Source organism: Mustelus asterias, chromosome 21, assembly GCF_964213995.1.
Source record: "Mustelus asterias chromosome 21, sMusAst1.hap1.1, whole genome shotgun sequence".
Taxonomy (NCBI): domain Eukaryota; kingdom Metazoa; phylum Chordata; class Chondrichthyes; order Carcharhiniformes; family Triakidae; genus Mustelus; species Mustelus asterias.
In genome coordinates this window covers 77109123-77253301 of record NC_135821.1, presented here as the reverse complement: position 1 = coordinate 77253301, position 144179 = coordinate 77109123, and the positions used below count along the sequence as shown (strand labels likewise).

At 43.4% G+C, this 144179-nt stretch overlaps 2 protein-coding genes across 4 annotated transcripts; one reads left to right on the top strand and one right to left on the bottom strand.

Moving 5' to 3' along the window:
- Window positions 1-43477: 43477 nt before the first annotated feature.
- Window positions 43478-98246, top strand: wasf2 (WASP family member 2). Of its 3 annotated transcripts, none has more exons than XM_078238336.1 (9): window positions 43478-43534; window positions 70803-70970; window positions 74012-74146; window positions 75268-75421; window positions 76651-76768; window positions 82007-82137; window positions 83536-83691; window positions 87620-88122; window positions 96760-98246. In XM_078238336.1, the coding sequence occupies exons 2-9, from the start codon at window positions 70838-70840 to the stop codon at window positions 96912-96914; spliced, it is 1485 nt and encodes a 494-aa protein (XP_078094462.1). In that variant the 5' UTR covers window positions 43478-43534; window positions 70803-70837; the 3' UTR covers window positions 96915-98246. The 3 variants fall into 3 exon arrangements, with proteins under 3 accessions (XP_078094462.1, XP_078094461.1, XP_078094464.1); XM_078238335.1 differs by having other exon boundaries at window positions 43478-43659; XM_078238338.1 differs by having other exon boundaries at window positions 43513-43531.
- Window positions 98247-125344: 27098 nt separating this feature from the next.
- LOC144508990 (G-protein coupled receptor 12-like) lies at window positions 125345-126932 on the bottom strand. Its single transcript, XM_078237210.1, has 2 exons — window positions 126822-126932; window positions 125345-126343 (listed from the first exon to the last, which is right to left on the bottom strand). The coding sequence occupies exon 2, from the start codon at window positions 126326-126328 to the stop codon at window positions 125345-125347; it is 984 nt and encodes a 327-aa protein (XP_078093336.1). The 5' UTR covers window positions 126329-126343; window positions 126822-126932.
- Between the last annotated feature and the right edge of the window lie 17247 nt (window positions 126933-144179).

Here is a 144179-nt window from a genome sequence, read left to right as displayed (position 1 = left end):
ACTGTGTCTGATCTTAGCTGAACAGTCAGAGGAAGATGTTGATGGGGGGGGGGGGGACAGGTTTTTTCAGAATGTGGGGGCTTGGGACAGCAAAAGGTTAAATTAGCCCCATGTAACTTTAAAGTTAAAGTTTATTTATTTATAAGTCACAAGTAAGGCTTACATTAACACTGCAATGAAGTTACTGTGGAATTCCCCTAGTCGCCACACTCCGGTGCCTGTTCGGGTCAATGCACCCTAACCAGCACGTCTTTCAGACTGTGGGAGGAAACTGGAGCCCCCGGAGGAAACCCACGTGGATACGGGGAGAACGTGCAGACTCCGCACAGACAGTGACCCAGGCTGGGAATCAAACTTGGGCCCCCGGCGCTGTGAGGCAGCCATGCTAACCACTGTGCCACCCGTTCCATTTTTTATACATTCATTTTTTTTCGGATTAAGACTGCGTGGGAATTCATTCCCTTGGGGAATAATGCGTGGTCCACGAATGAAATTAAAAATGAGTTTCTTTGCGAGGACTAACAGAAAAAAAATAATAGAAGTGCTAAGTGCCAACAACGCTGTTCATGATGAGACTTAAACAAACCAGAAATAAATGTGAAATAATTGAACTGGAATAAAATGGCACCAACCTGGTTTACAAACACTGCTGGCTAATTATTGTTACGTCTCCGACAGAATGGAAAGGCAAGAGCTTCTTGGTTCTGGCTGATTGGGGGAATTCTGGCCCTGTGAACGCAGTCCAACTTGAATTCAAATGTTTGCCAAGAAAATATTTGTTCATCCGAATAACACTAGCTGATGGATCATTTTTCTTCTTTTCTAATTAAAACTGGAGGGAGCAGGTAAACAGATTTCCAAAGAGTCAGCTCCCATTTCACACAGTTATTTCGGCACAGGTGAGTCTGGTGGAGCCACACAGGAACACCGCCAGGCTTATGGTTCAGGTTAACCGAGAGCATAAACATCCATTTGGAAAGAAACTTTTAAGGATGCAAATTTACACAGAGATGTTGTCCTTTATTGGAAAGGGGGGTGGGGGGGGGGGGGGGGGGGGGGGGCGGCAGAGGGGGGTGGTGGGGGGGTGGAGTACAAAAGTAGGGAATTCCTGCTGCATCTATACAGACTGCACCTGGAGCCATGGATAAAAGCAAATTACTGCGGATGCTGGAATCTGAAACCAAAAGAGAAAATGTTGGAAAATCGCAGCAGGTCTGGCAGCATCTGTAAGGAGAGAAAAGAGCTGATGTTTCGAGTCCAGACGACCCTTTGTTAAAGCTTTGACAAAGAACCATCTGGACGCGAAACGTCAGCTCTTTTCTCTCCTTACAGATGCTGCCAGACCCGCTGAGATTTTCCAGCATTTTCTCTTTTGGTTTCAGATTCCAGCATCTCTTTTGGGACCTGGAGCAGTGTGTTCGGTTCTGATCTGCTTACTTGAGGAGGGATATACTGCATTGGATGCATTTCAGAGGATGTTCATAAGGCTGGTTCCTGGGATGAAGGGATTGCGCCCCTACCAGGGGTTACCCGGCGGCGAGGGGTGCGTTCAGTGGGGAGTACTGTTGACACCGGCATGGCCATAAAATCCTAGGTATGGAAAGGATGAGGAGTATTTGTTAACACTTGGGCCCCAATTTCTGCAGATTCAAAAACCTTCAAAAATGGCAGATGGACAGGACCTAGATCAGATGCACCCGCCCCCCCCCCCCCCCCCCCGCCCCCCAACCAGCCCCCACAACCATCCCACCACACACACACACACACACACTTTTTCGACAGATCCAATTTTTGTCAACAGAGGATGACGATAGGGTATGATTCACATGTGAGGGGAAACCCAAACTCAGCAGGACCGTTTGAACTCATGTGGAGCTCAAACAGACCCAAGTTTATCTTTCACATGGACCTTAACCCACATTGTGGGGGTCAAAATGTTATGGAGGAGATGTAAACACTTGTGAAGGGTGGATAAGGTGCGTTTAACTATCATAATCTGAAGTGATTTAAATCCTGAGCCTTTTATAAATGAAAATAAAAGGCTACAGTTGTCCGTAAGAGGTTTAAAATGGAAATATTGATTTGATTGATAGATCAGGTCGGTTGGCAACTGTTCTAGCAATTTCAATTGCTGTTTGTTGACATTTTTCTGAAGGCTCTTTATGGATGCTTGTCTTATTTCCAAAAGTTGTAATTATCTCAGTGGAATTCACAATTTTGTCACAAGTTAAAGAGCCTATTAAAGGATTAGCTGCCTTTGATGTGGGGTATTGAAATTTGTTTGCTTTTATAAGTGATTAAGTACTTGAGATAACAAAAACTTCCAATCAGCTTTCATGAATGGAAGTTTTATATTGCTATGAAGTCTGTACTATGAGAGCTGTATAAGATCATCATAGAATCGCTACAGTGCAGCAGCAGGCCATCCAGCCCACTGATCCTGTACCAACAACAATCCCACCCAGGTCCTATCCCCATAACCCCATGTATTTACCAAGATAATCCCCTGACAATAAGGGAGAATTTAGCATGCTCAATCAACCTAACCTGCATATCTTTGGAGTCTGGGACTAAACCAGAGCACCCGGAGGAAGCCCACACTGACACGGGGAGAATATGCAAACTCCACACAGACAGTGGCCCGAGGCTGGAATTGAACTCGGGTCCCTGGCGCTGTGAGGCAGCAGTGCTAACCACCGTGCCACCGTGTGAGAAAATGAATTGAGAGCCATAGATGCCATCAACAACTTAGTGTCGACACTGAATTTCCCTCATGTCAGTCATACCTTTTTTACACCATACATTGCTGTGCCAATGGGCAGCGCTCTCAACTCTGAGACAGAAGCAAGTCCCACTGGACTTCAACACAAATATCAAGGTTAACATTCCAGAGCAATACTGAGCAAATGCTGCACTGTTGGAGGTGTCATTTTCAGACAGAACATTGAGCTGAAGTCCCATCTGCCCTCCCAGGTGGATGGCACTATTGTGAAGAGGAACAAAAGAGGTATCCCCAGTGTCCTGGCCAATATTCATCCCTCAAACAAAATCTCATAAACAAATTACTCGATCAGTGTCAGAGCGCCGTTTATTGCTGAAAAAGGGCATTTTCTCAACGCTTTTTGTCTTGCACTCATCTGGAGAATCGCAAGTGTACCTGATGAGTGCAAGATGAAAAGCTTCAACAAAAATGTATCTTTCTCCGCAATATTCAAGTTCTGTTCTACCAAATGACATTGCTGTTGGAGGGAGCTTGCTGTTGGTAATCGGTGACACATTTCTGACATTGCACTTCAAAAATTGCTTCATTGGTTGTAAAGCACTGTGGGATGTCCTGTGGTCGCTGAAGGTACGATAGAAAGGCAAGTCTTTTATAACTGGAAAATGATGCAACTCACCAGCAGAGGGAGTTCACACATAGATTAAATAATTTTGGTGCAGGAATTGATTAAGTCTCTGACACCTCCAAACCCCGCCTATCCACACACCCAGCGACACCAAGGCAATGCCTGACACTGAGCGAAGTCCCAAAAAATGGTTTTCTGGCAACTTTGACCAAATCACTTGCCGCCATTTCTAAGACACAGCATTCGTTCAGGTAGACACCGTCAAAAATTGCAAGATGCAATGTGATGAAGCTTCACAAAGATAGCTTAGAACAGGACAGTGGGACTCACACCCTTCAGACCACATTCTGGACGGGGACTGTGATAATAACGGCACAAATAAAAGCAGATAGAGATAAGAAATAAGAGGAGGAGTTGGCCACTGAGCCACTCAAACCTGCTCCACCATTCTGGCCTGAACTTCAACGTCATTGTCCCACCCAACCCCTGTATCCCTCCATTCACCAAGGTGCCCAAACATCTACAGATCTCTCTCTCGAATATATTCAATTCTGAGCATTAAAGTCCCTCAGAAACAGGAGAATTCCAAATATTCCCATCCCTCTCAGTGAAGAAATCTCTCATCTCAACACTCGAACCTTAGAATCCCTACAGTGCAGAAGGAGGCCATTCGGCCCATCGAGTCTGCACCGACTCTCTGAAGAACATCCTACCCAGGCCTACCCCTGCCCTGTCCCTGTAACCCCACACGCCTACTGAGGCTAATCCACCTAACCTACATATCTTTGGATGCTAAGGGGCAATTTAGCATGGCCGGTCCACCTAAATAGCAGATCCCTTGTCCTGAGATTCTGCCACCTAATTCTGGACTGCATTACAGTCAGACCATTAATTTATTTGTCAAACTTGTTCTGGAGGAAACATGTTTCAAATGCTGATGGTGACATTACAGCTTCCGCTGGGTTCATTAGTCTTCCTACCTGAGGTTGTACTAACCATTTAGCAAAGAAACTGGCAGCTTGACTGATGAAATTTCCTGATTACATTTGGGGAACTGGAAGTGATTCATTCCATTATTTCTTGTCACCGTGTAACAGCAAGAGTTAAGCTCCGAGTTACTATTGAGTTTTTCCTTTCTCGCTGCAGAGAGGGGGAGATCAATGCCTGCAGAAAGCTGACCCCTCACTGCTGGGGTCAGGAGAACTGGAATAAAAAATCTCTAATGACAAAACCTCTAGCTCTGGAGCGAATAAGAGGTAGGACCTGGATTCTGTGAGCTGAATCATTATTTCATACTGTGTATTATGCCGGGGTGGATGGAGCTAAAACATCTGTTGCTGACTGTATGAACCGAAGAAAAGAACCTTTTAAAAAAATGTAATTTGTTGATTAAATTGTGTGTCTGGCCTGGCCTTGAATTCATGTAAGTCACTTGCTGTGTAAAATTTGATTATTTTCGTAAAAGCACGAAGCACTTTCCATCTTCCCCCCTGTTGGTGCCACGTAAGACCTGCTCTTTCAGTGGGTGGCAGTCATGTTTCTTGCAGTCTACTGTAGCACTCAAACAGAATTCTTGGTTGCAAAGTACAGAATGGAGGCTGGATTAGCCTTATTTAAACCGCACAGATCTCATGCTGCAGTCAAACTGAAAAGAGTGAGCCACAGGTGACCTCTACAGGCGATGTGCAGTATTACAGAGACCCTCTGCTGAGCATCTCGGAGGAACCATGTTTGCTAAAAGTATCCATTATTCACAACTCGATGCTCTTCTTGCCAGTTTTCTCTCCTGAAGGCTATTGATCCTGCTGGAGTAAACTCCATTGATGCCAGTCATTCCGCCACTTTCCCTCTACACTACCTCACTGGGGGATCAATCACCACACGTTAGCCTGAACAGTGATAGCTGGAAAGCCAGTTCATCCTGAGCAGACAAGAACCGTCTAATCCTAGTCTCTCCAAAGGTCACATGTTTGCAGTTCATAAGAGGATGAAAGAAGGTGCATTTATATAGCTGCTCTCAATTCTTCAGGAATTACTACAATTGTTTTTTTCTGACAGATGATCTTTTTAAAGTAAAGTTTATTTATTAGTCGCAAGTAGGCCTACATTAACACTGCAATGAAGTTACTGTGAAAGTCCCCTAGTCGCCACACTGTGGCGCCTGTTCGGATCAATGCACCAAACCAGCACGTCTTTCAGTCTGTGGGAGGAAACTGGAGCAACCGGAGGAAACCCACGCAGACATGGGGAGAACGTGCCGACTCCACACAGACAGTGACCCAAGCCAGGAATCGAACCCGGGTCCCTGGTGCTGTGAGGCAGCAGTGCTAACCACTGTGCCACTGACTGTTAGGTCTCCTTTTCTCTGCATTGCTTTTTCCCTATCAACCGCAAGTACAGTAACATTCATGGAACCTATTGGGGGTAAAGTCACTACTTTGAGCATAATTGGGAAACTTATTTGCATAATCACATGTAAAATTTTCCATGAACCTGTGCAATTGGGCAGTGTAATAGAATGTAATTATTTCTTGCTTTTTCTTTCCAGGGTTAGAAATGATAACTTAGTGCAGTTTTATTAATACAAATAGTTTTATCACCAATCCTAAGAATTAATGATTACAAAACTCATCTCCAAACTCCGTGGCCTGGGGCTCAGCTCCTCCCTCTGTGACTGGATCCTGAACTTCCTAACTCACAGACCACAGTCAGTAAGGATAGGCAACAACATCTCCTCCATGATCATCCTCAACACCGGTGCCCCACTCGGCTGTGTCCATATCTGTTTACTATACTCCTCATACACAAAGAACAAAGAAAATTAAAGCACAGGAACAGGCCCTTCAGCCTTTCAAACCTGCACTGACCATACTGCCCATCTGAACTAAAACCCCCTACCCTTCCGGGGACCATATCCCTCTATTCCCATCCTATTCATGTATTTGTCAAGACGTCCCTTAAAAGTCACTATCGTATCAGCTTCCACTACCTCCCCCGGCAACGAGTTCCAGGCACCCACCACCCTCTGTGTACAAAACTTGCCTCGTACATCTACTTTTAACCTTGCCCTTCGCACCTTAAACCTATGCCCCCTAGTAATTGACTCTTCCACCCTGGGAAAAGCTTCCCAATATCCACTCTGTCCATGCCCCTCATAATATTGCAGACCTCTGTCTGGTCACTCCTCAAACTCTATCATTCCAGTGAGAACAAACCAGGTTTTGCCAACCTCTCCTCATAGTTAATGCCCAACATCCTGGTAAATCTTTTCTGTACCCTCTCCAAAGCCTCCACATCCTTCTGGTAGTGTGGCGACCAGAATTGAACAAGTGTGACCTAACTAAGATTCTATAAAGCTGCAACATGACTTGCCAATTTTTAAACTCAATGCCTGGGCCAATGAAGGCAAACATGCCGTATGCCTTCTTGACTACCTTCTCTACCTGCGTTGCCACTTTCAGTGACCTGTGTACCTGTACACCCAGATCCCACTGCCTATCAATACTCTAAAGGGTTCTGCCATTTACTGTATATTTCACATCTGTATTAGACCTTCCAAAATGCATTACCTCACATTTGTCTGATTAAGCTCCATCTGCCATCTCTCCGCCCAAGCCTCCATCCGATCTATATCCTGTTGTATCCTCTGACAGTTCTCATCGCTATCTGCAATTCCATAGGTGTACACCCATGACTGTCTGCCCAAATTCCCCTCCAAATCGATTTTCAAGTTTGCTGATGACACCACCATAGTGGGTCGGATCTCAAACAATGACGAGACAGAGTACAGGAAAGAGATAGAGAATCTGGTGAACTGGTGCAGCAACAATAATCTCTGCCTCAATGTCAACAAAATGAAGGAGATAATCATTGACTTGAGGAAGCATAGTGGAGAACATGCCCATGTCTACATCAATGGGGATGAAGCAGAAATGGTCGAGAGCTTCAAGCTTTTAGGTGTCCAGATCACCAACAACTTGAGCTGGTCTCCCCATGCTTACACTATCGTTAAGAAAGCCCCACCAATACCTCTACTTTCTCAGAAGACTTAGCAAATTTGGTATATCCATTATGACTCTCACCAACTTTACAGGTGCACCATAGAAAGCATTCTTTCTGGTTGTATCACAGGTTGGTATGGCTCCTGCTCTGTCCAAGACCACCAGAAACTACAAAGTCAAGTCCATCACGCAAACCAGCTTCCCACCCATTGACACTGTCTACACTTCCTGCTGCCTCAGAAAAACATAATTAAGGAACCCACACACCCCGGACATTCTTTCTTCTACCTTCTTCTGTCGGGAAAAAGATAAAAAAGTCTGGGGACACGTACCAACTGACTCAAGAACAGTTTCTTCCCTGCTGCCATCAGACTTTTGAATGGACCTACCTTGCATTAGGTTGATCTTTCACTACACCCTAGCCATGACTGGAACACTACATTCTGCACTCTCTCCTTTCCTTCTCAATGAACAGTATGCTTTGTCTGTATAGCGCACAAGAAACAATACTTTTCACTGTATACTAATACATGTGACAATAATAAATCAAATCAAAATCAAAAGTGTGCCCAGTCCTCCATCTGTGAGTAACCTGACATAAAACAATACCAGATCATTTAGTATTTTCATTGATGTATATTAATAAGTTACATAGTAAATTTCTTGACATGAAACGCATGTTTAAACTGTGCGTACGAGTGCCTGGTTGCCCAAGGAAAAGCGTTCAAATTTTCACAAACTGCTGGAATTAGAAAGATGCAGCTTAATCCGGGATAGTCAACACGGATTCGTGAAGGGTAAGTCTTGCCTCACAAATTTGATTGAATTTTTTGAGGAGGTAACTAAGTGTGTCGATGAAGGTAGAGCAGTTGATGTCATATCCATGGATTTTAGTAAGGCGTTTGATGAGGTCCCCCATGGTTGGCTCATGAAGAAAGTAAGGAGGTGTGGAATAGAGGGAAATTTGGCCGATTGGATAAGTAACTGGCTATCTCATAGAAGACAGAGGGTGGTGGTGGATGGAAAATTTTCAGACTGGAGACCAGTTACCAGCGGTGTACCACAAGGATCAGCGCTGGGTCCTTTGCTATTTGTGATTTTTATAAATGACTTGGAGGAGGGGGCTGAAGGGTGGATCAGTATATTTGCAGACGACACCAAGATTGGTGGAGTAGTGGATGAGGTGAAGGGCTGTTGTAGGCTGCAAAGAGACATTGATAGGATGCAGAGCTGGGCCGAAAAATGGCAGATGGAGTTTAACCCTGATAGGTGCGAGGTGATTCATTTTGGTAGGACAAATTTGAATGCGGATTACAGGGTCAAAGGTAGGGTTCTGAGGAATGTGGAGGAACAGAGAGATCTTGGGGTTCATATCCACAGATCTCTAGAGGTTGCCACTCAAGTGGATAGAGCCGTGAAGAAGGCCTATAGTGTGTTAGCGTTTATTAACAGGGGGTTTGAGTTTAAGAGCCATGGGGTTATGCTGCAACTGTACAGGACCTTGGTGAGACCACATTTGGAATATTGTGTGCAGTTCTGGTCACCTGAATATAAGAAGGATGTGGAAGCACTGGAAAGAGTGCAAAGGAGATTTACCAGGATGCTGCTTGGTTTGGAGGGTAGGTCTTATGAGGAACGGTTGAAGGAGCTAGGGCTTTTCTCTTTAGAGCGGAGGAGGTTGAGAGGCGACTTAATAGAGGTTTATAAGATGATAAGGGGGATAGATAGAGTGAACGTTCAGAGACTATTTCCTCGGGTGGATGTAGCTGTTACTAGGGGGCATAACTATAAGGTTCGTGGTGGGAGATATAGGAGGGATGTATGAGGTAGGTTCTTTACTCAGAGAGTGGTTGGGGTGTGGAATGGACTGCCTGCTGTGATAGTGGAGTCGGACACTTTAGGAACTTTCAAGCGGTTATTGGATAGGCACATGGAGCACACTAGAATGATAGGGAGTGGGATAGCTTGATCTTGGTTTCGGAAAAGGTTCGGCACAACATCGTGGGCCGAAGGGCCTATATTGTGCTGTACTGTTCTATGTTCTATGTTCTATGTAATTGTCAGAAACTTACAATGTTGGTCCAGGAGTGTGGGCTGGGCCTGATTCAGTCTAATTGAATCTCCAACCACTTTAAAATATCATAGAAATCATGAATGTAAGCAGTTTTAGGCATACTTTATCATGGTCTTATAATGATATTAAGGCACCCATCCCTCATAAGGGACTTGATAAACAAGTTGTGGGTTCATTTATTGAGACTAGACACACAGGAACATTCTTACAAAGGTAGAAAGCTCGAAGATATCAGCAACAGAACTGTGTGTGCTGTGTTCTGCTCACAGGTCAAGGTGAAACCAAGACTGGATCACATGACATACTTCCCTTCTAGTGCTGGCATGCTGCTATCCCTTATAGTCATATTACAACATTCCCCTTTCTTTTTAAAGTTTCTAAAGCATAAAGGTAATCTGCCCAGATACACCCAGATTTTGTAATGGCAACCTTCTCTGGAGATTTCTTTATTTGCTCCCAGTGATCTGTGGGATTGTCATTCTGGAATGTTGTTCCTAGTTTTATTTGGGATAATATCCTCATTGCAAAACGTCTGTACAGGGGTTGAGGAGCTGGAATGGATTTGATTTGTCGTCAGTTGTGCCATTGTGTGAAATGACTTTGGTTCTGAGCAAATCCTTGTCAAATCGGCTGATTGTCACGTAGCCTCTATGGGATCCTGAATGCCAACTTCTTGTCCCAACTGTAAACTTGGCAATTCTGTACCTGCAATTTTATCATGCACATTGGTCATCCTCACAAGTTGCTCTCTAGTTTCTAAGAAAGTAACATAGGAGGGTGTAGACAGATTGGTGAACACTAGTCTGCCAAACATGAGCTCTGCCAACGATGGAACAGTTGCACTTAAAGGTGTGTCACTCACAGATGTAACATTGTACTGTATAGATCTTGCTTGGTCTGTCTACATTTGGGATTTCACTGTGTGAATCATTCATTCAGCTAGGCTGTTAGATCCAGGGTAAGGAGGAGAAGAAGTAGGTTGATAGATATCCTACTTCTCACACATATCCTGTTTTATCCAAAAATTGCGGACTATTATCTGTAATCTCTCTGGGCACTCCACATAAGCTGAAAATTGTGCTTAGGGTGTGTGTGACAGTTGTGCATGACTTAATGTGCAATTGTCGAGTAAGAGGATACTTGGAATAGTGTTTTTATACTTGGTATAATGTTTGACTTGAAAGAGGTACATTGGGGAAACTATGCAGACGCTGCGACAACGGATGAATGAACACCGCTCGACAATCACCAGGCAAGACTGTTCTCTTCCTGTTGGGGAACACTTCAGCGGTCACGGGCATTCGGCCTCTGATATTCGGGTAAGCGTTCTCCAAGGCGGCCTTCGCGACACACGACAGCGCAGAGTCGCTGAGCAGAAACTGATAGCCAAGTTCCGCACACACAAGGACGGCCTCAACCGGGATATTGGGTTCATGTCACACTATCTGTAACCCCCACAGTTGCGTGGACCTGCAGAGTTTCACTGGCTGTCTTGTCTGGAGACAATACACATCTTTTTAGCCTGTCTTGATGCTCTCTCCACTCCCATTGTTTTGTTTCTTAAAGACTGGATTAGTTGTAAGTATTCGCATTCCAACCATTATTCATGTAAATTGAGTCTGTGTCTTTATAAGTTCTGTTTGTGAACAGAATTCCCACTCACCTGAAGAAGGGGCTTAGAGCCTCGAAAGCTTGTGTGGCTTTTGCTACCAAATAAACCTGTTGGACTTTAACCTGGTGTTGTTAAACTTCTTACTGTGTTTACCCCAGTCCAACGCCGGCATCTCCACAACTTGAAAGAGGCCAGATGTGATTTTGGATCAAATTTGGACAGGAACTTCTTGTGGATTGAGTGGTTCTTTGTGCTGACTTGACATAAACTCTTGACATGCCTTACACACCTTGACAATGACTTCAATGTCATTGTACATACCTGGCCAATAGACTGTCTCTCTTGTGAGTTTTTTCATCCATTCTATGCCCATGTGTGAGTGACAAAGTGGTTGAAGAATATTAGGTTGCAAAAATTCCAATATGATGATTTACCTGCCTTCAAAACTGACTAAGCACTAAATGCCTAGCTCATCCTGATAAGGCCAAATTGTTTCACGTGTTTGTGGACATGCTGAACTGAATCACGCTATCCTTCAGTGATGGTCTCCCATAGTTTCTGTAGTGTGGAATCCTTGTTGTTTCTTGTTGCCGCTGCTGGTATTTGCACCATGCAAAATGTAACAGATCAATTGATGGACTTGCATTCTCCTGCACGTGTCATATTACAGCTCCCTTGAAATTGCCAATTTTGCTGAAACATTCTGGATATTTCAATATTAGATTGTGAACTGATGTGATAGGAATCATTTCTGAGGTTGATCTGCCTTGTGAGGTCCAACTAATTCCATGAAGTATCACTAGTGTGAGTTCACAGCGCGCCAGGAGACCTGCAATTGCTGGGCCTTTAGTCTACACAATGTAGAACATCTGTGACACCCAAAGGGATTGATTGTACTTACCAGCACTGGAGTACTGTGACATCAATGATGGAGCCACCCTGCAGCAGTGAGGCAGGACTCGGAGCAACCCTAATCCAGCAAGGATAACCAGTCGCATTTGCATCCAGGGAATTAACACAAACTGAATAACATTGCGTTCAGATCAAGAAATAGTGCCTGGCTATTGTTTATGCCACACACAAACTCCTCATCCAATAGCAGACAAGCAACTGAAACCAAAATTAGTAACAGGCATGAGTGAAAGAAATCAAGGTGAAATGACAAAACCAAATTTCAGTTTGACAAGATTGTGAAACCATGACCAGAATTGAGCATTGGAGAGCCAATCAGGGTACAAAGGTGAAGTGTTACGATCTCTGCTGATGTTGCATGTGAGGGCGTCCCAAAATCCAGAAGGGTACTTGGAACACCGGTTCTTAGTGGTGTGTGTTTTTTTGGTGTAACGTGAGGAAAGATGTGCAACCCAGTGAGATCATTGTGTGAACAATTAATGAAGAATATTTATTAGAATCCATAGAATCCTACAGTGCAGAAGGAGGCTATTCAACCCATCAGGTCTGCACCAACCACAATCCCACCCAGGCCCTAACTACGTAGCCCCTCATATTTACCCTACTAATCCCCCTGGCACCAAGGGTCAATTTAGCATGGCCAATCAACCTAACCAGCACATCTTTGGACTGTGGGAGGAAACCCACACAGACACGAGGTGAATGTGCAAACTCCACACAGACAGTCACCTGAGGCCGGAATTGAACCCAGAACCCTGGCACTTTGAGTCAGCAGTGCTAACCACTGTGCCACTAGATCAATTGATGGACTTGCATTCTCAGTGCATGCTAACCACTGTGCCACCATGCCACCCCTTATTAACTTAAAAGAAAAACAAAAACATACACAGCAAGAAGGACTATAATACAATATGACACTTACGTACACTGACAACTATATACACAGAATTTCACATGAAATTATCCCTTGGTCCCCAACTACCTATGTTACTTGACACTCTGAGACACCCCTTTTCCCAAACAACATCTGATATGAAGTAAATCTGTGAGCTAAGTCCAGCAAATAATTACCACATGCAAGCTAAAGTGGCCACGTCTGGGAACTAGTCTTCAGGTTCATCGAAAGTGGGAAATGGCTCCTTCTTTTGGGAGACTATGGCCAGAATTCTCCGACCTTGCCCGCGGCTGGGATTCTCCAGTCCTGCTGCAGTGAATGGAGATTTGGCTGAATGCCAAATTCTCCATCTTTGCTGGAAGCAGTGGTGAGATGTACGAGACCGGAGAATCCTGACCTCTATCTGCAATTGCTGCATTTCTAATGCTATCTCTCTCTTCTGTTACCTTAGTTGGTGTTCTACTCTGGCCAGAATCTCCAGCCTCACCCGCGATTGCGATTCCCCAGTCCCACTGTAGTGAATGGAGTTTTGGCTGATCGCCAAGTTCTCCACTCTCACTGGCAGTGCTGGCAGGGTGAACGAGACCAGAGAATTCCAGCCTATATCTTTCCCTTTGATGTAACCCATCCTGTAGAGTCGGCATTTGGCCGGTACATGTCAATTTCCTTCACTCTCCATTTTGAAGTTACCCCTTCTACAGCCCCATTGTTTTCTCTAGTCACACATATAAACACTTGTTTTTCCACCGATAGGCTAATTCACATCTCATCATTTCTCCATACACCTGCCTCCAATCATCTCCCTGTTTTTATGTTCTTTTATCCATTGTTTTCATTTTGTTTTGAATCTTAATTTTCCCCAATTCTGAACACTGAGTTAGACAGAATTTTGATCTACAAGGAAGTCAAGGATTATTGGGGGACAGTCAGGAGTTAAAGCCGCAATCAGATCAACTATGATCTTATTGAATAGCGAGCGGAACAGGCTTAAGGGGCCGAATGGCCTACTCCTGCTCTTATTTGTTATGTTCTTAATATCTTCTCACTTAGACTTGCCCAGGGCTTTTAATTCTGTGTTTATTTTTGCTTCCTGCACAGGGTTTTGTAGGCGGGAATGCTGGATGTCATGATGTGAGTAAGTTGCACAATGACAGCAGCATAAGACAGGCTTGTTGGACCAGCTGGTCATTTCAGAGTTGACATCACATGAATCCTGACACCCAGAGGCAGTCTAGGTTGCTGTGTATGCTTCAAATTTACAGCTGTAACTATGAACTAAATAATTTAATTGAACAACTTTTGCGATTTCAAAGTGCACCCAAAGGTCCTTAAAGGAGAGTAATAAACAAGAATAAATTGCCACTAGCAGGAAGATAAATTCAATAACACATAATTAGTTAATGCAGGGTGTGGAGGATGATACTTCCAGCCTTATGCAATCATCCAACAGATCGGATAATTGCATTTTTTTCCTCAACTGCTAATCATTTGAAAAGGGTTAATTTAATAACCTGCGATAACTTCTTTAATCGTGATGCTGGCACCTAAATGAGAAATGTAATATTGTAGCTAAGATATGAAGTGAATTCAAACCCATATTGTATTTGACAAGGATTATTTTCATTCACACTGAGAGCGTTCTGTCTGTTTGAGTGAAATTTTTTTTGTGCTCAGGTATGAAGAAGAACAATGAAAATGATTCGCTCTTTCTCCAAAAGATTAAATAATTACACAATTATCACCAACATACTGGCTGGCGTGAGCTATTCTTTCCAGCTTTGGACAAGTTTGATTTTCACAACAGTTTTATAATGTATTCCCACAAGCCTCCCCAAAATTCAGCTCCAGTAATTAGTGATTTGCTTTGGCAAACTGCATCAGGTCAGGTCATTGAGTGTCTTTAAGACAGAGATAGGTAGGTTCTTGATTAATAAGGGGGCCAGGGGTTATGGGGAAAAGTCAGGAGAATGGGGATGAGAAAAAAATCAGCCAAGATTGAATGGCGGAGCAGACTCGATGGGCCGAGTGGCCTAATTCTGCTCCTATGTCTTATGGTCTTCTGGTCTTATCATCAGCTGCTTTATTCTGGGGAATGGTGTTTTGTCCTTTCACTTGCCCATGAATGGGACTATGACCCTGCCTTCTGTCTGGATCCCTGATGGGTGAAGTGAAGTTGTTGAAATTCGACTCTGAGCCCTGAACTTTTCCAAAGCCAATAATCCCAACATAGCTCCATTAACACCTTAAACATTCACTCCTTCCCACCAACAATGCACAGTGGCAGCAGTGTGTACCATGTATGAGATGAACTGCAGCAATTTGCCAAAACTGCCTCTAACACCTAGAAGGGCAGTATATTCATGGGAACACTGCCATCAGTAAGTTCCCCTGCAAGCCACACACCATTGTGACAGGAAACTATGGCTGGAATTACATTGTGAAATGTAATCACTACCTGATTCTTGGTTAAAGGGAGTGGCATAGTGATTAGCACTGCTGCCTCACAGCGCCAGGGACCCAGGTTCAATTCCGTCCTTGGGTGACTGTCTGTGTGGAGTTTGCACATTCTCCCCTTGTCTGCATGGGTATCCTCCGGGTGCTCCAGTTTCCTCCCACAGTCCAAAGATGTGCAGGTTAGGTGGATTGGCCATGCTAAATTGCCTCTTAGTGGCCCAACACGTGTAGGTTAGGGGGATTAGCACGGTAAATGTGTGGGATGACAGGGAAAGGATGGGAGTGTGGACCTAGTTAAGATGCTCTGTCGGAGAGTTGGTGCAGATTCAATGATTCCTTCTGCACTGTAGGGCTTCTATGATTCTAAGAATTCTCTGGCCATTCAATCTGGCAGGATTGTATTGTCCCACCAGTTGTGCACCCCCTGCCACAGGCTTCCCGGCGGTGTGGGGTGGCTTCAATGGAAATCCCCATTGATGGCGGTGGGTCCAGGGGATCCCGGTCCCGTGAATGATGGCCACCTCTCGCTGCTGAGAAAACGCTGAGGGGAGGCCAGAGAATTTCACTCGATATCCCTGTTCCTTCACAGTCACTGGGCCAAAATCCTGGATTTCTCTCCCTAACAGCACTACTGGTGACACTTACACCCCAAAATCACGTTTTTAAAACCTACAGAATTCTAACCCCTCCCGCAGGACTCTGCTGCCAAATCAAATTCCTTCAATTATTTCTGTTTATCCTAATGAAGACTTTCTGTTTATCTGAATAATGTTCGAATTGCACAACTGACCAGTTTGAAACTGCCAACGTTAATTCCCAGGGCTGAGGTACAGATTTTAGCACCCATATTAAAAGCAGCTTTCAAGGTGTCAAAACTAGTGATCAATCAATAGAAATTGTAAGGTTGCTCGTATCAGACACATGTTTTTCGTGTGATTTTGAAATCTAAACATTTCCACCCAAAGTTAAAAGTTACGAGTATTCTTTAGGATTTGAAATATCTAGGATCTATCACATAAAGTGTCAAATCCCAAACTGGTTGGCTCTAAATATTTACACTTACTAATAAGTTATCCCTTAGGATTTTGATAATCAAATTATTAGAACTGCTTCTTGGAAAATTAATCATAATTGTCATGTATTGACAAAAACAGGAAGTTCTGCCGGAAGTTTTCTGCTTTCTTTGCCAAATTTAAATTTTTTACTATTTGACAACCTGGGGACTAATCTGTGTACAACGTCCTAAAGAAAGACAGTCTTGAGAATGTCACAAAGGAGATTATTACTACTGGCCTATTCTTTGAGATCAAGAGCAATAATTCGATCAACTATTAGCAAATGAACTTAAAACTAAGGTAGCAAACATTTATATTTGGCAAAAACAACTTCCAGCTGTCTTACAAGAACAGGGCCTAGAAACTAGTGAACATCCTCTTTTGGGCTCCAGTGGGTGGTGCACAGATCTTGTGGGTGGAGCAGCTGGTGGTTGAGGGACAGGAAGAAACTGAGGCAGTCTGGAGGTTGGAGATCTCATGGGAGAGGGGAGGAGGCAGGAAACTGGGTATCTTCTGAGAGCAGCCACAATCAAGAGGATGTTTCACAGTTAAGGTAGCTTACGATGTCTCTGCAGGTGGTCTGTAGGGCTGTTTCCCTAGGCACAGCTCGTGATGGTACTGCCTCCCTCAGGGCAAGCCAACGTTGCAGTGGAATCTGGCGCAGCTTTCTTATTTGTGTTTGCAAAGGGGTAAACAACTATTTCAGGAATGGGTAAAGGGTGCCTTTTGTTTGCCTTTACAGATAGAAGGGTGTGTACCACTTTGGGAACTTACAGAGACTTTAAAAACCAGCAGCATGTGATTCAATTCCAGGCTCACTTCTTCAATGATACTCGTGACTGTACACTACATTGGATTTACAAGAAGAACCCAACTTTTGTTATTATTGACTTACAGGAGGAAACGAATCATATTAAATTGCTCAGCTTGTTTCCACATTCTTCTCAGAGTCATTATCCAGTGATTGCAATCTCTAGACCACGTGATGTACAGAACGTTGTGAAAGCTCCACAGCCCCATGTCATAACAACAGGTTTTCAGTGGTAATGACTAAAAGACTTTTGAGGGCAATTTTCAACTTTGACCTTGTGGAAAACAGATGGTAGCAGTTCAGCCACTCACACTCTGTTCAATTTCTTTCCCATTGACCTCAGTGTCACCGTGTGCTCACTTATTTAAGTCTATTGGATTGTCTATTATGTTAAGAAATATGGATTTATGATGTAAGCAAAGACACTGGTTCTGAAGAAAAGTCCATCAATTTTCTCAACATTACAAAAATGTCAGGATAGATTTTACATAGGGACTGAGGAATCTATATTAATATACATCATGGTATGAGGAAATGCAATCGAGTGTGACAATACTGAATCAATAGGTGTAGTAAAGACATTTATTGGAATAAAACTTTGCATTTGAATGATATAATAGCCATTTGCCTTTGGTCCCTGCACAATCTTTGGTCCCCAACCACTGACTCCATCCATCTCTGGATCCAGTTTGAGGCTGAACCAGACTGTTCACATCGTATTTTTAAAAAATGTAATCTTTGACAGGATGTGGGCATTGCTGGCAAGGCCAGCATTTGTTACCCATTCTTAAATAGAACAAAGAACAAAGAACAAAGAACAGTACAGCACAGGAAACAGGCCCTTCGGCCCTCCAAGCCTGTGCCGCTCCTTGGCCCAACTAGACCAATCGTTTGTATCCCTCCATTCCCAGGCTGCTCATGTGACTATCCAGGTAAGTCTTAAACGATGTCAGCGTGCCTGCCTCCACCACCCTACTTGGCAGCGCATTCCAGGCCCCCACCACCCTCTGTGTAAAAAACGCCCCTCTGATATCTGAGTTATACTTCGCCCCTCTCCCCTTGAGCCCATGACCCCTCGTGATCGTCACCTCCGACCTGGGAAAAAGCTTCCCACTGTTCACCCTATCTATACCCTTCATAATCTTATACACCTCGATTAGATCTCCCCTCATTCTCCGTCTTTCCAAGGAGAACAACCCCAGTCTACCCAATCTCTCCTCATAGCTAAGACCCTCCATACCAGGCAACATCCTGGTAAACCTTCTCTGCACTCTCTCTAACGCCTCCACGCCCTTCTGGTAGTGCGGCGACCAGAACTGGACGCAGTACTCCAAATGTGGCCTAACCAGCGTTCTATACAGCTGCATCATCAGACTCCAGCTTTTATACTCTATACCCCGTCCTATAAAGGCAAGCATACCATATGCCTTCTTCACCACCTTCTCCACCTGTGTTGCCACCTTCAAGGATTTGTGGACTTGCACACCTAGGTCCCTCTGTGTTTCTATACTCCTGATGACTCTGCCATTTATTGTATAACTCCTCCCTACATTATTTCTTCCAAAATGCATCACTTTGCATTTATCCGGATTAAACTCCATCTGCCACCTCTCCGCCCAATTTTCCAGCCTATTTATATCCTGCTGTATTGCCCGACAATGCTCTTCGCTATCCGCAAGTCCAGCCATCTTCGTGTCATCCGCAAACTTGCTGATTACACCAGTTACACCTTCTTCCAAATCATTTATATATATCACAAATAGCAGAGGTCCCAGTACAGAGCCCTGCGGAACACCACTGGTCACAGACCTCCAGCCGGAAAAAGACCCTTCGACCACTACCCTCTGTCTCCTATGGCCAAGCCAGTTCTCCACCCATCGAGCCACTTCTCCTTGTATCCCATGAGCCTTAACCTTCTTAACCAACCTACCATGTGGGACTTTGTCAAATGCCTTACTGAAATCCATATAGACGACATCCACGGCCCTTCCTTCATCAACCGTTTTTGTCACTTCCTCAAAAAACTCCACCAAATTTGTAAGGCACGACCTCCCTCTTACAAAACCATGCTGTCTGTCACTAATGAGATTGTTCCGTTCTAAATGCACATACATCCTGTCTCTAAGAATCCTCTCCAACAACTTCCCTACCACGGACGTCAAGCTCACTGGCCTATAATTTCCTGGGTTATCCCTGCTACCCTTCTTAAACAACGGGACCACATTCGCTATCCTCCAATCCTCAGGGACCTCACCCGTGTCCAAAGAAGCGACAAAGATTTCCGTCAGAGGCCCAGCAATTTCATCTCTCGTCTCCCTGAGCAGTCGAGGATAGATGCCATCAGGCCCTGGGGCTTTGTCAGTTTTAATGTTCCCTAAAAAACCTAACACTTCCTCTCTTGTAATGGAGATTTTCTCTAACGGGTCAACAGCTCCCTCCGAGACACTCCCGGTTAACACGCCCCTCTCCTTCGTGAATACCGTTGCAAAGTATTCATTTAGGATCTCCCCTATTCCCTTGGGTTCTAAGCATAATTCCCCTCCTTTGTCCCTGAGAGGTCCGATTTTCTCCCTGACAACTCTTTTGTTCCTAACGTATGAATAGAATGCCTTAGGATTCTCCTTAATCCTGCCTGCCAAGAACATCTCGTGACCTCTTTTTGCCCTTCTAACTCCCCGTTTGAGTTCTTTCCTACTCTCTCTGTATTCCTCCAGAGCTCCATCTGTTTTCAGTTGCCTGGACTTAACGTACGCCTCCCTTTTCATTTTAATCAGATCCTCAATTTCCCTGGTTATCCACGGCTCTCGAATCCTACCTTTCCTATCTTTCCTTTTTACAGGCACATGCCTATCCTGCAGCCTTATCAATAGTTCCTTAAAAGACTCCCACATGCCAGACGCGGACTTACCCTCGAACATCCTCGCCCAATCAACATCCACCAATTCCTGCCTAATCCGGCTATAGTCAGCCTTCCCCCAATTTAGCACCCTGCCCGTAGGACAGCACTCATCCTTGTCCATTACTATCCTAAAGTTAACAGAGTTGTGGTCACTATTTGCCACATGTTCCCCTACCGAAACTTTGACGACCTGACCGGGCTCATTTCCCAGAACTAGGTCCAGTATAGCCCCCTCTCTAGTCGGGCTATCTACATACTGTTCCAAAGAACCTTCCAGTACGCATTTTACAAATTCCTCCCCGTCCGGACCCCCAGCTCTCAGCACTTTCCAGTCTGTGCCAGGGAAATTAAAGTCCCCCACTACAGCAACCCTATTTTTTCTGCACCTATCCAGAATCTCCTGACATATCCTTTCCTCCACTTCCCGTGGGCTGTTGGGTGGTCTGTAGTACACCCCCAGCATAGTGACTGCACCCTTCCTGTTTCTGAGTTCCACCCACAGCGACTCAGTACATGACCCCTCTAAGTTGTCTACCCTCTGCACCGCGGTAATATGCTCCTTAACGAATATCGCTACTCCCCCACCTTTTTTAGCCCCTCCTCTGTCTCGCCTAAAACACTTATACCCCGGAATATTCAGCTGCCAGTCCTGTCCTTTTAACCAAGTTTCCGTCACCGCAACCACATCCAAATTCCGCATAAGCGTTAAGGCCCTAAGTTCGTCTGTTTTACCCGTTATGCTCCTCGCATTGAAGCAGATGCACTCCAGACCTCCAGGCTCACTCAGGTCATCCTCCTCCAGAGTGCTCCTCTTCTTAGCTAGCCTTGCCCTGGCCCCCAGCTCAACCCCAGCCTCAGTATTTACTGACCTCCTGTTTTGTTCCCCACCCCCCTGCCACACTAGTTTAAATCCTGCCGAAACACTCGAGCAAAACTCCCAGCCAGGATATTTGCTCCCTTCCAGTTAAGGTGTGACCCATCCTTTCTGTACAGTTGCCATCCTGACTTGAAGATTTCCCAGTTATCTATGATTTTAAAACCCTCCCCCTTGCACCAGTCCTTTAGCCACGCGTTGAACTGTAGAATCTCCCTGTTCTGAGCCTCACTTGCACCAGACACCGGGAGCAGTCCAGAGATTGCTACCCTGGAGGCTTTACTTTTTAGCCTAGCACCCAACTCCCTGAATTTCTCTCGTATGACCCCCCTGCTCTTCCTACCTACATCATTTTCACCAATGTGTACAATCACATCCGTTTGACTACCTTCCTTTTTAAATATGCTTCCTACCCTCTCGGAGACATCCAGTACCCCGGCACCAGGGAGGCAGACTACCATCCTGGATTCTCGTTCACTCCCACAGAACCGTCTGTCCGTGCCTCTAACCATTGCGTCCCCCACAACTATCGCTCTCATAAACCCCTTCTTTCCCTTCCGGACCCCTGAGCCTGTCTCCGTGGAGGCGATCTGGTCCTCGTGGCTTACCCCTGGAGGGTCATCCCCCTCCACAGAATCCAAAACAATATACCTATTTTGGAGGGGGACAACCACAGGGGATCCCTCCACAGACTGCTCACTCCCTTCCCTTCTCCCATCTGTTGCCCATCCCTTTCTTTTATGGGAGACTGCCACTGGGGTACTTTCTGGCACATCACCCTTCTGACTATTACCCCTCCTAACTGTGACCCACGTGTCTTCCTTCCGAGACCCTAGTGTCACTACCTGACTATAACTTTTATCTATTAATCTCTCATTTTCCCTAACTAAACTGAGTTCATCGAGCCTCAGCTCCAGCTCCCTTACACGACCCTTCAGGAGTTGCAGTTCCACGCATCTGGCACAGATATGGACTTCCGGGAGGCAAGTTGTCTCCAGGAACTCCCACATCCCACACCGAATGCAGTATACTGGCCTCCCACTCATACCAGCCATGTCCTTTTTAGTTTTTGGGAGATAAAACAAAAAAGGGGGTGTAACAGAAGAAAAGCAAACAGCCTTCCTCGCCGAAGCCCTGTGAGCCAAAGCCCTTCAGCTCTCACTCTGTCCCCTGCTCACTCCGCTGCCCGCTAACGACGCTGCCCGCTCAAAGGTGCGGCCTACTTTTAAACCCTCCAAAACCTTCCCAGGCTGCTGCTGGGCCTATTTCCTGTTTTGAAAAAAAAAACCTCCGATTTTTTTCACAAATTTAACTGAAAAATAATTAAATAAATTAGTGCACAAACAAGCTCCCTTACCCTCAGCCTGCTCCTGTGGAACAATGAAATGCCCTGAAACTGAGTGGCTGGCTAGGTCCTCCCAGAGAGGAAGTTTTGAGTCAATTACATTGCTGCGGGTCTGGAGTCACATGTAGGCCAGACCGGGTAAGGATGGCAGATTTCCTTCCCTAAAGGATATTAGTGAACCAGATTTTTTTTTTACAACAATCGATGATAGTTTTACTGCAACTAGTTTTTCATTCCAAATTTTATTAATTGAATTCCATGAGCTGCTGTACTGAGATTAGATCCCATGTCCCCAGAGTATTAGCCTGGGCCTCTGGTTTACTAGTCCAGCCACATTACCACTATGCTGTCACCTCCACTCTATTTGACCCTTAAATGAGCTTCTAAATACATATCCGCTCCATCAGCAAAGCTGACCGCCTACTTCCACCTTCAGAACATTGCTTGTCTCTGCTCCTGCCTCAGCCCATCTGCTGTCGACATCCATTCCGCTGGTCTCCCAAAGTCCACCCTCCATAGACCTGAAACAATCTCTACTGCCCATGTCCTCAGTTAACCCATTACCCGCTCACTGACTTGCGTTGACATCCAAGTCTGGCAACATCTCGATTTTAAAATTCTCATCCTCGTTTTCAAGTCGCTCCATGCCCTCACTGTTTCCTCAACCTGTAACCACCGCCAGCCCCACAATGCTCCCAAGATCTCCCCCTTTTGGCTCTTGTCCATCCCTAATCTTAATGCTCTACCGTTGGTGGCCATTATTTCAGTGCCAAAGGCCCTACGTTCTGGAGTTTCCTGTCTAAACCTCTCTCTCTCTCTCTCTTCTCAAAACCTACCTCAAATGTTTGGTCAATCTACTCTGACCCAAGTTAGAGGAACAGAATGGAAAAACACAAGACTTGCTCCATAGTGCTAGGCAGGTAAAGTAAAGGGTCTAGCTTTAAAATTTATCATGAATAAATAAATGTAGAATACTCATGTGTTTTGATTTGATTTGTAAAACCTGTAGTTAGCACTGCTGCCTCACAGCGCCAGGGACCCGGGTTCAATTCCAGCCTTGGGTCACTGTCTGAGTGGAGGTTGCACATTCTCCCCGTGTCTGCATGGGTTTCCTCCGGTTGTTTCGGTTTCCTCCCACACTCCAAAGATGTGCAGGTTAGGTTGATTGGCCATGCTAAATTGTCCCTAATGTCAGGGGAATCTGCTGGGTTATGGGGATAGGTGGGATTGTTGTTGGTGTAGACTCGGTGGGCTGAATGGCCTCCTTCTACACTGTAGGGATTCTGTGTAATATCTGTGCGCATAATTAAATATAATAATATGGTATCGGGGAAAGAGTCCGAATATGTGAGGATACACGGAAGTACGGAATGGTGGTTAGCATTCATCTTTGGTGAAAGACAGGGAAAATTAAGGTCAGTTTATTCAGTAAATGGTAGAACCCTAAGGAGTATTGCTAGGCAGAGGGATCTGGGTGTACATGTCCACCGATCACTGAAAGCGCCAATGCAGGTGGATAAGGTAGTCAAGAAGGCATACGGCATGCTTACCTTCCTCGGTCGGGACATTGTGTATAAAAATTGGCAGGTCATGCTGCAGCGGTACAGAACCTTAGTCAGGCCTCATTTAGAATATTGTGCACAATTCTGGTTGCCACACTACCAGAAGGATGTGGATACTTTGGAGAGGGTACAGAAAAGGTTTACCAGGATGTTGCCTGGTCTGGAGGGTATTAGTTATGAGGAGAGGTTGGAGAAACTCGGTTTGTTCTCACTGCAACGACAGAGATTGAGGGGTGACCTGATAGAGGTTTACAGGATTATGAGAAGCATGGACAGAGTGGATAGTCAGATGCTCTTTCCTAGGGTAGAAAAGTCAAGTACTGGGGGACATAGGTTTAAGGTGAAAGTTTAGAGGAGATGTGCGAGGCAAGTTTTTTACACAGAGGGTGGTGAGTGTCTGGAACGCGCTGCCCGGGGAGGTGGTGGGAGCAGGTACGATAGCGGCATTTAAGGGGCAACTAGACTAATACTTAAAAAGGATGGGGATGGAAGGATACAGACTCCATAACTGCATACGGTTTTAGTTGAGGCAGGCATCATGATCGGCGCAGGCTTGGAGGGCCGAAGAGCCTGTTCCTGTGCTGTACTGTTTTTTGTTCTTTGTTGGAGTGGGGGTTGGGAGGCGGGGTAGCTGTGGGTGATGAGTGCAGCCAGTGAACCATCTATACATGTGAGGGAGGATTCTTTTATAAACCAGAACTGAAAAGCCACCGGTTTGTTACAAGGCTGTAAAAGCTGAGTAAAAGCTGCAAGGTAAAGAGCTGTTCACACCTTATGCACGAGTGCTGATAAGGTTGAACTGTGATCCATGTGCAAGAAAGATCTAAAAAAATGATTCTTTTCAAGTTGCCACCAACTATGCCTGTCTGCTGAGCCTCATGTGGGTGGATTCAATTTTCACTGCAATTCTGCATATTCATATCAACATATGAAATTAAGAACTTTTGGATTTCAAATAACAGTTAAAAAGAATCTATTGTCTTGAGAATTGATGCATTTTCATTAGAACAAAGAACAAAAAAAATTAAGCACAGGAACAGGCCCTTCGGCCCTCCAAGCCTGCACCAACCATGCTACCCGACTGAACTAAACCCTTCCGGGGACCGTTTCCCTCTATTCCCATCCTATTCATGTATTTGTCAAGATGCCCCTTAAAAGTCACTATCGTACCTGCTTCCACTACCTCCCCTGGCAGCGAGTTCCAGGCACTGTCTGTGTGGAGTTTGCCTCGTACATCTCCTTTAAACCTTGTCCCTCGCACCTTAAACCTATGCCCCCTAGTAATTGACTCTTCCACCTGGGAAAAAACCTCTGACTATCCACTCTGAATTAGTTGCTGAATATACTGGAACAATAAGTTTCATTTGCAAAGAGGATCTGAGGCAGTCAAAGGTTCCAGTGCTGGGAGAGCTGGAGTAGATTGCAGAGAGAAGGAGGGTCAGAATTTTAAAATTAAGTTGTTGTTTAACTGGGGACCAGTGTAGAATATAAGAACTAGGAGCAGGAGTAGGCCATCTGGCCCCTCGAGCCCGCTCTGCCATTCAATAAGATCATGGCTGATATTTTTGTGGACTCAGCTCCACTTACCCGCCCGCTCACCATAACCCTTAATTCCTTTACTGTTCAAAAATTTATCTATCCTTGCCTAAAAAACATTCAATGAGGTAGCCTCAACTGCTTCACTGGGCAGGGAATTCCACAGATTCACAACCCTTTGTGTGAACAAGTTCTTCCTCAACTCAGTCCTAAAATGTAGGTCAGCGAGTATGAGGGGTGATAGGTGAACGGGACTTCGGGAGGGATTCTACGGCCTCGCTCGTGTGAGACCGGAAGATCCCGCCCAAGGTCAGCGGACATTTCCGTTGTCCGCCCCTCGACAGCTCCGATTCTGTGGCTGGCCAGGTGATAAAATTCTGCCGTTGGTGTGAGTTAGGATATTGTCAGGACAATGTGTTGTGAGTAACACATGGAAAATTAATTGTAAGTTTCATTGGCTGGTGTATTGCCTTGGATTTCTTTTTAAAAAGGTAAAGAAACAGCTAGAAGCGCAAAGACATAGGGCAGGATCTTCAAGTCCCATTGAAGGTGACCCCACTCCCCTCTGTGGCAGGTTCCCTGGCGACGAGGACGGTGAACCATGCAAACACTGTTGGTTTTGGCAGGACCAGGAGATTTCACAGACGGCCAATGGCAAGCGATCTCCACCGCTGGAAGACACCCCACAGGGGGCTCGGAAATCTCGGCCACAGTGTTTAAAATGGCTGCAGAGGTCACCAGACCTACAGAGTGACCAAGTTTCTCGCTGCCTAAAGAGGTTAATGCCTGTGACTGTCTGAACTCTCTGTAAAACACAAGGAAAATAGGCTTCCAGACTTCCTGACTCCAGAAACTGCCAGGAACAAAGTACGACTCATAGAATCCCTGCAGTGCAGAAGGAGGCCATTTGGCCCATCGAGTCTACACCTATCACAATCCCACCCAGGCCCTATTCCCGTCACCCCACATATTCACCCTGCTAATCCCCCTGACACTAGGGTCAATTTAGCACGGCCATTAATCTAACTTGCACATCTTCGTTCTGTGGGAGCAAACCGGAGCACCCGGAGGAAGCCCACACAGACACGGGGAGAACGTGCAAACTCCACACAGACAGTGACCTGAGGCTGGAATTGAACCCGGGTCCCTGGCGCTGTGAGGCAGCAGTGCTAACCACTGTGCCACCCTAAGGACTAAAAGAAGTCAGTATGTAAGGCGGATGCTAAAGCCCCCTATCTGTTATGATGGCTTGACAATGGGAGATTAAAGCTCCTTCGTTAACCCGCTGAATGTCACTATATACTTTTACATCACATGAATGCTCATTAAAACAGCAGCTCACCAGAAGCTCTTTAATCTCGCCAGCAGGAAATCACTTCAGCCTCAAACCCAAAGCCAAGTTACAGCACAGGAACAGGCCCTTTGGCCCTTCAAGCCTGTGCTGATCATGATGTCCGAACTAAACTTTAAAAAAACCTTCTGTCTTTACTCGGTCCGTATCCCTCTATTCCCTCTCTATCCATGTCCCCATCCAGATGCCTCTTAAATGTTGCTAATGTGCCTGCTTCCACCACCTGCTTTGGCAGCGCGTTCCAGGCACCCACCACTCTGTGTGAAAAACTTCCCCCACACATCTCTTTCCCCCCCTCACCTTGAACCTGTACCCCCCTGTAATTGACACTTCCACCCTTGGAAAAATCCTCCTACTGTCCACCCTGTCTATGCCTCTCATAATTTTGTAGACCTCTATCAGGTCTCCCCTTAGCCTCCATCTTTCCAGTGAAAACAATCCTAGTTTATTCAACCCCTTCTCATAGCCAATACCTTTGAGACCAGGCATCATCCTTGTGAACCTTCTTTGCACTCTTTCCAAAGCTTCCACGCATTTCTGGTAGTGTAGTGACCAGAACTGCATGTAATACTCCAAATGCAGCCGAACCAATGTTTTATATAGCTGCAACATGATTTGCCAACTTTTGTACTCAGTGCCCCAGCTGATGAAGGTAAGCATGCTATATGCTTTCTTTATCATCTTAGCCACCTGTGTTGCCACTTTTAGGGAATTGTGGACCTGCATGCCAGATCCCTCTATGTTGATGTTTCAAGGGTTCTGCCATTTACAGTATAATTCTGATCCTCCAAAATACATCACCTCGCATTTGCCGGATTAAACTCCATCTGCCATTTCTGTGCTCAAGTCTCCAATCTATCTATATTTTGTTGTATTTTCTGACAATCCCCGCCACTATCAGCAACTCCACCAATCTTCAAGTCATCTGCAAACTTACTAATCAGACCACCCACATTTTCCTCCAGATCATTTATACAGACAATAGATTTCCCAGCACTGATCCCTGTAGAACACCACTAGCTATAGATCTCCATTTTGAAAAAAAACACCCTTCCACTGCTACCCTCTGTCTTCTATAACCAAGCCAGTTCTGTATCCATCTAGCCAACCTACCCGAATCCCATGTGATTTTAGTTTTTGTACCAGTCTGCCATGTGGGACCTTGTCAAACGCCTTACTAAAGTCCATGTAAACTACATCTGCAGCCCTTCCCTCATCAATTCTCTTCATCACCTCTTCAAAAAACTCGAACAAGTTGGTGAGACATGACCTTCCCCGTACAAAACCATGCTGCCTGTCACTAACTAGTCCATTTTCCTCCAAATGTGCATATATCCTGTCCCTCAGTATCTTCTCCAAAAACTTCCCCACCACTGATGTCAGGCTCACCACCCTATAATACCTGGATTATCCCTGCTTCCTTTCTTAAACAAGGGAACAACATTGGCTATTTTCTAATCCTCTGGAACCTCGCCTATGGTCAAAGAGGATGTGAAGATATCTGTTTACACCCCAGCTATTTCTTCCCTTGCTAGCCGCATGTAACCTGGGATAGATCCCACCCAGTCCAAGGGACTTGTCTACCTTAACGCAATTTAGGATACTCAAAGCTTCCTCCTTCGATATATTGACATTCTCAAGAGCGTTCATACACTGATCCCTGACCTCAACATCTGTCATATTCTTCTCCTCGGTGAATACTGATACAAAGAACAAAGAAAATTACAGCACAGGAACAGGCCCTTCGGCCCTCCAAGCCTGCACCAACCATGCTGCCCGACTGAACTAAAACCCCCCACCCTTCCGGGGACTATATCCCTCTATTCCCATCCTAATCATGTACTTGTCAAGATGCCCCTTAAAAGTCACTACCATATCCGCTTCCACTATTTCCCCCGGCAACGAGTTCCAGGCATCCACTACTCTCTGTGTGAAAAATCTGCCTCGTACATCTCCTTTGAACCTTGCCCCTCACACCTTAAACCTGCGCCCCCTAGTAATTGACTCTTCCACCATGGGAAAAAGCTTCTGACTATCCACTCTGTCCATGCTTCTCATAATCTAGTAGACTTCTATCAGGTTTCCCCTCAACCTCCGTCGCTGCAGTGAACAAACCAAGTTTCTCCAACCTCTCCTCATGGCTAATGCCCTCCATACCAGGCAACATCCTGGTAAATCTTTTCTGTACCCTCTCCAAAGCCTCCACATCCTTCTGGCAGTGTAGTGACCACAATTGAACACTATATTCCAAGTGCGGCCTAACTAAGGCTCTATAAAGCTGCCACATGACATGCCAATTTTTAAACTCAATACCCCGGCTGATGAAGGCAAGCATGCCGTATGCCTTCTTGACTACCTTCTCCACCTGCATTGCCAGTTTCAGTGACCTGTGTACCTGTACATCCAGATCCCTTTGCCTATCAATACTCTTAAGGGTCCTGCCAATTACTGTATATTTCCTATCAGCATTAAACCTTCCAAAATGCATTACCTCACATTTGTCCGGATTAAACTCCATCTGCCATCTCTCCACCTAATCTCCAACTGATCTATATCCTGCTGTATCCTCTGATGGTCCTCATCGCTATTCGCAAATCCACCAACCTTTGTGTCGTCCGCAAACTTACTAATCAATCCAGTTCCATTTTCCTCCAAATCATTTATATATATATTACAAACAGCAAAGGTCCCGGCACTGATCCCTGAGGAACGCCACTTGTCACAGCCCTCCATTCAGAAACGCACCCTTCCACTGCTACCCTCTGTCTTTTTTGACCGAGTAACAAGTCTCACAACACTAGGTTAAAGTCCAACAGGTTTATTTGGTAGCAAATACCATAAGCTTTCGGAGCGCTGCTCCTTCGTCAGATGGAGTGGAACTGTGCTCTCAAACAGTGCACAGAGACACAGAAATCAAGTTACAGAATACTAATTAGACCTTTTTTGACCGAGCCAGTTTTGTATCCACCTTGCCAGCTCACCTCTGATCCCATGCGACTTCACCTTCTGCACCAGTCTGCCATGAGGGACCTTGTCAAAGGCCTTACTGAAGTCCATGTAGACAACATCCACTGCCCTACCCTCATCAATCATCCTCGTCACTTCCTCGAAAAACTCGATCAAGTTCGTGAGACACAACTTCCCCTTCACAAAACTCTTCACAAATACTCATTAAGGATCTCACCCACTTCCTGTGGCTCCACACATAACTTCCCTCCATTGTCCTTGAGTGGGCCTACTCTTTCTCTTGCTACCCTCTTGCTCCTAATATATGCATAAAAAGCCTTGGGATTCTCCTTGATCCTGTTTGCTGAAGATATTTCATGGCCCCTTTTAGCCCTCCCAATTTCACGTTTAAGTTCCTTCCTTCCTTTCACTCTACTCCCCAAGGGCTTCATCAGTTTTTAGCTGCCTAGACCTATCATACGCTTCCTTTTTCCTTTTGACTAAGCTTACAATTTCCCTTGTCATCCATGGTTCCCGAATCCTGCCATTTCTATCCTTCATTTTTACGGGGACATGTCTGTCCTGCACTTCAATTGGCTGGCCTTTAAAAGCCTCCCACATGCCAGACATGGATTTGCCCTCAAATATCCGCTCCCAATCCACGTTCCCCAGTTCCTGTCTAATGTGGATGTAATTGGCCCTCATCCATTTAAGCACCTTCACCCGAGGGCCACTCTTGTCCTTATCCCGCTTGACAATGTGTGACGTGCACAAGTTGGACCTCAGTTCATTCGTGACTTCAAGGTGAGTGCTACATACAGAGCCTATCTGCCATAGCGCTGCACTTGTCCTGATAAACACCAAACAGCTGGAGCTGTAGGCTTGGTCACCTCCTGTCCTTTGCTGATATTGTCCATAAGGACACCATTGTATTGTAATGATCATGTGGCCTCTACTTCCCGACACTGACCAATACTGTGCCCGGGGTTTGGGTGTGCAGGGAGGTTCTGTCCCAATGGCTGACACCATTGTCCACAAGGGCACCACTGTGCTGCGGTGATCACGCAGCCTCTGCTTTCACAAGCAAACATGGTGACCGGGGAGGGAGGGAATGCGAGCGGAGGGTGGGGACAATGAATACCGGGGAGGGGTGGGGGGGGGGGGGGGGGGGTGGAATGGGGAGGGAAAGTTGTGTGAAGATTGTGAGGAGGGAAAGGGGAGCATAATGGAAAGCAGAGGGTAGATGGACCCCGACACAGGCATCTGAAACACTGACAAACAAGAGGGCCAAAGCGATGCCCTATGGCTGGAAGCGGATGCAGGCACAGATTCCAGAATAGGAGGGGGTAGTGTAGCACATGAGGGGTGGGTTGCATGGAGACTCGGAAGGTAGGTGCGGTTCAAGAGTGGACACTGTTGGCCTTGGTCTTTAGGCAATGGGGAACTCTGGGAAGGTGGGGGATTCAGTGATGGCAAAGGGAGATGGTTAGATTTTTCCTTGTTAAGGTGATACACAATTTTATGCTCCCCGCCACCTCAGAACCTACCTTGGAGGAAGTGTTCAAGTTCTGCATGGAACTGATCTTGCAATGGGCAGCATGGTGGCACAGTGGTTAGCACTACGGTTAGCACTGCTGCCTCACAGCTCCAGGGACCGGGTTCAATTCCAGCCTTGAGTGACTGTCTGCGTGGAGTTCACACGTTCTCCCCATGTCTGCGTGGGTTTCCTCCGGATGCTCCAGTTTCCTCCCACAGTTAGGTGGATTGGCCATGCTAAATTGCCTCTTAGTGTCCAAAGATGTGTAGCTCAAATGGATTAGCCATGATAAATGTGTGGGAGTATATGGCGGGGGAGAGGGCCTGGGTAAGATACACTGTCAGAGAATTGGTGCAGACTCGATGGGCTGAATTGCCTCATCTGCACTGTAGGGATTCTATGATTCCTTGTTAACCATGGATGACTAACCCTCTTCCTAGAATTCTTCTTCCTCACTGGGATATATATATTTTTGAGAGTTATAGTCATGAACTATTTACATAAATGTCTGCCGTTGCTGATCAACCATCTGCTAAACTCCTTTCCCAGTCCTCTCCCGCCAACCCTGCCCTCGAACCCGAACCCTGGCACTGGGCAGGCAACACAGCCATCTGGACCATGGCTCCTTGTGACAGAGAATCACCCTCACTATACTGTCCCCTACTGCCTCTTGAATGGCTTCCTGTACCACAGTGTCATGGCCAGTCAGCTCATCCACCCAGCAGACCCCACTCTCATCACTCCTGCCCTCTGGGTCCCCTTACCTGCCTCAGCTGCAGTCACACCCTCCTGTCCCTGACCACTTTCCAAATCGGAAGACCCTATCCTAAGGGGTGTGACCACCTCCTGAAACAGAGCATCCAGGTAACTCTCTCCCTCCCTGATGTGTCACAGTGTCTACAGCTCAGCCTCCAGCTCGATGACTCTGAGCCAAAACTGCTCCAGCTGCAAATACTTACTGCAGATGTGTTTGCCTTGGATCACACTGGTATTTAGGAGATCCCACATGCTGCAGCCTTGACACATCACCTGTCCTGCCATCCTCATGAACATCAAACTAATTACGTAATTAGTTTATTGAATTATTGATTTTCTTTTAGGTATTAATGAATCTGATCGCAAACTGCAGGACAACTGCAGGACAAGTTCAAACCTTCGGAAAATAGACCTTGACCATTTATCAGATATTCGCTGACACTCCCAACAGTTCACCTCCTCTCCAAACCTGCACACTCTATCCAATGCCACACTTTAAATTCATGCCTTCCCCCCCCCCAGTGTAATGACAGCATTTCTGTAATCATAGAAATCATAGAAACCCTACAGTGCAGAAGGAGGCCATTCGGCCCATCGAGTCTGCACCGACCACAATCCCACCCAGGCCCTACCCCCACATATTTACCCGCTAACCCCTCTAACCTACGCATCTCAGGACTCTAAGGGGCAATTTTTTTTTAAACCTAGCCAATCAACCTAACCCGCACATCTTTGGACTGTGGGAGGAAACCGGAGCACCCGGAGGAAACCCACGCAGACACGAGGAGAATGTGCAAACTCCACACAGACAGTGACCCGAGCCGGGAATCGAACCCGGGACCCTGGAGCTGTGAAGCAGCAGTGCTAACCACTGTACTACCGTGCCGCCGAACTGACCAGAACTGTGCCGCTGACCAGAACTGCACACACAGCACTCAAGTTGTGGCCTAACTAATGTATTATATGATTTCAGCATAGCCTCCCTGCTCTTACCTTCTATGCCTTGGTTAATAAATGAAAGAATTCAATAATGTATGCGTTCGTAACAACCCGATTGATCTCTCCTGCTACCTTCAGCGATATGTGAGCATTCACTCCAAGGTTTTTCACTTCCTCTACACCTCTCAGTATTCCCCCTTCTCTTGTGTATCCTGTGTCTTGTCTGACCTCTCCAAATGCATCACCTCACACTTTTCTGGGTTGAATTCCATTTGCCATGCTTCTGCCCACTGACCAGTCCATTGAGATCTTCCTTCAGTGCACAAATTTCCTGCTCACTATCAACCATGATGTGGAGATGTCGGTGTTGGACTGGGGTCGGTACAGTAAGAAGTCTCATAACATCAGGTTAAAGTCCAACAGTTTATTTGGTAGCACAAGCTTTCGGAGTGTCACTCCTTCTTCAGGCGGGAGCGATACTCCGAAAGCTTGTGCTACCAAATAAACCTGTTGGACTTTAACCTGGTGTTGTGAGGCTTCTTACTGCACTATCAACCACGCAGCCAATCTTTGTGTCACCTTCTTGATCATTCACCCTAAATTTACAACCAAATCATGAGTGCAAACTACAGTGACTCCCACATGGTTCAGCCAACTATAGGAGACACATGTATCAGGAACAGCACCATAAGTACAAGTTTCAAGCAATAGTTTAAAAAACAGCTAAAATTACTGAAGTGGGTTAACCCCAAAGTCAATTGCAAGTGTGCATTGTCCCCTTCCTGTGCAAGCCATACCAAGTGAGAATGCGAGGCTCAGAATTTTCATGGCCAAATGTTGAAGCTGTTTTGTTGAAATTGTGCCAGGATATTATATCCAATTCATTCCAGAGTTTGAAAGCATTCAGCCAAGCAGCAGCAGCCCCAGAATTATTGACTGAATAAATGAGGATTTTATACTTGATTCATTTTCCAAATTAATTTAAATGGCTAACCCATTCTTGGAGGCATTTCTGGTTAGCAGGCCCACAAAGACTGCCTCAAGTAATGAGAATTTCAGCCAACAAGTGCACATTGGAATGAGATTGAGCAGTAGTGAGTGGCAGTCAGGATTGAGAGCAGTACGGGGATAAAGCTAGTATATTAAATAAGAAAAAGCCTGTGATATAGTACGGGATAAGAGGGACCACTTTAGCTTGCTTTAATCACTGCTTTGCTGTAATGGAGAAAAAAGATAAAACTTTGGGGGTTAAAGGAAAATTAATTTATTAATGCTATTGAACATATACCACAACTCAAAGGACAAAGGGAGGTTTACCGGTGCAATTATGACAGATCAGAGTTCTGTCTTCTTTCAGAGCATAAGAGTGTCTACATTTTCTTTCAAAAATGTATTGCTTGCCAGTGTGTGGCTGTTTCTGAGAGAGACACCTGTGGTTTCTCTCTAGGCAAGGAATGTAAAAAAAAAAATTATTTTTAAAATCAAAACAATTTAAATTTGGGCTTTTCTTCCCCGAGTTCTCTAATTTGATTGACAACTTTATAAATTGTTACAGAGCCATCCTGCACACCAAGGGAATCGTAGTGGGCGAGGGGCGAACGATGCAAAGGTCTATTGACCTTGGGCAGGATTTTCTGGTTTTGGGGTGAGCACGGCCGGAAAATCCTGCCCATAGAGCTTTACAACACTGAAAGAGGCCCTTCGGCCCATCGTATCTGCACTGACCATCAGGCACTATCTATTCTAATCCCACAGTATTCCAAATGCAGTCTCACCAAAACCTTGTAGAACCATAGCAAGTCTTCTTTATTCTTGCTCTCTAACTTACTACATTCTTGTACACAAGCATACACAATTCTCATTGAGCATCAAGTTTCTCACCTTTTAAAAGAATCCTGCTTTTTTATTCTAATGACCAAAGTCAATAACTTCACATTTGCCTATATTATATGCCATCTTCCATTTTGTTGCCCATTCGCCTCATGTATTTATGGGCTGTATTTTTCGGCTCTCCCGCGGCATGTTTTCTGGCAGTAGAGGCAGCTTGCCATTGGCCGTCGGTGGGATCTTCCAGTCCTTCGATGTCTACGACATTTTGCATGGCTCACCCGTCCCACCACCGGTGAACCTGCCATGGTGCAGAACCTGCCTTCTGCAGGACCAAAAGATCCCACTGGTGGGAAGGGCCAGAGAATCTCACCCTATATCTCTTTGCAGCCTCTCTGTGCCCTCCCCACAGATTACCTTTCCACCTAGCTTTGTATCATCAGCAAAATTAGATACATTACTCAATGACTCTCCATCTAAGTCATTATAAATAGCTGAGGCCCCAGCACTTATCATTGCAACATTCCACTGTTCACTGCCCACCCACTTGAAAAAGCTCTGCTTATGCCAGATCTGTTTTCTATCTGTTAACCAATCCTCTATCCATGTTAATATATTGCCCCAACTTTTGCCTCAATCTTTTGTGCGGCACTTTATTGAATGTCTTTTGGAAATCCAAGTACACTACATCCACTGGTTCCCCTATATCTACCCTACAGTTTACATCCTCAAAAACACTAATATATTTATCAAAGGGGATTTCCCTTTAATAAATCACGTTGACTTGTCCTAATAGTACAATGCTTTTCTCAGTGCATTGTTCAGATTTCCTGAATAAGAGATTCCAGCATTTCCCAAAAACTGATGTTAGGATAACCAACTTGTACTTCCCTGCTTTCTCTCCCCCTCATTTCTTGAAAAATGGTGTAACATTTGTCAACTTCTAATCTAGTGGGACCATTCCTGAACCTAAGGAATTTTGGAAAACCATAACCAGCACACACACTTGTGTGGAGTTTACGGCATTGTTCGGGCGAAACCGTAAGATCCCACCCAAGGCCAGCAGAGATTTCCATTGTGGAACCCTCGCCTGCGCTGATTCCGGGGTGGGGAGGGGGTAGAGTTTGGGCCACTATCTCTGCAGTTATCTCTTTTAGAATCCTGGCTTATAGGCCCTCAGGTCTTGGGGGGTTTGTTGGGTTTTAATCCTTTATGTTTTTCCAATATCTGATATGATATTAATTTAAAGCAGAGTGGATGGGATTGACTGGATTATGCCATAGAGAGCTGGTATAGGCCTGATGGTCCAAATTGCCTGCTTCAACTGTATGACTTGGATAGACACATGAAGAGTCGTAATCTACAAGGCTCTGGAACCAGTGGCGGATTAACTACCACCCGGACCCCTGGGCTGAGCTTTAGTAAGGCCCCCTGATCTTGCCCCCTGCCCCACCCTTCGTTGAATAGAATAAAGCGACGTTAAGTGACGTTAGATAACTTATATCGTACTATGTACAATGTACTACATGTATAATATCATAAAGTCTGTTTTGACGTTTTCACAGGCAGTAAATGCGCTCAACAACAGTTTTGATGATGGATTATGCAGTGATGATAGTGGGAGTGATTTAGATGCCGAGGATTTTGATGTTGATATTGGTGAATTATCAGATGATGATCGTGAATTTGATGATACATTGATAGCACTGGGGGCAGGTGGTGACCGTCATCGTGCTGTGGTGTGGGACTAATACTATGTAAGGGTGAATGTTGAAAAAAGTACTATATGTAACTAAGTATGCACTAAAATAAGTATGTATACATGTTATAGCATGACAATAAACTCTTTGTTGCATTTATTTTGTATTTATTTGCATGTAGTACAAGTCCAGGGGTGAAGCTCCTCTATTTATAGGTATTTGTTACATTAATTCACCCACGGGGTATAGTTATGAAAATTTATTGCCCCCCCCCCTCCCTTCCGGGCCCCTAAGCTTAAGCCTACTCAGCCTAATGGTTAATCCGCCACTGTCTGGAACAGGAACTGGAAAATGAGATTATGCTGGATAACACTTTTTTGGTTGGCAGAGACATGATGGGCTGAATAGCCTCCTTCTGTGTGGGAAGGGGTGCAAAGGGTTAACATCAGAAGCACACATGATGCTGATGTAATAATGATGTCAGATCATTCGATTTGACTTGATTTGATTTATTGTCACATGTATTCGGATACAGTGCAAAGTATTATTTCTTGTGAGCCAAGCAGATAAAGCATACAGTTCATGGAGAAGGAAAGGAGAGGGTGCAGAATGTAGTGTTACAATCACAGCTAGGGTGTAGAGAAAGATCAACTTAATACGAGGCAAGTCCATTCAAAAGTCCGATGACAGCAGGGAAGAAGCTGCTCTTGAGTTGGTTGGTACGTGACCTCAGACTTTTGTATCTTTTTCCCGACGGAAGAAGGTGGAAGAGGGAATGTCCGGAGTGTGTGGGGTCCTTGATTTTGCTGACTGTTTTTCTGAGGCAGCGTGATGTGTAGATGGAGCCAATGGATGGGAGGCTGGTTTGGATGATGGACTGGGCTACATTTACAACCCTTTGTAGTTTCTTGTAGTTTCATAAGTGAGAAATAAGAGCGATCTGGAAAGAGGAGACTCTCCGACCTCCTGTATAGGTCTAAATTCTTGTTTAAGAAGGGTAGCAGGGATAACCCGGGAAATTATAGGCCGGTGAGCTCGATGTCCGTGGTAGGGAAGTTGTTGGAGAGGATTCTTAGAGACAGGATGTATGTGCATTTAGAACAGAACAATCTCATTAGTGACAGACAGCATGGTTTTGTAAGAGGGAGGTCGTGTTTTACAAATTTGGTGGAATTTTTTGAGGAAGTGACAAAAACGGTTGACGAAGGAAGGGCCGTGGATGTCGTCTATATGGATTTCAGTAAGGCATTTGACAAAGTCCCACATGGCAGGTTGATTAAGAAGGTTAAGGCTCATGGGATACAAGGAGAAGTGGCTAGATGGGTGGAGAACTGGCTTGGCCATAGGAGACAGAGGGTAGCGGTCGAAGGGTCTTTTTCTGGCTGGAGGTCTGTGACCAGTGGTGTTCCACAGGGCTCTGTACTGGGACCTCTGCTATTTGTGATATATATATAAATGATTTGGAAGAAGGTGTAACTGGTGTAATCAGCAAGTTTGCGGATGACACGAAGATGGCTGGACTTGTGGATAGCGATGAGCATTGTCGGGCAATACAGCAGGATATAGATAGGCTGGAAAATTGGGCAGAGAGGTGGCAGATGAAATTTAATCCGGATAAATGCGAAGTGATGCATTTTGGAAGAAATAATGTAGGGAGGAGTTATACAATAAATGGCAGAGTCATCAAGAGTATAGAAACACAGAGGGACCTAGGTGTGCAAGTCCACAAATCCTTGAAGGTGGCAACACAGGTGGAGAAGGTGGTGAAGAAGACATATGGTATGCTTGCCTTTGTAGGACAGGGTATAGAGTTTAAAAGCTGGAGTCTGATGATGCAGCTGTATAGAACACTGGTTAGGCCACATTTGGAATACTGCATCCAGTTCTGGTCACCGCACTACCAGAAGGACGTGGAGGCATTAGAGAGAGTGCAGAGAAGGTTTACCAGGATGTTGCCTGGTATGGAGGGTCTTAGCTATGAGGAGAGATTAGGTAAACTGGGGTTGTTCTCCCTGGAAAGATGGAGAATGAGGGGAGATCTAATAGAGGTATACAAGATTATGAAGGGGATAGATAGGGTGAACGGTGGGAAGCTTTTTCCCAGATCAGAAGTGACGATCACGAGGGGTCACGGGCTCAAGGTGAGAGGGGCGAAGTATAACTCAGATATTAGAGGGATGATTTTTACACAGAGGGTGGTGGGGGCCTGGAATGCGCTGCCAAGTAGGGTGGTGGAGGCAGGCACGCTGACATCGTTTAAGACTTACCTGGATAGTCACATGAGCAGCCTGGGAATGGAGGGATACAAACGATTGGTCTAGTTGGACCAAGGAGCGGCACAGGCTTGGAGGGCCGAAGGGCCTGTTTCCTGTGCTGTACTGTTCTTTGTTCTTCTTTGTTCTTTGTTCTAAATGTATAAATACTGTCAGAAAGAAAAAGTACTGGTTTTCGGAAACTACAAACACAAACAAAGTTGAAATATAAAGACAGAGAAAATCCAGAAAATCCTCTCTATTTCATGGTGTTCTCCACCATGCTGCAAGACATGCCTAAGATCCATTCATAAAGTGGATGAAGTTACTGATGAGCACGACAGCACTATACAGAAAAATTAATTATCAAAATCATTTACAGGTCTAGCGAGGTTGAAGATCGAGTTCCATATCACCCTACGAGCTGATGCTAAACCAGTTTGCCTCTGTACACCGAGGAAAGTCCCCCATCCATCCTTGGACAAAGTTACGGGTGAAATTGAAAAGATGCAGCCGCAAGGGATTATCTCACCAGTCACCATGACAACCAAATTGTATTCAGGAATGGTTACAATCTCAAAGGCAAATAGCTCCATAACAATCTGTATGGATTTAACTCAACTAAACAGATCACTGGAATGTGAGATCCACCTGACAGCTTCAGTGGATGAGAGCCTTGCCAAACTAGTCAAGAGTACTTTATTTCTCACATTGGATGTGAACGGTGGATTTTGGCAGTTGCCTCTAGACAACAAATCCAGATTACTGACCACATTTATAATGCCATTCAGTCATTGATTTGATTTCATTTGATTTATTATTGTCACATGTATTAACATACAGTGAAAAGTATTGTTTCTTGCGTGCTATACAGACAAAACATACCGTTCATAGAGAAGGAGAGAGTGCAGAATGTAGTGTTACTGTCATAACTAGGGTGTAGAGAAAGATCAACTTAATGCCAGGTCGGTCCATTCAAAAGTCTGACAGCAGGAAGAAGCTGTTCTTGAGTCAGTTGGTACGTGACCTCAGACTTTTGTATCTTTTTCCCAAAGGAAGAAGGTGGGAGAGAGTGCGTGGGGTCTTTAATTATGTCATTATTGTTTCAATAGGTTGCTCTTTCAAATTGCATCTGCTCAGAAATCTTCCAGAAGCCAATGGCCAGAATCTTATCACCATTCACGCCGGCGGGGTTTTCCCATCCTGCTACGGTAAACGGAGATTTGGTTGGCTGCCAAATTCTCCGACCTCGCTGCAGTGGGAGCGTGGCGTGAATGACAGGTAAGATTGCACCCAATGTCTCAAACTCTAGAAGTCATAGTAATATGACATATGAACAACATACTTAGACATAGCTCCATGAGGAAGAGCATGCCCACACAGTCAGAGCAGTTCTCTTGAGTCTTACAGGATGCAGTTCTGAAATTCAGTAAAATATGTGATTTCATCAAACCCATGATCAGGATTCTAGGTCACATGATACAAGTCATTGGAATCACAGTTGATCCACAAAAAATGAAAGTAATCAGAGAATTTCCACAACTCAGGAACATAACTGAGTTTCAGAGATTCCTCAGGATGGTCAACCAAGTAGGCAAGTTCCTACCAAATTTAACAGAGTTCAACAAGCTATTGAAAAGTTGTTGTGACTGGGTCAACAGTGATGCTGCGATATGGACGAGCAAAATGCTTTTGAAAGGACTAAATAACTTTTAATCTCTTCTGAAATTATGGCACTTTGCAGCCCAAAATTACTGACCGTAGTAGCAGCAAATACATTATCCACAGATCTGAGGCAGTTTTATTTCAAGTGCAGAGAGATAGCAAGCATTGACCACTCTACTATGCCTCAAAGTCACTAACAGGAACAGAACACTGATACACAACAATAGAAAAAGAAGCATTGACAGCAACATCAATGCAAAGTTTTTTTTTGGGTATTGTATGGGATCACATTTCAAAATCAAAATAGACCATAAGCTGCTAGTCATCTTTCTGAACATGAAATACATTGCTAAAATGTCACCCAGTATCCAGCAGTCTAGATTAACATTGATGAGAGATGTCTCCACCACAAACTACGCGCAAGGGAAGTATCAAAGAACGGTGAAGGGACATTGTTCCATGGGAAGGAAGGAAACAAATGGATGTGCATTTCATTGGGATGTTGAAGTATGTCCACCCTTAATCACTCAGCACTTACCAGCTACTGTACAAATGTTGCAGGAAATAAAACACACTCAGCAACGAGATGAAGAATGTCTCCAAATCTGAGAATATTGTCTGGAAGGATGACATGACGATATCCCCATTAATTCAATACTACAACAGTACTTTAAACAGTGCAATCTCACAGTCATCAATGATTTACTCATCTTCAATGAGACAATATCAAGAGAAATTTACCTTGATATTCTTTAAAGACTTCATCAGGGTCATTCAGGAATAGCAAAATGTCCTGCAAGAGCTACAATTAGTCTGGTGGCCGGGGATTACTTGCTTTATAGAAGAAATGATTTCTAACTGTCTTTCTTGTGCCTTGAGCAGCAAGGAACAAAAACACACCCAACATTACCACAAACGGCCACAAGAAAGGAAACACAGAGTGAGAAAGAACAGAGAACCAACTAGGCTTTGAACTTTATTCACAGGCATAGAGCACGTGAGTTCCCGGTGCTGAAGCCTGGGGAGTGAGTACGTGTCCGAGACCAACACAACAAAGGCACAATCACTGAAAAGTCTCCAAAACCAAGATCGCACAGGATCGAGACAGACCGATTATCATAAGGAGAAGCTTTAATATCAATGTTTATTTATTAGTCACAAGTAGGCTTACATTCACACTGCAATAAAATTACTGTGAAAATCCCCTAGTAGCCACACTCCGACGCCTGTTTGCATACACTGAGGGAGAATTTCACATGGCCAACGCACTTAAACAGCACATTTTTGTACTGTTGGAGGAAATCGGAGCACCCGGAGAAAACCCACACAGACACAGGGAGGACGTGCAGACTCCACATAGAGAATTACCCAAGCCGGGAATCAAACCCGGATCCCTGGAGCTGTGAGGCAGCAGTGCTAACCACTGTGCCACCGTGCCGCCATTGGAGAAAAAGCCAATAGAAAGTTATGCCTTGACTTTCTGGCCATGGCGGGATTTCCCATGTCCAGTGCCTGAGAGTATGGTCAAATCAAATCAAAGCATTTAAAAAGGGATTGGGTTATTAACTGAAAAGAAAGTATGAGCAGGAGAGTGGCACCAGCTGAATTGCCCCATTGGAGAGCCAGCACAGACAACGATAGGCCAAATGTACTATAACTTTTTTCTGTGTTTTAACCAATCTGTGACTCTTTAACAGCTTTACTGTGTTTTTGAAAGATGGGACAGCAATCTTGCAAACTTGGATTGTCTTTTCTTCAAAAGAAAGGACAATTATTTCAAGAGCAATAATTTCAAGACAGTTCATATTACAAAATTACCCGGAGTGCCTGATGCCTATGAGATGTCTGCATTGCCCTAAAGCCTGATGTGAATGCCCCATTGCTCAGACTGATGTGAATGCCCCATTGTTCACACTGGGTTCAATGCCCCATTGCTCAGACTGGTTTCAATGCCCCATTGCTCAGACTGGTTTCAATGCCCCATTGCTCACACTGGTTTCAATGCCCCATTGCTCAGACTGGCTTCAATGCCCCAATGCTCAGACTGGTTTCAATGCCCCAATGCTCAGACTGGTTTCAATGCCCCAATGCTCAGACTGGTTTCAATGCCCCATTGCTCAGACTGGCTTCAATGCCCCAATGCTCAGACTGGGTTCAATGCCCCATTGCTCAGACTGGTTTCAATGCCCCATTGCTCAGACTGGCTTCAATGCCCCAATGCTCAGGCTGGGTTCAATGCCCCATTGCTCAGACTGGCTTCAATGCCCCAATGCTCAGACTGGGTTCAATGCCCCATTGCTCAGACTGGTTTCAATGCCCCATTGCTCACAATGGGTTCAATGTCCCATTGCTCAGTCTGATGTCAATGCCCCATTGCTCAGACTGGGTTCAATGCCTCATTGCTCAGACTGGGTTCAATGCCCCATTGCTCAGACTGGTTTCAATGCCCCATTGCTCAGAAGGGTTTCAATGCCCCATTGCTCAGACTAATGTCAATGCCCCATTGTTCACACTGAGTTTAATGCCCCATTGCTCACACTGGGTTCAATGCCCCATTGCTCACACTGATGTCAATGCCCCATTGCTCAAACTGGGTTCAATGCCCCATTGCTCACACTGATGTCAATGCCCCATTGCTCAAACTGGGTTCAATGCCCCATTGCTCACACTGATGTCAATGCCCCATTGCTCAAACTGGGTTCAATGCCCCATTGCTCACACTGATGTCAATGCCCCATTGCTCAAACTGGGTTCAATGCCCCATTGCTCACACTTGCAGCCTCTGCACAAACTTGTCTGTCTTGGAATGTGCAACTTTAGGTCAGCACCAACATCCCCGGAGGGGAGTCATAAAGAATGAACAATAATAAACAGAGAAACAGTTTATATTTTATAATAGCTGTAACTTCAGAAATAAAGTCCCTATTTATAATAATTGTAAAATGAAATGTGTTAAAATTGAACATTGTCTGCAGCCAAACTCGTTTAGGTTTGTCTCACCCCCCCCTATTCTGCAATGGTTTGCCCCGGGGGTCCAGTACGTCAACGGTCATTGCGGAACCGACGTCATTGGAGTGACAGTGGCTTTGACCAATGGGATTGCAGGGCCGGTCTGTCCGCCGGAAGTGGGGGCGGGCTGAGGCGTTGCTTATGTCGGGCTGAGTGATGGCGGGCGGCGGCGGTGGTGAGTCCCGAGGTTGGAGCGCGGCGATCTGACGGCAAAGGATGGCCGCGGCCTCCGCTTAGGATGCGAGTTTGGAAGCGGTTGACACCGGGGAATCAGTTCGGGCGGAGTTTCCGCTGTTTGAGGTGCGGGGGGTGGGGGGAAGTTTTATCTCTGTGTTGTGTGTGTGGGGCTGAAAGGGCGGGACGGGGGCCGCTGCCAGATTGTGAGCCTCTGGGGCGAGGCTGGCGCCGGGCCTCGTCCTGCCAAATAGTGAGCAGTGCCAGAGCAGCGCCAGAGCAGCCTGGAGCCCGAGGGAGCGGAGAGGGAGCAGCCTCCCTGAGTGGGACAGGCACTACCCCTATCCACAACAGCACCAACACTCAGCAACTCAGGCAGCATCTGTGCAGAGAGAGATTCCTATATGCTGCTCAACCTTCTAATACTTGGTGCTGATTTTATATATAAGTTTTTAAAGTTTATTTATTAGTGTCACAAGTAAGGCTGACATTAACACTTCAATGAAGCTACTGTGAAAATCCCCTAGTTGCCACACGGCACCTGTTCGGATACACTGAGGGAGATTTTAGCATAGCCAATGCACCTAACCAGCACATCTTTAGGATTTTGGGAGGAAACGGGAGCACCTGGAGGAAACCCACGCAGACACGGGGAGAACGTGCAGACTCCACACAGATAGTGGCCCAAGGCTGGGAATCTAACCCGGGTACCTGGTGCTGTGAGGCAGCAGTGCTAACTGCTGTGCCACCCTGTGTTCACGAGTTGCCTCCTGTGATAAATTGGAGCCTGGTGTGCTCTTGTGAAATTGGAATGTCATAAGGCATCTATTGAATGTATGCACAGTCATTTCCAAAATCAGTCAATCCCAAATTTCTAGTCTGTGGGTTAATTACCAACATATTCAGGATTGACTGATGTTGGTAATTAGTCCATGATGGATGCAAGGCAATCTCTGTCCATTAGAGAGAGCAAATCTGGCATGGTGGAATCTGTGCGGGGGTCTGCATGTTGTCTGTGTAGGTTTCCTCCAGGTGCTCTGGTTTCCTTCCACCGTTCGAAAGGCGAGCTGGTTAGGTGTATTGGCCATGCCTCCCTCACTGTACCCGAACAGGCACTGACTGGAGTGTGGCAACTAGGGGGGTTTTCACAGAAACTTCATTGCAGTGTTAATGTAAGCTGACTTGTGACACTAATAAATAAACGTTAAACTTTCGTTTGAGGGGTTCCGTGCCACATTGTGTTGGGCAAGGTCTGGAGGCTGGCTTCCATTACCACAGCTGGTATGGGTGTTGTACCTATGCTATTGGCATCTTTCTGTACCATGCACTAACCATCTAGCCAACTGAGCTAACCAACCCAATAATGATGTGGAGTTGCCGGCGTTGGACTGGAGTAGGCACAGTGAGAAGTTTCACAATGCCAGGTTAAAGTCCAACAGGTTTATTTGGTAGCACGAGCTTTTGGAGCGCTGCTCCTTCATCAGGTGAGTGATGAAGGGGCAGTGCTCCAAAAGCTCGTGCTACCAAATAAACCTGTTCGACTTTAACCTGGCATTGTGAGACTCCTCACTGTGCCAACCCAATGGAAGATACCTTGAGCCAAAAGAAGGACTTTGCAATGTTTCACTTTGTCATATTGAAAGGTGGACTTGTTTGTTTGGGTGTTGAAAGTGTTTCTGCAGCAATATTTGGTTTCCTTATTATATTTTGTCAACTGTATCACGTGAGGAGATGGGAAGGAATTTTGCCAAAATGTTTCAGCTTAAGGCAAGACTGCATGATCAACCACTGTGGCCATTTAAACTTTCATTTTGAGGAAGGGGAAATGCTTTGTTCCGGATTGTGATGAATTGAAACATCCCCAGTCCTTGTTTTGAGGGCGACATTGAGACTTTCATACCTTGCTTCTCAAATATGAATTATTAGATTATTTTTGAAGTAAATGACTTTGAACTGTGTAGTTTCTCTATTGCACATTTTTTTAAGCAAATGTATTATGCTGCCCTGGCTTTAAGTGTGGTGTTTAAAAACTGTTATGGCAACCTGCTCTATGACTATCTCACTTCCCCATTTCATTTAAAAAGAAGCACTTGTTAATCAAATTGGAACCTGGTGTGCTGTTGTAAAATTGGAATGTCACAAATCATCTGTTGAATGCAAAGCCATTCCAATCATTGAGTCAGACTTGGGTGTGTACTTAACTATTCTTGTCTTCCCACAAGTCGTTGCTTATGCAAGTAATGTGTGTTGAGGGAAGACATTTGAATCTGACTAAAGTTTTGAGTAGTGTATTTTTATTTTCAAAAAAAAAGCTTTTTTAATGTCAAAAGTTATATTTAACCTATGTGACCTAAATTTTAGAGATTTTTAAAATAACTGCAAATGGTTGAAATTGGAAATCCCGGGAATATATTGCAGATTGTTAACAGGCGGAAAAATAGATTCGCAATTTAGTTAATAGACCTTTCAGCAAATCTAAGTTGTTTCCTGATATTTTCATTCCGGATAACTGAATTACTTTGGAGATGAGTAGGTAGGATGTGGGAGGTTGCAGATCTGCAATTTCTACTGTGTACTTCCAAACAAAGTTGCGTGCTAAATCATGCCTTTATTCCCTTGAATCTCGACGAGGTGGGATTATATACCAATGTCTGAAATTTTAGAAATATTGTCTTGAGGCGACATTATCTCATTAAGTCTTTGTATTGTAACACTCACTAGTGATAAAATGTCCCTCTGATTTCTTGCTGGAATTTTCTCTCTATTCTAAGGTTAAGAAAGTATTTTGTCCTGCCCTAAAATCTGGCATGGAACATCTAATCGTATATAGTCTATGTCTGACTTATTAACTTAAGGTTCTGCTGCGTGGTGGCATTTGCTAATGTGATTAACACCACAGGGTCTAATTGATCCTGAGTTATGTGATTCCACACCAATGCATGTTTAATAGCACTGGTGGAGTGGTCCTGAACTTTGATTGCACTAGAAGGTGATCATGTTTACTAGTAATGGATTCAGGGAATGAGAAAAAAGCAAAACATTATGCCGTCCATTGCAATCTGTTGTAGTCTGCCAAAACACATACTCAGCCCACTCTCAGCTGAGGAACATGAGGATGGAATAGAGAAAGACATGCATTTATGTAGCACTTTTCACAACTATTCGACATCTCGAGTGGTTTACAGCCAGTAGAATATTTTTGAAGTGTAGTCACTATCGCGTCACCTTTCAGCCCAGGTTGCTTGGAGAAAAAGAGGTAGGAAACCTGGTGAGTATTATCATTCTGCCAACCCTGCCTCCTCCGCCTCATGTTAGGCTTTCAGGGGAATAGATCAAACTTCTATCTTCCCCAGCAAGTATTATCTGCATCATCTTTGGGGTGTGGGCTCAGTGTTTGAGTCCCGTTCTTTTATTTAGCTATTTTAACTTCATCTGTGAAGTTAGCTGAAAAAAACATTTTAAAGGAGTTAAAGATTGTGTTGGCAAGTTAGGAACATAGAATATATAATATATTTCTGTTCAATAATGCCTTATTACTGTAAATATTCGTTTGGTTGGATAAATTGTGTTGCAGTAATGTGAAATATTAAATTATTTTGCTTTTATTTATGTACATTGTATTGTGTGAAAATTAACTTATGAGTATGTTTTGGCAAATTGCAGCACTAGAATCTTGTCGGGTGTTTCAGCTAGTGTCTTGAAAAATATTGTTGCCTGGGCCTAGAGGTTACATTATGAATAGATGCATATCCTTATGCTTTTTGTGTTGCTTTCCAATGAAGTGATGTTGAACTAAAGGAATGTGTTTTTGTGACAAACCATAGCCTTCAAAACCTTTGCAAATGGTGGGCTTCACTAATAAATGTAACTAACATGGAGAATCATTTCACGCTCTTATCGTCCCAAGTAATCACTATTTAAGTTGACCCAACTGTTTTCCTGAAGTATTTAGCTGGGTGTGGTTGAGCTATCTTGGCTTTCTAGGTTAGATTGAAAGGTTGGATAAAGAGCAAGGAATGAAGTGGTGAATGTAACCTATCTACTGTTTATGTGAAGGGTAAACACTGCATTAACTTGTTGGGTTAAATGGCCCATATCCTGATTGCAACATGTAAGGGAGACAAATATTTTTCCTGATTTATTTATTTGTGAGTGTAAGAAGTCTGGTCTAGTTTGGGAACAGCCTTTGCATGATATTTTTTCAACGGTTAATGAACTTTACTCATCTCTTTTCTTAAAAATTATGAACCACCTTGGTAATTTTTAAACTTGTTTTTAGTGGAACTTCTGGTTGTGTGTGACTTTTGACTATGCAATTAGAACAGGAACTAAGGCTCATCTTTTATTTCACCTTTTTCTAAGCTGCCCTTATCCTCACTGCAGCCTGTACTGTGCACTTTGTGTACAGCTCCAACAAACTGCTTTTGTTTCGTTAATTGAAAAGTTATGTCATAATCCAATTCATTGTGATGATTGTAAAAAAAATCATAATCTTATTATCTCTGATCTCTGTGGCAAAAATTACCATCTTGTAAAACATTTGGCAAAGCACTTACAATCCTAGGGAAGACATCGTAATTCCAAAAGTACAAAATTTTCCTCTGAAAGCTGGTGACAAAGGGGGTAGACAGCTGACATCGAAGAGACCACATTTTCTTTTTTCTTCGGTGTTTGTTCATCACATGTTAAAAAGGCTAATTTCATTTATAGTAATTGATATTCTCCAATCGGAAGTTTCACCAAATTGCATTCCAAGCTAGTTGTTGATCTTATTTTTGTTGTTTGCATGTTTTAAAATTGTGACAAATAACAATAGTTGTCATGTTTTTTGGGTATATTTGCTAGATAATGTCCAAAGAATGTGTAGGGTTGGGTGGATTTGCCGGAGTATATGCGCAAGGTTACAGGGATAGGATGGGGGGTGTCCTGGGTAAGATGCTCCTTCGAAGAGTCAGTACAGACTCGATAGGTCAGATGGTCTCCTTCTGCACTGTAGGGGTTCTATGGATAACTTGGGTTTAGTATCCTACCAACAGGTCATCGGTTCCGATGATTTTATTCTAATTTTCTGTTGACTAGCTAAACAGCATTACAATCCAAAGCTTGTAACATATCAGAGAGCCCTAGTAACATTTAAGTCAATGAGAATCAGGAGGAAAACTCTCCACTGGTTGGAGTCATACTTGGCCCAAAGGAAGATTGTGTTTATTGAAGGCCAGTCATCTCAGTCTAAGGGCATAGATACAGGATTTCCATATGGCTGTATTCTAGACCCAGCCATCTTCAGCTGCTTCATCAGTGACCTTCCTGCCATCAGATCGGAGGTGGAACGTTCAATGTTGATTCCAGTGTTTAGTTCCATTTGTTTCTCAGGTAATGAAGCAGTCTCTGTTCACATGGAGCAAGACCTGAAAAACATTCAGACTTGTGCTGATCACTGAAAGTAATGTTTGTGCTACACAAATGCCAGGCAATGTCCATCTCCAACAAGACAGAATCTAACCACTTCTCCTCAACTTTCGAGTCACTGAATCCTCCACCAGAAAAGTTACCATTGACCAGAAACCTAGCTGAACTGGCCATGTAAATACTGTGGCGGTAAGAACAGGTCAGGAGATGGGAGTTCTGTAGCGAGTATCTCACCTCCTGACTTCCCAAAGCCAATCGACCATCTACAAGGTAAATGTCAAGAATGTGATAGAATACTCTTCACTTGTCTAGATGAGTGCTGCTCGAACAACACTCGAAGCTTGACACAATCTAGGACAAAGCAGCCCATTTGATTGGCACCTTATCCACTATCTGAAACATTGGGCGGCACGGTAGCACAGTGGTTAGCACTGCTGCTTCACAGCTCCAGGGACCTGGGTTCGATTCCCGGCTTGGGTCACTGTCTGTGTGGAGTTTGCACATTCTCCTCGTGTCTGCGTGGGTTTCCTCCGGGTGCTCCGGTTTCCTCCCAAAGATGTGCGGGTTAGGTTGATTGGCCATGCTAAAATTGCCCTTAGTGTCCTGGGATGCGTAGGTTAGAGGGATTAGTGGGTAAATATGTAGGGATGTGGGGGTAGGGCCTGGGTGGGATTGTGGTCGGTGCAGACTCGATGGGCCGAATGGCCTCTTTCTGTGCTGTAGGGTTTCTATGATTTCTATGATTCACTCCCTTGAACTTCTGGCACACATTGGCAGCAGTACCAACACTGCAGCAACTCTCCGCCCATGGCTTATTCAACATTTTCATGACTTCAACCACCTAGATGAATAAGGGCAGAGGGCACAAAGGGATACCGCCACCTGCAAGTTCCTCTCAAGACACATTCCATTTTGACTTGGAACTATATCGTTGTTTCTTCGCTGTCGCTGGGTCAAAATCCAGTCCCTCCCTTTAAGCTCCGTGGGTGTACCTGCACCATACAGACTGCAGTATTTTGAGAAGATGACCAAGGTCAGTTAGGGATTGGCAATAAATGATGGGTTTGCCAGTGATGCCCAGATGTCATTAACAAATAAGAAGCAAAGAGCCTTCCCTCTGTAGCTTGGCTGCAGGGCTGTACAAAATGCTCTGATGTGAATTCTTTTTTTATGAATTGCAGATTGGGAAAAACACTTTAACCAATCACGCAATTTGGAACAATAAGTTATTTTACTAAGCTAAAATTTAAAACGACTAGACATTTTTGTTTAACATGGTGTGATATAAAGAATATGGAACTTGTCACCTTTCCAATCCCACGCCCATTTACAGTGACCTCCAACTACCTTAGCACTGCTTGTCCGCTGCTGAGGAACTTTACTCCACCTAGCCTAGCATCTGGCAGGGGTTCCAAAGCCACTCACCTTTTCTCCTGACTGCTTTGACTGCCATTGCATCTCAGAGATGAAGTCTAAAGTGTGCAGTGTTCATTTAATCAGCATAGTCTGTTTCTTATACTTTCCAGGCACAATATGAAGATCTCCACTCTGAATCCATGAAACATTGGCTGGATTTCTCCTGACTCAGGAGTGCTTTAAAAATTACATGCTGGACCAGTTCTGGGATTACAAACTCATTCCTGGAGTTTCGGATTTTTGGGAGTGCCTTTTAAGGGTGCAGGCTGGTTCTGGTCATGAACTGGCACCTTACGCCCCTTACCTGACAGACTACATTGCAGGGATAAACATGTACTCCACAATTTTCATGGAGTAGGGTGACCCATTAAAAGCATCATGGTTCACAGCACCACAGAGATGTCAGAACCATAATCTGTATGAGGGAACCTTTTGAAAAGTAAGCTGAGAAGGTCCTCATGTCAAGTTGTGGCACATCCATGTCCATTTATACACTGTATAGAAGCAATTAACCATATAGTGAGAGTGGGGTGTGTACATGAAAAAAAGCTTTTACTGCAACCCAATAAAAGTGTCAATCATCCAGACCCTTTAAAATATCACTTGCAGAAATTGCAAGTACTTGAAAGTTCCAAGGTATTGGAGGTGTTGGCAAGCTTAAAACAGGTCTTCAGGTCTGGATGAATTGTGTCCTAGGCTGTTGTGGGAGGTAAGGGAGGAAATTGCAGGGATTCAGACCTAAAATTCCTCTCTCGTCACAGGAGAGGTGCCAGAGGACTGGAGGCTAGCTAATGTTGTTCCGTTACTTAAGGGTTGTAGAGATGAGCCAGGGAACTACAGACTCGTGAATCTCATGCCAATGGGAGAGAATCTTTCGGAGAAAATTGATCCCCACGTGGAGAGGCAAGGTTTGATCAGGGGTAGTCAACATGGTTTTGTCAGAGGGAGATCATGCCTAACAAATTCGATTGGATTTTTTGAGGTGACCAGGTGTGTAGATGAGAGTAGTACAGTTGATGTAAAATATATGGATTTCAGCATGGCCTTTGACAAGGTCCCACATGGGAGTCTTATGAAGAAGGCAAATGCACATGGAATGCAGGGTAATTTGATAAAGTGAATTGAAAATTGTCTTAATTGTAGGAGACAGGGTGATGACAGAAGGCTCTTTGGTGACTGGAAGCCAGTGGCATATTACAGGAATCTGTGCCAGGTCCCCTATTATTCGGCATGTACGTAAACAACATAGATGCCTATGGGGGCGGGGTTAGAATTATTAAGTTTGCGGATGACACAAAGATCGGCTGAGTGGTTAAGTGAAGTTGAGTGTCTTGGGCTACAGGAAGATATAGATGGAATGGTGAAATGGGCAGGTAAGTGGCAGATGGAATTTAACCCTCAAAAGTGTGAAGTGATACACTTTGGAAGGAGTAATTTGACAAGGAAGTATTCAATGAATGGCAGGATAGTAGAAAGATGTGAGGAACAAAGGGATCGTGGTATGTTTGTCCATAGGTCTCTGAAGGTGAAAAGGCATGTTAGTGGAGTGGTGAAAAAGGCATAAGGAACACTTGCCTTCATCAATCAAGGCATAGTTTACAAAAGCAGGTAGGTCATGTTGGAGTTGTGTAGAACTTTGGTGAGGCCACAGCTAGTGTGCTGTTCTGGTCACTACATTATAAGAAAGATGTGGTTGCATGCATGGTGTGCAGGGGAGATTCACCAGGATGTTGCCTGGCATGAAGTATTTAAATTATGAAGAGAGGTTGGATAGACTTTGGTTGTTTTTGTTTGAACAGAGAAGACTTGAGGTGTACAAGATTGAGGGGCGGGGATAGGGGAAGCTGTTCCCCTTAGTTGAAGGGTCAGTCATGAGAGGACAAAAGTTCAAGGTGAGGGGCAGGAGGTTTGGGGGGATGTGAGGAAACACCTTTTTATCCAGAGGGTGGTGACGGTCTGGAATGCACTGCCTGGGAGGGTGGTGGAGGCGGATTGCCTCACATCATTTAAAAAGTACCTGGATAAGCATGTAGTATGTCGTAACATTCAAGGCTATGGTCCAGGTTCTGGTAAATGGGATTAGGTAGGTTAAGTGGTGTTGGTGCAGACTCGATGGGCTTTTTCTGCACTGTGTGTTTGTGTACATAAGCTTTCTATAATTAACTGCATTGATCAGAGAGCCAGAACTGTCAGTTAAGCAGTGTTTTCCCTGGGGCTCAGGTGTTCCAATAGGCTAATGGATTCCTGAGATCTCAGCCTGTTGAAATGCCTGAACCCCAGGGACAACATTGCTTTATTGATGGCTCTGGATCTCTGATCTATGCTGTCAATTTCACAATGTTTGTTTAAAAAGATAGAGGTTGCAAATGCTTGCGGTTTCTGCTATTAGAGGACAAAAACAAGAAAAGTACAGAACAAGAACAGGCTCTTCGACCCCCCAAGCTCGTGCCCATCATGATGCCCTAACTAAACTAAAAAAAACCTTTTGCCCTTACTTGGTGCATGTTCCTCTATTCCCTCCCTATTTATGTGCCCATCCAAATGCCTCTGAAATGTTGCTGATGTGCCTGTTTCCACCACCACCTCTGGCAGTGCGTTCCAGGCACCCACCACACTTTGCATGAAAAATTCCCCCACACATCTCCCTTAAACTTTCCCTCTCTCATCTTGAACCTGTGCCCCTTGTAATTGACACTTATATTCTGGGAAAAAGCCTCTGACTATCCACCCTGTCTATGCCTCTCATAATTTTGGAGACCTCTATCAGGTCTCCCCTTAGCCTCCATCTTTCCAGTGAAAACAATCCTAGTTTATTCAATCTCTCCTCATAGCCAACACCCTCGAGACCAGGCAACATCCTGGTGAACCTTCTTTGCACTCTCTCCAAAGCTTCCATGTCCTTCTGCACACAGTACTCCAAATGCAGCCTAACCAAGGTTTTATATAGCTGCAACATGATTGTACTCAGTGCCCCGGCTGATGAAGGCAAGCATGCCATATGCCTTCTTAATCAACTTGGCCAGCTGTGTTGCCAGTTTTAGGGAACTGTGGACTTGCACGCCCAGATCCCTCTGTATGTTAATGTTCCTAAGGGTTCTGCCATTTACAGTATAATTCAAACCTAAATTTGATCCTTCAAAATGCATCACCTCACATTTGTCCAGATTAAACTCCATCTGCCATTTCTGTTCCCAAGTCTCTATTCTATCTATATCCTCTTGTATCCCCTGACAATCCCCGGCACCGTCAGAAACTGTACCAATCTTCATGGCACCTGCAAACTTACTAATCAGACCACCCATGTTTTCCTCCAGATCATTTATATATACTAGAAACAACCAAGGTCCCAGCACTGATCCCTGTGGAACATCACTAGCTACAGATCTCCATTCTGAAAAACACCCTTCCACAGCTGCAATCTGTCTTCTATGACCAAGCCAATTCTGTATCCATCTAGCTAGCCTACACTGAATCCCATGTGATTTTGTACCAGTCTGCCATGTGGGACCTTGTCAAATACCTTCCTAAAGTCCAGGTAAGCTACATCCATCCACAGCCCTTCCCTCATTAATTATCTTTGTCAACTCTTAAAAAAACTCAAATCAAGTTGATGAGACGTGACCTCCCCTGTACAAAACCATGCTGCCTGTCACTAAAGTACTCCATTTTCTTCCAAATGTGTGCATATCCCTGTCCTTCAATATCTTCTCCAGAAGCTTCCCCACCACAGACGCAGGCTCATTGATACAGTAAAGAGTCTGGATGATTGCCACAACACTATTTTTTTGAGATTGTAAGGATGTCAATGAACAATTGGGTCTGAAGCTTTTTAAACACACCCTATTATGACAGCAGGAAAAGTTGTTTCTGTACAGTGTTATAGTGTGTGAATGGGTATGGAAATGCCATAGCTTGGTTTGGGATCATGAGGGGCCATCGGGTTTGGGGTGGGGAAGGGGAGCATGGAAAACATGGAATGGTCATATGAGGGGTGAAAGGGGATGGGTGGGGGGCATGAGGTGGGATGAATGGGTTCTGTGTGGGCCGGGGGGTGGGGGGGGGGGGGGGGCGGTGGAGGATGTGGGTTTGAGCTGGTGGAAGGGCTGCGGGCCTTTAGGCCTACGCACCCAGGGACCCCTGTGACTCCCTCCAAACATTTTCCAGGGTCAGCTGGCCTGACGGCATCTCGCACCCACCTCTCCACCCCTTCCACAGTGAGAATCCCATCCTTGTGGGTACTTTCTCCTGGGACAGGTGGACAAGCCAGTCACAGATTACCAGCCCATGTTTTCACCATTGATAATATTTCCAAGCAAAAACAATACCTGCTGCTTGATTGCAAAACAAGTGGTATTGCTAAGTTGCTGAACAGTGATACAAACATGCTCAGTGCAGCTGTAGTCAGTGGGTGGGGCAAATAATAAACTGACTGAAGTCATCCAACAGGAAGTGTACTTGTGGTTTGAGATCAAAAGCATATGGGGGAGGGGGAAGGAGCCTATTCCTCATCAGCTATCAACTATGTATATATTAGGGGGAAATTTAAATAATTTATAACTGAGGATTCACATTAAATCATAATCTGTGAACTAATTGAAACGCAAACAGTTTGGACAGATCTCAAATGATTTGCTTTCAAATCCATTTCAGTGCTTCTAGTTTCATAACCTGGTTTAGTAGTTTTTTTGGGGGGGGGGGAGAAAGAGGGAAACGTATCAGAAAAGCGGCACAGCTGTCAAATTGTGAAGTAGCTGATATTAAGGAAACTTCTCAAGTTTGCAGATATCTGTAGGAAACGGCAGTGTCGTGTAACTGCTGCAACCGCTATGTAGCTATTTGTGACACATTGTTAGGGGAACAAATATCAATCACATTAGCTCAAGTCTTCGCAGTTACAACTTGTCGAGCTTGTTTTGTATGAAGCCATCAGCAATATTTATCAGTGTTCAAACTGATTGTTATGGGATCTTTTTATCAATTTCAAAGGATTCTGCGTTTTTACAGAAACCCGTGGACTGTACGAACAAATGCAGCAATTCAAATTGTTTTTATCCTGGTTGCTGGCTGTGTATACTGTGATTGCATTCATTGTAAAACCATCCACTAGTGGAGATCACATCATTTGTGCTCAGTCCGGTGTCACTTGTAGGCCTATGCACCTCAGAGACCTGCTGGTTCATATGTCTATGGGCCTTAAGACCATAAGACCATAAGACATAGGAGCGGAAGTAAGGCCATTCGGCCCATCGAGTCCACTCCACCATTCAATCATGGTTGATTTCAACTCCATTTACCCGCTCTCTCCCCATAGCCCTTAATTCCTCGAGAAATCAAGAATTTATCAATTTCTGTCTTGAAGACGCTCAACGTCTCGGCCTCCACAGCCCTCTGTGGCAATGAATTCCACAGACCCACCACTCTCTGGCTGAAGAAATTTCTCCTCATCTCTGTTCTAAAGTGACTCCCTTTTATTCTAAGGCTGTGCCCCCGCGTCCTAGTCTCCCCTGTTAATGGAAACAACTTCCCTACGTCCATCCTATCTAAGCCGTTCATTATCTTGTAAGTTTCTATCAGATCTCCCCTCAACCTCCTAAACTCCAATGAATATAATCCCACGATCCTCAGACGTTCATCGTATGTCAGGCCTACCATTCCTGGGATCATCCGTGTGAATCTCCGCTGGACCCGCTCCAGTGCCAGTATGTCCTTCCTGAGGTGTGGGGCCCAAAATTGCTCACAGTACTCCAAATGGGGCCTAACCAGTGCTTTATAAAGCCTCAGAAGTACATCCCTGCTTTTGTATTCCAAGCCTCTTGAGATAAATGACAACATTACATTTGCTTTCTTAATTACGGACTCAACCTGCAAGTTTACCTTTAGAGAATCCTGGACTAGGACTCCCAAGTCCCTTTGCACTTTAGCATTATGAATTTTGTCACCGTTTAGAAAATAGTCCATGCCTCTATTCTTTTTTCCAAAGTGTACGACCTCGCACTTGCCCACGTTGAATTTCATCAGCCACTTCTTGGACCACTCTCCTAAACTGTCTAAATCTTTCTGCAGCCTCCCCACCTCCTCAATACTACCTGCCCCTCCACCTATCTTTGTATCATCGGCAAACTTGGCCAGAATGCTCCCAGTCCCGTCATCTAGATCGTTAATATATAAAGAGAACAGCTGTGGCCCCAACACTGAACCCTGCGGGACACCACTTGTCACCGGTTGCCATTCTGAGAAAGAACCTTTTATCCCAACTCTCTGCCTTCTGTCTGACAGCCAATCGTCAATCCATGTTAGTACCTTGCCTCGAATACCATGGGCCCTTATTTTACTCAGCAGTCTCCCGTGAGGCACCTTGTCAAAGGCCTTTTGGAAGTCAAGATAGATAACATCCATTGGCTCTCCTTGGTCTAACCTATTTCTTATATTCAATAACCAGTCACTCAGCAGAGAGCTCAGCATGAATTGGAAAGAACAGGGCATGGAAAAACAACAGTGAGAGTCGCAGGACCGAGATACTTATCTCTAAGGCTTGTATCCTTAGCAATTTGCTATATGGCAGCGAGGCCTGAACAATTTACACCTCAATAGCTTGCATCTCCTGTGTGTTTTACACATCCTTGGCATGGTCCTCATGTAAGTCAATGATAGGGATTTTGACCTTTGCCCTCTGTGGAATGGCATTGTAATGGTAATGTCACTGAGCTAGTAATCCACGCAGGCTAATGGGGCATGGGTTCGATCCCAACATGGCAACTGGTGGATTTTAAATTCAATTAATAAATAAATTAAGAAATATAAAGTGAGCCTCAGTGATGGTGACTATGAAACTATCATCAATTATTGTAAAAACTCATCTAGTTCACTAATATCCTTCAGAGAAAGAAATCTGCCTTTCTTTCTTGGTTTGGCCCAAATATGATTACATACCAACAGCAATGTTTGCCTCCTTGAATGGCCCTGCAAGCCCAGGGCAATTAGGGATGGGCAACAAATGCTGACCTTGACAGTGATGCTCACATCCCATGAAAAATAGATAAAGCAAATCACATGGAGAGACTCACCAATGAAGCATTCCCTCGAGGACAGATATGCCAAACATGTTAGCACTAATCAAGCAAAGGTGGCCCATGCTAAGTAATGGGGTGCTCAAAATTCTGATCGAAGGATCTGTCGAAAGGAACATGAAAGCCATCAACGTCAGTCGTGAAAAGTGGGAAACTCTAGCTGACAATTGATGCAAATAGTGACACCAGCTGTGAACAGGAATTCATCACTCTGGTGACATTTGGTGACAAGCTCCAAAGCAGACGCCAACCCTGCAAGCAAGGCTTCAGCAGAGATCATCTTGCAACCCATTGGCAAGGGGTAATTTCGTATCTGACCCTGCTGGCAGGCTTTGCCTTTCCCGAATCACCTTGTTCAGCCATCGAAAGAAGTGCAGCAAATGATGAGGTGTATAAAATTATGAAAGGCATAGATAGGGTGAACGGTGGGAAGCTTTTTCCCAGGTCAGTGGTGACATTCATGAGGGGTCATAGGTTCAAGGTGAGTGGGGGGGGGAGGTTTAACACGGATATCAGAAGGACGTATTTTACACAGAGGGTGGTGGGGGCCTGGAATGCGCTGCCGGGCAAGGTGGTGGAGGTGGACACACTGGGAACGTTTAAGACTTATCTAGATAGCCACATGAACGGAGTGGGAATGGAGGGATACAAAAGAATGGTCTAGTTTGGACCAGGGAGCGGCGTGGGCTTGGAGGGCCGAAGGGCCTGTTCCTGTGCTGTATTGTTCTTTGTTCTTTGATGTAATCTAACAGGACTAATTCTGAGGCTGCATTCACATCACCCTTCTCGATTAGGACCTTAGTTCATGGCACTCTTTGTTTAAATTCTGAGGGATGTGGGTGACACTGGCAAAATTGGAATTTATTTCCCATTACTCATTCCCCTCAGAAAATGGAGCAATAGAACTTAATGATGTGTTGGACCACTTGGTGGAAGGCAGTGAAGAGACAACTTAATTTGAGTGGAGTTTGAATCATACATGTCAGGCCAGGTTTTAGTGAAACATTTGGATTTTATTACAATCTGGTAGCTTCATCATCCGTCTTACCAATGCCAATTTTCCCAGATTTAAAAAAAAATTTGAAATCTTACTAACATAGTGGAACTTTATACTGCTATTCACCGGCTTATTAGCTCAGACCATCAGTTAACATGATAGCTTTAGCATGTTGCTGAAGCTGGATTCACAGAAAGAGAGGAGAAAAATTACATTAAGGGTTTATCCTTGTGATTGATCCTTCGGTAAGTCAATGGTAGGGATTTTGATCCTTGCTCCCGGTTGTCTTGTTTTTTATCCGTCTTCATTTCGAGGGTTGGCCTCGTTACAAACGATCTTTCTCTCTGTCTTTCCTTCTATGCCATGGAAAGGCCAGTCCACATTCTGATATCCATCCATACCATCTCTTTCATGGTCTTTTTTCCTTGCATTACCTCTTTTTCCAAAAACTTCCCTTCTGTTCGCATCACGTATCCAAAATATGTGAACTTCCTTAATATCACTGCCTCAAACAAGTTTCTCAAGCAGCTTGGCAATACGCAATACCTGTCTGAATCCTTTTATTTCAAATTCTGTTATTCAATCTTTGTCACTCTTCTTGATAGTCCAGCTTTCACAGTCATACATTGTCACTGACCAAACAAGTAGTGTCCATTGGAGCGGCACAGTGGTTAGCACTGCTGCCTCACAGCTCCAGGGACCTGGGTTCGATTCCCGGCTTGGATCACTGTTGTGTGGAGTTTGCACGTTCTCCTCGTGCCTGCGTGGGGTTCCTCCGGGTGCTCCGGTTTCCTCCCACAGTCCAAAGATGCTGGTTAGGTTGATTGGCCATGCTAAATTGCCCATTGTGTCCCAGGATGCATAGGTTAGAGGGATTAGCAAGGTAAATGTGTGCGGTTGTGGGGATAGGGCCTGGGGTGGGATTGTTGTCGGTGCAGACTCGATGGGCTGAATGGCCTCCTTCTGCATGTAGGGTTTCCATGATTCTATGGACTATGTGATATTAATTTTAATTGCCTTTGATTTCTCTTTGCGATCAATTTTTAAATTTAGGTGTTTTGGCAGTGTTTTTGATCTTAGCTGGTCTGTTGAGGGAAGTGTTGGGTGAAAGCTGACCATCTCCTTCAGTCTGAATAAATCGAAGGTAACCTTCTGACAGCGACTAATTAATTTTTTTTTAAAGGAAACAATTTTAAGTTTAAAATACTTTTTAAATTTTAAATTGAGAGCTATTTATTGTATGTCATGTACTTCTCAGCTGCAAGCTGGCAGAACTGTCTTTAATGTACACATTGCTAATGCCGACCTTGTTTATTTGATGCTGTTATGTATAATACGTGGCTCTCTTGGTATTACCTAATGCTGCAGAATTGATCCTATTCATATTGAGGGATGTATTTTGGAGCACTCCTCACAATGCAGCAACAATGATTATGCATTTGTGCTCACAACTGAATTGCAATTTTTGTTTCAGACCGTAGACCTTCAGTGATAGTTAGAAGTTCTGTCTGAGTGGGAGGAATGCTGAGCTCTCCCCAGCCAAACAAGCTATTATTTTATTAGCTTCCAGTCATTCAGGTGACCATGTACACAGGTACAAAAAGTAATCTCGAAAGGGCAATAGGATGTTACCCTTCACTCAAGAATGGTGGAGTACAACATCTAGAACGTGATGTTGCAGTTGTGCAGTACTGCCTTCAACTTTGGGAACTGGACCTCGGAAAGAATATATTGACCTTGAAAGAAGTATAATTCATCTTCACTGAGTAATTAAAGGACTGAATTATGAAGTCTGGTTGCATGAACCTGGTTTATATTCCTTTGAGTTTATAAGGTTGAAGGGTCATCTAGACTCGACGTTGGCTGTATTCTCTCCCCGCAGATGCTGTCAGACCTGCTGAGATTTTCCAGCATTTTCTGTTTTGTTTCAGATTCCAGCATCCGCAGTATTTTGCTTTTATCTTAGTATATCCCATTCCATTGGATTGAATACATACAAAGCTTGCAGAGGGATTTGGACCAACTAGAAAAATGGGCTGAAAAATGGCAAATGGAATTTAACGCAGACAAGTGTGAGATATTGCACTTTGGAAGGACAAACCAAAGAAGAACGTACAGGGTAAATGGTAGGACTCTGAAGAGTGCAGTTGAACAGAGGGATCTGGGAATACAGGTACAGAATTCCCTAAAAGTGACGTCACAGGTGGATAGGGTCGTAAAGAGTGCCTTTGGTACATTGGCCTTTATAAATCGGAGTATCGAGTATAAAAGTTGGAGTGTTATGGTAAGGTTATATAAGGCATTGGTGAGGCCGAATTTGGAGTATTGTGTACAGTTTTGGTCACCTAGTTACAGGAAGGATGTAAATAAGATTGAAAGAGTGCAGAGAAGGTTCACAGGGATGTTGCCGGGACTTGAGAAGCTGAGTTACAGAGAGAGATTGAATAGGTTGGGACTTTATTCCCTGGAGCGTAGAAGATTGAGGGGAGATTTGATAGAGGTGTATAAGATTTTGATGGGTATAGATAGAGTGAATGCAAGCAGGCTTTTTCCGCTGAGGCTAGGGGAGAAAAAAACCAGAGGGCATGGGTTAAGGGTGAAAGGAGAAAAGTTTAAAGGGAATATTAGGGGGGGCTTCTTCACGCAGAGAGTGGTGGGAGTGTGGAATGAGCTGCCGGATAAAGTGGTAAATGCGGGGTCACTTTTAACATTTAAGAAAAACTTGGACGGGTTCATGGATGAGAGGGGTGTGGAGGGATATGGTCCAAGTGCAGGTCAGTGGGACTAGGCATAAAATGGTTCGGCACAGACAAGAAGGGCCAAAAGGCCTGTTTCTGAGCTGTAATTTTCTATGGTTCTATGGTAATAAATTAAGCCTGGTATCTGATAAAATGACCCTATTGCCCTGCCCATGTCACCAAAGGAAAATAAACCACAGTTATGCAACTGTTGTGTGACAGAATCAGATTGAGATAATTCTGGGGAAGAATGTGTTTCATTTTGTAGTGATAGAGAGAGCGGGGCAGCTGTTTGGAGCAAGAGACATGGGTTGGCCGTGTCTGCTCCCAAAGCATTGTATTTATGTTATCTATCTGCAGACCACCTTTATACAAAATGCATTGCAGCAACTCTGTGCTGTACTGTTCTATTCTAACTCGACAAAACTCCTTTGATAGCACCCCTTCAGACATCTACCACTAGTAGGACAAGAACAGCAAACACATGGGAACAACACCACCTGCACATTCCCCTCCAAGCTACAGACCATTTTGACTTGGAACTATATCGCTGTTCCTTTGCTGTCAGTGGGTCTAAATCCTGGAACTCCCTCCCTAACAGCGTTGTCGGTGTACCAGATGGACTGCAGCGATTCAAGAAGGCGGCTCGCCACCACCTTAAGGGCAATTCGGGGTGGGCAGCAAATCCTAGTCTTGCCAGTGATGCTCACATCCCATCAAAACATTTTTAAAGATCATCTCGATTTTTCAGAGTTGAGTACTTTTCATCAATAGTACCCTCCCCCTAAATGTCAACCCATTTTAGGCCAGTTGAACTTGTCAGTGCTTCTGTTATCACAGAAGCCCACAAGGCATCTGGGAATTGCAACCCACCAACCAACCGCCGCCGCCGCCGCGCCCCCCCCCCCCCCCCCCCCCCCACTATGGCAGTCAGTTTGGCATCATTCACTGCTTTCTCTTGCAATACATTTCTCTGCAAGAAGTACGTTGTGAGAGGAATCTGATCTATCCACCATAGTTGCAAAATGTTAATTTACTGTATAGTAGAATCATAGAATCCATATAGTGCAGAAGCAGATCATTTGCCCCATTGAGTCTGCACCAACAATAGTCCCACCCAGGCCCTACCCCCTAACCCCAAGTATTTAACCTGCTAATCCCCCTGACACTAAGGAGCTTCATGATTCAACTTCCCCATGATGATGAAACAATATCTCGCTCTGTAATGGCTGGTGCTATCAGAAGTGTAAACAGTTAAGATAGTCACAGCACGGCCCCTCAATTTCTGTTGATTTGTTTGATTTATGAATGTGGCTAATGAATTTATGGAACTCGTCACATGTAAATCTGTTAACAATTAACTAAGTGATATTAATCAAGGCTTTTGCCCTAGCCTCAAAGCATCAGCTAAAGCTCCCATTCATGCTTTTTATTTTCTGTCTTATTTGACTTTTCGAATACTCTGTCAGCTGGCTTCCCATTCTCATCTCTCCATAAATGTCAGCATGGAATCCATAGAATCCCTATGTTGCAGAAAGAGGCCATTTAGCCCATCGAGTCTGTACCGACTCTCCAAAAAAGCATTCTACCCAAGGCCCACTCCTGTACCCTATCCCTGTAACCTTGCACATTTTCTATGTCTATTCCTCCTAATCTACAGATCTTTGGACTGTGGGAGGAAACTGGAGCACCCAAAGAAACCCATGCAATGTGTCTATATGGAGTTTGCAGTCACCAATCAAACCTGGGCCCATGGCACTGTGAGGCAGCAGTGTTAACCGCTCTACCACAGTCCTGCAAAAACTCTGATGTCTGAACCTGTCTCGCATGAGGTCATGCATCACTCCTGTGCCTCCCATTAAAATCGGTTTCTGGTTCTTCGACACTTCAAGTTTGCAATTCTTATTGCTCATCCCTCCCTAACTCTATAATCTCCTCCAGCCACCTCATAACTTTTCGTTCTTTTAACTCTGACCACTTACACCCCCTCCCAACTGGTGACCTTGCCTTCAGCCATTCTGTGCCCTGAATCTCTGCTTCTCAAGCAGTTTCTCTTAGTCAAACCCACTTCTTTGAGCAGGCTTTTAGTCACCTGTTCTCAGACTACTGTGGCAGTTTTGTCTGACTGTTGTTGTAATTATCTTTTGAAGCATGTGTGTGTCATCTGTAAGGTCATTTCAGGAGATGTGGTGCATTCCCCAGCTATCAAAACTTTTTGTTTCTTGTACCCAAAGCAGTATATGCTCATTTAAAAATTATTTTATTCATAAAACCGCAGCAATGGAGTGAATCATATGTTTTTTGTTCTGGGTTATCTTCCTGCCATTGTTGAAGTTACTGGAATGTGATTGGACCTCTATATGGAACAGAAGAGAATTGTCAAAGATTGATTGGAATTTCGGCTTCAAGCAGTAAATCTATGCATCATATAAATATGCATTGTTATATAGATGTGAATGCAGTGCGCACCTCGGTGAGCAACTGTTTTCAAGACAGCTCACTTAGGTTAGAAAAGTTTCTTCTGAAGAAGCAACTGGAAACTTCTTATGTTCATTAGCGAGATTTCACAAGAACAATCATCATTGCATTGTGAAATGTAATCTCAAACTGATTTTTGGTTGAAGGGCGGCACGCTGGCACAGTGGTTACCACTGCTGCCTCACAGCTCCAGGGACCCAGGTCAATTCCGGCCTTGGGTGACTCGGGTGTATGGAGTTTGCACATTCTCCCCGTGTCCCCGTATAGATCAGTTGGAGACTTGGGCGGAGAGATGGCAGATGGAGTTTAATCCGGACAAATGTGAGGTAATGCATTTTGGAAGGTTTAATACAGATAGGAAATATACAGTAAATGGCAGAACCCTTAAGAGTATTGATGGGCAAAGGGATCTGGATATACAGGTACACAGGTCACTGAAAGTGGCATTGCAGGTGGAGAAGGTAGTCAAGAAGGCATATGGCATGCTTGCCTTCATCAGCCGGGGTATTGAGTTTAAAAATTGGCAAGTCATGTTGCAGCTTTATAGAACCTTAGTTAGACCGCACTTGGAATATAGTGTTCAATTCTGGTCGCCACACTACCAGAAGGATGTGGAGGCTTTGGAGAGGGTACAGAAAAGATTTGCCAGGATGGTGCCTGGTATGGAGGGCATTAGCTATGAGGAGAGGTTGGAGAAACTTGGTTTGTTCTCACTGGAGCAACGGAGGTTGAGGGGCGGCCCTCGTAGAAATCTATGAGATTATGAGAGGCATGGACAGAGTGGATAGTGAGAAGCTTTTTCCCAGGATGGAGGAGTCAATTACTAGGGGGCATAGGTTTAAGGTGGGAGGGGCAAGGTTTAAAGGAGATCTATGAGGCAGATCTACACAGAGTAGTGGGTGCCTGGAACTCGTTGCCGGGTGAGGGAGTGGAAGCGGATACAGTAGTGACTTTTAAGGGGCGTCTTGACAAATACATGAAAAGGATGGGAGTAGAGGGATATGGTCCCTGGAAGGGTAGGGGGTTTTAGTTCAGTCGGGCAGCATGGTCGGTGCACGCTTGGCGGGCCGAAGGGCCTGTTCCTGTGCTGTAATTTTCTTTGTTCTTTGTCTGAGTGGGTTTCTGGGTGCTCCAGTTTCCTCCCACAGTCCAAAGATGTTGCAAGTTAGATGGCTTGGTAAGATGCTCTCTCGGAGAGTCAGTGCAACTCGATGGGCTCAATGGCCTCCTGCACTGTAGGGATTTTATGAGTACTTTATAGTGGAACAATATTCCAGGCAACAAATAGTAATGACTGAAATTATTTAAGCTGTTTAAGTTCTGCTAGTACAGTCAGTTCATTTATTAAATGCCATGCATCACTTAAAGAAATCTTGAAATCTGTACAGTGAATCAGTATTGGGAATCATCTTTTCTCTCAATTGAACTCAGATTATTGAACTCTCAGATTATTCGGTTTTTAGCTTTTCTATAAACGAATACCATTAACGGTGAAAATCTATGATGTGGAGTTGCTGGCGTTGGACTGGAGTAAGAACAGTATATAGGCTCACAACACCAGGTTAAAGTCCAGGTTTATTTGGTAGCACGAGCTTTTGGAGTGAAATCATAGAAATCATAGAAACCCTACAGTGCAGAAGGAGGCCATTCGGCCCATCGAGTCTGCACCGACCACAATCCTACCCAGGCCCTATCCCCACATATTTTACCCACTAATCCCTCTAACCTACACATCCCAGGACTCTAAGGGGCAATTTTTAACCTGGCCAATCAACCTAACCCGCACATCTTTTGGACTGTGGGAGGAAACCGGAGCACCCGGAGGAAACCCACGCAGACACGAGGAGAATGTGCAAACTCCACACAGACAATGACCCAAGCCGGGAATCGAACCCAGGATCCTGGAGCTGTGAAGCAGCAGTGCTAACCACTGTGCTACCGTGCTGCCCCTTCATCAGGTGAGTGCAGGATTTGGTTCACAAACAGGGCTTTAAGACAGACGGCAACGCAGAGTCGCTGAGCAGAAACTGATAGCCAAGTTCCGCACACATGAGGACAACCTCAACTGGGATCTTGGGTTCATGTCACACTATCTGTAACCTCCACGATTTGCCTGGGCTTGCAAAATCTCACTAACTGTCCTGGCTGGAGACAATTTACATCTTTAACCTGTGCTTAACCCTCTCTCCACTCATATTGTCTGCATCTGTAAAGACTTGATTACCTGTTAAGACTCGCATTCCAACCATTATCTTGTAATTGAGTTTGTGTCTATATCTGCCCTGTTTGTAAACCAAATCCTGCACTCACCTGATGAGGGAGCAGCACTCTGAAAGCTCATGCTACCAAATAAATCTGTTGGACTTTAACCTGGTGTTGTGAGACTACTTAGTGAAAATCTAGACACTTTTATATTAAAAATTAATTTTTGAAATGCCATGCCTGCAAGGTCTGTTATCCATTGCAGCGTATATACATTTTTTCCTGTAAATTCAAGTTGATGAAGTAACAAGTATTTTTAGAATTGTGAACTATTTGGCTGAAAATGGATAAGGCAGTCAAGAGTGTCAGCCAATGGTGGAGAGTGATATGTTATCGTAGAAAATAAGCTAAATGGACAGTTGCCAGTAAATGTTTAGAGCAAATTTGGAATGCGGACCTGCCATTCTGAGATTGGTGCTTATCTGGGATGAGCTTGACTGCCTTTTGTTAGTCAGCCTGGAGCTGTTTCAACTTGCAGTTTGAGCTGCAATGTTTCCGATAGAAACTCTCCAGTCAGTGAACTGAATAAAGCTTTTGCATAAGTTTAATATCCCACCACATTTTAGAGAACTAGTAAATTGGACAATTTGTTGAATTATAATGGGTTAGTGGTCTGGTCAGCTCATAGTCTGATTAACTTGACAAGATTTGCAGTTGCATCAGTGAATCGTTATTAACACATTTCAACCGAGTGTAATTATTTCAAAATTTATCAGATTGTTTTTGTGAGTTGGTGTGATTGGTAGATTTTGTTTTTTTGAATTTGTTTTGTACCAGAAAAATGAAGTTATCAGTATCTTGCATGCACTGATTTTTATTTAAAATTAAAATGGTTATCTTAAATGAGAATTCTGGGAAAATATCTGCTCCACATTCTTTGGATCTTTCTCACTCGGGAGCAATCTCAGCAATTTGTAGCAACTGTTTGTCATTGTATTTGAAAGGAGCAGCGCTGAATGTTCTAAATTGGAATTAGCATCTTTTAATGACATTTCTATTTCATAGAATCCCTACAGAGCAGGAGGAGGCCATTCGGCCCATCAACACTGACTCTCCCAACAGAGCATCCCACCAGGTCCTATTCCCATAGCCCCGCATATATACCCCATTAATCCCCCTAACCTACACATCATGGGACTGCACATCTTTGGGAGGAAACCGGAGCACTGAGGAAACCAACGCAGACACGGGGAGAACGTGCTAACTCCACAAGGCTAGCATTGAACCCGGGTCCCTGGCGCTGTGAGGCAGCAGTGCTCACCACTGTGCCATCATCCCACCCTAATAACTATTTACATAGTTGTTATTATCAGAATTTTCTTCAGACTGCGCAATACTGAGACATTCAATACAATTAATGTTACCAGGGAGGCAGTGCTGGGTAGACTAATGGGACTGAAGGTGGACAAGTCCCCGGGCCTGGATGGAATGCATCCCAGGGTACTGAAAGAAATGTCAGAGGTAATAGCGGATGCGTTAGTGGTTATTTATCAAAATTCGTTGGATTCTGGGGTAATGCCGGCGGATTGGAAAACGGCTAATGTTACGCCGCTGTTTAAAAAAGGAAATAGACAAAAGGCGGGTAACTACAGGCCGGTTAGCTTAACGTCTGTAGTTGGGAAAATGCTGGAATCCATCATTAAAGAAGAAATAGTAGGCCATCTGGATAAGAATGGTTCGATTAAGCAGATGCAGCATGGATTCATGAGGGGAAAGTTGTGCTTGATGAACTTGTTGGATTTTTATGAAGATGTGACTAGTGCGGTTGACGGAGGGGAACCGGTGGATGCGGTGTTTTTGGATTTCCAAAAGGCGTTTGATGAGGTGCCTCACAAAAGGTTGCTGAAGAAGATTGGGTCACACGGAGTTGGGGGTAGGGTGTTAGCGTGGATTGGGGATTGGCTGTCCGACAGGCAGCAGAGAGTCGGAATAAATGGGTGCTTTTCTGGTTGGCAGATGGTAACTAGTGGCGTGCCGCAGGGATCGGTACTGGAGCCTCAACTATTTACCATTTATATAGACGATCTGGAGGAGGGGACTAAGTGTAGGGTAACAAAGTTTGCAGACGACACAAAGATAAGTGGAAAAGTGAATCGTGTGAAAGGCGTAGAAGGTCTGCAGAGAGATTTGGACAGGCTGAGTGAGTGGGCGAGGATCTGGCAGATGGAGCGTAACGTTGACAAATGCGAGGTTATTCACTTTGGAGGAAATAATAGCAAATTGGATTATTATCTAAATGGAAAAAAATTACACCATGCTGCTGTGCAAAGGGACCTGGGGGTCCTTGTGCATGAGACGCAAAAACCCAGTCTGCAGGTGCAACAGGTGATCAAGAAGGCAAATGGAATGTTGGCCTATATCGCAAGGGGGATAGAATATAAAAGCAGAGATGTCTTGCTGCATCTGTACAGGGCATTGGTGAGGCCGCAGCTGGAATACTGTGTGCAGTATTGGTCCCCTTATTTGCGGAAGGATATATTGGCCTTGGAGGGAGTGCAGAGAAGGTTCACTAGGTTGATACCAGAGATGAGGGGTGTTGATTATGAGGAGAGACTGAGCAGATTGGGTTTGTACTCGTTGGAATTTAGAAGGCTGAGGGGGGATCTTCTAGAGACCTATAAGATAATGAAGGGGCTGGATAGGGTAGAGGTGGAGAGATTCTTTCCACTTAGAAAGGAAGCTAGAACTAGAGGGCACAGGCTCAAAATAAAGGGGGGTCAGTTTAGGACGGAGTTGAGGAGGAACTTCTTCTCTCAAAGGGTGGTGAATCTCTGGAATTCTCTGCCCACTGAAGTGGTGGAGGCTCCTTCGTTGAATATGTTTAAATCACGGATAGATGGATTCCTGATCGGTAAGGGAATTAGGGGTTATGGGGATCAGGCGGGTAAGTGGAACTAATCCACTTCAGATCGGCCATGATCTTATTGAATGGCGGGGCAGGCTCGAGGGGCTAGATGGCCTACTCCTGCTCCTATTTCTTATGTTCTTATTCCATGTCCAAATGTAGCAAGACTTGGACAATATCCAGACTTGGGCTGATGAGTCGCAAGTAACATTCGTACCACATAAGTGCCAGACAATGACCTTCTCCAACAAGAGAGGATCTAGCCATTGTCCCTTGACATTCAATGCATTACCATCTCTGAATCCCCACTATCAACATCCTAGGGTTACCATTGACGAGGAACTAAACTGGACTGACCATATGAATATTGTGGTAATGAGCAGGTTAGAGGCTAGGAATCCTGTGGTGAGTAACTTGCCTCCTGACGCTCCAAAACCTGTCCACCATTTACAAGGCACAAGTCGGGAGTGTGATGGAATACTTCCCACTTGTCTGGATGAGTACAGCTCCAACAACACAAACTCAACACCATCCAGGACATAGCAGCTCACTTGATTGGTACCCCTTTCATAAGCACTCCATCTCTTCACCACTGACAAACAGTGGCAGCCATGTGTCTTCGGTGAAGATGGACTGCAGGAACTCCCCATGGCTCCTTAGGCAGCAACTTCCAAATTTACGACCACCACCATCTAGAAGGACAAGGGCAGCAGATACCTGGGAATACCACCACCTGGAGGTTCCCCTCCAAGTCACTCATCGAGCTGACTTGGAAATATATCACCATTCTTTCACTGTCATTGCGTCAAAATCCAGAAGCACCTCCCTAACATCACTGAGTGTATCTACACCTTGCACTGCAGAGGTTGAAGAAGGCAGCTCACCACCACTGTGTCCAGGGCAATTAGGGATGGGCAATAAATGCTGGTCTTGTCAGTGACACCCACATCCCGTAAATGAGTTTTTAAAAAAATTAATGAATTCCAATGTGTTAATAACTTTGAATCTTTGACCAAGATCAGCAAATTATCATGCTTAATATTTTTCAGACTGCTCAGTGCCTTAGATTTAAATATTAGCTGCAAACAATGTTCCAAATCCTTCATAGCATTGACCTTGGTGTCTGGAAGGACATTCTGGCTTGATGTATACTCAATCAAACAATACTAGATCAACAGGTTATAGAAGCTTAAATTGAAATTAAACTATGTACAGGCATGAGAATTCTAACAGCGTCATTGTAGAATGAGTTTCACAGACATTGCTCCATATTTTTTGATGCAGAATATTGTATTGCCGCTCTCGAAGTGCTCCACTTCCTGGCTTAAATACCAGGAATTCTTGTGTTGATCACCCAGTTGTTCATTTTGACAGTCCGACTACAACTCAGTGTTGCAGAGGGTGGGCACTGGCATGGGTTAGATCATCCTCATTGAATCCTGCATATGGTGAATCTATATTGAGTTCAGTAGCAGGAGATCGGTTTTCTCTGTCACTTGACAAAAAGAGATGGGCTGAACAGCTACAAATTTTAATGCACTGGCTTTAATATTGGTGCAATTTTTAAGGGGATGATTATTTTACAAATCTCTGGTATACGAGAGGTTTTGGTAAACCAGAGTACAGGGCTTGAGGGGAAGAATTCTGAAAATCAAATGAAAGAAACCAGTTCAGAATTTCCCGTTACTTCCTCAAATACATAATATTCTCTTTTGGCTTCCCTTTCTCGTCCGTATTTTAAATCGAAAGAATCTCCATTGACGGTTTTGCATAATTACACCATGAGTAAGATCATTTTAGCTTCTGAAATCTATAATAGAGATGTGGTTTTATCAGAAGTGTTTATTTCCTGGGAGTCAGTTGGGATGAAGACCAGGTCCGGTGTGTTTCTGGCTTTGTAAAGAATTTGAAGCCTTTGTTTTAGCAGACTGAATGTGTTTTGTAGTGATCGGTTCCTTAAAAATCATGGCTGAAGCTTCCGTGCTTCCTTCCATGAATATTAAACAGTATTACACTTGAGATTTTCACATTTTTTATTTTAATGTTTGTATTTCCAGGTATTTTTTAATCTTGCATTAGCTTCTGAACCACAATGCCTTTAGTGACGAGGAACATTGAACCGAGGTATCTATGCCGCCAGCCTCTGCCCAATAGTGTTCAAAGTGAATTGGAATGTGTAACGAATGTTACACTCGCAAATGTCATCCGGCAGCTTGGCAGTCTGAGTAAGTATTATGGTCTGTCTGTGTCTCATTTGTTCATTTTTATAAAAAAAAGAGCTTTCAAAAATTGCTACTCAGTCTCTCCACCTCAGATTGTTCTTGATGCAAAAATAACTAACATTCAAAGCTTAAACTCGTGTCTATTTTTGACTCCCTTTCCTTTGCCGCAACCTGCTGCTCACTTTGATAAAAATCTCAATGAAACGTGAGGCTGCCACATTCAATTCTCTTGTCATCGAAAGGTCAAGTTTTATTTAGCCTTCTGCAAGCCCCATGTTGCACTGTGTGCAGCAATGAAGGAGCTCAAGTCTGAGCTTTGGGTATCTTTTATTTGTCTCGACATAGCTTTTGATTTTTGTGATGGCGTTTTGTTCTCTTTGCCACCAACTATTCAGAGCTTCTCTTTTGCTGACAGTGCCCCTGTGTCATAGTATTTAAGTTATCTTACTCATCAGAATGCTTTTCAAATAAAGGGAAGTATATCATAGGAAATAGTGCAACATCTGTTCTCTTTGCACTCCAGAATGAAGGAAGTGTCTCGGATGGGTACTTAGAAATCTGCCTGTCTGCCTTGTAGATAGGAACAAATGTAAATGTAGGCTATCTTTGCTTCTGTACATTAATCGAGGGAATGTTAAACTACTTGTACCAGCATTTTAAAAAGAAAATGCATTGGTGTACTGTTCAAAATTGAAATTTGGATGCAAGTGACCCTAGCGTGTATAAATATTTTGCTTGAAATTATTAAATTCAAACTTTTATTTTAATAGCAAGTCTTGCACGCTTTGATGGAACCCTTTGAATATTGACTCCGTCTCATTATTATTCTCCCTTTCTGAACATCTTATAACCAGCGAATCCAATTAAACTCTTCCCTAAATCATATTACTGCTCATGCTATATTAATCGGTCCTTGTCTCCATTCCTCATTTAATCCCCCCTCCCCCATGCAATTTGAATCTCAATCTCACTTTTTACATTCAGAACACTTAGTGCATTTATGTTGATGCCTTTAATCCCTTTTTTTGCAAGTTTTATTTAACTGTGGACTGGACAGGATGCAATCCAGAAAGTGCTGCCATTTGTTTGCAAGCACCCTGAAATAGAGTCATTGAGGTTTACAGCATGAAAGCAGGCCCTTCAGCCCAACTTGTCCGTGCCGCCTCTTTTTCTTTTTAACCCTGAAGCTAGTCCCAATTGCCTGCGTTTGGCCCATATTCCTCTATACCCATTTTATCCATGTAATTGTCTAAATGCTTTTTAAAAGACAAAATTGTACCCCCTCTACTACTACCTCTGGCAGCTTGTTCCAGACACTCACCACCCTCTGTGTGAAAAAATTTACCCTCTGGACATTTTTGTATCTCTCCCCTCTCTTAAACCTATGCCCTCTAGTTTTAGACTCCCCTACCTTTGGGAAAAGATATTGACGATCTAACTGATCTATGCCCCTCATTATTTTACAGACCTCTATAAGATCACCCCAAGCCTCCTATGTTCCAGAGAAAAAGTCCCAGTCTATCCAGCCTCTCCTTATAACTCAAAACTATTAAGTCCCGGTAGCATCCTGGTAAATCTTTTCTGCCCTCTTTTTAGTTTAATAATATCCTTTCTATAATAGAGTGACCAGAACTGTACACAGTATTCCAAGTGTGGCCTTACCAATGTCTTGTATAACTTCAACAAGACGTCCCAACCTCTATATTCAATGTTCTGACCAATGAAACCAAGCATATCGAATGCCTTCTTCACCACTCTGTTCACTTGTGACTCCACTTTCAAGGAGCTATGAGCCTGTACCTCTAGATCCCTTTATTCTATAACTCTCCCCAATGCCCTACCATTAACTGAGTAAGTCCTGCCCTGGTTTGATTGACCAAAATGCATCACCTTGCATTTATCTAAATTAAACTCCATCTGCCATTCGTCAGCCCACTGGCCCAATTGATCAAGATCCTTAGATGGAATCCTAGATAACCTTCACTGTCCACTATGCCACCAACCTTGGTGTCATTTGCAAACTTACTAACCATGCCTACTAAATTCTCATCCAAATCATTAATAGAAATGACAAATAACAGTGGACCCAGCACTGATCCATGAGGCACACCGCTGGTCACAGACCTCTAGTTTGAAAATAACCCTCTACAACGACCCTTTGTCTTTCATCAAGCCAATTTTGTATCCATTTGGCTGCATCACCCTGGATCGCATGAGACTTAACCTTATGCAACAACATATCATACATAGAAATCATAGAAACCCTACAGTGCAGAAGGAGGCCATTCGGCCCATCGAGTCTGCACCGACCACAATCCCACCCAGGCCCTACCTCCACATATTTACCCACTAATCCCTCTAACCTACGCATCCCAGGACTCTAAGGGGCAATTTTTAACCTGGCCAATCAACCTAACCCTTTCTTTGGACTGTGGGAGGAAACCAGAGCACCCGGAGGAAACCCACGCAGACACGAGGAGAATGTGCAAACTCCACACAGACAGTGACCCGAGCCGGGAATCGAACCCGGGACCCTGGAGCTGTGAAGCAGCAGTGCTAACCACTGTGCTACCGTACCGTACCTTGTCAAAGACCTTGCTAAAGTCCATGTAGACAACATCAACTGCACTGACCTCATCTACCTTCTTGGTTACCCCTTCAAAAAACTGAATCAAATTTGGGGGACATGATTTTCCACTCACAAAGCCATGCTGACTGTCCCATATCAGTCCTTGCGTCTCTAAATACCTGTAGATCCTGTCTCTCAAAATACCTCCTAATAACTTACCCACTACAGATGTGAGGCTCATGGGCCTGTAGTTCCCAGGCTTTTCCCTGCAGCCCTTAAACAAAGGCACAACATTTGCCACCCTCCAATCTTTAGGCACCTCATCTGTGACTATCGATGATTCAAATATCTCTGCTAGGGGACCCGCAAGTAGCTGAAGAAGTCCGATAATATTGCAGAGTTTCAAGCTTAGCATTTTTAAATGTGAAATGTTATAATTCTTGGCTGTTAATCTGTTGTCTTTAATTCTTGTCAGGTAAATATGCCGAGGATGTCTTTGGTGAGCTATTTAGGGAAGCAGGCAGCTTTGCTCTTCGAGTAAATAGCCTTGGAGAGCGGATTGACCGTTTGCAGGTTAAAGTCACGCAACTTGACCCCAAAGTAGAAGATGGTAAGAATGACCTGGTGGTGCTATTTGTGTTTGTTGGTGGTAGTGCAAACCTCTTCCATTCTATGCTTTAAGCTCTGTTCGAGTCTTAATTTAGAAGCACTTAAAAAGTTGTTACCCTGTTCCACTTCCAGACCAGCAGAGCTTCATCACATTGCTGCCTCGTGTTTCTTTTTAAGTTTTGTTATTGAATTTTGCACTTAATGTAAGGCGTGTTAATGCTGGTCATCAGAGCAATGTCTTAAGACACCCATAGTCAGTGTCAAGCATTCTCTGGTCAAGCATAACTTGAATTAAAAACAGAAAATACTGGCATGAAATGCTGTTCTTTTAGCATGCATTAAGATTCATTGGATCAGTGTAGTTTGTCGTGGACAGGGAAGTAGAGAGACAGAATTGATGCAACAAGCAAATGGTAGCTCAGTGTTGCACTTGCCAACAGAATGGAGCTGTACAATAAAATGGTCACCAAATCTGCGTTTGGTCTCCCTGATGTTAGAGGGCGCTGCATAATATGCAGCATACACTAGCTTGGAAGAGGTACAAGTAAATTGCTACCTCACCCAAAAGTAGTGTTTGGAACTCTAATTAGTCAGCTAGGAGGAAGTGAAAGGACAACTCGTGCATCTCCAGTGTTTACAAGGGAAGAGTGAAATCCCAGCTGAGACAAAAGGACATTTCTGAAAAACAGTATGTCGTCATCTTTGTGCATATGTCATCTTGAATTTGGGAAATAAAATAAAAATGAGGATAAATAAAAAAGATAAAATGTAGTAATAGGACTGGAAGAAAATATTAAAATGGTTTTGCCTCATGGACATGTGTAAATGCACTGTGTGGTATCTTGATGCAGCCTGGGAGAGTCCAGCTTTCTTTAAACTGTGCTAAGCTGATGTCACCTGAGGTAGTGATGGGGCATTGCAATTCGTCTTGATATTCCTTGGCTAAAGAAATTGATTGGCAACTCAATAAAGTGTATATTAGGGAGGGGGGTTGGGGAGGGTGCTCCTTAAATGGAGAGCCTTGCCAATTCGACATGTGAATGCAGAGTGGTCACTTGGGCAAGGTAGTGAAAAACATGCATGAGAGCAATTGAAGTTTTAAGCAAATCTATTTATTTTCAGTTTCACTGCAAACTATCAACCTGAGGAAAGCCTTCAAAAGCTGCACAAACCAGGATCAACAGTTGTTCTGTCGATCATCTCTGCCAGTTCCTATTGATGATACGTACAACACGTGTGACAAGCCACCACCCCTTCATATTCTAACTCCATACAGGTATGAGATACTAACCATCATGTGATATAAATAAGAATGCATTTGAAAATTTTGTTCGCTTGTATTTTGGAAAGTAAAGCAAGCAGAGCTGAATATTTTTGACTCATTTTATGTAAAATGGATCGCAGTAGTATTCTAGCAGGGGACATTGTGTTTTCAGTGATGGAGGGAGAAATGTTTCTCCTCCCTCTGATTGCCCCATTTATTAAAATCCTTGTACCAGACAGAATGGTCACAAACTTGGTAAAATCTTGCCTGAATGAAATACCTGACACAATTTCACGAATTTTCGACCTTTTAAATAGTTATAAAGATTTCATGCGTCATTATCATCAAATAAGTTGCAAGGCACATAACCTGAATTACTGACTTGAAGCCCCAGTTCAGTTAATTTGGGAGCAGTTATTTACAGACAGCTGTCTGAAACTTCTGCACTGGAAACTTTTTTAATTTTGTAAACTGCCTGCAGCCGTGGTCCTTTGGGAAGCTACTCGAACAGTTGTTCTTTCTGCCCTCAGACGGAAAGCTATTGACTGCTAATGTTTCAACTTCAGTGATCAACTAATTTAATCTTCATGTATATAATCGCTTTACAGAACTATCTTTTAAAAAACCTCCTCTTTACAGTCATTAAAGGAAGTACAAGATGTTCAAATAGAATTTTTACAAATAATATACATTGCCATAAACCAGAATCTGTAGGTGATTATGGAACACCTTTATTCACCCTCAAAATATCCCTAAGTTCTTGATTTCCAAATGAATCAGTAGTACTGTAGGTAAATGTGGCAACTAATTTGTGCACAGCAAGTTGCAAAAACAGCAAATGATTTGAATAGTCCGTTAAACAGTTAATTTGGTGGTGAAGCCTGTTAGCTGGAACACGAACAGGAGTCTTTGTGTGGCTTTGAATTGTGCCATTGTCTTTGTTAATATGGCTAAAACGGGCAGAATTTGAGTTCAAAGCACCATCCAAAAAATTGCATCTCCTCAGTCTTCTGTTGAAGTGAAACCCTTGTGCACAACCTTTTGACTGATAGGCAAGCTGCTATCAACAAAGTTAGCTGCTTAGGGAAATGAAATATTTTTCAGAATTGGACACAAAGGCATCAATAGAAACTGTCACTATCAGATTTTTTTGGTAAATGGTTCATCATTGCCTTAGTTGCTGTGTCTTAAAAGTTAAGTCTTTCAACATTTGTGTTGATGGTGATTTCCTTCTGTTGCAGGGAGGATGGAAAAGACAGCCTTAAGTTTTACACTGACCCTTCCTATTTCTTTGATCTTTGGAAAGAAAAAATGCTGCAAGACACCAAGGAGATAATGAAAGAGAAAAGGAAACACAGGGTACTGCTTTATATTTTAGTGTTGAATAATGTTGAATGGATGGTTCAAAGCTGAAATTGAATGGAATGTGATTCTCTTCATTTATGAATTGCATTTCCTTTTGTTGTTTCACCCTAGCAAGTGGGTACTGGCGATTAAAAATAACAGGAACTTGGCAGTCTAAACTGTGCTGAATTTATACCAGCAAGACAGGTGTAAATTGTATGCAAGAGGAAAACTTCCAGGCAGCCACAATGACTTCAAATTTAAAACCCACAGCAATGCCAGCATGCCTTCTACCTTTTGTGTATTTTATGTTTAATCACCTGATTATACAGAATCTGTCATTGGACAGTGATTTGTACGGTAACTGTAGACAAAGCTGCTTTCAATTTTGGCCAGCAAGTACAATCAGAATAGTGATTTAAGCACCATTGTCTAAAACCCAGAGTGCAAGGGATTATGCTGTGAGCCTCTAAATGACACTTAATTGGCTATGGAGAAATGATGTGTTGATGCTGTCTGCCAGTGTTAATGCATTATTGATTGAAAAAAGCTATGTGGATTAATTTAGTTATGAAGTCAAAGATCTGTAAGAAAGATGTAAAAAAAAAGATGGGCAAGTGAATCAGAGCCAGATTTGGTTAATGGGGAAGGAAAAACTGAAGGACAAAGAAAAGCTAATTAGTACTTCCGCCATACAGCATCCTCTATCTACATTTCAAGTTCTCTTCTACCTCTTAGAAAATGTCTTCATTTCAATATTATGTCTAAGCTCTTCAGTCCAGTCATGAATGGTGGTGGGCAATTGAGAATCTAACAGGAAGAGGAGAATTCAAAACTAGCCCAAACCTCAGTGATGGAGAAGCCAGAACTTCAGTGCAAAGTACAATTAAGGCTGAAGCATTTGAAGATATCTTCAACCTGAAGTGCTGAGCAGATGATCCATTTCCACCTACTCCTGAGGTGCCCAACATCATAGATGCCAGTCTTCAGCTAATTTGGTTCATTCTACATGATATCAAGAAGCAGCTGAAGACACTAGATACTGCAAAGGCTATGGCCCTGACAACATTCTGGCAATGGTACTGAAAACTTATGCTCCAGAACTAGCTGACGAAGGGTCGTCTAGACTCAACGTTGGCTCTATTCTCTCCACAAATGCTGTCAGACCTGCTGGGATTTTCTAGCATTTTAAGTTTTTGCACCCTTAGCTATGCTGTTATAGTACAGCTACAGCACTGGCATCTACCCGGCAATGTGGGCAATTGCCCAGGGATGTCCTGTCACAAAAAGGGGACAGATCCAACCCTGCCAATTACTGCCCCATCAGCCTATTCCCGATACCAGCAAAGTGATGGGAGGTATCATTAACAGTGCTATCACATGGCATTTATTCAGCAAATATCTGCTCACTGACACTCAGTTTGGGTTCTGCCAGGGTCACTCGCTTCCTGACCTCATTATAGCCTTGCTCTAAACAGTGACAAAAAGGTGAGGTGAGTGTGATTGCCCTTGATAGCAAATCAGCATTTGGACTGAATATGGCATCAAGGAGCCCTAGCAAAACTGGTCAATGGGAATTAGGAATAGGAGGAAACTCTCCATTGGTTGGAGTCATGGCTCTCAAAGGAAGATGTTTGCAGTTGTTGGTCAATCATCTCAGTCCCAGGACATTGCTGCGGGTGTTCCTCAGGTTGGTGTCCTAGACCAAACTATCTTTAGCTGCTTCAGCAATGACCTTCCCTCCATCATAAGGTCAGAAGTGGGGATGTTTGCAGATGCTTACTCAATATTCCTCTCATTGTGACTTTTTTCCTCTCTTTATATGAGGTATGAGATACCCTATATCTCTGGAAAACTTTCTGTATTGAGTCACCACTATCTCTCCACATAGTCCAGACGCAGAAGATACAGTGACCATGAAAGGATCATAGCGCCATAGAGGTTTACAGGCCCTTCGGCCTGACTTGTCCATGCTGTCCCTTTTTTTAACCACTAAACTAGTCCCAATTGCCAGCGTTTGGCCCATATCCCTCTGCAGCCACCGTACTCATGTAACTATCTAAACGCTTTTTAAAGGACAAAATTGTACCTGCCTCTACTACCTCTGGCAGCTTGTTCCAGACACTCACCACCCTCTATGTGAAAAAATTGCCCCTCTGGACCCTTATCTATCTCTTCCCCCTCACCTTAAACCTAAGCCCTCTAGTTTTAGACTCCCCTACATTTGGGAAAAGAGATCGACTATCTAGCTGACCTTATTTTAAAGACCTCTATAAGATCACCCCTAAGCCTCCTACGCTCCAGAGAAACCAGTCCCAGTCTATCCAGTCTCTCCTTCTTACTCAAACCATCAAGTCCCGGTAGCATCCTAGTAAATCTTTTCTGCACTCTTTCTAGTTTAATAATATCCTTTCTATAATAGGGTGACCAGAGCTGTACACAGTATTCTAAGTGTGGCCGTACCAATGTTTTGTACAATTTCAACAGGACATCCCAAATCCTGTCTTCAATGTTCTGACCAATGAAACCAAGCATGCCGAATGCTTCCTTCACCACCCTGTCCACCTGTGACTCCACTTTCAAGGAGCTATGACCCTGTACCCCTACATCACTTTGTTCTATAACTCTCCTCAACGCCCTACCATTAACTGAGTAAGTCCTGTCCTGGTTCGACCTACCAACGTGTATCATCTTGCATTTATCTAAATTAAACTCCATCTGCCATTCATCAGCCCACTGGCCCAATTGATCAAGATCCCGTTGCAATCCGATTATAACCATGCCTCCTATATTCTCATCCAAATCATTAATATAAATGTCAAAGAGCAGCGGACCCAGCACTGATCCCTGAGGCACACCGCTGGTCATGGGCCTCCAGTTTGAAAAAACAACCCCCTACAATCACCCTCTGTCTTCTGTCATCAAGCCAATTTTGTATCCTATTGGCTACCTCACCCTGGATCCTGTGAGATTTAACCTTATGCAACAACCCACCATGTGGTACCTTGTCAAAGACCATGTAGACAACTTCGACTGCACTGCCCTCATCTACCTTCTTGGTTACCCACTTCAAAAAACTCAATGAAATTCGTGAGATATGATTTTCCACTCAAAGCCATGCTGACTGTCCCTAATCAGTCCTTCCCTCTCTCAATGCCTATAGATCCTGTCTCTCAGAATACCTTCTAACAACTTACCCACTGCAGACAACACATGAACTACAGTGATTCAAGAAGGTAGCACACCATCATCTGGCCTGCTCCATCTATTTCTTCTATTCTTGTTCTCAAGTTAGGGATGGGCAATTAAATGCTGGTCTAGCCAGCAATGCCCACGTCCCATGAGCAACTATAAAAATTTGAACTTGTGTTAGCATTTCATCTATTAGCTCATTGTAGTTTATTGATTTAGGGTACCTGATTGGTCATAAATATCATCACTTGTTGAAATCACTTGGCATTATCTAGGATGCATAACAGGGTTACTTTGGTGGCTTACATTATCGACTTTCCTAGAGCATAGGAACCTTAAATGGCAGATTTCATGAAGCCAACATTTCAGATTCCACACCAGCTAATTAATCATATGAAGGTGAATTCATTTACTGGCTGTTTTGGTATTAAAATAAATACTGGATGAAATACTTTGCAATGAGATCCAATAAAAATGTATAATAAATGTGGACTTGTGTATATAAAAAAGGGTCTTCAGCCAGCTTTCTGCACTGAACATTGCTAGTCAGATTTTAAGTATCAACAGAATTATTGAGGTCAGTGCTGAATAAAGCATGCTATAGAAAGTTACCAGAGACCCTTGAAATGCCACGGCTCATGTTGTCTTGGGAACAATCACTTGGAAACAGACCAGCCTGTGAAATTAATCACGAATACTTTGACATCTCAAATCAAAATGGGAACACTTAACAATTACTGAATAATTCAGTTTGTAAATTGTTTATCAAACGGGTGTACGAAATGTACAATTGTCGCTTTAAAGTTCTGTATATCTTGTCCCAAGAGCATTACCAAATGAGAACATTAGAAAATGGATGCAAACATTACAAAGGGTTACTGAGTGATACTGAGAGTGACTGAATGGGCAAGACTGGCAAGTGGATTTCAATGTAGTCAAATGTGAGATCATCCACTTTCGACTTCAAAAGGATGGAACAAGGTCCTACTTAAATAGCAAAAAGATAGAAATGATGGAGGGAGGGTCGGTTCAAATACATAACTAAAGCAGAAAATAATCAAAGACTAATGGAATGCTTTATATCTGGAGCACTAGAACAGAAGGGGACAAAAGTCATGTTTCAGTTGTCCAAAGCCTTGGTTAAACCATAGGGCATCACACCTTGAGAAGGGCAGGAAGGCTTTGGAGTGAATGCAACGTTAGCTTACTGGAATGATGGCTGTACTTCAAGGGTTAAATTGTGAAGAGAGATTGCATAAACTAGATTGCATTCCCTGAAATTTGGATGGTTAAAAGGGGATTTGGTCAAAATAGATCAATGTACAGCTAAAAAGAAACAATTTTTGCTGGTTGGGATTCGAGGACATGGGGACATAAATCTGGCTCAATTTTTCCAATTTTCTGTTGAAAACATTTTACAAAGGTGGTAAAAGTTTGGAATTCTTTTACAGATGGCAATTGGTGCTAGATCAATTGTAAATTTTAGATGAGATTGATCTTTATGGATATGGGGCAAATGTGGAGTTGGGTCATAAATCAACCATGATCTTATTGAATGGCAGAGCAAGCTTGGAGGGTTGAAAGGACATCTCCTATTTGAGTCTCCGTTTTCAGAGCTAATGTGGGATAACAGGCACTTTTGATAAAATAATTAAAAGCACAATACTGCAGATGCTAGAAATCTGAAACAAAACAGAAAAGGCTGGATAAACTTAGCAGATCTGGCAGCATCTGTGGAGAGAGAAACCGAAATGTAGCAGCATCATGTGGACTCAAAATCTTAACTCTGTTTGTCTCTCCACATGTGCTGCCAGACCCACTGAGCTTATTCAGCTTTTCTGTTCTTCCATTATTATTGTGTAATAAGTATACTGCTTGTACACTTGGGTAAGTTGCAGCGTGAAATAAGAATGCCGTGCTATGGAGAGAAAAACAAATAGCATTTCGGATCAACAAACTTTCATGTGATGTGAATGCACTTTAATTTTTCTATTTTGTTTCAAATCACAAAAGTCTTACAAAACACTGAAATGTATCGGTTGCTATTCTGACTTTATCTAGAAAGAGAAAAGGGATGTTTCAAATAGAGGAAATCTCAATCCACGGAAAATAAGAACTCGGAAAGAAGAATGGGAGAGGTTGAAAATGGGCAAGGAATTTGTGGAAGCAAAATCTGTGGCAGAAGAATCCACGTAAGTTTTGCTATTTTTATGATTTAATAAAGTTGTGCAAATAGTTTGAGTATTGCTGAATAAAGAGATGAGTCAGAGCTTTTCATGCACTCATCAGGACATTATGCAAGAATACAAATATGAGGGGAAGACAATTTATACTGTATGAGAACAGAGCGCTAAGCGATTGGCATTGGGCTCTGGTAGAGATATTGCCATGGAGAATGCACCAGTTGATGGTGACTGGCAGTTAACTGCCAAGCATTGTTTGAAATTTAAACCCGGCATCTTGCCTCCCCCTGCCCCTCCCTTGCTCATGAATTCAGTGGGTATCAGTGAGAATAGTACCAGGGATCCAGCACTTTGTTCATGTGGGAAAACTAGAAAAGCTGAGGCTCTTCCTAAAATGGAGGAAGTTATGGGGATATTTAGCAGAGGTATTCAGAATCTTGCGTTTTTACGGAGTAAATAAGGAGAAATTTTCCAGTGGCAGAAAGGTTGGTAAATGGGTGACACAGCTTTACGATAATTGGCAGTGGAATCAGGGCTAGATAACATGAAGAGCCTTCACACAGTCAGCTTTGACGATGTGGGATTGCACTTCTTGAAATGGTGGTGGAAGCAGATTCAATAATCTCTTTCAAAAGTAAGTAGTCTCACAACACCAGCTTAAAGTCCAACAGATTTATTTGGCAGCATGAGCTTATGGAGCGTTGCCTCTTCATCACCCGATGAAGGGGCAACGCTCCAAAAGCTTGTGCTGTCAGATAAACCTGTTGGACTTTAACCTGGTGTTGTGAGACTACTTATTGTGCCCACCCCAGTCCAACGCCGGCATCTCCACATCATGGCTACCTCTTTCAAAAGAGAATTGGATGAATACTTGAAGGAAAAACTGCACGGTAATTGGGAAAGAGCAGGGGAATGGGACTAATTTGATTGCTCTTTCAGAGAGGCCGAACAAGTACAATAGGCTGAATAGCTTTGTTGTATCTTTCTGATTCAAGAAAACCTTTAGATCAGGGCTGTTCAATTTGTAACCACAAGTTAGCCATATTTTGCCTTGGGCGCAATACTAAAATGAGATATTTTTACACCCAAATGAAACATAATCCTTTGTATGTAGCAACAAGATATACAAAGGACAAGCATGTAAATAACAAGTGTTAGGTCCAAAATCTTTGATGAGAAAACAATATACGTTCCTGACCCAAAATCCTTGTACTAACAGTCAAGAACCTCCAAACTATTTCTACTCACCATCTACCCACCAATTCACGCCTCCAGGTTGCCAGATATAGTGCAAAGTGAATTATTGATTGTGATGTCTGTAAGCCTTGACCTAAATTAAAAGATTCTGAATGCTGAGGAACACATTTTTAGATTGCTTGTTTTACAGGTAATTGTACTGTTTTACAGATCCAATCACAATGAGATCTATCCTAACGGAAGTATAGGCTCTGATGGAAATGAAGATCTTGTCTATAGAACCCATGGAACATACCGTGATTCAATCATTCCACCTCCTCCAGCATCCCCAGGGGCTGATTTACCTCCACCACCACCTGATTTTGAGTAAGTTAAATTAAAAATATATGAATAAGTTGTTAATGGATATTTGGAAACTTCTTAACGTTGAACAATGCAACTACTTTTTAATTTGTGGAAAAAAAATTAAATGAAGTTGTACAAGATTGAAACCCTCCACACACTGATTCTTCACAAGCTAGTGTGAGCAGTGATATCCCAATATATTGAGAGGACAGCAGAGTATAGAGTTTAACCTCAGTAGGATTTTAGTGCAACTGATTAATTATTCTTTATGGAGTGAGCAGGCATTTTATTGAAATGGTGAAATCTTCAAATTTAAAGGGACTGACTAGTGCCCAGCCTGCCTGGGACTTTTGGGTTACTGCATGACCACTTAGAGGAAACCCTGTTGTGAAGAGGGAAACAGTTAACTTTTCAGATCAATGCTCTTTCTTTAGAACCTGATCATCAATCTGAAATGTTAACTCTCTTCTCCACAGATGTTGCCAGATGTGCTGAGTAATTTAGTTTATTTATCAATGTCACACGTAGTCTTACGTTAGCATTACAATGAAGTTACTGTGAAAATCCCATAATTGCCACACTCCAACACCTGTTTGGGTACACCGAGGGAGAATTTAGCATGGCTTTTGCACTGTGGGAGGAAACTGGAGCACCCAAAGGAAACCCATGCAGACACAGGGAGAACATGCAAGCTCCGCACAGTCATATTTCCAGTGTTTTCTGATTTTTAATAATTTTGTTTGGATTCATAGCTTGCTACTTGCATAGAAACTAGAAGCAGGAGTAGACCATTTGGCCCTTTGAGTCTGCTCCGCCATTCAAAGAACAAAGAAAATTACAGCACAGGAACAGGCCCTTCGGCCCTCCAAGTCTGCACCGACCATGCTTCCTGACTTAACTAAAACCACTACCCTTCCGGGTACCATATCCCTCTATTCCCATCTCATTCATGTACTTGTCAAGACATCCCTTAAAAATCACTACCGTATCCACTTCCGCTACCTCCCCCGGCAACGAGTTCCAGGCACCCACCACTCTCTGTGTAAAAATCTGCCTCGTACATCTGTTTTAAACCTTGCCCCTCGCACCTTAAACCTATGCCCCTAGTAATTGACTCTTCCACCCTGGGAAAAAGCTTCTCACTGTCCACTCTGTCCATGCCTCTCATAATCTTGTATACTTCTATCAGGTCTCCCCTCAACCTCCGTCGCACCAGTGAGAACAAACCAAGTTTCTCCAACCCCTCCTCATAGCTAATGTCCTCCATACCAGGCAACATCCTGGTAAATCTTTTCTGTACCCTCTCCAAAGCCTCCACATCCTTCTGGTAGTGTGGCGACCAGAATTGAACACTATATTCCAAGTGCAGCCTAACTAAGGTTCTATAAAGCTGCAACATGACTTGCCAATTTTTAAACTCAATACCCCGGCCGATGAAAGCAAGCGTGCCATATGCTTTCTTGACTACCGTTTCCACCTGCATTGCCACTTTCAGTGACCTGTGTACCTGTACACCCAGATCCCTTTGCCTATCAATACTCTTAAGGGTTCTGCCATTGACTGTATATTTCCTGTCTGTATTAGACCTTCCAAAATGCATTACCTCACACTTGTCCGGATTAAACTCCATCTGCCATCTCTCCGTCCAAGTCTCCAACTGATCTATATCCTGCTGTAACCTCTAATGGTCCTCATCGCTATCCGCAAATCCACCATCCTTTGTGTCGTCCGCAAACTTACTAATCAATCCAGTTCCATTTTCCTCCAAATCATTTATATATATATTACAAACAGCAAAGGTCCCAACACTGATCCCTGAGGAACACCACTTGTCACAGCCCTCCATTCAGAAACGCACCCTTCCACCCTCTGTCTTCTTTGACCGAGCCAGTTTTGTATCCACCTTGCCAGCTCACCTCTGATCCCATGCGACTTTACCTTCTGCACCAATCTGCCATGAGGGACCTTGTCAAAGGCCTTACTGAAGTCCATGTAGACCACATCCACTGCCCTACTCTCATCAATCATCTTCGTCACTTCCTTGAAAAACTCGATCAAGTTCGTGAGACACGACCTCCCCTTCACAAAACCATGTTGCCTCTCGCTAATACATCCACTTATTTCCAAGTGGGAATAAATCCTGTCTCGAAGAATCCTCTCCAATAATTTCCCTACCACTGATGTTAGGCTCACCGGCCTGTAATTACCTGGATTATTCTTGCTACCCTTCTTAAACAAAGGAACAACATTGGCTATTCTCCAATCCTCTGGGACCTCCCCTGTACAGTAAGAAGTCTCACAACACCAGGTTAAAGTCCAACAGGTTTATTTGGTAGCAAATACCATAAGCTTTCGGAGCACAGCTCCTTCGTCAGATGGAGTGGATATCTGTTCTCAAACAGTGCAAACAGACATAGAAATCAAATTACAGAATACTGATTAGAATGCAAATCTCTACAGCCAGCCAGGTCTTAAATGTACAGACAATGTGGGTGGAGGGAGCATTCAACACAGGTTAAAGAGATGTGTATTGTCTCCAGACAGAACAGCTAGTGAAATTCCCTGTAGCCAGTGAGGATACAAAGTTTTCTCTCAAGGCCCCAGCAATTTCCTCCCTTGCCTCTCTCAGTATTCTGGGGTATATCCCATCAGGCCCTGGAGACTTGTCTACCTTACTTTGATCATGACTCATCATCAAATTCAACATCCTAATCCCCCCTTCCTCTCATATCCCTTGATTCCCTTAACCCCAAGAGCTGTATATAATTTCTTCTTGAAATCAGACATCATTGTGGCCTCAACTACTTTCTGTGGTAGTGAATTCCACACTCTCATCACCCTCTGGGTGAAGAAAGTTTTCCTCACCTCAGTTCTAAAAGGTTTACGCCTTATCCTCAAACTATGACCCCTAGTTCTGGACTCCCCCACCATTGCACCTCTACCTGAAACCATGTCCCTTGTACAAAGAAACTTAAACACTGGATTGTGCGCTAAACCAGGATCTCTGGAGCATACATTTAGGCTAGGAGAGTATTACTGTACTCAAAGCAACCACCAGTAAGTCTTGAGAAGAAACTGTCCTTGTTGCAGTAAAACAGCATCTTGTTTTTAATGTTTCCCAGGTCAAATAGAAAAGCAACACTATTGTGATTTGAACTTCATGGTTTTAGTGGAGTTTCCACAGAAACCAAACCATTTTAAACTTATTTGTATTTGTGAATTATAATGAGATTTTTACTCTTCAGAAAAGTATTAAGTATTTCATATAGGTTTATACAATTGCAGAAAAGCAGAATTCTGTGAATGTAGAATAATGTTCCCACTCTTTCGTGTAAAACAACTAAACTGCTTTCTCTTGTTCAGTAAAGCCCTTGTTTAGCATTGACCGTTTAACGTTGTTTCATTTTAACATCAGTAAGTTAATGGGGTCTGTAATTTTGTTGAGCGTCACGAGATTCATTTTAACATAGTTTCCCGCATGATCCAGTTGGGACGATTTTGGAGTGGCCACTGCCTGAGTCGTGCCCTCTTCCCACACACTGCTCCCTCTTTCCCCCTCACCATTGTCCGACGTGCGACCCCTATCGGTGTTTGCCGACTTGCGGACCCGGAGAGGGATCAGTACCAACCAAGCAGCAGGAACGGAGTAAAATGTTCCAATTCTCTTTTAATATTTCTGAACTTATTATAAAAATTACCTCATTTACCAATGTCAGAATTTCACAATGTAAAATATTTCAACTTGGAAGGTATGATATTTTAATATTTGTTTGTTTTTCTCTTAAGGAAGCTCCTGCAGAACCTAATTCAGTTTTAGCAGTGATTCCAATCGGAACCAGTGTTTCACTTCAAGTCGTGTTTTTCAAAGACAAAACCACAATTTGAAGTGAGGACTTGCTGTGTATGCGTGTGAATTGTAATTTTGTGCCAATTTTTACTTCTGTTACAGTTATGCCATGGATGTGCAAAAGGATTCTTCAACCCATAAAAGGATTAATCTTGGCAGCCCGACTATTCCTCCTCCAGCACCACCACCTGGCCCACCAATGGGAGTTGGGCCTGCTCCACCACCAGCTCCCCCTCCACCACCACCACCATTCATGGGAGCTGAGGGACATGCACCTCCTGTTGCTCCGCCTCCACCCCCTCCCTCAATGCCTCCAACACAGTTTAATCAAAACTTCCATGGTATTGAAGCTCCATCAGTCCCCCCTCCTCCTCCTCCAACTGATCAGTTCCCTGCTGCTCCTGTCCTATCCTCTGCAGGAGGAGCTGGCCCTCCGCCGCCCCCTCCTCCTCCTCCCCCTCCTGGCCCACCACCTCCAAACCCACCACCGTTATCCTTTAACATTGCCCCAACTCCACCACCTCCATCTTCGGAGCCAAAACCCAAAGCCTCTTTGCCACCAGTGAGTGATGCTAGGACCGACTTACTGTCAGCCATTCGACAAGGTAAAGCTGGTTTTGTACTAATGTTTAGTGGCACAGAGGGAGCGTAATACAATTTGCTTTTTGTCCAATTGAATGCAGATGGTAACGAAATGTACTTGATTGAAGTGTAATGGCTATTTCTCACTGAGATACATTGCTTTCTCCATACAGCTAGTACATGACTGTTCAGATTGCTTTTACATCTTGAACACCAGTATAACTGAAGAATTATTGATAATTTTAGTTCACAGATTACTTTTTAATACATATAAGGGGTATATTTTGATAGTATCTTCAATTTTAACCAGTTGAGTAAGAATAAAGCATCCGATAGCTAATTTACCTTTGGAATCAATTTGACACTGAATACCTTTAATATACAATGCTGATCAAATCCACAGTACCTCAGTAGCATTATAATGGTGAAGAAGGGAACTTTATGAAGAATAACTATTATTTAAATGAAGTAAAAGAAGACTGGGAGATGTTACATTTTCAGTTGCGATTTTCTTCAAAGGGAACAACTGTTAGTTAATTGAAGGATTGCACTATACGTACTAGGAATGACTGTGAATAAACACTGAATCAGCTGATTTCCATCAGAGCATTAAAAAAAGTGGTCCAGTTGTCTAAAGTGCCCCTGAAGAGAAGCAGAATTCATGGTTCAATGTTGCTTTAGCATCTACTGGAAAGTGCTTGTGCGTTAGGTGGAGTTATTGGTATTGGGTACCAACCTGTGTCCATGGAAATAAACCTGGAGTTACCTGGGAGAAGGGAGATTGGATCCTGGAATTTGCAGCTGCCTTCAGTGGAGGATGAACAGTCGGAGGTTGTGATCCACTTCTGTAACAGTGACTTGGGTGGGAAAAGGGGATGAGGTCTTGAAAGCATTATTTAAGGAGCTAGGAAGGAGATTGAAAAGCAGGACCTCTAAGTAGTAAACTCAGGATTACTCCAAGTCCCACAGAAATAGGAAAATTGAGTGAGTGTCTGGCTGGAGAACTGGTATAGGAGAGAACATCAGATTTCTGAGGCATAGGGATTGGTTCTGGGGCACAAGATGATCAGGCTTAGCAGGACTTGAAACTAGTATGCTGGCATGGAGATTGGCCAGTGCTGTTGGGAAGGGTTGAAAATAGATTGGGAAGGGGCTGGGAAGCTGAGAGGGAGCCAGATTCGAAAGTAGCAAAAAAGTAGTAGAAAGCAAAAATAGAGACAGATGAAGTATAGGAAAGCATCAAATGGGATAAGAACAGAGAAGAGAATAATGTTAAAAAGCAGAATTAAAGGCTTTTTATCTGAATGCATGTAGCATTCGCAAAATGATTTGAATGCTCAAACTGAGGTAAATGAGTATGATTTAATTTTTAAAAATTAACTTCTGGGATGTGGGTGTCACTGGCTAGGCCAACATTTATTGCCCTTGAGAAGGTGGTGGTGAGCTGCCATCTTGAACTGTTGCAATCCTGTAGTGTAGGTACACCCACAATGCTGTTGGAGAGTGTTCCAAGATTTTGACCCAGTGAAGGAATGGCGATATATTTTCAAGTCAGGGTGGTGTATGACATGGAGAGGAACTTCTAGATGGGAGTATTCCCATTTTTCCACTGCCCTTGCTGGTGGCCGTGGGTTTGGAAGGTGCTGCCTTCTGTGGTGCATCTTGCAGATGGTACACACTGCTGCCACTGTTCATCAGTGGTGGAAGTTTTGTCAATCAAGCGGGGCTGCTTTGTCCTGGATGGTTTTGAGCTTTTTGAGTGTTTGTCGGAGCTGCACCCATCCAGGCAAATGAAGAGTATTCCATCACACTCCTGACTTGTGCCTTGTAGATGGTGAATAGGCTTTGGTATGTCAGGAGGTGGAGTTGCTTTTTTTAATCCTTTCACGAGATGTGGGCGTTGCTGGCTGGGCCCTTGAAGCGACTTTTAGAGGACATCGCTGTGGATCTGGACTCACATGTAAGCCAGACCAAGTAAGGATGGCAAATTTCCTTCCCTAAAGGACAAGATGGGATTTTACAATAATTGACAATGGTTTCATGGTCGTCATTAGACTTTTAATTCCAGATTTTTATTCAAATTTGTCATCTGCTGTAATGAGATATGAGCCTGGCTCTCCACAGCATTACCCTGGGTCTCTGGATTACTAGTTCAGTGACAATACCACTACATCACTGCCTCATCACTGGATTCCTAGCCTCTGACCTGCCATTGTATGGCTAGTTCAATTTCTGGTCAGTGGTAACTCCCAAGATGTTGCCATTTTGGAGACGTGGCTACAGGGTGACCAAGATTGAGAACGGAAAATCCAAGCATATTCAGTATTTAGGAGGGATGGGCAAAAAGGAAAATGAGCTGGGATCGCACTGTTAATAAGGGATGAGTTCAGAACATTGATAATAAAGGGTCTTGGATCGCAGGATCAAGGTGTAGCATCAGTTTGGGTGGAACACGCAAGCTGCGAGTTGTTTGGAGGCCACCAAAACTGGAGTGGTAATGTGGGCACAGTATATATCAGGAAATTAGAGACACATAATATGGGTAATACAGTAATAACGGGCGACTTCAATTTACATATAGACTGGATTAACCAAATCACCAATGCTGTGGAAGATGAATACCTGGAGTGTGTATGAGATGGGTTTCAGGAACAGTATGGTGAGGAGCCAACTAGGGGTCAGGCTATTTTGGATTCCCTGTTTATGTAATGAGAAAGGGCTAATTACTAACTTGCTGGAAAGAAGCTTTTGTGAAATAGTGACCATAATATGATAGAATTTTACATGAAGGTTGAATACAATATAGTTTATTCTAAAACTAGAGTCTTAAATCTGAAGAAAGTGCAGTTGGCTTTGGTGGATTGGGAAAATTGGTGGTAGACAGGTAATGGTTAATATTTAAATACTGCACTATTTCTAACAGACACCCAAAGGACAAGATACATTAATTATGGTTAACAAAAGAAGTTAAAGATTGCATTAGATCAAAGGAAGTAGTTTGTAATGATGCCTGAGGTAAGCCTGAGGATCTGGAGCAATATGAAACCCAGCAAAGGAGCATCAAGAAACCGAATAAGTAAAGGAAAAGAGATTATGAATGCAAGCTAGCGAGGAACATAAAGGCAGACTGTAACAGCATCTTTAGCTTTGTGAAAAGGAAAAGATGAGCTGGGACAAATGTGGGTCCATTACAGGTGGGGACAGGAGAATTTTTAATGGCAAACAGGGAAACTGAACAGTTACTTTGCCTTCATGGAATACTATGCAGGAAATCTCCCAGAAATACTAGGTGACCAAGATTTGAAAGCAAGGAACTAAAAGAAATTAGTATTAGTAAAGAGGTAGTACTTAAAGTCAACTGGGTTGAAGGTTGATAAATCCCCTGGACCAGATGAGCTTCATCCCAGAGTTGAAGGAGGTAATGATGTGGAGATGCCAGAGTTGGACTGGGGTGGGCACAGTAAGAAGTCTCACAACACCAGGTTAAAGTCCAACTGCTTTATTTGGTAGCACAAGCTTTCAGAGCGCTGCCTCTTCATCAGGTGAGTGAGTGAATGAAGGAGGCGATTAGAGAGATAGTGGATGCATTGGTGGTTATTTTTCAACTTCTAGGAAAGTTCCTGTGGACTGGAAAGTAGCAAATGTAAGCTCAGTGTTTAAGAAGAGCGGAAGAGGGAGTGTGGAGAACTTAGTTTGACATCAGTAGTAGAGAAAATATTAGAATCTGTTATAAAGGATGTGATAACTGGACATGTAGAAAAGAATGGTAAAATTGGGCAAAGTCAACGTGGATTCATGAAAAGGAAATAAGGTTTAGAAAAACTTGGAGTTTTTTGAGGATGTTACTGCAGCACAGATAAAGGAGATCCAGTGGTTGTGGTGTATTTAGATGTTCAGAAAGCTTTTGATAAGGTCCCAAACAGCAGGTCAGTCAATAATAATAGAGCGTGTGGGATTGGAGGAAATATACTAGTATGGATTGAGAATTGGTTACAGACAAAGCAGAGAGTAGAAATAAATGGATCATTCTCAGGGTGGCAGGCTGTTATTAGTGGGGGTACTGCAAGGGTCAGTGCAAGGTCCACAGCAATTCACAATCTATATAAATAATTCGGATGTTGAGATCTATTGTAATATTTCCAAATTTACTGATGGTGCCAAACTGGGCGGGAGGTTGTGAGGAACATGCAAGGAGGCTTCAAGAGGATTTAGATAGGCTAAACGAATGAGCAAGGACATGATAGATGGAATTTAATCTAAGTGAGTGTGAAATTCTTCACTTTGGCAGAAAGGCAGAATATTCCTTCAATGATAGGTTGGGAAGTGCTGATGTCCAAAGGGACCTGGGTATCCTTATTCATGAGTCACTGAAAGCTAGCATGCCGGTGCAGCAAGCAGTTAGGAAGGCAAATGGTATTTTGGCCTTCATTACAAGGGGCTTTGGGTACAGGAGTAATAATGTCCTGATGCAGTTACATAGAGTCTTAGTGAGAATTCGCCTGGAGTATCGTGTTCAGTTTGGTCTCCTTATCTAAGATATATTTGCCATTGAGGGAGTGCAATGCAGATTTACCAGATTAATCCCTGGGGTAGTGGGATTGTATTAGGCGGAGAGATTGAGGAGACCGGGCTGTTTGCTAAAGTTTCGAAGAATGAGGGTGACATTACAGATTTTTACAGGGTGGATGTAGGTGAGATGTTTCCCCTGGCTGACCAGACTAAAACCAGGGCCATAACCTCAAGATAAGGAATAGACTAACACTGAGGTGAGGAGGGATTTCTTCACTCAGATGGTGGTGAATCTTTGGAATTCCATACTCCAGAGGGCTGTGGAAGCTCAACCATTGAATATGTACAAGACAGAAATGGATAGATTTCTAGGTGCTAATAACATCAAGGGATATGGAGATAGTGCCACTTTCCCGCACTGAGATAGGTGATCAGCCATGATTTAATTTAATGGCAAAACAGGCTTGATGGACCGAATGGCCTGATCATGTTCCTATTGTAAGAATACTGTGCTTTTAAGAAATGATTTTAATCATGTTTCTCTGCAGAATGTTTCGAGCAGTCCCTGGCATTTTGTAGGAGCTGTTTTGTCTGCAGCTGGTGTCCTCCATTGTTACTTAAGCAGTATAATTGATACCATGTTTGTTTTAATCTGAATTGATGCAACCTTGTGTTGTTTTAGTGTTTGCCTGGAATTGAAAGTAAAGCTTGATTGGGATAATTGATGTGTCAGGTCGTATGACTGGGGACAGGCTTTCACAGAGGATTCTAGTTTAGTTTTCAGATGCTGTTTGGAGTTGAGAGAGAGCGAGCAGTGTCTCTTTTCCCTCTCGAGTTGGAGATTCTGCTGTTTTGGAAGCTGCAGAGAGGTATCTTTTTCTGTCTCTGAAGTCTGAAGCTGGAAGCTGCGAGACACTAGATTTACTTCTGTTTTGCTGCTTTGAGGATATATCCTTCTCTGAAAACTGCTGTTTGGATTTTTGTCCGTAGGAGTTAAAAGCTAGCATCACGTGAGCATACTTGGTAAAAGTTATGCTAATTATTTTTGTTATATTCTATGTTCTTTAATAACTTTGTTTGATAAAAGCTTCCTAGTGGGTCACTTGAATCATTCCCGGGGTTAACACACCTTATGCTCACCAATGCCAAAATCAAATGTAAAACTTAGGGTCTAGGCTTGCTTCACAAAACACATCAGAATTTCTGGCCTGGCGTTAATAATTGGGGGCTCTTTGTGGGATTAAAATCTATATCCCTTGTTTGATTTGGGATTATTGGACTCAAAGACTGAGTGGTCAGTGTATTTGTGTTTTCTATTCAGGTATTGCATTCAATTTAAGTCTTGTGGAATAAAGGCTCTTTCAGTGGCTAAAAGTTTCCTGAATGTGGAAGAGGCCACTTGGGGTGGTTTACAAAACGTGGCGCAAGTAAAGTTTTTGTAATTGGCAAATAAGCTGCAGTTGATATTACCTGACGGGGGGGAGGAAGGCGGAGATAATTGCAATGATAGCTCAGCATTTGAAATTGCCAGAAACACGCTGGAATAATTGGAAATGACTAGAATTCAATTATAAATGAAACAGCTTGAATTAGAAGCAAAAGAAAGAGAGAGGGAGGAACAAAGAAAAAAAAAGAATTAAAACAGCTTGAACATGAAAAGGAAATGAAACAGTTTGAATTGCGATTAAAAACAGAGGAGAAAGAAGAGAAAGAATAACCGTGGCAGATCAAAAAGAGAAAAGACAGTATAGCCCTGGCAAAACAAGAAGAAAAAAGAGAGTGAATTTGAACTTCGGAAACTGGAACTGAAACTTGAAATGACAGAGGTAAAGGTTAAAGTTGGAAATAGTGATGAGGACTGAGGAAGAACGAACATGTCGTAGTCAAAGGCCTGGTGGGATCTATTTAAATACATGCAAACATTGCCAAGGCTTGATGAGAAGGATGTCAAAGCCTTTTTTATTTCATTTGAGAAAGTAGTTAAACAGGTGAAATGGCCATCTGGATATTATTGATTCAAAGTTGGTAGGTAGAGCAATTTTGCATCATTATCTGAGGAGGTATCTAGGGATTATGATGAGATGAAAAAAAACCATCTTATATGTGCATATGAACTAGTGCCAGAAGCCTACAGATGGTTTAGAAATCAAAGGAAAGAACCTGGTCAAAGTACATGGAATTTAAAGGATCAAACAAAGTAATTTTGATAGGTGGATAAGGGCCTTGAAAATAGGCCAGACATACAACGCACTTCGAGAAACAATTATTTTGGAGGAACTTAAAAATTCACTTCCTGACTTAGTGAGAACACATGGAAGAGGGTTCAAACTGCAAGGTTAGCAGCAGAAATGGCAGATGATTATGGATTAATTCATAAATCAAAGTTTGGTTTCCGACATCAGTTTCAGCCGGTGAGGGATAAAACTGGGGAAGAGAGAAATCCTCAGATGGTAAAGGCAAAGGAGATCTCGTGGAAGATAATAAAGATTCAGGTTAAGAAGAAAGCGCATGAGGGTGGAAGAGAAATAAAAAGCCTCGGATGTTTTCACTAATAAAGTAGGCCATGCAAAGTCACAGTGTTGGTCATTTAAGAAAAGCACTGGGAAGACAGATGTGATAAAACAGGATAAGCCAGTGAGGATTATTATAGTGGTAAAGGAAACCCCCAGTTAAAGCTAAAGAATGTACAGCCTGGTCAGGTTGGTTGATAAAGTGTAAGATCTCTTTAAAGAATTTACTTGTGTGGATAAAGTTTACTCGTGTGTACCAGGAGGAGTAGGTAACGAAGTTAAAATTTTAAATGTGGGGGCAAGTCGGTCTTTGGTGAGAGATGAGGAGTTACATAGTTTAGAAGGAATATTGCCAGAAAATGTGGTGAAATGTGGAATTCGGGTTGAGAGGAGTCGTGTTCCATTATAAAAGGTGAGGGTGGTCCAGTGAAAAGTGAATTGGTAGTAGGAATAATAGAGAAATTATCTTGTCCAGGAATGCAGTTTATCTTGGGTGACGATATAGCTGGATCACACGTGGGAGTGCTGTCTCCTGTGGTTAAAAAGTGAGTGGGAAATCAAACCACTGATCTGTTAAAGGATGCATATTCTGGGATTTTTCCTGATTGTGTGGTAATAAGGTCACAAAGCCATGGGTTACAACAAGAGGAGAAATCAAAGAGTGAAGATAAAGAAGTTCAATTGTCAGAGACAATTTTTGATCAGATAGTTGGAAAGGAACAAAATCAGATGGAGGAAGATGAAGGGGATGTTCTTAGTTCGGGGAAGTTGGCAGAATTACAACAGAAAGACGTCGAGATAAAACAGTTGTATCAGAAAGCATACATGGAAACAGAATGAGAGTATATACCAGAATGTTGTTACCTTAAAAATGATGTCTTAATGAGGAAATGGAGACCTTTACATATTCAGGTAGATGAAAAATGGGCAGAAGTTCATCAAATGGTATTGCCAGTGGGTTATAGAATCGGGTTATTGCGGGTAGAATCGGGATCTAGGTAACTTCACATAACACCTTGGAGTTTCTGGCCTGGGCCTTAACACTGTTCCTGCCTTGAAGGAAACCTCTCCTTTTGGCTGAATGGCTTTGGTTCTTGTGTATTTTAATATAAAGACATACCTCTAAGGGTGCCTCCATGTTGAGGCACCTTTGTGGTGTCTGACCTGCCTCAACGGCGCCCACCTCTGCTGATGCCCCCTCATTGAGTTGGCAACATCAGGAGCCTGTTCCTGCACACAGCAAAGATGGAAATGACCAACTAGGAGGCTGTCACTGGGTAGATTACGCTGGAGGGGGTGCTACCAACATGTGACACCCCAGTCTCGTCCTGTGTTTAGTACCACTGCTAGATAGTGGGATCTTTTGTTTTATTGAAAACTTTTGAATGCCATTTCAATTTTCTCTGGTGTCATAGCCAACAGCTCTTGTTATAGAATAGCGAAAAGGCTGAGAGCAGAAACGTTAACGTAATCTGCCCCTAGTTCGATTTAAGGTTGCTGATATCTTGTCAGTCTCCAACGTTAGAAAGCTGTTGCATTCAGTGTTTGATCTAAAAGCTGGAACCAGGACTCAGCCAGATGAGCTATTTTTAATGTGAAGGGCAAACCTTGCATTTCAAACCCGTTTTGTTTGTTCACTAGGCTTCCAGCTTCGTAAAGTTGAAGAGCAACGAGAGCAAGAGGAAAAGCGGGACCGGGTCGGGAATGACGTGGCCACAATCCTGTCCAGACGTATTGCAGTTGAATACAGTGATTCTGAAGAGTCAGAATTTGATGATGAAGAGTGGTCTGATTAAGCTGAGCTATGCTGACATACACATCACCAGCTGCCAGTATTCTCCTGTTTGAAACGCCAAACCTTTTCCAACAATGCCTTCACACATAGATGTAGTACTCTAATGTATTATTTGCACAGTCTGTGAGTCTGTTGGAAAGATGCAAGTCAGACAAGAAAACACTTGGCATTATTATGGAGGGCTTATAATATATGAAGTGCCACATTTACAAAGCAATAAAATAGACTTGTCCTTGTGGGAGTCACCATATGCACTGCATGTACACATTTCAGCAAGGAGGATAAATGCGCTAAAAACCACTGGATTCCTAACATGAAAACATCTTGCTGTCTTGTTTCAAACAGTAATTGCAGTGCACATGATCATCCAACAATGAAATTATATTTATCAGCCAATATTTTCTTTATATAAATTAATGGTATTCTGCCTTTTAATCAAATACTGTAGTTAGAATGATGGAATTCTATAATCTTGTAAATCAGCTATATAAAAATATATACGCAGATGTAGTTTAGAGTCCATATTCACACTTGCTAGTGCTAATCGGATTTAAATAAACCATATGTTCCTATTGATTTAAATCATGCCAACTTGTCTTTTGTGAAATTAGCAATGTCACCAAAGTGCTTTACTGAGCAAAGTTTTAAAGGGAACATGTGTAAAATGTCTATTGTAGGAATCTTTAGGCCGTAGTAGTTTTGTAATATGGCGACATGTTCCTACGATGGGGTACCAACTTCTTGTGTTAATTGCCTACAGGTATACACTGGTAATTGTCTGTAAGGAAGCATTTAATGATAGACCAAAAAAAAGGACTCTAAACTTATGAGGGAACTGCAATTTAATCTTTGCTTTGTTTACATCATTTGTAAGTGTTTCTACATCTTGCTTAAGCAATCATTCAGTGAATGGATGTGAGGAGAGAGCTTCACTGACAAACTATGCAAATTTAGTGCTCGTCAAAGCTAACATTATGGAATGCTATGTACAATAAAATTAAGTGTTCAAAATTATCTTGATCTAAATTTAACAGATTATTTTCCTCGTGTTTTCAGATAGATTTTGTAATTATACAGTATCCGAATCAGGTAGCTGGGTTAATTAAATTCTATAATTTCCTCCCCTCTGCTGTTCTCTCCCTGGTGTGGGCAGTTGTATTTGTTATCAGGAGTTACTCCCAAGTAATTTCAATAGAACTTATCAAGACTTAACCGTAGTGGGGTGCTCACAAGAATGTATTTAATTAGAATTTTATGTAACTAAAAGATCATGTGCGGAATTTGCTATGGACCTCCTGAAGACTGTTTAAAATAAATAATTACCAAAACTGTTGTACTGGATTGGGCCTGATTTATTTTAATATATGCATTATTAAATGTTCCTCCTTTCATTTGAGTCATGACTTGCTTTAGACATCGACTTTTGAAATTTGATTTTGGAAAGTGAAGCTGCATCCAGTATGCTCATGTAGCATGAAAAATGCAGCATGTGCACAAAACATCTTCATTAATTAGTTTGCAGTTCAGTACAACATGGCAAATATTGGTGACAAGCAGTGGACATTCTCCAAGCTGATGTGCATCAATATAAGGAAGGGGCAATGTCCCATCAATTTCCAAAGTAGAAAGTGAGGAAAGGAAGAGAAAAGGTCATTTAAGTGGTTGGAGCATATTGCATTTTGTTTCTGTAACAATGTAGCCTGACACCCTGTATTGCTGAGGGAGTGCTGCACTGCCAAAACTACTGTCTTTCGAAAGAGAGATTAGATAGAGGCTTTGTATGCTGGCATTATCTGAAGAGTAGCAAAATACCTCTCCCATTGACCTGGCTAGTTTTCTTAAATCAGTTGATCTAAAGCAGATTACCTGGTCATTTACCTCATTGTTGTTTGTTGGACCTTGTACACAAATTGTCTGTTCCTACATTGTGATAATGATTACCTCTGAAAAGTACTTTGTTAGTTGTAAAGCACTTTGGGACATCCTGTGGTTATGTAAAGCATGTTCTTTTTATCAGAAAATGGGGTTTATTGAAATGGTTTAAGGGAAACTGGGAATCTGGGAGAGCAGCATTGAAATTACTCCACAAATTAGATGTATAAAAATAGTATTAAAATGAAGATATGAGGGAGGCAGGGGGTGAGAGAAAAGATGATAAATGTGGGCTGAAGTTTCAGTAGATTTTCAAAATAATCTGCATCTGGTTCAATCTGAACCAGATGTGCGGGTTAGGTTGATTGGCCATGCTAAAAATTGCCCCTTAGTGTCCTGAGATGCGTAGGTTAGAGGGATTAGTGGGTAAATGTGTAGGGATATGGGAGTAGGGCCTGTGGGATTGTGGTCGGTGCAGACCTGATGGGCCGAATGGTCTGTTCCTGCACTGTAGGGTTTCTATGATTTCTATGATTTAACCAGTTAAACTAAACATAGAAAATGACCAGAGGATTCTTTGTTAGACCATAAGACATAGGAGCAGAATTAGGCCATTCGGCCCGTCGAGTCTGCTCTGCCATTCAATCATGGCAGTTTTTTTCTCATCCCCATTCTCCTGCCTTTTCCCCATAACCCCTGATCCCCTTATTAATCAAGAACCTCTCTATCTCTGTCTGAAGGACACTCAATAACCTGGCCTCCACAGCCTTCTGCTACAAAGAATTCCACAGATTCACCACTCTCTGGCTGAAGAAATTCCTCCTCATCTCTATTTTAAAGGATCGTCCCTTTAGCCTGAGGTTGTGCCTTCTGGTTCTAGTTTTTCCTACTAATGGAGACATCCTCTCCACGTCCACTCTATCCAAGCCTCACAGTATCCTGTAAGTTTCAATAAGATCCCCCCTCATCCTTATAAACTCCAATGAGTACAGACCCAGAGTCCTCAAACGTTCCTGGGGTAATTATCATGTAACTGGCATGTAATGCACTAATACTTGGAGCTACACTAGCTGGTAGTTGAGTTAGAGGGAATCCTTTTTGAAGACTCAAAACTCCTAGCAACATTGATACTAACTTGTTAAACGCTGGCCTCCACTACAGGTTGTTTGCTTGAGATGCAATAGTTAATCTCACCAGTAACTTGGCAGCAGCTTCCATATTATATATAAAACAGGTATAGGTCATTGACATTTTTCTGAATTCCTGTTGGTATTAAGAAAACCAAATTTCAGCATGTTCTGTGCTTAGGATCAATTAATGGATTGCTCCAACTACAGTCTCCACTGCTGCACCTCATAAAACACACGACACACAGCATTATTTGAACAATTTGAGTGCAAGTTTAAAAAGTTGCCCTTTGTTAATCATGGGCGTGAATTAAAGATGTCCAAAGATTTTTAAAAATTTATTCATTAGTCACAAGTAGGTTTAAGAACAAAGAAAATTACAGCACAGGAACAGGCCCTTCGGCCCTCCAAGCCTGCACCGACCATGCTGCCCGACTTAACTAAAACTCCCTAACCTTCCAGGGACCATATCCCTCTATTCCCATCCTATTCATGTATTTGTCAAGACGCCCCTTGAAAGTCACTACTGTATCCGCTTCCACTACCTCCCCCGGCAGTGAGTTCCAGGCATCCACTATGTGTAAAAAAATCTGCCTCGTACATCTTTAAACCTTGCCCCTCACATCTTAAACCAATGCCCCCTAGTAATTGACTCTTCCACCCTGGGCAAAAGCTTCTGACTATCCACTCTGTCCATGCCTCTCATAATCTTGTAGACATCTATCAGGTCGCCCCTCAACCTCCGTCGTTCCAGTGAGAACAAACCAAGTTTCTCCAACCTCTCCTCATAGCTAATGCCCTCCATACCAGGCAACATCCTGGTAAATCTTTTCTGTACCCTCTCCAAAGCCTCCACATCTTTCTGGTAGTGTGATGACCAGAATTGAACACTGTATTCCAAGTGCGGTCTAACTAAGGTTCTATAAAGCTGCAACATGACTTGCCAATTTTTAAACTCAATGCCCTGGCCAATGAAGGCAAGCATGCTGTATGCTGCCTTGACTACCTTCTCCACCTGCATTGCCACTTTCAGTGACCTGTGTACCTGTACATCCAGATCCCTTTGCCTATCAATACTCTTAAGTATTCTGCCATTTACTGTATATTTCCTATCTATATTAGACCTTCCAAAACATTACATTACATTAACACTGATGAGGTTACTGTTTTAAAAAAAACCCTAGTCGCCACGCTCCGGCACCTGTTCGGGTACACTGAAGGAAAATTTAGCATAGCCAATGCACTTAACTGGCACGTCTTTCGGACTGTGGGAGGAAACCTGAGCACCCGGAGGGAACCCACACAGACTCGGGGAGAACGTGCAAACTCCACACACAAAGTGACCCAAGCCAGGAATTGAACCGGCCCGGGTCCCTGGAGCTGTGAGGCAGCAGTGCTAACCACTGTGCTGTCCATGCGCAGGTCAGGTGGATTAGCCATGCTAAATTGTCCCATAGTGTCCAACGATGTGTAGGTTAGGAGGATTAACGGAGTAAATATGTGGGGTTACAGTGATAGGGCCTGGGTGCGATGCTCTGTCAAACAGTCGGTGCAGACTCAATGGGCTGAATGGCCTCCGGCACTGTCGGGATTCTATTCTATAATCCTGAGACTCATTTTCAAAAATTCAGACCCAAACATTGTATTGTTGCCATTTAATTGTTGTTTATCTTGTGCTGTTAAATTCCTTACATATAATTAATAACAATTAACTAGGCCTTTAATTATTCTGCATTGCAACAAATTATTCTGGTATTGCTTGTTTTAAGAATTTAGCTTGTGCAGATGTCATGTGTTATCCTGTAATTGTGCCTTCTGCCTCTGGAGGGCAGTGGTGCAGCATAAAATTGATTTAACTTGACAGCCCAATGTAGGTGTGCCGCTAAAGTTTGAAACAGGAAAGTTTAAGTAAAACTGAAGAGTACTATAGATTTCAGTTCCAGACCACAGAAGGAACTTTTAAATGAACCTTTTGGTAAAAACCGGAACAATTGTTTGGAAAAGGTGAGGAGAAATTGAGAGATAAAGTAGGGAAGTGCATGAACCATAGAGCCATAGAATCCCTACAGTGCAGAAGGAAGCCATTTGGCCCATCGAGTTTTCACAGACTCTCTGAAAGAGCATCTTACCCAGGCTCACCCCCCAGCCTATTCCCGTAACCCCGTGCATTTGCCATAGTTAATCCACCCAACCTTTGGACACTAAAGGGCAATTTAGTATAACCAATCCAGCTTTTATTTACTCATTCATGGGACATGGGCATTGCTGGTTGTCCTTTGAGGGTAGTTGAAAGTCAACCGCATTGCTGTGGCTCTGGAGTCACATGTAGGCCAGACCAGGTAGGGATGGCAGATTTCCTTCCCTAAAGGACATTAGTGAACCAGATGACTTTTTCCGACAACGGTTTCATGGTCATCAGTAGATTCTTAATTCCAGATATTTTTTGTTGAATTCAAATTCCACCATCTGCCATGGCAGGGTTCAAACCTGGATCCCCAGAACATTCGCTGTATTTCTGGATTAATAGTCTAGCGATTGTACCACTGGACCATCACCTCCCCTAAACACCGAACCTGCACATGTTTGGACTGAGTTTGATTTTTAGCAAATGGTTGGGTTTGGACAGCACTAACTTATTATTTGCTGTGATAATAAATAGGTACACTTCTGTGTAAACTTTAAGCTTCACTATATATGTGTCAGATTTGTTGGAAATGAGAACTTTGCTTCGAGAGTTTCAACAATTTTGTATTGAAAGAAATAGATTTCGGGGCGTTTTACAAGGAACGGTTGGGACTGTGTTTTACTACTCCAGTAAGATCCAGCAGCTGGTACACCCGTCAAGACTGCAATGCACACTGCAATGGTTGGAATATCCCTTCCACTTCTCGTTCTCCCCCACCGCCCACACACAGCTATTCAAGGCAAAAAAATTGGTAAACATTACTTTGCCCATCAAACAACTATCTAGGGTAAAAATTCATTTCTACACACCATTATCTGGTACTTTATTTCATGCGACAAAAATCTAATTCTCTGATTTAGAGGTTGTTTTATGATAGACCTGAAGGCCAAAGTGTAACCAGGAGAATGTATGGTTATCGAAACTTACACTGACCCTGCTGGGAATAAAATAGACTAAAGATGGAGGGCTCAGTGTCAGATTTTGACCATTAGGAGCTCAGCTAGATAAAGCAGTCACAGAACAAAGTTAGCGTGTAGGTGCAGTGAGTAATTAGGAAGGCAAATTGAATGTTGGCTTTATTGCACAAGGAATGGAGCATAAACGTAGGGAAAGACTTGTTTTGTAACTGTACTGGACACCATCTGAAGTACTGTGTACAGTTCTGGTCTCCTTCAGGAGGTACTTGCATTCAGCAGGCTGTTCCCTGAGATGAATTGGTTGTCTTCCAAGGAATGCAGATTGGGCGCATTTTCATTGGAGTTTAGAAGAATCAGGTAATCTTATTGGAATATAAGATTCCAAAGGAGCTTAATGGGATGGATGCTGAGAGGATTCTTCCTTCTGGGAAGGGGGCAAAGTTTCAAAATCAGAGGCCTTCCATTTAAGACTGAGATGACGAGAATTTTCTTTGAGGGTCGTTTGTTTTTGGAATTCTCTTCCACCGAGAGAAAATTGCAGCATGCTGCTGTGCAGAGGGACCTGGGTGTCCTTGTGCAAGAATCACAAGGAGTTGGTTTGCAGGTGCAGCAGGTAATGACGAAGGCAAATGGAATTTTGTCCTTCATTGCTAGAGGGATGGAATTTAAAAACAGTGAGGTTATGTTGCAGTTGTATAAGGTGCTGGTGAGGCCACACCTGGAGTACTGTGTACAGTTTTGGTCTCTTTACTTGAGAAAGGATATACTGGCACTGGAGGGGGTGCAGAGGAGATTCACTAGGTTGATTCTGGAGTTGAGAGGGTTGGGTTATGAGGAGAGAATGAATAGTTTGGGGCTATACTCATTGGAATTCAGAAGAATGAAGTGAGATCTTATAGAAACAAAGGAGATTGTGAAGGGAATAGATAAGATAGAAGCAGGGAAGTTGTTTCCACTGGTGGATGAAACTAGAACTAGGGGGCATGACCGCAAAATAAGGGGGAGCAGATTTAGGACTGATTTGAGGAGGAACTTCTTCACACAAAGGGTTGTGAATCTGTGGAATTCCCTGCCCAGTGAAGCAGTTGAGGCTACCTCATTGAATGTCTTTAAGGTAAGGATAGATAAATTTTTGAACAGTAAAGGAATTAAGGGTTATGGTGAGCGGGCGGGTAAGTGGAGCTGAGTCCATGAAAAGATCAGCCATGATCTTATTGAATGGTGAAGCAGGCTCGAGGGACCAGATGGCCCACTCCTGCTCCTCGTTCTTATGTTCTTATGAGAGTAGTGGAGGCTTGGTCATTGAGTATATTTAAGGCTGAGTTGGGCAGATTTTTGATTAACAAATGAATCAATGGTTATGGGAGACTGGCAGGAAAGTGGAATTAAGGCCTCTTGCAAATACTTTTTCTAGACTTCTATTTTTAACTTTGCAGAATTACAGAATTGTTACAGCTCAGAGGGAGGCCATTCAGCCCATTATGTCAGCACCTGCTCTCCAAATGAACATTATGACTTAATACCATTCTCCTACCTGTTCCCCGTACCCCTGCATATTATTTTTATTCAAATAATTTAATGTCCTCTTGAATGCCTTGATTGAACCTGTCTCCACCCCACTTCCAGGCAGTGCATTCCAGACTCAAACCACTCGTTGTGTGAAAAAGTATTTTCTCACATCACATTTGCATCTTTTGCAAATCACTTTAAATTTGTGCCCTCTTGTTCATTCTACAAGTGGGAACAGTTTCTCTTTAGCTACTCTGTCTATCCTCCTCATGATTTTGAACATCTCTATCAAATTTGCTTTTGGCCTTCTCTCCAAGGAGAACAGTCCCAACCTTTCCAATCTATCCTCATAACTGAAGTTTCTCATTCCTGGATCCATTCCTGTAAATCTCTTCTGAACTCTCCCCATCCTTCCTATAGTATAGCACCCAGAAAGTATACAATATTTCAGCTGAGATCTAACATATCCTGCACAACCTCCTTGTTCTTGTGCTCTATTCCCCTATTAATAAAGCCCAGGACACAATGTTTTATTAACTGCTCTCTGCACCTGTTCTGCCACCTTCAATGATCAATGCACAGACACACCGAGCTCCCTCTGCTTCTGCACCCCTTTAAGAATTGTACTTATTTTATATTGTCTCTCCCCATTCTTCCTACCAAAATGCATCACCTCACACTTCTCCACATTGAACTTCATCTGCCACCTATCTGCCCATTCCACCAACTTGTCTATGTCCTTTTGAAATTCTACACTGTCCACCTCTCAGTTTATAATGCTTCCAAATTGTTAGTCATCTTCAAACTTTGAAATTGTCCTCTACAGACCAAGATTTAGATCATTAATCTATATCCAGAAAAGCAAGGATCCCAATACCAAGGATCAGCATGGACAAGTTGGGCCGAAGGGCCAGTTTCCATGCTGTAAACCTCTATGACTCTGATACCAACCCCCGGGCAACTCCACTACAAACTTTCCTCAGGCCAGAAAAATAGCCACTGACCATTATTCTGTTTCTGATTACTCAGCCAATTTTGTATCCATGTTGCTACTGTCCCTTCTAATCCATGAGCTATAGCCTTTCTCACAAGTCTGTTGTGTGGCACTGCATCAAATGCTGTCTGAAATTCCGTGCACACCACATCAACAGCATTACCCTCATCAACCCCTTTTCAGAAAACTCCAGTAATTTAGTTAAACACGATTTCTCCTTTAGATATCCATGCTGGTTCTTCCTAATCAACCCACAGTTTCCACGTGATTGCTAATTCTATCCTGAATAATTGTTTCTAGACCACTGACGTTAAACTGACTGCTCTGTAATTGCTGGGCTTATTCTGACAACCTTTACTGAACAAGGATGTGATGTTTGCAATTCTCCAGTCCCTTGGCACCTCCCGAGTCTGGGGAAAGATTGAAAGATTATGGCCTGTGCCCTGCAATTTCCACTCTCACCTCCTTCAATACTATTGGATTCATCTCCTCTGGTCCCAGTATCTTGTCAATGTTAAGTACCGGCAGTCTATCCAACACTTCCTCCTAGTACCAGTTTCCTCCTTGGTCACCACTGCCTGGATAACATATACCTCCTTGGTAGTTGCTATCATCTCCCCAAATCTCTGATTGATCATCACTGATCCCCTTAATTTGATTTGATTTCATTTATTATTGTCACATGTATTAACGTACAGTGAAAAGTATTGTTTCTTGCACTCTATACAGACAAAGCATACTGTTCATTGAGAAGAGAAGGAGAGAGTGCAGAATGTAGTGTTTCAGTCATAGCTAGGGTGTAGAGAAAGATCAACTTAATGCGAGGTAAGTCCATTCAAAAGGCTGACAGCAGCAGGGAAGAAGCTGTTCTTGAGTCGGTTGGTACGTGACCTCAGACTTTTGTATCTTTTTCCTGGTGGAAGAGAGAATGTCCGGGGTGCGTGGGGTCTTTCATTATGCTGGCTGCTTTGCCGAGGCAGCTGGAAGTGTAGACAGAGTCAACGGATGGGAGGCTGGTTTGTGTGATGGATTGGGCTACATTAACGACATTTTGTAGTTTCTTGCGGTCTTGGGCAGAGCAGGAGCCATACCAAGCTGTGATACAACCAGAAAGAATGCTTTCTATGGTGCATCTGTAAAAGTTGGTGAGAGTCGTAGCTGACATGCCAAATTTCCTTAGTCTCCAACTCTATGACAGAGTATCTTACCCAGACTCGCCCCTTCACCCTATACTGTATCCCCCTGTAAATTGCCTTGAGACACTGTTACCTGAAAAATGTTGCATGAAATCTATTTTTGCTTTTCTCCATGTGAATTGAAGAAGGTATGTATAACTTTAATCCCTGTCACTTTTTAAGAATATTCCTGATTTCCCTTTAGTCAACATTATTTGAGTTGTTTTTGATGCAGAAATAATGAAATTGCAATTGAGAAATGTACAGTATATTCAATGCACTATAATCAGGCTTACAGGATGATGGAGTGTATAAAATTGAGGTCTATATCCACGTAGAAACAATCCAGGCAACATTGACAGATGTGGGAGAGGTTTTGGTCCCATTTACAGTTGTACTTGTTCGAGAGAAATCAGAGTATTGTTTGAGAATGTCCAAAGGAAACAAACTGGCTGATATGATATCAACACTTTGCACCCTGCAATAGTAGAATGTAACTGTGCAGTGGCACAGTGGTTAGCACTGATGCCTCACAGCGCCAGGAATCCGGGTTCAATTCCAGCCTTGGGTCACTGTCTGTGTGGAGTTTGCACATTCTCCCCGTGTCTGCGTGAGTTTCCTCCGGGTGCTCGGTTTCCTCCCACAGTCTAAAGATGTGCAGGTTAGGTGGATTGGCCATGCTAAATTGTCCCTTAGTGCCCCAAGATGTGTAGGTTAGATAGATTAGCCATGGTAAATGTGTGGGGTCACAGGGATAGGGTGGAGGGGAGAGTCTGGGTAAGATACTCTGTCAGAAAGTTGGAGCAGACTTGATGGGCTGAATGGCCTCTTCTGCACTGTAGGGATTCTATGAACTTATTATTAGCCCCCACAATGACAGAAGAAACACTGTCAAAGTTATCACTATGGATACGAGTGTGTCACACACCTTCCACCATCTTATTTCAGTGCAGCTTTGAGATGTGGAAGCAGGTCACCTGTTCACTTTCTCCAGTCAAGAGTCAGGAAATAGAGCTAGTTTTAAATAATCTATATTTATATTTGTGGGTATTAGAAACAAGGTATAACCTTAAAGAAGTTTAATTTTGTGTTCCTATATTTGAAATTGTTAATAACTTTAGTTTGGTTCAGATGCCTGTTTGATAATGAGGATTTATGATGTGAAAGCAAGCAGGGTTTAAAGGAAAACTGGATTGTTGCTTAGCAACCAGGGGCCACCCTAGAACAGAAAGAACTTGAGCTAGATTTAAGCTGGACTCAGGAGAAGCTGGATAGGACAAGTGAGCTGCAGGGAGTAGACATCCCAAAAGAACAAAAGAAAGTCCAGAAACTCCAGTACTTGGGACGACAAGTATGTCACAGGAAGACAGTTAAATTAAGGGAACAAATAACAAAAAGTTGAACAAGATTGTATTCAGGAGAATGAGGAAAAAGCAGAGAAAGTGCTCTGAGTTAAAGAGACAGCTGCAAGAACCAGACTTAAAGCTCGCTCGTGAGAAACCAGACATCTGAGGTAAATCAAAAGTTTAGTGACATCTTACTGCAGTCTGTGAAGCATGGGAACCTGAGAGACTGTGGAAACTTCAATGCACATAACAATCCAAAGCAGAGGAATCCTGTAAGGAGAGTTTGAAATCCTGGAAATGAATCATTGGTGAAGGCATCTGAGAGAGAGCGTTGTTTGGAAGAAGATTCCATGGCATGTTTTTCATGGGTGGAGTTTGGAAACATTTGTGTGGAAGTCAGAGTTCCAGTGAGACCAGTTGGCTCTCAGTGTGAGAAGCATCTGAGGGGATTTGATGAGAAACCCACAGTAGTTGTGTTGGGTAGTGTCTGTCACTTGCTTTCAGCATGTGGTGTGTCTGATCACAATTTGCCTGTTAGTTTACATGGACTGTGCCCTTACTGTGAACCTTCGATTCTAAGATAAATTTTGTAACTTGTGGTTTCCTTACCAATCTGTGTACATCTATAAACATACAGGTTAGGTGAAGGAGCAGTGTATTATAGTTGATCTTTCCTTGTTTAATAAGTGTTTTATTCCTTTCATTAAAGATTAATTGGCTGTCCTATGATTGCTGATCAGTGTCTCTTAAAAATAAGTTATGATCTATTGAGCTGGGACTTGGCCCTGGGACCTGACTGTCCAGTTGTAACATTAAGTAGGATTGTTATGTATTGTTAACAATTTGGGGAAGTTAACAAGGTTAACAGCTGAAATTGAGATGAAAACAACATAGCAGACAAGTAACAAAACTAGCAGGCGTCTAGAGGAATAATGAGATGCGACTTACCTCCCACAGTCCGAAAGACGTGCTGGTTAGGGTACATTGGCCATGTTAAATTCTCCCTCAGTGTACCCGAACAGGCACCGGAGTGTGGCGACTGGGGGATTCTCACAGTAACTTCATTGCAGTGTTAATGTAAGCCTACTTGTGACACTAATAAATAAACTTTAAAACTTTATCCAGTAACAAGATTAGCAGGCATCCAGACAACCTGAGGTGCAAATTGCCATATCAGTAGGAATTGCTTATTGGAAGTCAGTGGAGCTCGATAATGGATGACTTCTAAAGGCAAGGAATCTGAGAGATGGACAGCTGAATCCACAGGGTGGAATATCAAAGCAGCTGAACAGTATAACTGCTGGCATACTCATTGGGGAAGCAGACTAGTTTTCCATCTAACAGCCAGGCAGGCCAGAATTTTCAAAGAGGCCAGTTCCATGTATGATCAGAACCATGGAGGCCTTTTCCAGCTAACATTTAGAGCCACGACAGATTCGCATTGTCCCTATCCCAAAATGTTGCAAATACTATGCTGTCCAATTTCCTCCAGGCTGGACATTCTGTAGCAAGGTTCAACTTGTTCTCCATTTGGAATAGATCACATTTCCTGTTGCAGCTCCACATCGTTTGACCCTGAACGTTTCCTTTGATCTCTAGATTTCATTAACTGCAATGTGAGACAACTTCTGGTGAGGGCTGTGGTATTGCAAGAAGCACCTTGCTGCTGAAGAGAGGCAGAATGTCATTGTAAATGTTGCACGCAATGCTGAATATTTTAAAATACCGCATTTCCAACTTAAACTGGGGATCTTATTGAAAGTTACAGGATACTGTGAGGTCCGGATAGAGTGGATGTGGAGAGGATGTTTCCACTAGTAGGAAAAACTAGAACCAGAGGGCACAACCTCAGGTGAAAGGGACGATCCTTTAAAACAGAGGAGGAATTTCTTCAGCCAGAGAGTGGTGAATCTGTGGAACTCTTTGCCGCAGAAGGCTGTGGAGGCCAGGTCATTGAGTGTCTTTTAGACAGAGTTAGATAGGTTCTTGATTAATAAGGGGATCAGGGGTTATGGGGAAAAGGCAGGAGAATGGGGATGAGAAAAATATCAGCCATGATTGAATGACAGAGCAGACTCGATGGGCCGAGTGGCCTAATTCTGCTCCTATGTCCTATGGTCTTGAGGTCTTAAAATGGTTGTGTAATCTTCCAAAACTACCAGCCTTGAAGAGTAATTTTGCTGCATCTGAAGAGATTTTCCATCATTATTATTCTTTGTCTTACGTCTTTCCAAGGTGACACGTACAAACCTGGTGCCACATTTAAGGTTTACACTCGGGTGTGAAAGAAATGACACAAAAAGCAAAGTACTGCAGATGCTCAAAATCTGAAATAAGCACAGAAACTACAGGGTACACTGTGAGTCAGACTATTAACCCGGAACCTTAACCCTCCCCACTTCTCATCACAGGTACTGCCAGACCCTGAGTGTTTCTGGTATTTTCAGTTCATTTGTGAGGGAAAAGATTTTAAATGTGACCCTCGCGAAGAAAAATATTTGAAAAAATTAAATTTGATTCCTGTGGTGAACCATAGATGGTTATCACTATGGGTACTTGTACATATGTTACTCTTGTTACTGTTGGGGTTAGGGTTGAGGTGTTCCACCTGTTGGTATTGTTCTGTGGTACACTCCGGTTGGCTCCGCCTACCTATAGGAGTATAAAGGTCACTGCGCTGCCTAGTGACCCTTTAGTCTGGGATTGTATTGTTAAGCAGTATGCTCCATTCTTGTTACTAATAAAAGTCTTTATTTCCCAGGTACGATCCAGCCTCCCGAGTGATTTAATCACGCATCAATTCCCTTGTTCCAAAGGTGTAGGTTAGCACTTTTGAACAATTCATTAAAAGATGCTGAAGATACTCAATAGGTCAGGCAGCATCTGTGGAGAGAAACAGAGTTGACTTCCTGCTCAATGACCTTTATCGGAAAGGTGAAGGCTGATGCTTTTGAGCAACATCCTGGCACTTTCCAGAAACTGGGTCATTTAGTCAAAGGACAAGTCATACATGCTCACTTCAAAAGCTTATCAATTTATTCTAGAGGTGGCGCATGGAACAAATGGCTATTTGAAAAGATGTGACTCATCATTCCAATTGGCTCTTAACCTCAGATACATTTTCACTGGCTTTGATACTCAGCAGGGGCAGGCTATAAGAAATTTTACGTGCACAGAAGCACGTTGCTCAGACATAGGCAAAGACATTTTAAAAATGGATTTAAAATTTCTCCATATAATCAATGTTAGCCTGAGAAAAATTACTCCAAGGGATTACAATATCATAAGACCATAAGATATAGGGGCAGAATTAGGCCATTCAGCCATCAAGTCTGCTCTGCTCTTCAATCATGGCTGATATGATTCTCATCCCCATTCTCCTGCCTTCTTCCCGTAACCCTTGATCCCCTTATTGATCAAGAAGCTATCTATCTCTGTCCTCTGTGGCAGTGAGTTCCACAGATTCACCACTCTCTGGCTGAAGAAATTCCTCCTCATCTCTGTTTCAAAGGGAGGAAATTGCAGGTCCCCTAGCAGAGATATTTGAATCATCGATAGTCACAGGTGAGGTGCCTGAAGATTGGAGGGTGGCAAATGTCGTGCCTTTGTTTAAGAAGGACTGCAGGGAAAAGCCTGGAAACTACAGGCCGGTGAGCCTCACATCTGTAGTGGGTAAGTTGTTAGAAGGTATTTTGAGAGACAGGATCTACAGGCATTTAGAGACGCAAGGACTGATTAGGGACAGTCAGCATGGCTTTGTGAGTGGAAAATCATGTCTCACAAATTTGATTGAATTTTTTGAAGGGGTAACCAAGAAGGTAGATGAAGGCAGTGCAGTTGATGTTGTCTACATGGACTTTAGCAAGGCCTTTGACAAAGTACCACATGGTAGGTTGTTGCATAAGGTTAAATCTCACTGGATCCAGGGCGAGGGTGTATCTAAATGGATACAAAATTGGCTTGACGACAGAAGACAGAGGGTGGTTGCAGAGGGTTGTTTTTCCAACTGGAGACTTGTGACCAGCGGTGTGCCTCAGGGATCAGTGCTGGGCCCACTGTTATTTATCATTTTTATTAATAATTTGGATGAGAATTTAGGCATGGTTAATAAGTTTGCAGATGACACCAAGATTGGTGGCATAGTGGACAGTGAAGAAAGTTATCTAGGATTGCAACGGGATCTTGATCAATTAGGCTAGTGGGCTGACAAATGGCAGATGGGATTTAGTTTAGATAAATATGAGGTGATGCATTTTGGTCGATCGAACCAGGGCAGGACTTACTCAGTTAATGGTAGGGTGTTGGGGAGGGTTATACAACAAAAAGATCTAGAGGTACAAGTTCTTAGCTCCTTGAAAGTGGAGTCACAGGTGGATAGAGTGGTGAAGAAGGCATTCAGCATGCTTGGTTTCATTGATCAGAACATTGAATACAGGAGTTGGAACGTCTTGTTGAAGTTGTACAAGACATTGGTAAGGCCACACTTAGAATACTGTGTACAGTTCTGGTCATCCTATTATAGAAAGGATATTATTAAACTAGAAAGAGTGCAGAAAAGATTTACTAGGATGCTACCGGAATTTGAGTTATAAGGAGAGGCTGGATAGACTGGGACTTTTTTCTCTGGAGAGTAGGAGGCTGAGGGGTGATCTGATAGAGGTCTATAAAACAATGAGGGGCATAGATCGGCTAGATAGTCAATACCTTTTCCCAAAGCTAGGGGAATCTAAAACGGGAGAGTATAGGGTTAAGGTGAGAGGGGAGAGATACAAAAGGGTCCAGAGGGGCAATTTTTTCACACAGAGGTTGATGAGTGTCTGAAACAAGCTGCCAGAGGCAGTAGTGGGGGCGGGTACAATTTTGTCTTTTAAAAAGTGTTTAGACGTTTATATGGATAAGATGGGTATAAAGGGATACAGGCCAAACGTGAGCAATTGGGACTAACTTAGGGGTTAAAAAAAGGGACGGCATGGACAAGTTGGGCCGAAGGGCCTATTTCCATGCTGTAAACCTCTATGACTCTAAAGGAGCGTCCCTTCACTCTGAGGCTGTGCCCTTGAGTTCTAGTCTCTCTCGCTAGTGGAAACATCCTCTTCATGTCCACTCTATCTAGGCCTCTCAGTATTCTGTAAGTTTCAATTAGATCCCCCTCATCCTTCTAAACTCCATCGAGTATAGACCCAGATTCCTCAATATGCTCAGGAAACTGGGATTAATCCCAGTAGACTTGCTACCGGTGTCACGGTGGCACAGTGGTTAGCACTGCTGCCTCACAGCAACTTGGAATTTACGTGGCATGTTTAACATAAGGAAACATCCCAAAAACTCTTCAAGTGGACATCCTAAAAAATTCTAAAGAGCATCTTTCCAAATTGAGGTTCCTGTTCATAAGTATTTCCACACAGAAGCATGTTTACAGAAACGTTTAAGGTGTGTTTTATCCAAAATAAGTAAACTTGTCAAATGCAATGGGAGGAAACACAGTAACTATTGAGTGTACAATGTTTCTTTTCAGATGCGTATTCTTTCTTATTAAATAAAGAATTTTATTTCGAAAACTGTTCTCTTATCAATTCAACAGTTTGATGACTATTGGTTTCAGTAGGTATCTCAACCTTCCTCATGCCTTCTTCTACATTACAATAGTGACTACAGTTCAAAAGTATTTCATTGCTTGTAAAGTGCTTTGGGACACCCTAAAACGATGAGCTACATAAATATGAATCTGTATACCCTCCACAACACCGAAATAAACAATGCTGTTTGGGAGATATCCTCATTATTAAAACCATTGACTTAAATCCAGGGGAAATTTGTCTCACAGTTGGACACAGTTCAGGAGGGAATTGGTGAACATGAAAAAAGCTTCAAATACCATGGAGCCTAAACTGGAAAATTGGAAAATAATCATCCCACAATATGAGACATGTGGATTGGGTACGAAGAAAGTAATTTGAAATAGAAAGAATTAACAGGTTCCATGGATTTTTTGAAAAATAAATTGTTTCAGAAGAAATTAACAATTGATAGATGTGGTTAAAAGGTAAATTAAATGAAAGTTAAAGTAAACTTTATTTATTAGTCGCAAGTCGGCTTACATTCACATAGTAATGAAGTTACTGTGAAAATCCCCGAGTCGCCACACTCAGGCGCCTGTTCAGGTACACTGAGGGAGAATTTAGCATGGCCAATGCACCTAACCAGCGTGTCTTTCAGACTGTGGGAGGAAACTGGAGCACCCGGAGGAAACTCAGGCAGACACAGGGAGAATGTGCAGACTCCGCACAGACAGTGACCCAAGCCGGGAATTGAACCCGGGTTCCTGGCGCTGTGAGGCAGCAGTGCTAACCACTGTGCCACCCCGAGCCAGGGCTATGATCAAAAAGATAAATCATAGAATGAGAATCATACAGTGCAGGAGATCATTCGGCCCATCGAGCCTGCACCAACAACAATCACACCCAGGCCCTATCCCGGATAGTGTGGGAGGAAACCGGAGCACCTAGAGGAAACCCACGTAGACACAGGGAAAACGTGCAAACTCCACACAGACAGTCACCCCAGACTGGGATTCAGGGGTGACCCCGATCCCTGGAGCTGTGAGGCAGCAGTGCTAATCACTGTGCCACAGTGCCGCCCCATGGATTCTAGTGGCCTCTACTCGTTTCTAATAAGTTTATGTTCTCATGTGTAACTGATATATTCCTTATTTTGGCATTACAAGCCTTTCTTCTCCATCCGCTACTTTGACACAGTATCACAGGGGATGGCATGGTGGCACAGTGGTTAGCACTGCTGCCTTATAGCACCAGGGACCCAGGTTCAATTCTGGCCTCGGGTGACTGTCTGTGTGGAGTTTGCACATTCTCCCCGTGTCTGCGTGGGTTTCCTCTGGGTGCTCCGATTTCTTCCCGCACTCCAAAGATGTATGGGTTAGGTTGATTGGCTATGCTAAATTGCCCCTTACTGTTAGGGGGACTAGCAGGGTAAAGATGTGGGGTTAAGGGGATAAGGCCTGGGTGGGATTGTGGACGGTGCAGACTCAATGGACCGAATGGCCTCTTTCTGCACTGTACTTATTCCATGATTCTATTTCTACGCTGCTGTATTATGCAAAACTACAAATTCAACACATATAGAGTGAATAAACTTACTAATATTCTTAAGTCCCAACTTATACTGACGATTTCAGACCTCAAAAAACAATGACCTAGATTCTCAAATCAAAGTTTATTTTTAAGATCAATGCCCCACCATTCTTTCTTTAGAGGCTCCCAGTCCATATATAGATTTTCAATAAAAAACTCAAAAATTTTGAATTTTTGGCCATCAAATTTTAATCTACATTGCCAGTAGGGATGCTGTTTGTTATCTGTTAGCCAAAAAGATATTTGTGTTTGACTTGGTAAATTAGTTTGATAACAAAAAGGTACAGCTTTAAAATGCCCTGGCTGCAGTGTACCAGTCTGTAACAGTGTTTTATAGATTGGTACACCCACCAAATAATATACAAGTGTTGCATATTATCATTATTGGTCCTGAACTTTTAACGTTTTCCATGCAACATCCAAGTCCAATGCAGATGTTTTTTTGCAGGATTTTCTAGCAGATCTCGGTCCTGATGCATGTTGTTTTAAAGTAAATAAAAAGAACTTGCATGAAACAGCCAGATTGTTGTAAAATCCCATTTGTTCACCAGTGTCCCTCAGGGAGAGGAATCTGTCTTTCTTACACATTCCAGTTCAACGTCAGTCTTGACACAGCAACGTGGCTGACTCTGAACAAGCTACACAGTTGGAAGAAAGTGCTACACTTAACAATGGTTCAAAAAGATGTCTAAACACCACTTTCTCAAGGGCAATTAGGGATGGGTAATAAATGCTGGTCGAATCAACAATGCCACACCTTGAGAATTAGCTTTAACACATTTGAAAAAAAAAATTGACATACTGAGAAACACTTTGGGACTTTTGGAGACATTAAAGATACAAGACTAAAACTGGAAAGAACTTGAAGTTCTTTCTTCAACTATTCCATCTACACAAGAAAAACATTTAAAATTTTAAAAATATGAACTCGAGCTTTGAGTTTTCACTATAAATATTCATGAGAATGTGGTAATTTAACAGTGCTAATTTGAAGAAGTATTTGCATGTATTTGATTGCGTGTGCAGTAAACCGTTGCTACCATTGGAATAAAAATCATTAACTCTCAGTCACCTGAAGTTAATAAATACAGGCTATTAGATTTCCTAGAATTTATTTCAATAGTTAATTTTTATTACATCAGAAAAGTATCACAGAAAATGTTTCATTCAAGTCATTTATTTTTAAAACAAAACTATTAAAATATACAATGTTGTCTGATAGGATAGATGCTAATTTCTAATCTAGTTTCCTCTCCACATGGATACATTCTATTATGCTCCTCTTTTCAGGAAGAGAGTTCTAAAGACTCACGAAGTTCTGGTTGAAAACATTTCACCTCATCTCCTTGTTGATGGGTGACCCCTTGTTTTTAATTTCAGCCCTAGTTCTGGATATTCCCACAAGTGAAAACATCCTTTTCACCTCCACCTGACATTTGATTTATTATTGCCACATGTATTATCATACAGTGAAAAGTATTGTTTCTTGCACGCCAAACAAAGCATACCGTACATAAAGAAGGAAAGGAGAGGGTGCAGAATGTAGTGTTACAATCATAGCTAGGGTGTGGAGAAAGATCAACTTAATACCTTATCAAGACCCATCAGGATCTTATATGTTTCAATCAAGTCGCCTCTTATTCTTTTAAATTCCAGCGGATACAAGCCTAGCCTGTTCAACCTGTCGTCAGAAGACACCTCATTCATTCCAGATATTAGTCTAGTAAACCTTTTGGAACTGCTTCCAAAGTATTTACATCTTTCCTTAAATAAAGTGACCAATACTGTATGCATCTCCAGATGTGTTCTCACTCATGCCCAGTACAACTGAAGCATAACCTGCCTACTCTAGTATTCAATTCCCCCCACAGTAAGTAATAACATTTTATTAGTTTTCTAATTATTTTCTCTACCTTCACACTAGCTTTTTGTGATTCAGGCACTAGGACACCCAAATCCCTCTATGCCTCAGAGCTCTGCAATCTCTCACCATTTTTATAATACCATTTTCCCACAATTATATTCCATTTGTTGGGTCTTTGCCCACTCACTTAACCTTTCTATATTTTTTTATAGTCTCCATATGTCCACTTCACAACTTACTTTCCTATTTATCTCTCATCTGTAAATTTGGCAAACATTTTTTCAATCCGTTCATCCAAGTCACTTATATAAATTGTAAACAGTTGGGGTCCCAGCACTGACCCGTGACAAACCACTTGCTACATTTTGCCAACCTGAAAAAGACCCATTTATGCCTACTCTCTGCTCCCTGTTAGCTAGCTAATCTTTTATTCATGCTAATATGTTGTCAATAACTTTTGATGTGGCACTTTATCAAATGCTCTTGAGAAATCTCAATACAGTACATCCACTGGTTCCCCTTCCTCAAAGAATTTCAGTTGACTCTGCCCGATTACCTTGAGCTTAATCAAGTATCCTGCTATAATGTATTTAACAATAGCTTCTAACACATTTTCCGTCTCCCTCCCTTCTTGAATATTGGAGTTACATTTGCTGTCTTCCAATGTAATGGGATTTTCCCCGATTCTAGGGAGTTTTGGAAAATTAAAAACAATGCATCAACTATCTCACTAGACACCTCTTTGAAACCCTGGGATGAAGTCCATCAGGACCCAGGCTCTTGACAGCTCGCAGCTCTGACAATTTACTCAGTGCCAGTTCTCTGATGACTGTCATTTTCCTGGGTTCCTCCCTTCCTTCCATTTCCTGGTTATAGCTGCTTCTGATGTTACTTATATTCTCTATAATGAAGATTGATGCAAGATTCCTGTTTCAATTAATCTGTCATCTCCTTGTTTGCCATTACCAATTCTCCAGACTCGCTTTCTGACAAGCTCCAATTATTTCTTCCTTTATGCTCCACCTGACCATGTGGCTACTGTTAGGGGCCTGTACACAACTTTCACAAGGTGTCTTCTTGCCTTTACCATTTTTCATCTCTACTCAAATTGTTTCCACATTCTGGACCCTGACTTTAGATCCTCCCTCTGTGATGACTTCAGTCAGGCAAATGAGGTTAGCCTCATGTTCCCTATTTAAAGCAGGTGTGCAAGTCTCTCTGCCTGCTGAAGCAGGGGCACTTTGTTGTGTAGCATGTCTTGTAAATAAAGGAACTTTTGGAGATGGGACCTTTGCCTCTATGGATTTATTACACCTCTCTATTGTGTTAATGGCATCATTAACCAACAGAGTCACTGCTCCATCTTTTCCTCACTTCCTGTCCTTCCTAATTATCCTGTACCCTTCAATATACAGTCCCAATCTATAGCCTCCTGCAGCCATGTCTCTGTAATTGTACTTATTTATTTCTATATGCGCTCTCACTTCATCCATTTTGTTTTCAATTCTTTATGCATTCAGATATAGAGCTTTTAGTTTTATCATTTTATTACTTTTGTAACCACTCACCGCATCACTGATTTACTGTTAGATGAATACTCTTTATCTCTTCCTGTCAGTATTTCATTTCCTGTAATAATGCCTTCCTCTTTTGCCTTGTCTCTATTTGTACATTTGCTCCCACTATTTAGTTCAGAATCCTGTCTATTTCCCTAGATATGCAGCTCACAGGAACACTGATCCCAGCAAGGTTCGAGTGTAGACCATTCTAACGGTTTAACTCCCACTTTCCCCAGTGCTGGTGCCAGTGTCCCACAAACTGAAGCGCACTTCTCCCACACCGGTCTATGAACCATGTATTCATTTCTCTAATCTGATTTGTCCTATGCCAGTTTTCTTGTAGCTCAGGTATTTCTGTCTCTTTCTTAAAGTTACAGTCAATGTGCAGAATGGACAGGGTGAGTCCTTAATCCATCTCCTTGCTTGCTTCAAAAAACAATTTAAATTTCAACTAGAATCCAATATATGGTCCCCACAAAAGAGAGAAAAAAGATTCAAGCTGACAAGAAAAGGCATTGCACCTGATCCTGGGCTTGATCTTACCCTAATAATGCAGACTCTTGAGGTTCTGCTCCTTAATTTGGTGCCCAGGTCTTCTATGCAGAACCTCCTTCTTTGTCCTTCCTATGTGGTTGGTACCCATGTGGACCACAACAACAGAGTCCTCCCCCTCCCACTCCAGCCCCAAACAGATGCCCTGAACCCTAGCACTTGGCAGGCATCCCCTTTGCTACAGAGAATGGTGTCAATCCCTTTGATTATACCCTTCCCAACTGCATTTTTGCTCCCCCATCTTGAGTGGCTTCCTGAACCATGGTGCCATGGCCAGTTAGTTCATCCACCCTATAGCCCCCACTCTCATCCAAACCAGCTGAGAGAGCCTCAAACCTGCTGGACAATTGTAAAGGCTGAGCTCCCGTGTTCCCGCCCTCTGAGTCCACTGATTTGCTTAACTTACAGTCACACCCTCCTGTCCCTGACCATTGATTAAAGCAGAAGATTTGGTCCGAAGAGGTGCGACTGCCTCCTGGCACAAAGCATCCAGCTAACTTTCCCCCTCCCTGATGTGTCACAGTGTCTGCAGCTCAGCCTCCTTCTCAATGACTCTGAGGCAAAGCTGCTCAAACTTCAAAAACCTGCTGCAGGCGTGTTGCCCTGGATCACACTGCCATCATCCGCCCCTGCTTCCCACCTTCCCGTCTCCCCCCCTCCCTTCCAATCTTTGCCCTCTCCCTTTCATCCTTAACCCTTTCTCTGCTTCCCCCTTTTCACCTTCCCCTCCCGCTCCTTCCCCCCTCACTCACACCTCCCCCTCTGCCTTTCCCACTTCACCCTTCCCTCCTTCCCCCTTCCTCTTCCTCCCTCCTCTTCCTCCCTCCACATCTCCCCTAACCTCTTTTCTTCCCCCACTCCTCCCTTCCCCCTCCCCTCACTCTGGGGCAGTGAATTCCACAGTCACACGACCCTTCGAGAAGTAATTTCTCCTCATCTCTGTTTTAAATCTGCCTTCCCATTATCCTAAAACTATGATCTCTCATTCTAGATTGCATCACAAGAGGAAATATCCTCTCCACGTCTATTCTGTCAATCCCCTTTATCATCTTGTACACCTTAATTACATCTCCTCTCATATTTCTAAACTCCAGGGAGAATCGGTCTAAACTGCCCAATCTCTCATCGTAAGACAAACTCCTCATCTCTCGAATCAATCTAGTGAATCTCCTCTGAACCACCTAGAATATAACTACATCCCTCCTCAAGTGGACCAAAACTGTACACAATATTTTAAGTGCGATCCCACCAATGTTTTGCACAGTGGCAGCAACACTTCATTACCTTTATATTCTATTCCTTTAGCAATAAATGCCAACATTCCATTGTCTTCCTTATTAGCCTTATCCTGCTCTACCAATAGGTCCTTTTTACATTCCCATTTAAAAACACAGTCGATGAGAGCACAACTAAAGTATTCGTTACTGGGGGAAGGATTTTTTTTGTTTTGAAGGGAAAGCAGAGAAAGGTCACCAGACTGATTTCTGGGATGAGGGGTGGGATCAGCTTTTGAAGAGACATTGTCCCGAACTCTAATTGAGAAGCATGAGAGATAATCTTATTGAAGCATGCAAGATTACTGACAGGGTAAATGCTGGGAGAATGTTGCCCACGATTCCCCCAGGCTGGAGAACCTAGACTAGGAACCATAGTTTCAAAGAGATCAGCCAGATGAGCAATGTATTCACTGAAGCTTGAATCTTTGGAATTCTCCTCCCCAGAGGGCTGTGGATGAGTGTGTTCAGGAGAGAGATGGATAGATTTTTGGACAGCACAGGGAATCGAAGGATGGGAATAGTACAGGAAAGCATAGAAACTAGAAGCAGGAGTAGGTCATTCGGCCCTTTGAGGCCACTCCATCATTCATTTTGATCATGGCTGATCATAAAATTCAATATCCTGATCCCCCCCTTCCTCCCATATCCCTTGATCCCTTTAGCCCCTAGAGCTATATCTAATTTCTTCTTGAAATCAGACAACACTTGGTTCTCAATTACTTTCTGTGGTAGTGAATTCCACGCATTCACCATCCTCTGGGTGAAGAAATTTCTCCTCACCTCTGCCCAAAAGGTTTACCCCTTATCCTCAAACTATGGCCCCGAGTTCTGGACTCTCCCACCATTGGAAACATTCTTTCTGAATCTACCTTGTAAGAATTTTATAAGTTTCTATGACATCCCCTCTTTACTGCCTGCTGTACCTGCACGCTTACTTTCAGCGACTGAGCACGAGGACATCCATCAAGTTCTTGCTGAGTATCCACCTATTTAAGTAATAATCTGTCTTCCTATTATTGCCACCAAAGTGGATAACCTCACATTCATCCACATTATACTCTATCTACCATGCAGATGCCCACACACACACACAGTCTGTCCAAATCACGAGAAGCATCTCTGCATCTTCCTCACAGCTCACCCTCCCACCCAACTTTGGAGATAATACATGTAATTCTCTCTTCCAATCATTAATATATAATGTGAACAGTTGGAGTCCTAGCACAGATCCCTGCAGTACCCCAGTAGTCATTGCCTATCAGAAAAAGACTCATTTATGCTAGCTCTTTGCTTCCTACCTGTTAACCAGCTTTATATCAATCTTAAGACATTGCCTGCAATCTCATGCAGTTTAACTTTACATTCGTAGTCTGCTATGTAAGACCTTGTTGAAAACTTTAGTCTAAATAAAGCACATCCACTGGTTCTCCGCTGACAACTCTACTGGTTATATCCTCAGAAAATTCCAATTGATTCGTCAAGCATGATTCCCCCTTTGTAAATCCATGCTGACTTTGTCGCATTATAGAAACATAGAAAAACTACAGCACAAACAGGCCCTTCGGCCCACAAGTTGTGCCGAACACATCCCTACCTTCTAGACCTACCTATAACCCTCCATCCTATTAAGCTCCATGTACTCATCCAGGAGTCTCTTAAAAGACCCTATTGAGTTCGCCTCCACCACCGCTGACGGCAGCCGATTCCACCCGCCCACCACCCTCTGTGTGAAAAACTTACCCCTAACATTTCCCCTGTACCTACCCCCCAGCACCTTAAACCTGTGTCCTCTCGTAGCAGACATTTCCACCCTGGGAAAAAGCCTCTGAGAGTCCACCCGATCTATGCCTCTCAACATCTTATACACCTCTATTCAGTCTCCTCTCATCCTTCGTCTCTCCAAAGAGAAAAGACCGAGCTCCCTCAGCCTATCCTCATAAGGCATGCCACTCAATCCAAGCAACATCCTTGTAAATCTCCTCTGCACCCTTTCAATCTTTTCCACATCCTTCCTATAGTGAGGCGACCAGAACTGAGCACAGTACTCCAAGTGGGGTCTGACGAGGGTCTTATATAGCTGCATCATTATCCCCGGACTCCTAAACTCAATCCCTCGACTGATAAAGGCCAGCACACCATACGCCTTCTTAACCACCTCCTCCACCTGTGGGGCCGATTTCAGAGTCCTATGGACCCGGACCCCAAGGTCCTTCTGATCCTCTACCGTACTAAGAGTCTTTCCCTTTATATTGTACTCCTTCATCCCATTTGTCCTACCAAAATGGACCACGACGCATTTATCTGGGTTGAAGTCCATCTGCCACTTGTCCGCCCAGTCTTGCATCCTATCTATGTCCCTCTGTAACTTCTGACATCCCTCCAGACTATCCACAACCCAACCAACCTTTGTGTCGTCGGCAAACTTACCAACCCATCCCTCCGCTTGCTCATCCAGGTCATTTATGTAAATGACAAACAGCAAGGGTCCCAGAACAGATCCCTGGGGCACACCACTGGTGACCGACCTCCATTTAGAAAAAGACCCATCAATACACACTCTCTGCCTCCTTTGGGCAAGCCAGTTCTGGATCCACCGGGCAACAGCCTACTACTGCCTTCCAAATACTAAGTTATGAAATCCTTGATAATGGACTCCAGCAACATCCCCAGTACTGATGTAGTGGAGTGGAGGAAGACAAATCAGCAATGATCTTATTAAATGGCCAATCAGACTCCCCAAGCCGAATAGCCCACGCCTGCTTCATATATCTTACCTTCCGATATCAAACATGTGACATGAAACAATTTAAAGGTGTCACGTTGAAAATATATTTCATGCTTTAATCTGAATCGCCTGAACCAGTGTAGATTCATGCGATTCGGTGAATGAAACACAAGGTCATTGAATCGATTTTAAAATACCTGCAATGAGTCAAAAAGACTTTAACCAAATCCCATTTCATCTCTTCCAAACCTGTGAAAGATGTGGAACATCTGGACCTTTCCTCACTGCACACAGCTGTGTTACAGTGTTCCTATTCAGTCTTGCGGAGGATACAATAAAGAGCAGACAAGCCCCCAGCAATCTGCACTAACAGGAAGATTAGAGCGGAAATGAGCGAGTGAGAAGAGTCTGGAATGAAGCCAAAACCAATCTGATCTAAATAAGAAGCAAGACTTTTACCCGGATTAAAGCAATCACTCAGAGCAGGGAAACTAACACACCCACTGCTGCTTAATCAGTGGATGGAAATAATCATGGTGATAATGTTATTAAATTGTGGTTGTTATTTTCTGCAATGATGAACCTTCCTTTAGTGTTCTGCTGCCAAGGAATAGTTCAGGTGGTTTGATGGTGTGTGCTTGCTGCTCTGTCTGCTCCCACACGCACTCTCTGTATCCCCAGGAGTCATTCAGCCATGATTCTTATTCCGACCGAGAGAACACTGAAAGGTGGAGGTGATCCAAGCCAGTCACTGACGTCAGCCAGTTTCTCTGGAACGTGACAGACTGAGAGAAATAGACAGAGAGAGAGAGGATAGACTGAGGAGAGGGAGACAGAGAGACGGGGAGAAGGATAGACTGAGGAGAGGGAGACAGAGAGACGGGGAGAAGGACAGACTGAGCAGAGAGAGAGAAGAGGATAGACTGAGGAGAGAGATAAATAGACCGAGGAGGGAGAAAGGAGAATGATCAGACTGAGGAGAGACAGTGGAGAGGGATAGGCGGCTCCGAACGACACTGGCCCCAGAGCCCTCGAAGATTGACCTCCAAATCACCCCTTCCCTAAGGGAGCAGCCCCTTCCTCCGAAGGAAGAATCTGTGGCGAGTTTACAGATACAGCTGCAATCTGACCATCATCAGAATGCTCTTGATATTAAACTGCTGTACAATACACTCAGAATCCACCCAGAGGACTTTAGCTGCTGCGAATGATATTATAAAATGGGTTTGATTTAGCCAGGTGCCATTTTACTGGCTGCTGAGGGATTATGTTTGACGTTGAAGAAGTATATTTTAGTGCTAGATCTTACCGGGGGGGCGGGTGCTCCGCAATGCAAACCTCACCTGGAAGCTGCGTTATAAATACGTACCCAGAATCCGTGCCTAATGCAATGTGTGTACAATGGGAGGGTTACTCCCTCTGCTGTTCCTAAGTGTTGTAACACTGATGCTCAAACTCGATTTTAACAGTTACTTGAGCGGATTATGCAATCGCTCATTCAGAATACATTTTACATTGCAACAATATAGCTGAAAATTTAAATACCCACCGGATATTTTGAGCTTCTGTGTATTTACAATGGACAAGCACCGAAATATATATTGTGGATTCACTTATTTTCCTTATTTCTAATGAATTTATTGAAACTGTTTCAGTTTATGTTCATGTTTAATCCGTGTTTTACATTTAAAAAGCGCCCTGAAGTTATGCCAGCTAAATTGTTGGAAATATTAAAATAATGCAGGAATGTTGCGATAAAAAGAGGAAAACATTACATTTCTATCACAAATTATGACTTTTTATTGATGATTGTAAACAAGAATACATTCCAAAATCTCAAACAAGAACAAAAACTCACAAACGACTATTTTATTTAAATAAACTCTGTGCAATATTATAGTAAGAGTTGAAATTCAAAGTGCCGTGTACATTTTATACAGTTTTTTTTGTTTTAATATTTAACAATTGTGCAATTCCAAGTACAGTACAGAAAGTGTTTTAGTTGCATCTCATTTCTTGGTCCAAGTGTTTCCGCCTCCATCTCACTTGTTCCTCGATTCTCATTTTGGCTTTAGTGCAATGGGTTCGACTGCAGGAGCTTTGGACGTTTGACAAAGCCTTCAAGCTCTGATAAGACAGACAGGCACAGTCCAGACTAGACTGATTGTGGATCCCAGAGATCTAGACATCGCTGGGAGACCTGGAGCGAAAGGAATGTTTATTGGGGCAGCAGCAACAACACACTGTCCAAAGAACTTTCTGAATATCTTGGTTCCGATAAGCATAGATGACTGGGTTTATCATCGAGTTGTAGATGGCTGGTAAGAAGGTGATATAAGTGTATAAAGAGGGGTAGGTGTAGTCTCCCATCAGACAGTATATTGCGAAGGGCAGCCAGCAGATTGCAAAAGCCCCGAGGATGACTGCCAGGGTGGAGATGCCTTTCCTGGTTGTCACATAGTGAGAGGTGGCGAGGAAGTGGCGTTGGAGGGCGATCTGGTGAGCGTGCCGGCAGACTATTTTGCAGATTTGCATGTACAACTGCAGCATCATCCCGAAGATCATGAAGAACGAGATGGAGAGGATGATCAGGTTGTTCTTGGTGAGAGGTTTGACAATACTGCACATGGAGATGTCTTTGAGACAATTCCAGCCCAGGACAGGGAGCAGACCCAGGCAGATGGACACAGCCCAGGTGAGAATCAGCATGATGTAGGTGCGGGTGACAGTCCTCTCCGAGTAGTAAGTCAGTGCGTTGTACAGGGAGAGGTAGCGGTCGATGGTGATGGCCAGCAAGCTGTTCACTGAAGCGGTGAACGAGGCAACCAGGAGCCCGACTGTGACCAGCCCCACCACCTCCGAGCGAATGCAGTAGAGGAACACAAAGTGTACGATGAGTCCCAGGCCCGCCAGCAGGTCAGCCGTGGCCAGGCTCCCGATCAGCAGAAACATGGGCGTTCTCAGGGCTGGAGTGTAGAAAATGATCGCCACCACAATGGCATTCTCACAGGCGATCACCGTCCCAGACACACACAACACAACATCCCAGGGATTGAGGAAAGGCTGCCGCACCGCTAACGATAAATCCAGAGGGGAACCCTCCTCACTGGACTCGAACCAGCCCGACTGCTCATCAGTGGAGTTCTTAGAAATATTCTCATTCATGTTGTTGGGTTTTACCTGCAACATGTGAGCGTGTTTGTAGATATTAAAAAAACAGTTCTGAACACCAGAAACATACTCACTGTCTCTAGTTAAACATACTAACTCTTGTTAAACATATTCACTAACTCTAGTTAAACGTATTAACTCTAGTTAAACATACTCACTGTCACTAGTTAAACATACACACTAGCTCTAGTTAATGCGATGCTCTGTAAACACTGGACTCATGCTTCTCCAATTGCTGACATTCACATCTTGTCATCCCCATCTCTACATTAACATTACTGCACTCTATACAAGGTGCATGTCCCTGCACTCTGCAAGATACGTGTCCCTGGCAGTCACTTCTCCACTTGCATCAGCAAATACTGCCAGGACAGCAAATAAAACACTTAACTAGCAAGCTTCCTCACAAACTGCCGCCGAGAACCATTCATGCACCCAAACCCTGTCTGTTCCTTATTTCAAACAGTCATTGCAATCTGAGCATTACCTGTCTGTCTAGATGTTGTACATTCAAGTGCTTCTCCTTGGTTTCCAGACAAAGCAACAGTATATTAAATATAATCTCGATATTTATACAGATAGACTGTGCGATCTGTGGATAGAGAGCTGCTCCCAGTATGTCCAGGCTGTGTGTTCTGCAGTCTCTGGCAGGTTGCAGAGTGCAGACTGCTGGAGTTAGTTACTGGAGGAGTCACTCTGACTGACTCACAGACACCTCACTGACGTCAAGCCGGGGCGGGGACCCGCGCTGAATACTAATCAGCTCCATTCATAAAAGTTGAGTGGCCAACTCCTGCCCTAGCCACATTCCACCATCCACAAACAAACAGAGAGAAAGCGCATCTCTACAAATACGGTGCAGCAAGGCAACAGCATAGTTGCACTGATTTCAAACAAAAGGTGTCTCCATCTGAACAGGATGATGATTTACAATTGAGTGCATTGAGTTATTGAGGTTTACAGCATGGAAACAAGCCCTCTGGCCCAACTTGTCCATACTGCACAGTTTTTACCACAAAGCGTGTCCCAATTGCCCGCATTTGGCCCATATCCCTCTATACCCATCTTACCTGTACCATGTAACTGTCTAAATGCTTTTTAAAATACAAAATTGTACCCGCCTCTACTGCTACCTCTGGCAGCTTGTTCCAGACACTCACCACTCTGTGTGAAAGAATTGCCCCTCTGGACCCTTTTGTATCTCTCCTCTCTCACCTTAAACCTATGCCCTTTAGTTTTAGACTTCCCTATCTTTGGGAAAAGATGTTGACTATCTACATTATCTATGCCCTTTATTATTTTATAGACCTCTATAAGATCACTCCTAAGACTCCTTCACTCCAGGGAAAAAAGTCCCAGTCTTTCCAGCCTCTCCTTATAACTCAAACCATCAAGTCCCGGTAGCATCTTAGTAAATCTTTTCTGCACTCTTTCTAGTTTAATAACATCCTTTCTATAGTAGGGTGACCAGAACTGTACACAGTATTCCAAATGTAGCCTTACTATGTGGTCTTGTACAACTTCAACAAGACGTCCCAACTCTTGTATTCAATGTTCTGACCAATGAAACCAATCATGTCGAATGCCTTCTTCACCACCCTGTCTACCTGTGACACCACTTTCAAAGAGCTATGTACCTGTACTCCTGGATCTCTTTGTTCTATAACTCTCCCTAATGCCCTGCCATTAACTGAGTAAGTCCTGCCCTGATTCACCTCACATTTATCTAAATTAAACTCCATCTGCCATTCGTTAGCTCACTGGCCCAATTGATCAAGATCCCACTGCAATCCTAGATAACCTTCTTCACTGTCCACTATGCCACCAATCTTGCCCCTTGCATGGTCTTACCAAACTCTATCAAACACATGGAACATTTCATTTTCTCCAAAGGTACAGAGTCACGTTTGCTGGAACTGCCAGTGAACAAGGACAAAAGCATTCAAGGATATGTCCTCCAATTTAAAAAATGCATCACATTCCATGCTTCTTCTTTTTGGCAACTGCCATCAGTTTTTTTTTAGCCATTCAAGCAATTGAACTGGAAATTGATGTCGCTGTGTTTTCGTGACTGATTTATCATTGGCCATTAGAAGCAAGTGAAATGTTTATTACTCTGGGGTGACCTGCAGTGCCGTTGTTCACAGTAATGAGGGTGATGAGTGGGGACAGGAGAGGTGAGGTCATGCCACAATTAAAGGGAAGATAACAACACTGGCCTGAACTGGTCTTGTATACTTTAACTGGAACAGCAGTGAAACAGGGAACTAAGGATATTGGTCTGAACTGGTTTTCCTTCTGAAAAAAAGTGTTTTTCTGTAACACTGATTACTTTTTTTTAAATAAAAAAAGAATCGGGGTCTGGGATATTGTAAATTTCCCCCATTGCCATGAAAGCTGAGGGTTTATTTTCAAAGATATATGCATTTCACCGCAATCAGATCTCTCAGTGTTTTACAGCAAGTGATACTTTTGAAGTGCAGTCACTGTTGTAAAGTAGGAAATGTGGCAACTAATTTGCCCACAGCAAGATCCCACAAACAGCAATGTGATCACAGAATCACAGAATTGTCTGCACCAGCTCTCCAAGCCAGCATTATGGCTCAATGCCATTCTCCTGCCTTTTCCCCATACCCCCGCACATTCAAGAAATCTATTCTAATAAACATCTAATGTCCTCTTGAATGCCTCAATTGAACCTGACTCCACCATACTTCCAGACAGTGCATGCCAGATCTAAACCACCCATTGTATGAAAAAGATTTTTCCCACATTACATTTACTTCTTTTGCTAATTACTTTGACTCTGTGCCCTTTCAATCATAGAAACATAGAAGCTAGAAACAGGAGTAGGCCATTCGGCCCTTCGAGCCTGCTCTGCCATTCATCTTGATCATGGTTGATCATCGAATTCAATATCCTGATTCCCCTTCCCCCCATATCCCTTGATCCCTTTAGCCCCAAGAGCTATATCTAATTTCTTCTTGTAGTCTCAACTACTTTCTGTGGTAATGAATTCCACACAGTCACCACCTCTGGGTGAAGAAATTTCTCCTCACCTCAGTTCTAAAAGGTTTACCACTTATCCTCAAATTATGACCCCTAGTTCTAGACTTTCCCACCATTGGGAACATTCTTTCTGCATCTACCCTGTCTAACCCTGTTAAAATTTTATAAGTTTCTATGAGATTCCCTCTCACTCTTCCAAACTCCAGCGGATATAATCCCAACCAATTTAGTCTCTCCTCATATGACGGACCTGCCATCCCAGGAATCAGCCTGGTAAACCTTCGCTGTACCCACTCTACAGCAAGGACTTCCTTCCTCAGATAAGGCACCAAAACTGGACTCAATACTCCAGGTTTGGCCTCACCAACACCCTATACAATTGCAGCAAAACATCCCTATCCTTCCTCAATTCCTCTCACTATGAAGGTCAACATACCATTTACCTTCTTTTTTGCCTCCTGTACCTGCACGTTTACTTTCAGTGACTGATGCATGAGGACTCCAAGATCTCGTTGAGTATCCACCTCTCTCAATTTACACACATTCAAGTAATAATCTGTCTTCCTATTATTGCTACCAAAGTGGATAACCTCATATTTATCCACATTATACTGCATCTGCCATGCGGATGTCCGCACACACCAATCTTGATCCTTCTACAAGGGGGAACAGTTTCTCCTGATCTACCCTGTCCAGCCCCTTCATTATTTTGAACAGCCCTATCTCTTCTTATCCTTATCTCTCCAAAGAGAACAGTCCCAACCTCTCAAACCTATCCTCATAACTGAACTTTCTCAACCCTGGGACCATTCTTGTAAACCTCTTCTGCACTCTCTCCAATGCATTCACATCCTTCCTATAGTGTGGTGTCCAGAACTGTACACAATATTCCAGCTGAGGTCTAAATGGTGTCTTGTATAAGTTCAGCGTAAACTCTTTGCTCTTGTACTCTATGTCCCTATTAATAAAGCTCAGAATACTACAGCTTTATTAACCGTTCCCTTCACCTGTCCTGCCATCTTCAATGATCAATGCACAAATACACCCAGCTCCCTCTGCTCCTGCACCCCCTTGAAGAATTTTAACCCTTATTTTATACTGTCTCTCCTACCAAAATGCACCGTCTCACATTTTTCCACATTGAACTTTATCTGCAATCTATCTGCCCACTCCACCAACTTGTCTTTGTCCTTTTGAAATTCTACACTGACCTTTTCACAGTTCACAATACTTCCAAGTTTTATATCATCCACAACCTTTGAAATTGTCCCCTGCACACCAAAATCTAGATCATTAATATATATCAGGAAAAGCAAGGTTCCCAATACTAACCCACTGGGGAACACCACTACAACATTCCTGCAGACTGAAAAGCATCCATTGACCATTATTCTCTACTTCCTATAATTCAGCCAATTTTGCATCTACATTGCTACTGTCCTATATTCCATGAGTTATAACTTTTCTCACAAAAAGTCTGTTGTGTGGCACTGTATCAAATGCTTTCTGAAAGTCCATGTACACCACATCAACAGCGTTACCCTCATCAACCCTTTCTGTTACCTCTTCAAATAACTCAAGCAAGTTAGTTAAACACAATTTCCCCTCTTTAGAAATCCATGCTGGCTCTTCCTAATCTACCCACATTTTTCCTTGTGGCTACTAATTCTACCCTGAATAATTATTTCTAGAAGCTTGTTCACCACAGATATTAAACTGACTGGTTTGTAATTGCTGGCACAATCCTTACAACCTTCTCTGAACAAGGCCGTAACATTTGCAATTCTCCAGTCCTCTGCCACCTCCCCTGAGTCGAGAGAAAACTGGAAGATTATTGTCAGCGTTCCTGCAATTTCCATTCTCACTTCCTTCAATATCCTTGGCTGCATCTCACCCAGCCCAGCTGCCTTGTCAACTTTCAGCACGGACATTCTATTCCACACTGTCTCTTTACCAATTTTGAGCCCTTCTCAGGACAGTTTTTCCTCATCTGTTGCATCTACCTCTTCGGTAAAGACAGATGCAAAGCGTTCATTTAACTCCTCAGCCATGCCGCCTGCCTTCACGTGTAAATTCCTTTTTAGGTGCCGAATCGGCCCTACTCCTTTTATCACCTTTTTACTATTAATATACCTAGAGTAGATGTTGGGATTTCCCTCAATGTTGGCTGTCAGTCTTTTCTCGCAATCCCTCTTTGCTTCTCGAATGAGTTATTTCACCTCCCCTCTGAACCTTCTGTATTCTGTTTGGTTCTCAAATGTATTTTCTACCTGACACTTGTCATAAGCACAATTTTTCTTCCGTATCTTAATTTCTACCTCCTTTTTCTTGCCGAGAGCTCTGGATTAGTTTATAATAGCTTTCCCTTTTAAGATGGCACAATGGTTAGCACTTCTGCCTCACAACGTCAGGGACCTAGGTTCGGTTCCGGCTTTGGGTGACTGTCTGTGTGAAGTTTGCATGTTCTCCCTGTGCCTGCGTGGGATTCCTTCAGGTGATCTGGTTTCCCCCCAAAGTCCAATGATGTGTGGGTTAGGTGGATTATTAATGGTAAATGATTAATCCACCTAACCTGGGTACCACATGGTAGGTTGTTGCATCAGGTTAAATCTCAATGAATCCAGGGTGATGTAGCCAAATGGATACAAAATTGGCTTCATGACAGAAGACAGAGGGTGGATGTAGAGGGTTGTTTTTCAAACTGGAGGCCTGTGACCAGCGGTGTGCCTCAAGGATCAGTGCTGGGTCCACTGTTATTTGCCATTTATATTAATGAGAATTTAGGAGACATGGTTAGTAAGTTTGCAGATGGGAGAGGCTGTTTGAGGGTAAATCCACATCTGGTATGTGGCAGTCTTTTAAGGAACGGTTGTTAGGGCTACAGGACAAGCATGTGCCTGTAAAAAAGAAGGATAGGAAGGGTAGGATTAGAGAACCGTGGATAACCAGGGAAATTGAGGGACTGGTCAAAAAGAAAAGAGAGGCGTATGTTAGGTCCAAGCAGCTAAAAACGGAGGGAGCTCTGGAGGAGTACAAAGAAAGTAGGAAAGTACTCAAACGAGGAATTAGAAGAGCAAAAAGGGGTCACGAAATGTTCTTGGCAGACAGGATTAAGGAGAATCCCAAGGCATTTTATTCATACGTTAGGAACAAAAGGGTTGTTAGGGAAAAAATCGGACCTCTCAGGGACAAAAGTGGGGACTTATGCTTGGAGCCCAAAGAAGTAGGGGAGATCCTAAATGAATACTTTGCATCGGTATTCACAAAGGAGAGGGATGTGTTGACTGGGAGTGTCTCTGAGGGGAGTGTTGAACCGTTGGAGAAAATCTCCATTACAAAGGAGGAAGTGTTAGGTTTGTTAGTGAATATAAAGACTGACAAATCCCCAGGGCCTGATGGAATCTATCCAAGGCTGCTCAGGGAGACGAGAGGTGAAATCGTTGGGCCTCTGACGCAAATCTTTGTCTCGTCACTGGACGCAGGTGAGGTCCCAGAGGATTGGAGGATAGCCAATGTGGTCCCGTTATTTAAGAAGGGTAGGAAGGATAACCCGGGTAATTATAGGCCAGTGAGCTTGACGTCCGTGGTGGGGAAGTTGTTGGAGAAGATTCTTAGAGATAGGATGTATGCGCATTTAGAAAGGAATAAACTCATTAACGATAGTCAGCATGGTTTTGTGAGAGGGAGGTCATGCCTCACTAACCTGGTGGTGTTTTTTGAAGAAGTGACCAAAATGGTTGACGAAGGAAGGGCCGTGGATGTTGTCTATATGGACTTTAGTAAAGCGTTTGACAAAGTCCCTCATGGTAGGCTAGTGAAAAAGGTTGGATCTCATGGGATAAAGGGGGAGGTGGCTAGATGGGTGGAGAACTGGCTTGGTCATAGAAGACAGAGGGTGGTAGTGGAAGGGCCTTTTTCCGGCTGGAGGCCTGTGACTAGTGGTGTACCGCAGGGCTCTGTATTGGGACCTCTGCTGTTTGTGATTTATATAAATGATCTGGAAGAAGGAGTAACTGGGGTGATCAGTAAGTTTGCGGACGACACAAAACTGGCAGGACTTGCAGATAGTGAGGAACATTGTCAGAGGCTACAGAAGGATATAGATAGGCTGGAAATTTGGGCAAGGAAATGGCAGATGGAGTTCAATCCTGATAAATGCGAAGTGATGCATTTTGGTGGGAATAATAGAGCTACACGATAAATGGAAGAACCATAAAGGGTGCAGAGACGCAGAGGGACCTGGGTGTGCAAGTCCACAGATCCTTGAAGGTGACGTCACAGATGGAGAAGGTGGTGAAGAAGGCATATGGCATGCTTGCCTTTATAGGACGGGGCATAGAGTATAAAAGTTGGGGTCTGATGTTGCAGATGTATAGAACGTTGGTTCGGCCGCATTTGGAATACTGCGTCCAGTTCTGGTCGCCACACTACCAGAAGGACGTGGAGGCTTTGGAGAGAGTACAGAGGAGGTTTACCAGGATGTTGCCTGGTATGGAGGGGCTTGGTTATGAGGAGAGATTGGGGAAACTGGGGTTGTTCTCCTTGGAAAGACGGAGGATGAGGGGAGACTTAATAGAGGTGTATAAAATTATGAAAGGCATAGATAGGGTGAACGGTGGGAAGCTTTTCCCCGGGTCGGTGGTGACGTTCACGAGGGGTCATAGGTTCAAGGTGAAGGGGGGGAGGTTTAACACAGATATCAGAAGGACATATTTTACACAGAGGGTCGTGGGGGCCTGGAATGTGTTGCCGGGCAAGGTGGTGGAGGCGGACACACTGGGAACGTTTAAGACTTATCTAGACAGCCATATGAACGGAGTGGGAATGGAGGGATACAAAAGGGTGGTCTAGTTTGGACCAGGGAGCGGCGCGGGCTAATTGTTCTTTGTTTCTCGTTTCAAGGCTTCATTCTATGATCATCTTGCTGGTGCCAGTACAGAGCGAGACTGCGGATAGTTGGGAACCTGTCTCGGGGGCAGGGAATTCAAATGGTGTTCGTAAAGCAGAAGTGGAAATGAATAGGGTTGGGAAGCATTTTCTGATCAGGGCCAGTGTGATCTCCTGGACCCGTTTCGATCGCCTGAGGGGGTCGGAGAGGAATTTCCCAGATTTTTTTCCCCCATATTGGCCCTGGGGTTTTCACTCTGGGTTTTCGCCTCTCCCTGGAGATCACATGGTCTGGAATGGGGGGGTGGGGGTGAGTTAATAGGTTGTGATGAACAAAGCATCGTAGCTGTGAGGGACAGCTCGGTGGATAGGATATTAGGATGTAGATAGGCTGGAAAATTGGGCGGGGATCCTGGATTCAGGATTCAATCCTGGACCGGGGAGCGGCGCGGGCTTGGAGGGCCGAAGGGCCTGTTCCTGTGCTGTATTGTTCTTTGTTCTTTGTTCTTTGTTAGTAAGTTTGCAGATGGCACCAAGATTAGTGCATAGTGGACAGCGAAGGAGGTTATCTAGGATTGCAACGGGATTTTGATCAATTGGGTCAGTGGGCTGACGAATGGCAGATGGAGTTTAATTTAAATAGATGCAAGCTGACGCATTTTGGTAGATCGAATCAGGGAAGGACTTACTTCGTTAATGGTCGGGCGTTGGGGACAGTTATAGAACAAAGAGATCTCGGGGTACAGGTTCATAGCTCCTTGAAAGTGGAGTCACAGGTGGACAGAGTGGTGAAGAAGGCATTCGGCATGCTTGGTTTCATTGGTCAGAACATTGAATACAGGAGTTGGGATGTCTTGTTGAAGTTGTACAAGACATTGGTAAGACCACCCTTGGAATACTATGTACAGTTCTGATCACCCTATTATAGAAAGGATATTATTAAACTAGAAACAGTGCAGAAAAGATTTACTAGGATGCTACCAGGACTTGATGGTTTGAGTTATAAGGAGAGGCTGGATAGACTGGGACTTTTTTCCCTGGAGCATTGGAGGCTTAGGGGTGATCTTACTGAGGTCTATAAAATAATGAGGGGCATCTTTCCCCAAAGGTAGGGGAGTCTAAAACTAGAGGGCATAGGTTTAAGGTGAGAGGGGAGAGATACATCAGGGTCCAGAGGGGCACTTTTTTCACACACAGGATGGTGAGTGTCTGGAACGAGCTTCCAGAGGCAGTGGTAGAGGCAGGAACAATTTTGTATTTTAAAAAGTGGGCAATTGGGACTAGCTTTGGACTAGTGTAAAAACTGGGCAGCATGGACAAGTTGGGTCAAAGGGCCTGTTTCCATGCTGTAAACCTCTATGACTCTAAATGTGTGGAGTTACGGGGATAGGACAAGGGAGTGGGCCTGGATAAGATGCTCTTTCTGGAGAGTCGGTGCAGACTCGATGGGCCGAATGGCCTTCTTCTGCACTGTAGGGATTCTATGACATGCAACATAAACAGCCACTACAATATTAGTATTAATGTGCTCACTGACAAGAGAATATACCTTGACAATCAGATAATCATTTTTTGTGTGTGTGATATTGATTGAGGAATAAACATTGGCCAGCACACCTCCCCTTCTCTCCTTCGTACCGTGAAATTTATTATGCCTACTTCAGCGGGCAGATGAGACCTCAATTTAATACCATAAGACTTTAAGACGTAGAAGCAGAAGTAGGCCATTTGGCCCATCAAGTCTGCTCCACCATTTAATGAGATCATGACTGATCTGATATAATCATAGAAATCATAGAAACCCTACAGTGCAGAAGGAGGCCATTCGGCCCATCGAGTCTGCACCGACCACAATCCCACCCAGGCCCTACCCCCACATATTTACCCGCTAATCCCTCTAACCTACGCATCCCAGGACTCTAAGGGGCAATTTTTATAACCTGGCCAATCAACCTAACCTGCACATCTTTGGACTGTGGGAGGAAACCGGAGCACCCGGAGGAAACCCACGCAGACACGAGGAGAATGTGCAAACTCCACACAGACAGTGACCCGAGTGGGGAATCGAACCCGGGACCCTGGAGCTGTGAAGCAGCAGTGCTAACCACTGTGCTACCGTGCCGCCCATCCTTAACTCCACTCTCCCAACTATCCCCATAACCCCTGATTCCCTTACTGATTAAAAATCTGTCTATCTCAGCCTTGAACAGACTTAATCACACAGCCTCTATAGTCCTCTGCGTAACAGATTCACTCCCTTCTGAGAGAAGAATGTTCTCATCCAAATCATATCTCATTCAAACTATATCTTTGACAGTGCAGCACTCCATCAGTACTCCATCCAAGATCTTTTACACTCTAGTGGGATTTGAACACACAACCATCAGAGTGCTGGGAACTGAGATCCAGCTGAGACACTGGAATACCTCCATATTCTGTACTGTAAATCCACCACTCCACTGCATTCTTTCCTACAAATGTCCCTTTTCTGTACTTTATACAGTAAAACCTTGTCTTCTATTCTCGACCAATGGTCTCTCTAAACCCTACCCCTAATTGCCAGAACTACAAGCTACTCTCTACTGTAAATATCTCCTGAAATAAATTCCCAGGTTCTCTCTCCTGCAAGAAACCTGCAGCTATTCTTCACTCCTACATAAATACTCTCTGCAGTAAATCCCCCTGCATCTGCGGATAAACCCTCCTGTGAGGACACCTCCCGATCAGAAACCCCAAAGACTTCTCTAAATCCACACCCAGAAAAATACTCATTGTTGTAAATGCATTCTTCCGGAACTCTCTAATGCAAATTTTCCTGCCGGAAATCTCCAATGATTCTTTAAAATAAATGCTCCCACTCCTCCTCCAGCCACCCTCCCACCTCCCTCTCCAACCATCCCCCCCTCCTCCGGTGACCCTGCCATCCCCCCTCCTATAACCCTCACACATTCCCTCAGTCCGAGAGTGACAGAAATCCCTATATTTTCTATTGTATATTTCTTTACCAGAAACCCCACGGGCTTTACACTGTAACCTGCGTTCCCCCCAGCCCTGCAACACTACCAGAAACTCCATGCACTTTGCACTGCAAATGTACTTCCCTACCCAAAAAGGAGTGGCCACTGCAGCAGTATGGGTCCCAGAAGTGGGCTGAAAGAGAGAGTCATTTAGACCAGGTGATTCATAGCAACGCTGCTCTTCTGAAATAATCAGCAGTGAGTGAGTGTGTGTGTGGGAGTTTCACACCGTGACTAAAGGTGGGTGGTGTGAAGGTAGAGTGGAACCTCGAGGGTTAACCATGGTAGTGGGCTGAGTGTTTCAGAGTGAGGGATAGGTTGAAAACTAAACGGAAGAAATACAAAATTAGTATATGGATCAATATTTGAGGTTGCAGAAACCTTTTCTCTACAATCTCAGTTGCTAGCTGAAATTGCAAATAAGCTAATTTATGTGTGTTTTGAAGTGAATGTGAGATGTGTGTGTGTGTATTACATTTGTATCTCTTACTCTTAGGCAATTTTTCTAAAAAAGGAGTGTAAAGGTGTGCTACATCTCAGTGACTCAACTGAAGATGCATCAAAGGCTGCAATTATTTAATTGTGGCATGGTGGCACAGTGGTTAGCACTGCTGCCTCACAGCGCCAGGGACCCGGGTTCAGTTCTGCCTCGGGTAACTGTCTGTGTGGAGTCTGCACATTCTCCCTGTGTTTGCATGGGTTTCCCTCTGGGTGCTCCGGTTTCCTCCCACAGTCCATAGGAATGCAGGTTAGGTTGGTTGGCCATGTCAAAGTGCCCCTTAGTGTCTGGGGATTAGCAGTAATATGTGGCGGTTATGGGCATATGGCCTGGGTGGGATTGTTGTCAGTGAGACTCAATGGGCCAAATGGCCTCCTTCTGCACCATAGGGATTCTATAATTAACTGCACTTTTCCTTACAGGAAAATATTGACCAATGGTTGAAACACTTTGAGGCCAATTGTACAAAATGAAAGACTTGCATTTCTATAACACCTTTCACAACCACAGAATGTTCCAAGATGCTTTACACCTAGTGAAGTACTTTTGAAGTGTGGTCGCTGTTGTAATGTCAGAAATGTGTCAGCCATTTTGTGCACAGCAAACTCCCACAAACAGCAGTGTAATAATAACCAGATAATCTGATTTTGCGATGTTACATGATGGATAAATCCTGTCCCAGGCCACCGGAAAGAACTCTCCTGTTTTTCGAAATTGCGCCATGTCATCTTTTCTGTCCACCTGAGAGGGCAGATGGGGCCTCAACTTAATGTCTCATCATGAAGGCATTGCTTTTGATAGTGCAGCATTCCGTCAGCAGTGTACTGAAACGTCAGCCTAGATTTTAGTGCACAAGTCACACATGGGCGGCACGGTGGCACAGTGGTTAGCACTGCTGCCTCACAGCTCCGGGGACCCGGGTTCAATTCCTGGCTTGGGTCAATGTCTGTGTGGAGTTTGCATGTTCTCCCCGTGTCTACCTGGGTTTCCTCCGGATGCTCTGATTTCCTCCCACAGTCCAAAGATGTGTGGGTTAGGTTGATTGGCCATGCTAAATTACCCCTTAGCGTCCTGGGATGTTTATGTTAGAGGGATTAGCAGGGTAAATATGTAGGGTTTCGGGGATAGGGCCTGGGTGGGATTGTTGTCAGTGCAGACACGATGGGCTGAATGGTCTCCTTGTGCACTATAGGGTTTTTATGATTCTATGATTTCTATGAAATCATGGAGTAGGGCTTCAAGCCACAATCTTCTGACTCAAAGGTAAGAGTGCTGGCAACTGGACCATAGCTTGCACTATGTATACTCGAGATGGGGTATGAACATAGAACATAGAACAGTACAGCACAGAACAGGCCCTTCGGCCCACGATGTTGTGCCGAGCTTTATCTGAAACCAAGATCAAGCTATCCCACTCCCTATCATCCTGGTGTGCTCCATGTGCCTATCCAACAACCGCTTAAATGTTCCTAAAGTGTCTGACTCCACTATCACTGCAGGCAGTCCATTCCACACCCCAACCACTCTCTGCGTAAAGAACCTACCTCTGATATCCTTCCTATATCTCCCACCATGAACCCTATAGTATGGCTGAAATATTCTCAATTTAGACTAATTTGTTTCTCATCTCCGTGCTAGATAAAAGCTAAGATCATCGGATTTGAGAATATAAGTGGTGGCTTCTTTCATTCAGCGTGAAGTGCAATATTTTTAGTTTTTGAAGGAGATTAGAATCACAAATGACAATGTAGTTAGCTTGCAAAAGCAAATAAGAGTTTAATTTAGAATACTCTGTGGGACTGCTGCATTTTTATGCTTTGGGCCACATTAGGAAATAATCTCCCGAATCTCACTGAATTTATGACATGATTTGACACATAAAGGGATGAATTAATGGAAGCATTAGTACACACTGTAGAGAATTTGCAGGTACCTAGATGTTGTTCATGCAAATGTCTTAATATCTATTTTACAGGGTTCTTCCATAGAAAGTTAAATGTCCTCTACTTCAGCGGCAGGGCGGTGTTCTGTGATCACGCTGGTGAATTCTTAGTGAGTATGTCAGTCTGTTATCAATAGAGTCTGTGTAATTCTGACCAACTTGCCTCCTCAAACGTGGGAGTCAGCAGCAAAGGCTCAATGAAAGGTATGCATGGTTAGCCTGAAAACCGACCACTATCACTGGTACAAATAACTAACGAGTAAACATGTTGTGAACTTGGCTTCTACACCCAGTTTATTTTCTCCAATGTTCTAATGGCATATTGGCTGAAAGTAAGAATTATGTAAATGAGTTTACTTAGAAAACAAAAATGTCTCCATTCCAAAAAAAAATCCTCCAGGAATAAGTGCTTTCCACAAGATTGGTCCTACATTTAAAAAGATACAGATTGCAACAGTCAACACAAGCCAACAAAACTGATCCAAATGCAGAATTTAAACGTTCTCTGAATTGCATTTGCTCACATTATTCAAAACTCTGCTGCATCCACGCAATGTTTCTAATTACAGATTGTTTTTGTAATGCTCGGCAGACCAAATCAAATCTTTCCAAATTTCACCCAGAGACGGCAGGCCATTTTGAAATCTAAATCAGTTTTGCATAAAATATGGGATTTGCTAAGTACTGAATGATTAAAGAGGTTGCAGTATAAAGATTTGCAAATTGGCTATTTTATCTTCAGTTTAGAAAAATCTGATGGAAGCAAATTAATTATACATTTTCCACAATTCAATAGGATCAACAGAGATTCTGTCGTTTCTTCTAATTTTTAACTGTTTGCTGTCTCCTAAACCTTGCTGTCCATTTAGTGTCTGTTTTGTTGTTGAGTAAAAAGATTAAAGAATGTATTTGGAGGAGAGGTTATTCTTAGGGCTAAACATTCTGATTGGATAAATGCACAAATTCTATTGAGAGTATGTTTAAGTTTGAACAGATTCCAGTATGTGCTGTCACTGATACTTGCCACTTGTTGAAAACTTCTACATCTTTTAACCTTTTCTAGTTCCAATGAAAGGCCATCAGCTTGAAACATAGGACGGGATTTTCCAGTCTCCCAGTCGAATGTTTCTCCGTGGCGGGTGGCGATGTGCCGTTCGCGGGTGGTGGGATTCTCTGGCCCCACCACTGAGAATGGGGTTTCCCATTGAAGCCACCCCACGCCTTTGGGAAACCTACGGGCGGGGATGCACTGCCGGCGGAACCATAGAATCCCGCTGGCGTGAACAGCCAGAGAATCCCGCCCATGAACTTTGTTTCCCTCTCCACAGATGCTGCCTGACCTGCCGAGTATTTCCAGCATTTTCTACTTCTCTTTTTTTGTTTCAGATTTCCAGCATCCACAGTTCATTGCAGTTATAAGTGACCAATGATCTTTTCATTCCTTTGCCCAATTCGGTATTTGCAATATTTTTGAAAATGGTTAAATTAGGTGGGTCTTAAGGCAATTTCTGGAAGGTTACAAAGGGCTCTGAATCCTGACCTTCAATCGCACACCTTTTCTGATTAATACTGTGGTTTAACAGTTCTGTCGCTGCTTCATTCAATAGCCCATTCAACAGCACAGAATTAGATGTGGAGGGTGGGGGTGGGGGGTGGGAGGGGGGCGGAGGGGGGGGGGAACAAATCAGACAACATGCTGAGCGCTAGGTTCTGTTTTTGGGTTTTATTCTGGCATTTCTCCCGTAACTCAGTGTCAAAGACCACTCCCTTGAACGTGAGCTGACTCCCCCTGTGAACTATTGTGAAACATTTTGCTTATAATATCTGTCAATATAATGATCCTGGGAGTCGGACAAACACCCCAGCCCTGTATCTTATTACTGGATATGTCATGAGCTATCATGTGATCTATAGACTTTGGAATGTTAAAAAAGAAATATTCATTTACACTATCCTTTATGTTGTAAACTATGGAACCATTTTATTAAAAGTACAAATGGCTGGAAGAAACAAACTGTACTGTTCTCCAGAGTAATGTTCTGAACCTTTGTCCATATCTTCTCTATACAAGTTAATGAACAACACTTCAATAATATTTTCCGTAATGTTAGACTTGGACTAACCTCCAAAATCTAAACAATTTCTAAGACTTCATCAAACCAATCAGAATCTGAGCCAAATATCTGCTTATTGATCAGTCCATTAGAAAGAAATAAACCACCGACTTAACCTTCAGGAACTGCTTCATACCCGAGAGTTCATTGATTATCTAAATGCACCAGCGCAATCTTCTAACTTTATTTCACATTTGATGCTCAGATTTCCTTTATTAACCTGCCACATAGTTTGGTGGCATCTCCCACAACCAGAACATCCACATGTTTGCATTCTTCTCAAAAGAGATGCAATACAGCAGGATATAGATAGGCTGGAAAATTGGGCGGAGAGGTGGCAGATGGAGTTCAATCCGGATAAATGCGAAGTGATGCATTTTGGAAGAAATAATGTAGGGAGGAGTTATACAATAAATGGCAGAGTCATCAAGAGTATAGAAACACAGAGGGACCTAGGTGTGCAAGTCCACAAATCCTTGAAGGTGGCAACACAGGTGGAGAAGGTGGTGAAGAAGGCATATGGTATGCTTGCCTTTATAGGACGGGGTATAGAGTATAAAAGCTGGAGTCTGATGATGCAGCTGTATAGAACGCTGGTTAGGCCACATTTGGAGCACTGCGTCCAGTTCTGGTCGCCGCACTATCAGAAGGACGTGGAGGCGTTAGAGAGAGTGCAGAGAAGGTTTACCAGGATGTTGCCTGGTATGGAGGGTCTTAGCTGTGAGGAGAGATTGGGTAGACTGGGGTTGTTCTCCTTGGAAAGACGGAGAATGAGGGGAGATCTAATAGAGGTGTACAAGATTATGAAGGGTATAGATAGGGTGAACAGTGGGAAGCTTTTTCCCAGGTCGGAGGTGACGATCACGAGGGGTCATGGGCTCAAGGTGAGAGGGGCGAAGTATAACTCAGACATCAGAGGGACGTTTTTTACACAGAGGGTGGTGGGGGCCTGGAATGCGCTGCCAAGTAGGGTGGTGGAGGCAGGCACGCTGACATCGTTTAAGACTTACCTGGATAGTCACATGAGCAGCCTGGGAATGGAGGGATACAAACGATTGGTCTAGTTGGACCAAGGAGCGGCACAGGCTTGGAGGGCCGAAGGGCCTGTTTCCTGTGCTGTACTGTTCTTTGTTCTTTGTTCTTTGTTCTTCGCCTCAACTAACCTCTGGGCATTGCTCCAACATCTCTCTGCATAGAGAAATTTCCCTCCTGACTTCAAAGGAATAGTCGCTTGCTCCTGGCTCCTGAACTGGAGCAAGCAGTCATTCTCTATTAAACACGGCATGATTTTAAAAGGCTTGAAATAATTCCTCAGAGGCCGGTGTCCCTTCATCAGATTCCCTTTATTTGCAAACCAAATTCCACAGTGTAGTCAAAAGAGTTAATAACTATCATGTTAATAGCTGATATACATCATCAGTGATGTCAGATATGGGTCTCTAGAATTCAGAGAGAGATGGTTCTTCAAGGAGCCTCATGATTATATAATCCCTGTACATAGCTGTAAATAGATAATAAACATTTGGCAGTTCCTGGATGCCTTCCAGTTCTCTCTGTTTGACTAACTCTGGGTCCATTTTTGATGTTACTTCATGATGGCAAGGCAGAAGTAAACTAACCAAATGACAAGGACCCCACAAGGACCCCTGCTGGTGGTGGGAAAGTGAAAGCCATCAAAATTACACGGATGAAGGAATGATTGCAACAAGGAATCAGAAAGAAAAGTAGAAATGGACTTCCAAGACAGTTCATTAAAGCAATGGACAACCATGGAAAAAGTCCTTCCTCTACCTGACTTCTCTGACCACATGAAAGGCCCTGACCAAGCAGGAGACCTGAAAAAACTGGTGTTGCAGATTTAACAGGTGTAGGACCTCTTCAGAGTCAGCTCAGAAGCCTCATAAAAAGCAGCTTTGCACACTCTTCTATTTCATTGGCAGCAGTACAGATGACACTTAATTAATGCAGGATGTTAACGAGGACACAGTAACCTATAAAGAGGTTATTTGGGGCTTCAATTCAAATTTCAGTTTTCAGAGGAACCTTATTATAGACTGGGCGAAGTTTAACAGGAATCTGGAGAAAGTATTTTTTTTTCATTAATACGGCATGGTGGCACAGTATGTAGCACAGCTGCCTCACAGAGACAGGGTCCCAGGTTCAATTCCGGCCTCGGGTCACTGTCCGTGCGGAGTTTGCACATTCTCCCCATGTCTGCGTGGGTTCCCTCCGGGTGCTCCGGTTTCCTCCCACAGTCGGAAAGATGTGCGGGTTAGGTTGATTGGCTATGCTAAATTGATCCTTAGTGTCAAGGGGGTGAGCAGGGTAAATATGTGAGGTTACGGGAATAGGGTCTGGGTGGGATTGTTGTCGGTGC

Excerpts from the sequence above, each read along its gene's own strand:
- wasf2 (XM_078238336.1), top strand. The coding sequence starts at position 70,838 with ATGCCTTTAGTGACGAGGAACATTGAACCGAGGTATCTATGCCGCCAG. Across the intron at positions 74,147-75,267 it reads TGACCCCAAAGTAGAAGATG|TTTCACTGCAAACTATCAAC; the intron begins GTAAGAATGACC and ends ATTTATTTTCAG. Across the intron at positions 83,692-87,619 it reads CCACCACCACCTGATTTTGA|TTATGCCATGGATGTGCAAA; the intron begins GTAAGTTAAATT and ends CTTCTGTTACAG.
- LOC144508990 (XM_078237210.1), bottom strand. The coding sequence starts at position 126,328 with ATGAATGAGAATATTTCTAAGAACTCCACTGATGAGCAGTCGGGCTGG.